At 45.9% G+C, this 144,179-nt stretch overlaps 1 protein-coding gene and 1 pseudogene across 1 annotated transcript; both read right to left on the bottom strand.

Moving 5' to 3' along the window:
* Positions 1–6,019: 6,019 nt before the first annotated feature.
* TMEM72 (transmembrane protein 72) lies at positions 6,020–30,209 on the bottom strand. The gene is made up of 5 exons (XM_068548094.1): positions 30,024–30,209; positions 16,648–16,714; positions 13,032–13,103; positions 11,264–11,403; positions 6,020–9,827 (listed from the first exon to the last, which is right to left on the bottom strand). The coding sequence occupies exons 1-5, from the start codon at positions 30,091–30,093 to the stop codon at positions 9,349–9,351; spliced, it is 828 nt and encodes a 275-aa protein (XP_068404195.1). The 5' UTR covers positions 30,094–30,209; the 3' UTR covers positions 6,020–9,348.
* Positions 30,210–53,000: 22,791 nt separating this feature from the next.
* Positions 53,001–102,459, bottom strand: LOC137767167 (eukaryotic translation initiation factor 2A-like; annotated as a pseudogene).
* Between the last annotated feature and the right edge of the window lie 41,720 nt (positions 102,460–144,179).

A 144,179-nucleotide genomic window follows, 5' to 3' on the forward strand; every position in this document is an offset into this window, starting at 1 on the left:
CTCAGTCAGGGTTTCTATGTTGCAGTCTTGAAGCAGAATTGTTTCTTCCTCAGGAAACCACAGTCTTTGCTCTTAAGGCTCCCTTAAGGCCTTAAGACTGGATGAGACCCACCCACATTATGGAGGGAAATCTGCTTAACTCAAAGTCCCCTGATTTAAATGTTAATCCCATGTAAAAAATACCTTCACAGCAACTTGTGTTTGACCAGAGAGTTGGGCACCATGGCTTAGCCAAGTGGATACAGAAAATTAACCATCACAACCCGTGAGTGTGACCAACAGCTTGTATCCCCTCATGTCCTTCCCGGGACAGACTCTGTGGCAGGTTGTGGCCTGATGCTTGGCATTTGAGACACTTTAGGATGTGACAGTGCCTCCTTTCCTAGGGATTTCATGTTTTCATGTACCTATATATAATCTGTGACAATTTTTGAGGAACTTTTGTTTCTCTGTTGGCCTACTGAGTATAAATTAGGACTTGGCCAGATAGTAAATATTTTCTTATTTGTAGTCTATGCTGTCTCTCTTGGTACTACTCAAGCAGAAGCAGCCATAGACAAATCTGTAAATGAATGGCATGGCCGTGTTCCAGTAAAACTTTATTTACCAAAGCAGGCAGAGGGCCTGATTTGGTCCACGGGTAAAGAAAGAGTTGGGGTTGATATAGGACATTTTCTTTATGCAAAACCTGGCAAAGGGTGTGGGTAAGTTACACTCTAACATGGGATGCTTTCATCTGTGAGGAATAAAAAACCCAAACAAAGGGGATTTTATTATCTCACACAGTAAAAAGCCCCAGAAATGGGTAGTTCCATGGTTGGTTAAGTCAGTGTCTCGAAGACATTTTCAAGGACCCAAGTTCTTTCCATCTCTGCACTCATCCTCAGCATATTGGTTAAGTTCCCCCTCATGTTTGCAAATGGTTCCTATATTTCTCAGCAGTCATGACCTTCAATTGAAGGAGAGGAAGGGTGTCATCCAGTCAGGGTCATTTTAATAGCAAGGAAACCTTTTCCAGAAGGTACTGGGCCATCCCCCTCTCACTTCTTGCTGTCCGGCAGTGGGGTAGGGGTGCGCTGCAGAGGATGGACCCTTGTGACTGGCAGGGTGAAGCACATGGCTGGCCGAGGGGAGGAAGATAGATCAGCTGTGAAAATCCAGCAAGCAAGGGATCAACAGTGCCCCTGGGAAGAAGTCCGGCTATGCCTGCCCTGACTGCAAAGCCCCAGCAGACAAGGCCAGCCCATTCCAGGGGGCAAAGTCACTGCCATGTGATGAGTGAGCCAGGTCTGAAGGGGGAGGGGGAGGACAACAGATGGAGACAAGTTCAGGAGAGCACTGGCCTCTGTTGAGCACCAAGTAGGTGGGGTGGAGGCTCTGAGTAACTGGGAGAGCACCCTGGCTCGAGAAAAGTGGCCTGGCTGTGAGCACAGGAGCTGCCCAAGCCAGAGAAATGGGAACTGAAAAGGTCCGTGGAGAAATGAAGAGCGGCCGTGGGGTCCTGAGGCCAGAAAGACCTCCCACCAGCTGGGGGGGGGGGCCTTAGCCAGGGGGCTCTGGGCTCAGGGGAGCAAGAGGACTTTGGGGGGTTGTGCTGGCTGGTCTCTGTCTGCTGCCCTTTTTTCTAAGCCCCAGGGACTGGCGCACAGCACGCAGGAGCCGCAGGAGCCCCGGGCCTCTGGAGGGAAACCAGAGGGTAGCCTGGTGTTGATGCTGTCTCCCGAGGTGTCAAAGAGATGTTTACTTCGCCACTTCTCACCTGCATGGCAGGGGAGACCCTGCTGCGGCCGGGGTTTTGTCCTGGGCATGGAAGCGGGCCGCGTGGCGGGGCTTGGCGCAGCTCCCGGGCTTGGCTCAGGCCCATCAGCCACCAGGGAAAACCCCAAAGGCGCCAGGCCTCTGGCAGGGTGAGCCGCAGGGCACTGACCGAGCCGGGGGGGCAGGAGTCAGGCACTGCTCAGGCTCCCTCTGTGTTGGGGTGGGAGGGTTTAATGCTCAGAATAGAAACTGCTCCTGGGCATGCAAACACAGGGTGAAAAAGGGGGTAAACACAGTCACAGCCTCAGTGCGGAGCTGGTTTTCTGCCTTGTCCCACCTAAGCTAGCTCCCTAAACTTTCTTTCTCCCTCCCTGTTCCTTTCCTCCTCTCCATCCACCCCTGAGAAAAATCAGTCTCAGATGACTTAGATGTCAAGCACCTTAGGGTCATTTGGTCAACACCCTTCTCTTTCAAAACACAAGGGAGAGAGGCCCAGGGGAAGGGGCGTGGTCAAGGCTATGGGCTGATGAGGTCTGTGGCCAATCTAAGACTTTGTTCTCCTGATGGCATTAAGAATTTCGGTTCCGGGGACTTCCCTGGTGGCGCAGTGGTTAAGAATCCCCCAGCAGGGGACACAGGTCCGTTCCCTGGTCCGGGAAGATCCCACATGCCACGGAGCAGCTAAGCCCGTGCGTCACAACTACTGAGCCTGTGCTCTAGAGCCCATGAGTCACAACTACCGAGCCCGCGTGCCACAACTACTGAAGCCCGCGTGCCTAAAGCCCGTGCTCCTCAACAAGAGAAGCCACCGCAATGAGAAGCCCGTGCACTGCATCGAAGAGTACCCTCTGCTCACCGCAAGTAGAGAAAGCCTGCGCCCGACAATGAAGACCCTACACAGCCAAAAATAAAAATTAAAAAAAATTAAAAAATAAAGAATTTCGGCTCCAGAGTCTGGAATGAATACTGGCTCTATGGCTTTTTAGCTGTGAGCCAGTGTGCAAGTTACTAAATTCTCCGTGCTATGATTTCCCATTTGCGACATGTAATTGTAAAAGACCCTGCTTCATAGGCTGTGAGGATTAGAGGAGATGCACCTGCAAATCACTGAATGCCCCGCACTCACTCAGGTCTTGCTTCTGTCCGTTGTTATTGTCTTTGTTCTTGATAGGGCTCTCTGCCTTACGCTTTTTGTACTGCACAAAAATCTTCTTTGTTATGTATGGAGAGCATATCGACTGGCTTCAGATTCTGATGGACTTTGCCATGCTTCCCTTGTCCCAGGATAGACAATTACATACCTGGTAATATTCTAGTCCTTCTTTTGAAGCTCAACACAAATGTACTTTCCTAGGTCTCCCTCTGAATTCATCTCTCATGGCACATTGTCTGCAATTTCATCGTAATGCTTATATCTGCCTCATGTCGGCCACACTTCCATCTATGGGGTCGGACAGTAAGCTCGACTCACCCCTTGAGCCCAGCACCTTGCATAATGCCTGGCCCACCAGGAAGAGCTTAATGAATATTTGTTGAGTGAAATGGACTCTTGTCCCTAGCAACCTATTCTCTAAGTTTATACTGGTGCTGCTGATCGAAAAGAGATGTGTTCCACTTTGGAAAGAGGAACCCGCGATTGGGAGCTGCAAACATCTCACCGAGTTTCCTGGAAACTGGATACTGAAGCGATAGTGGGCTTCTGGCCCCCTCACCCCCAACTCTGTACCATGTGCAGCCTCAGACAGAAGCAGCTGTTTAGGGACAAATGAATCATCACAGGCATTGCCTATTACTTGTCATCTTCTCTTCAAAGAGGAATTTGATTTGAGACTCACAAAGGCTTTCAATATCCATTAGGTGGTAAACATTTCATAGGATGGCCTCTTACACCTGCCCCAGTATACGTCAGTGCACTCCTGCAGTTCTAATGCTCCCAGCTGCCCCAGATCTCTGTCTTAAGAAGTTGTACAAATTTCCCGGATGATCATGCTGTTAAAAAACAACAACAACGAAAACCACACAGCCTATCTTTAGACTCAGTATTGGATTTTCCTTGGACCTGCTCTGAAGTCTGGGCACATACTCCCTGTTAATGTGCCCAGCTCGGCATCCTTGAGGCTTGGAGCTGGCAGGACCCTTAGAGATGACCTCATTCTCTCACATTACATATGAGGAATGACCCAAGGCCCCAAATCTCAGCAGAGCCCAGTGGGACCATTCTCCTAGCCTCCTGGAAGCTTCTTTTTATAAAGTGTCTTCACCCTTATCATAATGTGAAACTCACAGCATAATGTTCCACTTAAATGAAACTTGGCTTCTCTGAATTCCACTTCTCTCCTGTGCAAAGGTCTTGACTTAACAGTTTTTCCTTCTTCTCCAGACAATGATGAAATAACCAGCCAGGCAGATCTCATGGGGGCAGCCCCTACCCAGCCAATGGGGACAGTCCCTCTTTGTCTCCCAAGAGCAGTAGTTTTTCCTGCCCTCTCCAGGTGGCCAAACAGCTGGCTTTCCATCGACAGGACAGCAGCTCTAATCTCCAGCTGATCCCAGGGTTTTGAGGGGAAGATGCAGGCTGGATGACTGAGCAGTCTGCAGAGAAAGCTTGAAATTTTGTGCAGGCAGGGGATGGTGCAAGAGGTTCTCCCATTTGGATATATCAAATAGTATGTTTCCTTTGAGAGAGGTGTGGAATGGGGTAGAACACCACGAAAAGAGGCTCAAGTTTGTTCCCAGGACATATATACCATTGGCAAGGTTTTGGCTCCAGGCTGAGCTGAAAGGGTAGGTGGGACTTCAAGACAATAACATGCAGCCTGCAGAAAGGAGCTGGCAAAAGATTCCAGAATGGCTGTAGGCACCCGCATTCCAAAAAAGGAGCATTCAAGGACCAGGAGGGCCAGGGAGCTGATGTTTACTGAGTCCCTGCCAGCAACCAGGTGCTTTACTTCACTTATATCATAATATTTAACTCTCAGTCAATTCTTGGAGGTAGGTACTTTTATTATTTCCTTTTTACAAATGGAGAAGTGGAAGCTCAGAAGGGTTACATGAGCTCTGGCCACATAGCTGGTGAAAAGCAGATCTAGGGCTCCAGCCTACGTCTTGTGCACTTGATGGTCAAAGTTCTCATCAGTGCATCCCATTTCTTCATGGTCATGGCACAAAAAATTAGGAGCAAGACTTCTGGATTAGCAGTGCAAGGAGCTCAGGGGACAGTCTCCCTAGAAACCAACTATTTAACTGGAGGAAATTAAAAGTGTCAATTATTCAAAATCTCTGGAAATTGTCCTAAGGGCATATAGCAAACGGAGAAAAATTCATTCAAGAAAATCTACTAAATCTTGGTGAGAACAGGGAGGGTATATGTCATTTGAACCACTACCCATTCTCTTATTCCCTCTCAGCTCTATCTCTTGGAAATTATTCCAGGCACTCCACTCTGGGCGGGGATGGCTAATAACATGGGGGCTCCCTCTCCCTCCAGCGTTCACTTTACATTACAGTTTTGCCCCAAGCATTTGACAAATCCAATAACCTTTCGTGATAAAATCACTCAACAATGTGGAAATAGAAAGAAACTTCCTCAACCTCATGAGGATATCTACAAAAAACCTAGGTAACATCATATTCAATGGTGAAAGAATGTTTTCCCCAAGAATCAGGAACAAGATAAGGATATCTGCTCTTGTTCTATTCAATGTTGTACTGGTGGTGGTAGCTAGGGAAATCAGGCAAGAAAGAGAAATAAAAGGCTTCAAAGGACTCTATCAAGAAAGTGAAGAGGGAACCCATAGAATGGGAGAAAATATTTGCAAATAATGTAACTGGTAAAAGTCTAGTATCCAGAATATGTTAAAAACCCTTACAATTCAAAATAAAAGGGCAAATAACCCAATTTTTTTAAAAGGGCAAAGCATTTGAATGGACATTTCTCAAAGAAGATATATAAATGGTCAATAATTACATGAAAGGTTGCCCAAAACCATTAGTCATTAGGGAAATGCATATCAAAACCATAATTAATGAATGACTATAATAAAAAAGTCAAACAATAACAAATGTTGGTGAAGATGTGAAGAAATCAGTACCCTCATACACTGTTGATGGTAAGGTAAAATGGTGCAGCCCCTCTGGAAAACAGTTTGGCAGTTTCTCAAGAAGTTAAACACTGATTTACCACTTGACCAAGCAATTCAACCCCTAAGTATATATCAGGGAAATGAATATATATGTCCACCCAAAAACTTGTACATGAAAATGTTCATAGCAGCATTATTCATAATAGGCACAAAATGGAAACAACCCAAACGTCCATCAACAGATGAATGGATAAACACAAGTAGTATAACCATATAATTGACTATTATACAGCCATGAAAAGGAATAAAATAAAGATACATGTTACAACATGGGTGAACCTTGAGAACATTATGCTAAGTGAATAAAGCAAGTCACAAAAGACCACATATTACAATACAGGATTCGATTGACATGAAATGTCCAGAATAGGAAAATCTATAAAGACAGAAAGTAGATTAGTGGTTGCGTAGCATAGGAGTGGGTTGGGGTGGGGAATAATTGCTAATGGGTAACAGGCTTTTCTTAGGGGCGATGAAAATGTTGTGATCTTAGATGGTGGTGAGGTCGATCATGAACATAATAAAGGACATTCAATTATACACTTCGGTGAATTTTATGGTACTTGAATTATATCTCAATCAAGTTATTTTAAAAACTAAAAAATCCTTTAGGACTGGTGGGAGAGAGATTGGAACACTGGGTGACCCCCCAGGGCATGGCTCCTCGTGATTGGGGGTCCACTATGGCTCTCTAAGCTGAAGGGTGGTATCTACACCCTTTCCAGGCTCAAGCCCTGGAATCTGGATTTGAGACCTGCATTGGCCTTGCCCTGGAGAAAAGCCTTGCTGATGTTTTCTGTGTTTCCTTACTTTGGGGCTTCCTCACGGAGAGGTCCCCACAGTAATAGGAACATGCACTCACACCGACTTGGGTGATTTGTAATCTGAAAAGCACTTTCCCCGTCTTTCTTGGGGGACTCATTGCACCCATCCTGAGAGAAGTGCTGTTACTCCCACTTACTAGGGGAAACTGAAACCAGAGAAGTGATGGGGCTTGGCCCAGGTCAATCAACGTGTTAAGGGCAGATTTAACGATCCCCAGCCCAGGGCTCTACTTCCAATAGCTCTGTTCTACGTCTACGCAACATCTGCTCTGCCTTCTGCTGAAAAAGGAAGGCGGGCTACAACAAGGTCAGCCCTTCTAGTCTCTGTTTCTCAGCAAGGATGGGTGTCATTACACATTTGCAGGGATAGCAGTAGCTAAGGATGTGGTTATAGCGTCTTGGGCTGAGAATCAAATGGAGACATGTGGTAGTTGCCTGCTTTTGAGGAAAGTGCCACGTTTCTTACCTGGTCCACTGACAGAGATGAGGGCTCTGGTCTATTGAATGATCTCACCCAAACCTTTTTTTTCGGGGGTGGGTGTGGTGTCAGCAATAAGAGTGTGGAAGAGCTTTACTTTGGTAACCTAGGTAAGTTCATAATCGCCTCAGCCTCTAATGCAGCATACCCAGCAGACTCCCTTAACTGATGACAGCCACCAGGAAGCCTAGATGTCTCAGAATCACACGCATATCACCCAGAACTCCCAATGCCCACCTTACCTCTAAGACACATCCCAAACGATGCTATAACAGAGATGTTTATTAAATGGGGTCTGAAAGCTCGGACATTATGCTTCCCAGTTTGCTTCTTGCAGCCTACTCACCCATCCAGCTCTGCTGACTTGGGCTGAGAATGGGGCAGGACCGTCGGGTTCCCCAGAGGCCTGTGCCACGAGGGTGTCTGTGCCCATCGTATCCTCCTCTCCACATGACAGGTGGGGACCCTGGCTCCTCCCCACTTGGGACTCCTTCCGTGCACAGCAGGCCAGCCTGGGACACCTGGCCCATTCGGAATCAGGTGCCATCTCCGCCTACCCAGACCCATGTTCCATATTGCTCATTCTCCCCCAGCTGTGACTCTCAGATCCTGAACTTCTTCCTCGGCGGCAGCTAAAGAAACAACGCTATTGCTTCCACCTCTGAAGGCTTGTGAGAATGTCTTTTCTCACTTGGTTTTACAGAAGAACTGGGTTATTGCAGGGAGAGGTCTGCTTGTTTGGGATACCTGCTGCATTTAGGCACCAAACTGATACTAGCTTCTGGTTGGCTATTTCCATACATTTGTAAAATAACTTGTAGGGAATGTTGAAAAGTGTACAAGAATGAGCACACGTTTCTAATCTAGACCTTAAAGCATGTGCTCTTAGTTTTGCTCTACAGAACCCTGGTGTTTGCTCACATGCACAAATGAAGAAGCATTATAATTTCTCATTAATTAAGATTGCCTATGAAGAATAATGTGTCTGCTCTGCCTTGTAACAATCCCATGGACCACAGAACACTTTGTAGAGATACATATTGCAAATCCTTAACTGAGTATCTGATTCATCTTTCTTTGTTCATTCTGGGTTAACTGTCACTTCCGTGGCCCTGTGGCAGAGACCTGGCCTGCTGCCTGCCCACTTTCCTGTCTTCCTTCTTTTCCCGCTCTTCCTTCCTTCTCTCCCATTTTCAACAAATATACATTTCTCACCTATTCTCCCAACAGTCACCAAGCAGGGCAGAGCAATGTCTCCGTACTGTGTGAGTCTCCAGGGCACCGCCTCTGTGTTCCCTGCATACAGCAGGCACCTTGTCCTGTGTGTTGGCATTCATGGCTGAGGACTGTCAGATTTCAGTCTCTTTCAGTTTACATCATCTACTTGGAATCTTGAGAGCCCATGTAGTGAGGATGTAGGGAGCCGTCAGCGATGCTTCTGGAATGAATATTGCTCATCTGGCCTGGCTCTCCCTGCAGTGAGCACAGAGCCGCATTGTCTCAAGTCACTCTGTGACTCCTGCTGCCCAGCGCCGGCCCCAGAGCGCGCAGAGAATTCGGCCCACAGCTCGGCGCTGCTCCCATCCTGAGGGCTCGCACCCTTGCCTTTTCTCCCTGCTCCCTGTCCTGAACCATCTCGGTTGGAGTTCAGGACCCATAGCTGTAGTCTACACCTGCCTCTGAGATGTGTAAGCTGCCAACGCATCCCTGGCCTTTCAGAGCTGAAATGTTACATCAGAGATGAGATGGGCCGTGAGTCCTTGCTGAGTGCTGGGTCCTGTGTCAGGAGCAAGAGAAGCCCCAGGGCTTCTGGACTGACGCAGCCTTGTGTGATGTGGGAATGATGGTCTCCTTCGGGGAAAGCACAAGGGTTTCTCTGCTCCATGTCTGGGAGAGAGAAACTTGTGAGGCTTCGAGGCAGTGCGAGCTTCGTTTGAGCCACCCTCAAGGTCTCCGCAGGACCTGTCATGTCGCTCGATGGTCCCAGAGGCCCAGATACCATGGGGATGTCTGGTCATCCGTTGAAGAACTGACCTGTGAAGACCCCGAGCTCCCCGGAGGGCCCCTGGACATCAGGAAATTCCAGGCAGGGCTGTCTATCTATACAGACCCCTTGCTGAGCATCCCCCAGCCTGGAACAAGCAGCTCAGAAGAGGCTGGTGCCCATGAGGGAAGATAGGAAGAGTGGGGCCTCGGGGGGAGGGATGATGGGGGTGGTGTCAGAGGTGGTCTCCTCTGGCTCGCCGTCCCCATCGTCCAGGTCTTCGGCCAGGCCCGGGATCATTCTGACCATACTGTCCTCAAAGTGCACCTGCTTCTTCTTGGCCAGTGGGTCAGCTGGCTCCAGAGTCAGCTCTGTCAGGGTGTCTGGGTGCTGGAGGGCGTTGGGCTTCCTGGTCCCTTTCAGGACGCTCTTCATGTGGATGAAGAGGGAGCCAGGCCCCTCCTTGAGGGCCCCATGGAAGGTGTACGTTTGCTCGGTGTCCCCAGAGCCGGTGGTACTCACGGCGCTGCCAGAGGGGTCCGTGTACTGCTCTGGGGGGGGCAGCACCTCTGTGGCAGCTTTGCTCTTTTTCCGCTTGCTCAGCAGGAAGTAGGCCAGGCCAGTGATGATGAGCATAGAGCCTGGAAGAGATCTGGGAGGTCAGGACGCTGGACGTGTCCTGGAGAAAAGCCAGAGGCTGTCCGCGCCCACCGTCCCAAAGGGCCACTGCGGCACGCCTGTGTGGCCACACTCAGGCCCTCAGTGCTCCAGCCCTCACGCCTAACTTGTCCTCACAGACCCACATCAGACCCGTGTGGCAGGCCTGATGCCTGGCCGGGGGATGTCAGTGGGGCCAGTGCTGTGCTGGGGCCCTCACCCTGACAGTTAGCCAGGAGACCCTGTGCCCCAGGCCCCCTTCTTGCTGACAGCCGATCCTGGGGCTGCCCGCCTGTCCTCCCATCACCACGCTCAGCCTCCCTCTCAGGGACGGCTTGTTGGGGCTGGACCTGCAATGCCTTCGACAGACCTGGACTCTATGTTGGATACTGGGCCCAACTGCTGGACTGGGCTTCCTTCCATTCCCAGGAGTGGAGAGATCCTGCTTTACTGCCCCCTGCCCTATAAACATGGAGGAAATTGCAAATCCCTGTGGGTGCAGCTGGCATGGTGTTGGCTCCCCTCCTGGCCCCTCATGCAGCCTCCAGGCCAGAGGCCTCTCTGTCTCCTGCTGGGATCCCCACCCTGTCCAGAGGAAGGGGTGAAGGTGGCTGTCCCGCCTGCCAGGGCCAGGGCCTCCCATGCATCACACGCTCTCTAAGGAGTGGGAGGCCGTGGCTCGCTGTGGCCTTGGCAGTGCTGAGTCCTGCTCAGGAGTCCAGCGAAGGCTGCATGGAGTGTCCCTGAGAGGCTACGACAGGTACTTTAAGAGAAACAGCAGGAAGGAAGAGGAGGCTCCACCTTTCCACCTCATCTCCAAGGGTGGTCAGCTTCCTGGCATTTTTAGATGGGTTGTGTGGAGGGGTGCAGTTTTCACAGCTAAGGAGGAGGGAGAAGGGTCCTAGCAGAAAAAAATCATTGTCAAAACCCAGGAGGTGGAAGCATCAAGTGCTGGCTTCTGAGATCAGAACCTGGGCTGACTAGCAGGGTGAATGGAGTGGGAGAGGAAGATGGAGTTGCAAGGGTCTTTGGGGATCCCATTTGGTGTGCCTTTCAAACCAGGCTGAGGAGTTTGGACTTGAAGGGGTAGGTGCTAAGGAGGCACAGAAGGGTTTGGATGGAGAAGTGACTATCTTGCTCCCTCTGAAAGCTCAGACCACACACAAGCATTGGAGAAAAGGTCAGTTCGCTTCTGTGGGTGTAGCCTCTGGACACCTATAGGAAAGATGCACTTCTTGGGACTTTCCTGCCACTTGATCAGTTCCTCATCCCTATGATCTATGCTAGAAAGGGCAGAGGGGCTAGTGGGGCCCTGGAGCCAGCGTCACTGCAGGTCCACGAGAGCGGGATGCAGCCCCTTCTGCTCAGAGCCTACCTGCAGTGGGGGCTGCCTGCCTCCACTACCTCCTGGAGCTCCTACCTGGGATGGTCACGTGCCAGACCAGGACAGGGTGGAGGAAGCAGGCCACAGAGAGCAGCATGTAGGCCAGGAACCTCTGGAAGCAGCCCAGCCAGTGGGCCTTCTCCCTTGCTCTGTAGGCCAGGGACCCTGGCTGACACCTGCGGGGAGGAAGTCCAGGATTGGCAGGGAGTAGGCAGCGACCCAGAAAAGCCCCAGCAATATATAAAGCCATCAGAGTCTGGGATTGGGTCCTATTATGGCCACGTTCCCTGCGGTGGCCTCTGGTTGAACACCCCCAGGGGCTGAAGTCCTCAATGTGGGTTCCACAGTTAGGGGCCTTGCCTGAGCCTCTCCAGAGGGTCTCCAGCACTTTTTGTGAAATGCAGCCCAGACATGCCTGTTTGGCCCAGGGGGGAGGAAGGTAAATGCTCTCAGGATGCTGCAAAGGCAGTGGGAAGAAGAGTAGGAGACTCAGGGGGCACACTGGGAAGTCCACAGTGCAGTGCAGAAAGCGTGCAGTACAGGAGACACCTGGCTGGGACAGTTGTAAGGGTTGTGCACTGCACAAAGGGCCTGGCCACATGGGTGAGAGGGCTGGAATCCAGCTGCACCCTACTCAAAGGAGCCTTGGCTAGGCATGAGATGGCATTGGCCCAAGGGGGCTTCTCTGTTAACTGGCATGCAAGGACCACACGTGGGCCTGGCAGAGGCCTGATGCTGAGCAGGTTTCCTTAAGGGAGCTGTCTCCAGGTTGCAAAGGAAGAAAGTGTTTGCCTTTAGGTCCATCTCCTTCATCCTCTGAATTCGCTTGGAGAGGGGCTCTGCACACCGCCTCCTGCCCAGTCTGGTTTTGGGGGAGTGGTGTGAGCTGGTGGATGACGTGTTGGACCAGAGCACAGCCCTCCTTCCACATTCTGCGGCCATAGCTCATTGGTGCCCCCTGGTGGTCATTATTTTGTAACAAACCCTGGCTGGGAGTGGAGGGACTCCAGAGACGGTAAAATGCCCCTTCAGGCCCTGGGCACCTCCCTCCCCTGCCCTGAGAAGTTGCAAGGGTCCTTTAGCAGTGACATTCAGCAGAAATGGGGGAGGCCTGCTGCCTCAGGGCTGGTAACCCTGGGAGGCAGCCAGTGGCCTTGCACGATGCCAGGACAGCTGGATTTGAAGCCTGGCTCTTTTGCTGACCACCTAGAGACCCAACTGTCTAGATTCTGAGAACTGTGGCCAGGAGTCAGTCCTTGGCCACCCTGATGACAGCTTCCATGAACGGAGCATGACTGGGCAGAGGTATCGGCCTCTGTGGCCATGTGGCTTCCCAAGATTCTGCAAAATCTGCATTCCTGCCTCACAAACGGGCATAGAGGTGGACACTGACTTGTCCCTGGGTCCCAGCAGGAGGCAGAGTCAGGTCTCAAACCCAGCTCTGCCCGTTCCAAGCTGGCTTTCCGCGAGGTACTCGCCCCGTGGTAGATGACTCAGACAGGGGGTACAGTGACTGGCTGTTTCCAGAGGATGGCGATGGACTCTTGTCGGGGGACTCTGGGTGGGGTCAGGCCCTGAATGGATGTGTCAGTCCACTCCCTGGTTGTGAGAAGGGAAAAGGGGACCACTGAGCTCCATGAGCCTGAGCCCATGTCCAGGCTGGGGCTCGCGGCAGGGTCGGGAGGGAACCCGTCCGTGGCTGCTTCGGGAGCAGAACATCTACGGGTTGTGGTTTCACGGGTGGCGGCATCTGGGAGTGTCTGGGGCCGGGGGTGGAGGTGGGGCCGCTCTGGAGGTTACTTACTGGAAGCAGATGGCCAGCAGCTGAGCCACGAAGTAGGCCCCTTCGCTCACGGAGACGGCGGCTCCTGTAAACCTGTGGCGGAGGCAGGTGAGGGAGGCCGGGTACCCTCTGACCCTCCCTTCGCTTCCCTCGGCTGTCTTCTCACAGCGCCTTGGCCTCCTGGGCCTCTGTATATAGCCGAACAACTGACCAGGAGTTTCTTGACCTAATCTTGTCACCCAGTCAACATGAACCAGAAGCTGCCTGGACGCCAGGGCCTGTGCTGGGTTGGGCTGGGCCTCGGTGGTGGGGGGTAGGGGTGGAGGCCGGGGCCCAGAGATAGATGAGGGAGCTGCAGGCCAGCAGGGGAGACGACCTTGACCCCTACACTGTTGCTTGGACACTGGCAGGCACATCCTTCTACCCAGTGTCACCAGGGCTGACACTGACTGCTGGTTGTCTGAGCCTTAAAGCTGGATCCCTTCCTGATCCCCTGCCTTCTCATCATCCAAACAGTCACCAGCACAGTCAACAGTCACAGCTGACTGTGTTCCTTAGACAGCCTGAGAATCACTCCCATTCTTTCTGGTCTCACCTGTATTGCCTGAGTTGGACACTTCCCCCTGAATCCTTGTACCAGCTTCCCCTTTTGGCTTCCTTGACTCCCTGACCCTCACCTCCTGGCCTCCTGTTCCTCCAATCTATCACCACCAAGCTGCCCGAGGGCTCCTTCTGAATCTGGTATTCCTCCCCTTCCAGACTGCTTCAAAGGCTCCTCTGCTTCAAGTGTGGTCCGGGGATCCTCCAATCAGCATCTCCTGGAGATTCCTGGGCCAACCCCAGACTGTATATATCAGAATCTTTGGAGGGGAACTTAACATTTTTTATTGGAGGGTCTCGCTGGCCTATAGAAATGAAATTCCTTAGCATGCCTTTGAAAGCCCTACATGAAGCTGTTAGGTGCCACATGGCCTTTGCACAGGCTAGTGCCTCTTGGAGGTCTCCCCCTTTCTTCTCTTGTCCGTTTGACAATGTTAGTTATTTCTCTCTTTCTCCCTCTGACCATTTAGTACTTAATCTCTACCTTCTCCCACTTTCTCTGTGCCTCCCAGTATCTGCCTGGCTCTTACTCCTCAGCTTTTAAATGGTAATAATGAATTTACATAATGAATACATGGCATACATTTCTAAGGGCTTTACAAATACCAATTCATTTAATGATTTTTGTTAAATCACTGTGATTACCCTCAGTTTACAGCTGGGGAAACTGAGGCACAGGAAGGTCAAGCCCCTTGCTTATGGTCACATAGCTGCTCAGTAGTGGGACATGATTCGAACCCAGCACTCAGACTGCAGAGCCTGTATGCCTACCAAGCACACCAGAGCATGTGCTTTGATAAACAAGTGACGTTGCCTTTTTCTATGTCCTGGAGCAGAGGGGGAAACGGAGGCTTTGGGAATAGAGTGACTCATTCAGACTTCCCAACTGGTGCTACAGAGGCTGTGCCTCTTGAGGTCAGGGATGCTGGGCCACTCAGACGAGGCAGTGAATCCAAGCAGAGAGCCCTGCCCTTGTAGCAACATCCTACACATGAAGGCCTCTGCCCAGGGCTCCATGCCGCCCATGTGGACCCTTCAGCCACCGTGGGTGGGTAAGTGTGAGGAAGGCGCTGAGGGGCCTCTTTGGAAGGAGGAAGACAGGAGGCAGCAGGGGTAGAGGAGAAGTGGAGAAAAGTCCGGAGAAAACCAATGACAGGTCAGCTCCTACTGGTGCCTACTCGTGGCCATGGCCCCTGCTTGGCCCTGGGGACACAGAGCAGGAAGTGACAGTCTTATGGGGAGATGCTCCAGTAGACGGAGAGAACACGGTGGCAGGACTCTGAGATCTGCAGGGGCGGAGGAGATTGTGAGTATGCGAGGAGGATGAGTGGAAGAAGGAGTGAAAAGAGGAGGGAGGGACATTTGGGCCTTTGGGTGTCCCTCGAGGAGTGAGTGGGGTGTGAGTGGCAGGAGGGATGGGCCGGGTGCGCAATGGGTCCCCATCCCAAGGGGTGAGAGCAGGGCATGGGTGGAGAACATAGAGTAGTTTACGGTAAGGGGCAGGGGTCTTGAGGGTGGAAGGAACATCTTCTAGGACTGGACCACAGAGTGACAAGACGGGCACAGTGTCCCCTCAGGACAGGGACGGAGCAGTCAGGAAGAGGCAGGGTTCTGGGTAGAAAACAGTCTGCATTAACCAGCCATGGATCTGGACTGTTCTGTAGGATAATACCCTCCACCTCTTACCCGAAGTGGATGTTTGTGGGTGAACTAGGCAAACATGTGGAGAGGAGGAAGGCCCGCCCTGCTTCTGGATTCCAGGCAGACAGTGCACCGCGGCCAGGCACAGGCTCAGTAAGACGTGGAGGGCCTTCGGAGCAAGGAGAAGCCACTTCCAGCCAGCAGGGGCTCCAGGCTCGGGGAGGCTTCCCAGGGTGAAACGCAGGGAGGAATGACAGGCTTTGGGAATGCCGGAGTGGCTGGGAAGGCACTCGTGTGCTCTACAGGATGGAGCAACGGCTTAGAGGGGAGGTGATGTGGGTGAGTTTGAGAAAAAGTCAGAAGCTCCTGGGGTGTAAGTTGAGTGACAAGAAATAAGGTGGAGGCCAGAAGATGGCAAAGGAGTGTGGGCTGGAGGCTCTGGGATCCCCTGAAGGCGGACAGAGGGACCAGGTTTCTAAGTGGCTAAAGTTGTGGCGGTGTGGAGATGGGCCAGAAGGGTGGAACGGGGTTGTGGATGGTGGGTGTGATCCACGTAGCAAACCGAAGAGGCTCCCTGAGGCAGGAGGGCTCCTTAGGACATAGACCAGGCCACCGCGACGAGGGTGGGTATGGAGGGGAGGAGGAGGGGGGCAGAGGATGCAGCCTGGTGACCCTGCAGGCAGGCCGAGGCTCCCCTAGGATGGAGCTGCTGAGAAGCTGGGTTGTAGAGCCCTCAGGGACCCCAGGCTCTCCTCACCCCTCTGGGATACCACCGCACAGCCATCTTTTTCCCACTAGGGGGCGTCTGTAGAGGCAGCTGGCAGAGGAGAAAGGACAGAGGCTGAGAAACTGAAGGGACCCAGGTGGATGAATCTGGGCCCTGCTGTTCATGGGCTTGGTGATGTGGGCTGAGCTGCTTACTCCCTCTGAATTTTTTTTTTTTTTTTAATGTGCAAAACGGACTATATGCACTTCTTCTGTAATGCTATCAAAGGTAAAGGACATAAGGTAAATAAAACATTTAACTGTGCTTGGCATGTAGAGGAGCTCAAATAGGTAGTCCTTTGAACTGATTCCCCAAGCTCTAAAACAAGAGCTTGGTTATTGTTTTCTGAATAAAGACATGGTTGAAGAGAGGGATGGATGGATAGATGTATGGATGGATGGGTGGGTGGATGGATGGATGGGATGCTGATTGGTTGATTTATGGGATGATCTGGCAAAAGTCCTTCCCAACAAGGGGATATTCCAGAAGCCCCCTCTACTCCTTTCACCTCGGGGACAGGATGGAGCTCGTGTGGGATGGGGGGATGCTGTGGGTGGGCCTCAGCAGATGGACCTGGGGTGAGCTGGAACAGAACGTACAGGCAGGGAGGGCACGTGCGCACATACTCACAACAGATAGAAAGCCAGGCTCTTAAACTGTCCCTGGAGGAAGGTCTCAGTGCCCACGCCGATCAACACTGAGGGGAGAAGAAGAGGAGGGAAGAGTGGGCCCAGGTGCTCCAGCCACGGCGCTGCCTTGTGCGGGCTCCTTGGACATGGAGTGAGCCCTCTCCTGGGGACTGGGAACCAGGGTAGCCTCCTCTCCATGTGACACAGGGAGCTGTGGCTGGGAAGGTGCAAGAGAGCAAGGAGCCTTCTGGATTGGTCTCTGCAAACCAGAGGGGTTTCATGCAGCACCCCAGAGGCCTTTTAATCCAGTCTCCCCAGAGCAGATGCCTATCCTTCTCTGTCCACATTGGTCATGCTGCCACCCCCCTCAGTGCCCCTGAAACAGCCCACACTGACAGGCCACCAAGCCCTGGGCTCCACAGGTGTCCTCCACATGGAGTGGCTTCAAGGGCCCTCACCGTCCTGTAGGCCCATGTGGGCTCTGTTTCTGGGCCCTAGAGCTTGGCCGTGGGACCTGCCCCCACCTCTGTTCCCTCGCCCAGATCACTGTTCTTGCTGTTTCCGTGCCCTCGTTTTCATTTGCTGGCTTGGCGGCTGCATCATGCACTCCTGGCTCGTCACTTTGGACCCAGTGCTGATTAAGCCCCTGGGGTTTTGCTGGGACATGAGATGCGGCTCAGCCTCATCTCTCCTCCTGTCTCTTCTTGGCAGTTGGTGTCTGTGCTCAAATACCTGACCTTCCATTTGTATGAGTAAATCCATCTTGGACCCACCTTTGTGGACTTGCTGGGTCCTGGCTGTCTCCTCACTCTCACGGCTTCACTCAACCAGCCACAGCCCTGACCCATCCACCCGCTGATGGAAACGTTCCACAGGCAGCATGCAGACGTTCCTCCCGCCATGGTGACCCACCCATCAGACCTCTTTCTGGCCCTAACTGATTACAGCCCATGCACCCTACACTTCTCTCTCTGGGCTCTGATGACCCACGCTGGTATTTGCCGAACAGTGACTTCAGCTCGTCTCCCTCCCAGGGAGTCAGAGATGGTGGGGCTGAGCTTCTGTTCTCGGCTGCCCGTGTGTGGCCCTTCATCTCTGCCGCGCGGGGGGCTGCTTCCCTGGGCCTGATGCCTCCTCTTTTCCCTGGCGGATTTGCTGCGTAAGCACCCATGCCCAGGTGACCGGAGCCCTTTGTCCACTGCGGAAATGCTGTCTTCTGAAATGCAGGGTGGAGCCGTTCACTTAGGTGCCAGCACCCCCTCCCCTCCCTTCGTGGGGGGATGCGGAGGTACTTTGGGAAGAAGGGGACAGAGCTCTTCCATCGAGGAAGGGGGTGCCTGTGTATTCTTAGTGATGGGGGTTCCAGTGCTCCCTGTGGTTACGGGCCAGGGTGGTGGAGGACACCGTGCCTCTGTCCTCTCCAGGTCCTAGCCACTTGCTGGCTTGTCCCAGGTGAGGAGTCAGGGGTGCCACACAGCCTCACTCCCCTCTGCAGTGTTAATGTGACCTGTAGGCACTCAGTGGCTGATACACAACGGTCACACGTGTCCTGGTTTCTCACAGCACAGGGAGTTCTATACTCCCCATTTCATAGGGACAGAAATGAGGCTCAGTGACCTTGTGTAGTTCTCCCAAGGACACATCTAGAAAGCAAAGGACCGATAGACCAAACTTGAGCCTTCTGGCTCCAGGCGATGGGATATTTCCTGGTTTCCACTGTCGACCTGGTGTGTGTGTGTGTGTGTGTGTGTGTTATGCAGGCAAATATTCATGTATTTAGTTTTCACTGTGTCTCCTGTCCTGTTCTCAGCACTAAGCATTTATTAACTTATTTAATCATCACAGCAATCTTATGTGAAAGTACTGTTACCCTCACTTTACAGAAGAGGAAACTGAGGCACAGGGAGTATAAGTAAAACAAAGAAACAAACAAACCAATCATGGATGCCTAGGTCAGGTCCTGCATTTCGTTCTCCCATTTGCCAGTTAATAGCTGAGCCAATCTCTCTGAGGATTCAGTAAGTTAATTAATGCCTGGCACATCACCGGTGCTCAGTGAAATCATCGATTTTTTGTACAAGAATCCAGTCCAGCCCGGGGAAGTGTCTTCCCACCCAGGGCCTGGGGAAGGGGTCTTCTGCTCAAGGCTGATGCTTGTGATTGTTCACTTCTGGGGTGAGGCAGGACCTTCATTCACCTTGTAATCTTTGTAGATTTGCATGGGCTTCTGGCGATGACCAGCAGATGGCAGGAAGGGGTCTTGGGAACTCAGCCCCTTTCCCTGATTTGCACCCCTTTGGCATATGGAGCGGTATTTTGATGTCTTTTGATGGAAACAGAGGGTCAATAGTCAAAGGGGCATTTCAGGAACACTCTAGAGGCAGTTTGCAGTTAAAAAATGAGAATAACAATAGGGAAAAGAGAGAGCTGGGTTGAAATCCCAGTTCTGTGTGGGTAACGGTGGATAAGTACTTAACTCATCTGAGCTGGGTTTACCATCTGTGGAATGGGGAGAATTCGTTGTATCTCCTAGAGTTGTTGCTTGGATTGGAGGAAAATAACAGGTCTGAAAAACTGGGCTTTATGCTCACAGATGTCACGTGGCCCATACACACAAGCTCCTTCCTCCCTCTACCTCTGGCCTGGGCAGCTTTCCCAGCCTCCAGGTAGCCCATTTTGCATCAAGAAAAGTGGGGTCACTCTTCCAAAAGCTCTCAACCAACAGTAAACATGCTGGATTCTGCAAGCCCAGGAACAGAGATATGTCCTTTGGTAGGGGGAGGAGAGCAAGGGGGTGAAGTCAGAAGCATGACCTCTCAGACCAGGAGATCCGTAGGGGATTCTCACGGGAGGCCGTAAGTCCCTTTGACACTGGGGCCAAAGGGTCCCCCGCTGGATCCTCTCAGTTCTGGGGCTCATGTTCTCGGAGGCAGACCATGTGAGGTTGAGGCAATGCTGGCCAACGTGAAGTCCTTCCTTCTGTCCCCCTCATCCGTCTGCCTGCTTGTGGCCTCGACCCAGCTTCTGCCCGCAGCTGCCTGCCCAGGCTCCGTGGTGTCTCCTGACAGCTATTCCTAGACTGTGCTTCCATCTCGTCTTCTGTGGTTTCACAGGGCTCTAGCTCTGAGCAAAATGGGCCAACCTACATCAGCCACTCACCCCAACAAATGACGCTGTGGCCCTTGCCCTGGGCTGGGCACGGGGACAGAGGAGCTGAGTTTGAGAATGGAGATGGGGGACAAATGCCATACATGTCCCCAGAATCAGGGCTTCATTATAACAACTTCTCCATAAGAAAGAATTGCCCCAGAAGAGCCTTGATCTTGGGCTGCATTGTTCTTTGTGCCACAGGGGGTGCGGGTGTTGGGCGGAGCCACCTGTGCTACTTTTACACCCCCACTGGGGGCCTTAGACTCCTTCCATCCGTCCCTGTTATCTGTCCCTTAGGATCCTGTTGCCCCTCATCCCAACCCAACAGAATCATATTACAAGCCCACCCTGGCACGGTCCGGCCCACCCCTCCATCTCACTTCCCCTCACAGTCTCCAGGGAGGCATTTTTTCTGGCGTCTGGTTAGAACCAGCATCTGTGGACAAGCCTGGCCTCTGCATCTCATTTCCTGGCCTCCAGTTTCTTTCCCTCCTGTCTGGGCTGAGTCCAACCACAGCACAGTATTTTCTTCTCCCAGAGGCCAGGGCTTTCTTCTGAGTTGCCCTCCTGAGCTGTTTGTTATAGTTCAGACTTAGCAGGGATCAGAGATTCTGGACCTGTGATGCAGGCCTGGGCAAGGCACACACTGGAGCACCTTTCTGGGCATCCTGAGGCTCTGGTCCAGAGTGTGGGTCGATGAAAGCTATGGGCATGCAGTGCTGTGACAGAGAACGTGCGGCTTGATCAGAAAAACAGAGTCCTGGCTCCTCAAGCAAATGATAACTCCCTTGCTTGCTTCCTATTCCAGAAAAATGGGGATGATAAACATGCATAACTGACTATGAGCCTCAGGCTTAGTAAATTATAGAGAGTTGTGCAAATGTAGATGATGGCTAATGGAATTATTAGGAGAGGCAGGTTGTTCCCATCAGTAGTCTCAGGGGAAGGGGAGGGTTTATTCTTATCCTTTCCTTCCATTAATACATGTTTTTACTGTGGCTCAAGAGCTCTTCTCTATGTATTGATGTTGCTCATTGATTTTCCGGTCTCGGGTCCCTTCTGCAGGCCTGATTGATACAAGTGGCCCAAAGCCCCAGCTACCTGTACATCTCATGTGTTAAGCCCCTCTGTGCAGCCTGCTAAGGGCCCATGTGCTCCTGAGGATGGGGCCTGTCTGTGGTACTAATGGCTAAGGGGCTATCTCCAAGGCTTCTGGCCTCGTGCTACCTTTGCCTCAGGGCCGATGTCATGGTTGGCTGTAGCTTATCTGTTCTGACTCCATCACTGGGTTGAGTTTTGACACCTGTCTTGCATTCAGTGCAGTGCCCTGGTGGCAACATAGGACACTTCACAGAGGTCACTAGAGGCCACACTAACTGGCTTTCCATGCCAGGCAGTGGTCTTGGCCCTGGATGCCTGGGGAGCTGGGTGAGAATGTCATATTCACTGCTGCTAAGGGCACCTCATAACTCCCCATGTCGTATTTATTGCTTTTCTTCATCCTCAGCTATGGCATATCTCCTACTGGTCTTAGTGTCTGTAGGGACATCTCAGGTAGGGACACACTGATCTGATGACAATGGCTGGGGATGGTTCGAAACGGGTCACAGCTGACTGTAGACGTGAAGGCTAGGTTTGCACCATTTCTAAGAACACAGAGATGTTGGAACTGGTTGCTAAGAATCCAATGAGACAATAAAGTAGTAGCTGCAGGTTTCTTAACTCAGGAGAAGTTGTGGCAGATTCTAAGCCTGGCAGGGAAGTTTACCAGCGTGTTGAGAGCCATTCAGGTGACAACTATGAGCCAGGGTTCAGAGATACTACGAGAAAAGGCCAAGATTTTATAGAAGAAAATTCTAGATATTCAGTTAGAAGAGATTTTAGAGTATAGGGTGGCCCTCAGTGCCCTCCAACCCACTCACAAGCCTGCTTAGGGAGAATTTCCTGAAGGTGAGAGAGTCCTCATTCTCTACTGGATTCTCTACTATCGACTATAGTAGACCATCCAAGAGGACTATTTTGTTTGGCCTTGTAGATTGGCCAAAGTGCCTGTAGTAGATTGCAATGATGCCCCTGCAAGCCTTCACCCCCTTGGTATCCACACCCTTTGTTATATGACTTTGCAGTCCCTTGCACTGAAGAGAAGTCTGTTTCCCCTTCCCTTGAGTCTGGGCTCAGCAATGTGACTTGCTTTGGACAACAGGATGTTATCAGGTACCAGGCAAGCACAGATGGGAAACAGGCCTGTGAACTGGACCTGCTTTCTCATGCCTCTGCCATTATCATGGGCACATGGCCAGGCCAGCCTGCTGGAGCACAAGGGAACTTATCATCCGAGCCAAGGCCAGTCTAGACAAACCAACAGCTGTCTGACCCTCAGATAGGTGAGTACACCCAGCCTACGTTAGCAGAGCTGCCTAACCTACTCGCCCAGATGTGTGAATGATAAAACCTTATTGCTCTATGCCACTAAGGTTTTGCCGTTGTTACACAGCATTATTCTGGCAATAGATAACTGACACATCCACTATTAAAAACAGCTTTATTGAGGTATAATTGACATGCAACAAACTGCACATATTTAAAATTTTCAATTTGGTAAGTATTGACATGTGTATACCAGGGAAACCATCACTCCAATCAAGATAGTGAACATATTTATCACCCCAAAAGTTTCCTCGTATCCTTGTAACCCTACCTTCCAACGCTTCCATCCACTCCCAGGGAAACACTGTATCTATTTAGATAATAGTATAGCTTTTCTTTCTTAGTTTGTTAATATGGTCAATTACATAAATTGATTTTCGAACATTAAAGCAACCTTACATTTCTGGGATAAACTGTACTTGGTTATGTATATTATATTTTTTATATATTTTAATTAGATTTGTCAGAACTTTTAGAATTTTTACATTTATGTCGATGAGGGGTATTAGTCTATAGTTTTCTTTTCTCATGATGCCTTTTTCTAGTTTTGGTATCACTATAATGATAGTTCATAGAATGACTTGAGAAGTACTCCCTCCTTTTCAAATTTCTGGAAAGGATGTGTAGCATAGATATTCTTTCTTCCTTCAAGGTTATAAAATTCAAGGTTATGAAACCATCTGGGCCAATACACCACCTTTTGCTGATGACATCGTTTACATGGAGGGACTCTACAGACCTTCGCTGATGTTATTGAGGATATTGACCCTGAGGCAGAATAGCATCCTTCTTGTAGGGACCCTCGGGGAAATTTCTTCTAGGTCTTGATTTCAGGTCAAAGTATTTGGCTGAAGTATTTGATTCTTATTCTTTCTTGCATTTAAAGAGAATGCATCTGCTCACTCTTCCACATGGCAGCTTTCCCGGCACTAGAAAATAATGACCATGCCTCCAAATGTTCTCTCTGCACATGTTCTCTCTGCACATACCATGTTTCTTTCTTTCTTTTTTTTTATTGGAGTATAGTTGCTTTAAAATACTGTGTTAGTGTATACTGCACAGCAAAGTGAATCAGCTATAAGTATACATATATGCCCTCTTTTTTGGATTTCCTTCCCATTTAGGTCACCACAGAGCACTGAGTAGAGTTCCCTGTGCTATACAGTAGGTTCTCATTAGCAATCTATTTTATACGTAGTATCAAGAGTGTATATATGTCAATCCCAATCTTCCAATTCTTCCCACCCCCTCCCCTTTTCCCCCTTGGTATCCATACGTTTGTTCTCCACGTCTGTGTCTCTATTTCTGCTTTGTAAATAAGACCGTCTATACCCATTTTTTCAGATTCCACATACATGCGTTAATATATGGTATTTGTTTTTCTCTTTCTGACTTACTTCACTCTGTATGACAGTCTCTAGGTCCATCCATGTCTCTACATGTTTCTTTGTCTGACCTTTACCCGGCCTATGGCAAGCTAGGAAGGCTCAGGGGAAAGCCCCAGGAGGGCTACATCTCCCCAGCATCAGCCATTTGTTTCTGACTACATTCCTTTTTGATAACAGGCCTCGTCAGATGGTTGCACAGAGCTAAAGAAAAATCTTAAAAGAACTGTCAGCCCATGAAAAATAAAATGAGGTTACCACCTTTCTTCTGGTTTCATCACTACATGTGATGTAGAAATAACCAATGTGCTGTGGGATGATCTTAATGACCCAAGCACAAAATGTGAAGAAAAATGTTACTCAGTGTAAGACCTTTCACAGTCTAGCCCCTTCCTCCCCTTCCAGCCTCCAGGGTCATATGTTAGCTTGTTCCTTTCCTCTGATCTTTCTTCTTTTTCCATCCTGCAAGAAGATTTCATTACTCACACTGTGCCGTCCCTGTGTCCTGCACATTCCTCTAAAATTAACCAGCGCTGAGTGAGAATCTATGTGCCATGAAGTTTGCTGCTTTAGTCATTGTTTCACTGAACGCTCACGTTCCCAGAGCGTAGATGCACTTGTTATTCCCATTTCATAGATGAGAAAACTGACATTTAAAGTGATTAGCTGACATGCCTACGGTCACACACCTACTAAGTGGTAGAGAAGGACGCAAATTCACCCTCTCAAACACTAGGCTGTAGTGTTTGGCACTGGAATATGTATTTAATAACTTGTCTCCCTGGTCAGCTCATGCGCTTCTCTAGGTTAGAGGTCATACCATCCTAATCTATGTGTCTACATTGCACAAAGTGGGGACTCAGCCAATGTTTGTCAGATAAATGAATCCTAGGTGGAGATCCAGATTTTCTGTTCTAAATCTAAGAAGGAGGACACAGGCACAAATAAGTAAAGAAAGAAATGCTTGAACTAAATTATATTATCTTCCAGTGGTAAGAGGGTGGAACTAAGGTGGGGATATTTCATTTGCTCATTGGGACAATCAGACTGGAAAACAGGCAACATCCACTTACAGGATCTGAAAACAATATGTTCTTGCCTGGTAATAAATCCACCTGTGGACGTGTTGGAGTGCATGAAGCTTGCTTAGATGGCAGGAGGTGGACACTGAGATATACATTTAAGAAGGGTGGAAATTAGCATGGAGGGCCCAAGATGATTGCCTCAGAAGCATTAGTTTTTTTTTCTTTTGAAGGCTTTGAATAGGGCTAAAGTCAAACTATGCATTTGCTGTACTCTTTAAAAAATAATGAGAACATCTGTGTTTAAATGCTTCTTTTATCCTAGACTATATTAATAAGCCAAGTCTCCATTTGAATGGAATGTGGCAAGGAATGGGGCTGTCGGGAACGTGGCTCTGTCCTTTATGTAGAGAAGAGGTTAATGGGTCAAAAACCTGGAACAAAGCAAAACTCCTAAGTGATCCCAGGTTGATCGAAAGTAATTGATTTGTGGCAAGCAGGACTTGCTTAAAATGGCTTTGTCTCAAGCCCGGCTCCTGTCCTCGTTGGTTGAGTGGTGCCCTTCTCTTGGGAGCTGTGTGCCGACAGCCCCCAGATGTTCCACTGCATCACTGCCCTGTGAGTGGGCAGACTGGGGCTCCAGCACCAGATCTGCTGTTTACTGGCTGTGTAACTTCTCCCAAGCTACCTAAACATTCTGAGCCTCGGTTTCCTCATTTGTAAAATGGGATTTAGCTCAGCGCTCGGCCCTCACAGGCACTGGTAGGGCTGCAGCAACATAATGGCTTTACAGCATGTTGTCAGTCATGTACCCCTGGACCCATACATGGAAGGTCCTACTGGGATAATTCTTTCTGGAAATTTGTGCAGATTTGTCTGTCCCCAGATGAGGTCCAGGTGTGGGTCTGGCTGGAGATGGTCATAGTGGTGTCAGTCAAAGCATGCTTGGCAATCATTCAAAGACAGAGAATGAGCAGTTGGATCAAATATCAGTGACTTTACAGATTTAGAGAACAAACCAGTGGTTACCAGTGGGGAGATGGAAGGGGAGAAGGGCAATATAGGAGTAGGGGAAAAGAAAAAAAATGGGTTATTATGGGATTATATGAAATCATGTGTGTGAGACTTTTGAAAGTTGTAAAGCACTCTAGAATTTAAAGAAATTTCATTCAATAAAAAAAGATCATAAAATATTGCAAATAAGAAGAATATCAGTGTCTTTAGATTTAGGAAGCGTCTGGTCAATCCTTCCTTTGCTTCAGTGTAACTGTGTCCACTCTCACCATGACCTCACCTGCCTGAGGCTGTGCATGGTCAGGACTGACCAATGGTGGGGGCACTAGACTGATAGGGTGGCCTCAACCAGCCTCTTTGGTACCCTCTGTGTGTCTTGCACTCTGCATCCCATCGTTTCGCCAAGACATAGAAAGACATGTCCTTTGGCCTGATTTAGGCGGAAGGCATGCTGATGAAGAGTAGGGTCTCAGGAGTAGATAGTCATCAATGGAAATCTTGCCTCTTTGCTTCCTGAGTGTGAGACTTCGAACCAGATACTTCACCAACCAGCCCTCAGTTCCCCCCCAAGTGCAATGGGGATGAGGATGAGTGTGATGGTGCTTCAAAGGGTAGTTATGAGGATGAAACGAAATGCTACATTTAAAACATGTAGCACTGAGCTAGGGTCACGGTAGATACTCAGGTAATCATGTTCATGAGCAGCTGTTACACCAAGAGCAGAGGCTGGAAGAGTGAAAAAAACGCCCCCGAGGGTTGGGACGGAGAAGCTTGAGTGAGTTTTGCTCTGAGGAAAGTTGAGAGGCCTCCCCACAGGGCCCAGAGACATTTCCTCATCAGTTCCTCTTTGCGGGAAGCCCAGGCCTGTCCTTGTGCAAGGACACAACTGTGAGGAGAGGGCTTTCTCTCCAGGGTCAAGGCCTAGGGAAATGAATCTCCTCACCTCCCTCCGCACCCCAACCCAGATCTGGAGGGCCTTCAAGGTGTACCATCTACCCTGACACAGGGAGCTCTTCCCACTCTCTCTCTGCAGGCTTGGGGCAGGGGCTGAGGACTGGGGAGAAAGTCCATGGGGATTCACTCTGGGGGATAAGGAGGACAGCAGAGGTGCAAAGGGAAGCCAATCCTGCCTTCCAAGCACAGGATGGGGACCAACCTCGCTGGACAGGCCCCTTTCTCATTTTATGGAGGAGGTGCGCCCTGGGCCTCAGAGCTCCCATCTCAGTTGAAATCCATTTTCCCAGGTCCCCCCCTCCTGACAGTTAATGAGAATGAAACACAGGGTTGAGCCTCTCCTGGGGCCTGAGTCTCTGACTCATGGATGTCATGACCCTGTCTTCAGGTGGACACAGTGAGAACCTGCCGGAGGGATGGGCACATAGGGATCCGGCATCTTTACTGGCAGGTGTGGAGTGCTCCCAGCCCGTGTGCAGTTCCCCTGTTGTGTCTTTTCTTTAGGTGGCACCTGGTGCCACATCTCAGCAACAGAGGGACACCCAATGCCTTCCATGGCCAGGCAGGGGATACAAATGAATGACACCAGCCGAGTGTAAGTCAAATAAGGAGAAGTGGGTCTGTGATGACCTGGAAAGCTTATGACTTCAAAGGGAGAGAATTGCCTCATTTTCTAATTTTCAAAACACTTCTGCCTGCGGGCAATCTGCAAGGCCTGTTTACCCTTCTTTGGCGGTGGCAATGCTCTGTCTGTGCCCACTCGTGGTGGGGGCTGGTCATGGGGGTGGGACAGCAATGACCCCTGGGACCACTGGACATCCTAATGAAGCTTCATTTAAAGGGGCTGAATGGGGAGGAAGAGGTGAGCTGTGCTTCGGCCACAGCCGCTGGGCCTTGCCATCCTGGTGCATGTCCCCAGGTCCTGGTGCCTTTAGAGCTGCTGACAGCCTCAGATCCATCTGCAGAGGGAAAGGGAAACCAGGGAGGGGCTGCTGGATCAGGAGCTGCCTGGTCCCTGCAGGTGACACTCTGGGTGACCTTGGGTCACACGCTTTTCCGAGTTTCTAGGAAACCCACACTCCTCCCCACAGGCGGACCAGGGCTGCCTTAGGTCTCCCAGAGTTTCTGCAAAGTGACAGCCTCTGTCTCAAGTCTCATTTCCTCTCTAGCAGCAATGCCCCTATAAATGAGGTCTGGACTTCTTAACAGAGGATTTCAACAAAAAAGAGGCTTAAGAGAATAAGGAATTTGCAAATCTTACACATTGGAAATAGGCCAGCAGTTCAGTGATGCTGAAAGAAACTCGAGATTTTCCCAAGATGACTAAAGCCCCTCTTTCTAGCTTCCCACCTGCTCCCAGCACTCTAGAAAGCCCAAACACAATTATTGGAAAGCCTGGCCATTAGAAGGCAAAATAGTGGCCTATATTTAGCCTGGATCCTATATCGAAACCAAGGGAGAGGACCGTCCTCTGCATTAACGGTGGCCCTCTGCACAGAGATAAGGGCTGTAGTTCAGAGGAGAAGTTTGTGTGTGTAGCGTGTGCGTGTGTGTGTGTGTGTGTGTGTGTGTGTGGCTGTAGACCCTTCCACTGGCTGAGATAAATCGGACTTTTAAACTGTCTGTAGCTAATCCACTAAAAGTTTATATACCTCTTAAAACAGCTTCCCGACAGGAGCCAGGTCTCCCCTCCGGGCAGAGCGTGGCAGGGGGAAGTGTCACTGTGATTTCTGACAGATGAAAGGGGTGCGTTTTACATATTGAGAAACCAAGGCGTAGAGGAGGGCAGGGTGTAGTCAAGATCAACAGTGGTAGATGAGGACTCAAACCCCAGACACAGAAACCCTACTGAGGGTTAACTCCCCTTCCCCAGGATGGGCATTAGGGGCCTTGGAGCTCATGTAGGTGACAAGGTGGTTCTGAAGGAGGCTGGACCTGGATCCCCTACTCGTTCATTTACTCAGGGCCCTCAGCAGAGCAATTCCAGACCCTTCCTGGTGCCCACTGGATGGGGCTTCCTGCCCTGCTTTCTTCTTCCTGGGAAGAAGGAGCTCTTTGGGCAGAGTCCTGGCCTTTTCAAAAATCAAGCCATCAGGGTTCCAGGCCGGCTATCCCTCTGACCTGTAGCATGACCTTGGGCAAGGTCACTGCCCCTATTTGAACTTAGGTGCTCCTTCTTGTAACAGGAGGGGTGGGATTAGACCATCGACAGCAGGCCTCCCTGTGCCAAGTGAGGGCTAATTGCTAGAAGAGCCCACTGGCCAGCATAGCAGTGAAGCTGGCCCTGAACCCAGGGAATGACACAGATCCCCACTGAGCTCTGAAGTATGTCCTGGGGCTTCTCCCAAAAGGTTTACATCCTCAGTTCTACTTAGCTATGCTCAGTTCATGCATCCTCGACCCTCCAAAACACCTGGCTAGCAGGCTCAGTTATCTCTATCATAAAGACTAGAAAGAGTGATCCCAGAGGGCCCAGGTGGCTCTCCCAATGTCACACATCGGTGAGCGACAGGGCTGGAGCAGGAACCAGCACTGTTTGGGTCTGAGCTGGGAGCCATTTCCCATTTTCCAAGACCCATTCATAAGATTGTGTGTAATGGTGGGCAAGAACTTGATCAGCAGTGGGTGTCTCTTCCTTGTCCCCAGGGGACAGTGGGGGCCAGAGCCAAGGCTCAGAATGCTGCCTACTCACCTTCCCAACACAGATCCTGGCCACGTGGGGGGCACGGGGCTAGGGTCCGGGTCCGAGCTGGGGAAGTTAGCAGGCAGAGCTCAGGGTCACAGCTGTGCAGGTACTACTGTAACCATCTGTCTTCCCGGCAAGTCGAGCAGCCCCCGGATCAGGCTGGGTGAGGAAGAGCAGCCCAGCACGGGGAACCATTTCTCCCCCCAAACCCACGGTGTTCTAAGGGAAGCCTGGGATCTCTGTGTCCTGCTCTCTAGCTCAGCCTGCCCCGTGTGCTGGGAATTCTCTCTCCATGAAGTGGGGCTGTGGTTTGCATCAAACAAGATGCACTCCAGTGACCATTGACTGTCCAGTGAGGCAACTGATTCTTACATTTGCCCAGCCCTTTACACCTTCACCTTCAGCTCCCACCTCCACCTCACAACAGCCCCCAAGGAGGTGGGGCAGACCCTTTCAACTCATTTCACAGATGACGATGCTGAGGGTTCCCAAGGTCACAGGGATGGTGGGTTGCCAAGCAGAGATTCAGTACCAGGCCCCTGGATCCCAGCCCCAGGCTCACCCCACTGCACCTGCTGCTGCCTTGAAGAGCAGTGTTTCTGGGGTTTGGGGAAAGAAAGTGACGAATACGTGGCCAGGTGTTTCTTCCCATCCCTCGCTGGCCAGCTCCCACCCCTTGGGCAGTCCTGTCTGCTGTGCCCAGTACACAGAGGACCGAAGCTGGGGGGCGGGGTCCTACCTGCAGCAGTGGTGATGCCCAGGAGCCGACAGGTGTATTCCAGCCCCGTCCAGAACACCTGCAGTTTCATGGTGCAGGGTCCCAGAAAGGCAGACAGCAGAAGCTCTGGCCCGAGATGCTCCAGGTGGTCCGTGTGCAGCGGGAGGCTGCGGCTACCAGCTCCGGGCTCTTGCACCCTGGAACCCTGCCTTCCCAAACCAGTCCAGGTCACCTCAGCCTGGCCGAGGTGTGAATAGGGCTCACTTTCCCAGCTTGCCAGGTGCTCGGCTTAATCATTACCTTGGAAGAATGTCCCCACTGCTCCACGCAGCCAGGGCCTGGTCTGGAGCTGCTGCGGCCCCAGCGTGGCTGCCTGAGATCAGGCCGATTAGGGCTGGGCTGGAGGCAGCGTGGAGCTGGCAATTAACTGTTTCTGGCTGGGAGGGGGGAGCCAGTCAAGGAGCCAGCCCAGGCCGTGCCCTACTGGGTAGCAGAAAGGCGCAGAGAAAGTCACATCTGGACCTGAAGCCTTCAGGGTCTGAGAGTCAGTGTCTGGAGGTGACGGTGTACATGCAGGTTTGTGTTCGTGTGTGTATGGGAGAGAGGGATGTGTCTTTAAATCACCAGCAGAAACAACTTTTGAAATGAGTTCCAAGCCTCTATTCTGCTGTATTTAGGTGGATTAGAAAGCTTCCAAGTCTGTGGCAGATTTGGACTCTGACCAGACATGCTTAGCTCAGGCCCATGCCACACACGGACCTTTCTTTATCTCTGACATGCATCCCTGACATGTGATGTGGGAAATTACTATAATCTTTGGGAGGTGAGTTGCTATGTCAATAATTAACTAGGTGACCTTGGGGAAACCCAAAGATATGCGTGAGCCTTAGTAACTTTTGCAGAAAACAAATGAGCGGATTTGGCTGGATTGGTGGTTCTCAAAGCATGTTCTGAGGGCTGCTCCAAGAAGCCTATCCTCTAAAATTGGACAATGGTGGGCTTTTACTAATTCTTACTTTACTAACACAAGGGATTGAATTATATCAAGTTTTAGTTTTCCTCCTAGGCATTTTTCTGGAACTTTTTATGCCTCTGCCCATATGGGGTAGACATCAAAAACAACCAAAGTAGGAGAAAAAAATTCCAAACTAAATTCTAATAATAGAAAACTCAGGCATAGTCCGTTTTGCTTTTTTCTTTGCTGAGCATGCGTAAGCCCTCATATAATAAATATTCTTTGCTGATTGATTTGATTAATCAATTTGATTGATTAATTTGATCAAGATTTCATAGCGTTCCATAAAGGCTACTAATTTTCCCGCTTTGCATGAGTTTAAGAACTTCTGTGTTCACGTGATCTTTAATATCAAGTTTAAAAATGTATGATTTGACGTATGCGTTTATTTCTTTGGTTAGCTGACTGAGTTTAATAGCAGACTATGTTCATCAACTCCAAACTTCCCAACTTCGACAGGTCTTGACACTCACACACCTCTCCCCCAGTGCTGGTACCTGAGTCTCTGTGGCACAGGCTGAATTGCACGGGTGGAGGTGCTGGGGGCTGGGGTCAGCAGCCTGTGGCTCACGTCCTTCAGGCACCTGTTCTGCCCCACAGCACGCCTGGCTTCTTCCGTGCTGACAGCAGCTGACTATGCTGTAAACCTGGCCCCTCCGTGCTCAGGAGACATGGGGTCCTTCCAGGCCTTCGTTGGCGGGGTCTGTTCAGCCCACTGGCCCTGGTTACAGCCTCCCCTTCCTAGCAACTTTGATTTAGGAATGAGCATGTAACCCAATTTGGTCAAAGAGCCTGGAAGGGGCAGGTACTGCTGCGCTGCTGGGAAAGCGTCCCTGACTTTTAACGCGCGGCCCGAGGACGGGCTGCACTCTCTCCCTTTGGATATGCCTGTGTCGGGGTGGGCCGTTATCTGGTGTTGAGGGGATGAGGTGAAGGGCATAACCAGCAGTACTGGGCACCGGATGTCCTTACGGAGCTGGCTAAATTCACCTGTTCCTTGCTGGTAAGCCGGTTGACGTAGGTTCCATTTCTCTCCACAGCCTTTTTCTTGGGAAGCTCTATTTTTGTGCACTGGGCTTAGGTTGGGAGAGACTGAGAACTACGGGGGCTGAGCATTAGGAATGTTCTTCCATCCCTGAGGGTCCCCTTGCTTCACCGGGGTTGCACCCTAAGAGGGATGGAAGAGGAGGGGGTGTAGGGCCTGTCATAAGGGTAAAATGTGGAGGAACCCCAGAGAGGGCCCTTTTTCAAGAAACTGCAAAGAAGACTCTGGCAGAGTTTATGACCCCTCTTACTACGATTCAGTGATCTGTGAAGCTCCACGGGGAAAGGAGAAATCTGGTTGGGCCCGATTAGACCTCTCAGAATTCAGAGAAAATATTGCCAGGAGCCACGGGCCAGAGACCTTAAAATAGAAGCTGGCTGAGAAGGCAGAGAAGCTCCCAGACATCCAAGTCTGACCTTGCAGTCGCAAATGGGTCCAGAGGAAAAAGAGAAGGGGCGTTTCCTGGGGAAATTGGGGGACTGCCCAGGCAGCTTGTGAAAGGCTGAGAAGGCGACAGGACAGAAGGAAGGACCGAGCACTGTGCAGGGCTGAGGAACCTGCATAAAGAGTGTGGAAAAGTACTCTGAATAACAAAAAGGGAGTCTCAGATTACAGAGGCCTAAGAAGCAAAGTGCTAGAGACCCCACTGCTCCAGACAATGGTGTGACCTGGATCTCATACATAGAAAGCATTGTTTCAATTGTTATTGCATCCTGCGGAGTCCAAGCTTGCACAAGTGGCTGGAAGTTATGGGGGGAAGCTTTCAGCTCCAAGTAGGGGAAAGTGTTCTAGCCATCATTCCCCCATTGGTAGGATGAACTGTTGCAGGAGATAATAAGCTCCTTGGAGCCCACATGAATACTTGGTTGGGGGAAGTGACATGATGGGCAGTTCTCAAGCACTGATTGGATGATTCAGACCTGGAAGTCTGTGATTCTAGATGATTATGATTCCTTAAAGAATCCAGACAAGGACTGTGAGATGTGCCAGGGATGTCACCTAGAATTCAAAGGAAGAGAGCTGGGGTTTCCTACGTTGCCTGGTTCCTCTTTTGCCCACCTGCCTGTGGGCCCTGGATGCCCAGCCAGGGAAGAGAAGCAGTGTGGTGATTGGCGGGGATGGATTCCAAACTCACTTCTGCCATTAACAGCTGTGTGGCCTGGGACGTTCCTTACTCTCTTTTAGTCTCAACTTCCTTATCTGTAAAATGGGTCTACTAGCTGTCTTACTGGGTCAGAAGTGCCATGTCAAAAGTACCTGTCCAGAGCAGATGCCAGTAAATGGGAGCTAATACACAAGTGAACAAACTGACTGCACTGTGGCCCCCCCTGTGCAGGATTCCACCCACTGAACCAACGACACCCCAAACTGGGGCACAGCCTGGCCTCAACATCATAGAGAACCAGGGTATAATGAGTAGCTGCTCTTTGAGATGACAGGGCTCATCCAGAGCTTTACTTACTATATTGTTTCGTTTCATGATACAACAACCAGAGCCCCTGTGTGTTGCAGCCATAGGAAGGTAGGTTGACTCAAGAAACTTAACAATAATCCAAGCCCTGACTCCAGGGCTGTGAAAACTAGTGATGATGTCAGTGACGATTGTCATAGCTAGGTGCTATGCTAAATGCTATATACACAACCCTATTCTTATTATTATTCGCATTTTACAGATGAGGAAGCTGAGTCATGTTTGGTTAAGTGCATTTGCTCAAGCTCACACAGAACAGAAATGAGGAGATTTTGAGTCCAGTGGTCTCAGCTTGGCCCCCTCTATTGCCCCCTCTGGTTTTACAGTTGCCTCTGTCACAAAGCTGCCCCAAGAGAGGACACCATCCCAGTACCCTTGGGCAGATCATTCAGAAAGGCTTTGGGTGGAAGCTTGGTGTTGATTTCCTCACTGCTCCTCATCCCAGGAGGCAGAGGTGGGCTTGGTGAAGCTCTCCACCTTGTTCTCCCAATGGTGGTCCGTGGGAATGAATGCTTCCAGTGGTGGGCTGCAGCTCTCCCTGGGTCTTGTCTAGAGCTTCTGTGTATTGCTATAAGTGGATACTTCACAGATACTCCTCACTATGTGGGATAGCCAAAAATTATGCACAATTAATAGCAGCAAAAAAATTCCAGATGCTTGGGATGGCTCTGGGGAGCATAAGTCAGGAAAAGAGGAAATGTGGGTGTATACGAATCTTCACCTGTTGGGGGTGAGGAAGCTTCAGCAAAATAGTAGGAAGCTCACGGGCATAACTCAAGCAAGTGCCTGGCACTGGAGACAAATCCCGGGATCTGGTCTAAGCCTTTGACCTCTTCAGATGCCCTGTCACCTCACCCCTCATTTCAGTGTCTGCGGAAGAAAATAGACCCTCAGACCTGCACCCCCCAAACCCCTTGCATTCCTCTTAACTGCATCCTCCCCCTCACTTGTCCTTTCCTTCCGATGGAGGCACTGGGGTTAGTCCTCACACTTGTGCTTTCAATCGCTGTCCTTGTATGTCTCCTGAGCCCTTGGACCCATGTCTTCCACTTTTGCCTCCACCTTTCCCATCTACTCATCTACAGCTAAGAGCAAAGCTATCCTGCAAGACGCTGCTTTCCCCTGCAAGCCACATGCAGTCTTTCCTCCCTTCACCACCTAGACTTTTGAAAGTGCTCTAAATTTACCGCTCCCTCCCATTGTTTCGTTTTCTGTTCAGTTGTTCACCTACTAAAACGTGGCTTCTACCTGGGTACATGTCACTGCAACTATGCTGGCCTGGCAGCTGACCACCAGACCCAGTGGGCTAATTGTTGTGCTTATTCAACTCCACTTCTTGGATTTTGTTAGCGTTTGCCACTGTTAACTCTTCCTTCCTTCTGGACAACCCCCCTATGACGTTAGCCTTTGGCAATCATCCTACGTGCATTAGGGCTTGCGTTCTTTCCTTTTCCTGTGTCCTTTACTGAGTCCTCCTTCTTTGCTGTTTCCCTGGTGGTGATCTGTGGTTGGCAGCCTCCAAATGGTTCCAGTGATCTCCCCTTCTGGTATTCACAACTTTGTGTGGTGTTCTCCCGCATTGGGAGGGTTGGTCTGTGTGACTGAATATGAAAGAAGTGGTAGTATGTCAGCCTGATGTTAGGTTATAAGAGACATTACCTTGGCCACTTTCTCTATCTCAGGGGAAGCCAGTTGCCATGTCTTGAGGAGCCCTACTGAGAAGCCACATATTGGGGAAATGATACCTCCTGCCAACAGCAGCAACGTGAGTGAGCTTGAAAGCAGACCCCCTGCCCCAGTTGAACCTTCAGATGTCGGGCCCCGGCTGACAGCTTGACTATAACCTTATCAGGATCCTGAGCCAGACACACACCGCACCCCCCCCCCCGCCCCCAGCTGAGCTTGTTGTTTCAAATTGCTAAGTTTTAGGGTAATCTGTTACTCATCAAGAGTTAATTAATACATGCTTTGGAACCCTCTTTTCTCTCATCCACTCTCCACTCTCTCTAATTGCCTGGCTTGAGTGTTACCAGAATGAGAATAATTCCCACGGAGGCCCTCTGGCCCAAACCTCTTTTCCTTAGCTGTGGAGCTAAATTTCCACCTGTATTTTGGTCAACTATACATCAAACTCATTCTGTCCCAAGTTGAACTTAGTATTTCGACTCCATTCTCTTCCTGAGTTTTACATCCTGGATACTAGCCTCATTATTAGTCTAGTCACCAAAGCTAAACATATTAAAATCAGTTTCCCTCTTTCCCCAGTTCTTCTAATTCTGCAATATAATTGCTCCTCATCTGCCTCCTCTTGTCTGTTGTTCCTAGTCCTCTTTGAGCTTAGCCCTCATTATTTCTTGCTCAGCTAATGGCCACAGCCTGGTCTTCCAGCCTCCATCCTATGCCTGAATTGTTGGTGGAGATTGCAGATCTTCACAAGTTACAACTTCGCTTAATACCTTCAAAGATTTCCCACTGCCTAAAGAATAAATTCTGAACTCCTCAGTCCAGGATCCCAGGCCTTCTGTAAGCTGCCCCACGCCATTTCTCCAATCTTTGCCCCCTCCCTTCTTCTCTTTCTCCAGACTGTCTGGGGCCTCAGCCTCAGCCCCACCAGACACACTCACGCTGCCTTTCCTCATGTTGTTCCCTCTGTAATATCTTGTTTCCTTTTGCAATAGTCTCTCCTCCTCATCACCATACACTCATCATTGAAAGTCCAGGTGAGTAGCACCTCCTTGAATTGTTTTTGATCTCCATAGTCAATTACTTCTCCTCCCAGGCCCCCAGGACCGGTCACATTGTGTTTGAATTATTCCCTAATTCTTAGTGCTGCTCTCTCCCACCAGCTGACAAGATCTGTGGACTCAGGGATGGTAGATGCTTGAATGAATGAAGGACACTTGTTCAAGGGGATCCTTTATTTATATCTTAGTTCTTTAGGATCAATTTAGCCAAAAAAGCAGGAAGTAGGCAAAGCCACATACCCAACAGCGTGAGGGTGTGCAGTTGATACATTTCAGGTAAACTCATCTTTGCCCCTCATCTCTCCCTCCTTCTCTGAGTTTGGTGCAATCTGTGTTTGCTCCCTTACAGTGCAGGGGGGGTACCCAGAATCTGTGCACAGCTTGCGTGCAGGGTTGTGTTAATGATTTTCTTGCAAGTCTTGAGCTCCCAGGGAGATAGAGCTGCCCAGGGTCCACCAGGCATTGCCTGTGCAGGGTGGGGTGAGATATCTGCTCTGAAGTGGGGTGGAGAGGGGCTACCCAAGCTGCATGGGTCTGTCCCCGCTGCAGCTCAGATAAGGGCTTTGGCAGCTGTCATTTTGACACCCTGGTTCTGGCAGAGGGATGGTACAGTGGTCTTCAGGCCAGGTTACCTGGGGGTGAATTCCAACTTGCCTCTAAGATCAGTGTGAGCTTGGTTAGGTCATGCTTCCTGGGTGTTGGTTTTTCTGTGTTTATAATGAAGCAGTTGGACTCTTCAGATCCTTCTGAGTCACTGAGGCTGAGGTCTTTATAGCCTGAAGTCCATTTCAATGAAGACATCTTGAAAGAGAGGAAGGATAATTTAAACCACAAAATCAGAATGTTCAGAATGTTCAGAATCCCTCACAGTGTGAGGGATTGCTATTCCTGGTGGGGGTCTGACACAGGCACCACCTGCTTTGCTGAGTAAGCCTCATCAGACATGGTCAGGTGGCCCTGCCGGTGCAGCTTGGGCTTCTGGGACCATCTGTCAAGACACAGATTTATGGGGTGCGGCTGTGGAAGGTTTTAAACATTCCATGGGCTTGGCCTTCTTGATGATCACAGATTTCTGGAAATTGGTCTCTGACATCAGTCCTCCCAGGGGACACAGTGAGACTAAATACCAGTCCAGGTTTGTAGCATTTAGGAGGTTAAATGCCCAGCGTTCCCGGTAGTGGGCCCCAACGTGCAGCGGAAACAATATTTTAGTCAAAGGCGTAGAGTTGCTTCGGACAGGGTCTCCCTCTGCTGTTGCCGTGAGGAATGGGTTTTCCTCATCAATCAGAGCCACAAGGGAGGCTCAGGAGAAAGAACACAGGCTCCTTCATCAGGGTCCTGGTTGTGCTCTCCCAGAAAACCACACCCACCCTGAAATGGAAGCGCTGGAGTGAAATTAGGAGGGGGAAGCTACAATTTCCGTTCCGTGTCAGTGCTTTTAATGATTGTGTCTCTGAACATTCTGATTTTGTGGTTTAAATTATAAAAAGATGTTCAAGGCTCTGTCAGGAAAAATGAGAATTCTGTTCGTAAGTCAACCAAAGTCATTTGTAACTTCCCATAAGTACTAAATCATGTTTTATTCATTTGTTTCTGTTCAGTCACCCAACATCACCCAATTGGTCATCCACATACCAAAAATATATATTTTCTGATATAACTAAAAAAGAGTTTATTTTTGAAAACACAGGGGCTTCCAGGTGAATGTGGCTCTTTAGTGGTAGACATTTGGCTCCCCTCTGCCCCCATCAAAGTGCAGCATGAGAACTTTAAAAAGTGTTCACTCCAAGGACACAAGGTAAGAGCAGAGAGGAGGATTCAAGTGAAGGATGGAGTCATGGCAACTGAGTTTTCAGAACATGGGAAGTTTCGAGCTACTTGCCTGCAGTAGGTTTTTCCTGTCAGCAGTGTGCCTTTCACCCTGCAAATCCCTGAGGGGCTCAGCACCCAAGGACACCAAGAACTAAAGAGCAAGGGTCAGGTGCGGGGCTAAAAATGAGTGGATAGTTGAGAGTCAGTAAATAGGGACTTCCCTGGTGGCACAGTGGTTAAGAATCCGCCTACCAATGCACCGGACACGGGTTCGAGCCCTGTTCCGGGAAGATCCCACATGCCACGGAGCAACTAAGCCTGTGCACCGCAACTACTGAACCTGCGCTCTAGAGCCTACGAGCCACAACTACTGAGCCTGTGCACCTAGAGATCGTGCTCTGCAACAAGAGAGGCTGCCTCAGTGAGAAGCCCGCACACCGCAAAGAAGAGTAGCCCCCTCTGGCCACAACCAGAGAAAGCTCGCGCGCAGCAACGAAGACCCAATGCACCCACGTCATCTGGGGACCCCCATCCCTCCTCTCTGCCCTGCCCTTCTCCTGCATCCTCAGCCAATGGAAACCAGAGGCTTATTCTCCAGATGAACTGAATGGTAGCAGTGTGTCAGGCCTTGGAAGGCTAGGCAAAGCAGAGGACAGAACACAAGTATTAAAGTCAGACTTGTGCTGAATTGTGGTCTCTTCAGACTTTTTCTCCTCCCCGACTCTAGAATAGCAGCAGGCAGACCTATATCCCCAGGCAGGCAGCTGGAGGACTCTTTCTGGAGAGTATGAATAGCCCCAGGGAAGACCTGGACCCTAACTTATGAGGAACCAAAATTCCAATGACCTTCTGGTGAAACCCACAAGTCCTTGAAATCTCCACAGAACACGTCCAATTACTGTTGTAGTACCTTGTCCTAGGTATAAGGACAGCGCAGGGCCATGAGATATTTGAGGAAGGTGCCTACGTGACAGAGAGGGCCTAAAACAAACAGAAAAAGAGGGCTCAGAGAGAAGGTGCAGGCAATGTAGGAAGCATAGAAAACTTAAAACTAATAAACCCTCTTATTACCATCTTGAGAGATACGTGGGAATATGTTACATCTATAAAACAAGGACAGAACACAATGAAAAAATAACCAGAGCACAAAACTTTTGAAAAGAAAAACAAACAGAACCCAAACAAAATAAAGCAAACAAAACAAAAATGATAGAATCGTTGGAAGCTAAAATCAAGCCGAACAAAAGACAAAGAAAGAGAAATAGAAGGGAAAGGCTGAGGTTCATCTACTGACCTATAGGAGTTCCAGACAGACAGAGCAAGGGGAAAAAAGTATTGAAGATGTAGCACAAGAGAGTTTCTCAGAAATGAAGAAAACAAGTATCCAGAATGATTATATTTTAGGAAGATGGGAGGAGAGGTAGTGAGGAGGATGTCACAAGTTCATGCCTACAGCTGATCAGTCAAAAACTGCAACATGAATATTACCAAATATATGAAAGTGAGTATCAGAAGAATTTGCCAGAAGAGTTGACATTTGTCTTTGGGGAGTGGAACTGGGGAGAGGAATTAGAGAAACAAATAGTTGTTTGTTATTGTTGCTTTATTAAGACACTGATTATTCCTTGACATATTAAGCTTGGTTACTTTTTTATTACTTAGACAAAAATAAAAGTGTATCTTGAAAAAAGAAACAACGATAAAAATTAAGGAAGTACCTCCCTCCAGATGCTAATATATTAGAGAAAATCCTTCAAGTTATATAGTTGTGCATATAGGGAAAAACATATTACCACAACAGGATTATAAAATGCATGCTGCTAAATAAATGATTTTTTAGGCTAAAAATATACTGGAATTGTGCACCTGCCAACAAAAATATATAGAATGCCTATATATGGAAGGCCCCCTGCTAGGTGGTACAGAGAGAATGAAGTTGTATATAGTTAAAAACTATTGTATAAAAGCTGCATGAACGTAGTGCTATGGGAGAGAAACTACAGGCCTGAGCCCATCCAGGGAGGCTCCTTGGAAGTGGCTTCCAGGAAGCACTTGAAGCCACAGATGTGGAGCCTTCAGTGATGGAGAGGACAAAGTGCCCCAGACGATGCCAGCCCCATACCATCCACAGCTATTGAAGCACGTGTATGAGACTTGCTGGGCCCACATCAGTCATGGTTGTAGCCCACGTAGAGGCCAAGGGACAGGAAACTCCTTGCTTGGTTACAAGGGGCTCTGTCCCTGGCTGGGAAGGAACGTGGGTGGGGTCAGGCCCCTTCCTCATCTCAGTGATGACATTCACCATGTGCCTCACCACACTAGACACACATCCCTTTTTCCTTGCTGGGAAGTTTCCATCAATTGTCACACTGTGAGCTGCGTAATGGTGAGCCGAGCTGTCTTGAGCACGGCGAGGTCCCATCACTGGAGGTTTCCAGGGAGAGGCTGCATTAGGGCAGTGGAGATGCCAACATAATCTTCCACTTGGGATCAAGTCCCACATTCTGACCACTTCCTTTGTCAGCTCCTTACCTATATGTTCTCAACTTTAAAAGCTAGCCTCACTTTTCCTCTGTTTGCTTTTCCTGTGATACCTCACCCCTCTGTTCCTTCCACCTACAGTTTCTACCTGTATAATTCCCACCTGTTTTACCTGGTCCAAAAGACTACCTTGGAATGGGGTTCTGGAAACTTTGAGACAGAGGAGACTGCACCAGGGCACACACACTGGACAGAAGCAGCACACAGGGATGTAAAACCACAAAGTTCTGAGGCTGCAATGGGAGTCCAATTACTGAGTACATGTGGGGAACCCAGGTACATGGTTCTCCTTATTGAACCGAGCGGAAGCCATTGTCATAACTAAATCACATGCGATAAGTGTTAGTTCCAGTTATTGTTTCCATCCCTTCTGTAAAAATTCCTATTGCTGTTGTAATAAATTCCCACACATTTAGTGTCTTAAAATGACACAAATTTATTACCTCATAGTATTGGAGGTCAGAAGCCCCATACAGGTCTCACTGTGCTAAAATCAAAGTGTTGTCAGGGCTGGGTTCCTTTCTGGGGGCTCTGTGGGAAGATCTGTGTCCTTGCTCATTCAGGATGTTGGCAGAGCTCAGTTCCTTGTGGCTGTAGGACTGACAGCCCCATTTCCTTGCTGGCTGTCAGCTGAGGGTTGTTCCCAGCTTCTAAAAGGCACTCACATTCCTTAGTTTCTGGCCGCCTTTCTCCATCTTCGAAGCTGTCAAATGTGGTCCAGTCCCTCTCACCTTTGAATCTCTTCTTCTTTTGTCTCATTTCTCTCCCAGATGGGAAAATGGCTCCACTGCTCTTGCACTGGGTGTACCTGGATAGCTCTGGCTAGTATCCCTAACTTAAGGTCAGCTCATTAGCAACTAAATTCCATCTGCAACCTTACTTCCCTTTTTCTATGTAACATAACACTCACAGGTCCCAGGGATTAGGACATGGGCATTGTGGGGGACCATTACTCTGCCTGCTACACTGTCCATCCTTCCGCTGCATACTCTGACTTCTACAGAAGATTGGGGAGGGGAACCAAAGCACAGGAAGTTGGGCCATTTTATTTAGCCTTTCAGAGAATCCTTAGAGTAAAACTGCAATTGCGAGAAAGGTAGAAAGCTGCAGCCTATGGACCAGTGTTTCTCAAAGGATGCTCTCCGGACCAGCAGCACAGCATCACCTGTTAGAGATGCAAATCCTGCCCCCCACCACCCCAACCCTGCCACCCGACTGAATTAGAAACTCTAGGGGTGGGGCCCAGCAATCTGGGGTTTAACAAGCCCACGGGTGACTCTGATGAGACCCCCGGCCCCAGATCAACCATCCTTCCCTGCCTCACTGTGCTCTTGGGCTGGACCGTCTCTGCGTTGTGCTTAGGTTTCTTAGGCTGCCAGTGCTTCCCAGTCACTGGGGCCTCCCCGGAAGACTGGGAACTTGATTTCCTCAGAAGTCAGGCTGCTAATACTTTGCAAAGGTAACATAACCCAGAAAATCTACCAGAAGGAACTGAAAGGCCTCTGGCAGGGTCTTCTGGGAAGCCAGCTGGTCTCACAGTTCACACAGGGATGAGGGAAGTCAGGATGCAGGAGAAGAGCCTCAGAGGCGGTTCCAGTGCAGGACACAGGCCAACCCGAGCTCTGCAGCACCGGCTGCAGGGTTCTCTGTGTGGGAGGGTGTTTGAGGAGCAGGTGAAACCAGAGATTTTGACCCTGGAGAATGAGGTGGGCAGAACCCTATGGGGTTAAACATCCAGAGGATGGGGTCCTTGGACTTTTCTGAGAAATCCAGACTCCCTTTCCCTAAGTGTCACCTAAGACGTTGGGTCTTATTCTTGACTGCACAGAGGAATCAACTTGGGGAGCTTTTACACATCCTAATGCCCGGGCCGCACCTCAGGCCAATTCAATCAGAACGTCTGTGGGGGGATGGGGGTGATGGGGGGGGTTGGACTCAGGCTCAGTACCCTTTTTTAAAGCTCCTCAGGTAACTTTATTGTGCTGGTGATGTTGAGAACCGCTGGTCTAACAGTGGCTCTCAGTCCTGACTGCACATCAGAATCAACTGGGAAACAGCAACAGCAAACAGCAGGCGGCCTCAGTGCCCTAAACCAGCTCCTGAGGAGATCAGCCTGGGCCTTGTAGGTGTTAGAACTCAGACAGGGTTGGAGGCCGGGGTCTAATGGGCACGGGGCTGTTTCTGCTGGCAGTGTGTGGTCTGAGGTTCAGCTCCACCCTCCATCTATGGGGTGGGGGGGGTCTCACCTTTTAACTTCAAGGCGTGAAGCTCCCGGCCCAGCCTGGGCACATGGCAGTGCTCAGTGGATATTCCTTTGTCTCTGTTAAACTGGCTCTTATTTTTGTCCAGCAAGGAAACGTGTAGCAGAAGAAAGGCCCTCCAATATGAGACCTGGGAGGGATCCCCGAACACAGGGGACTCAGGGAGCAGAGGTGTAGCTGCTACTCAGGACGGCTGTGGGCCTCCCCAGGGGGGTCACTCCATCTCTCCGGTCCCAGGAGCTTGGGGTGTGTGTGTGTGCTTCTAGGAAGATGGCCCTGTCTTCTTCCAAGGAAGTTTCTCCTGCCTCACAGGAGGAGTTTCAGTTTCTAGTCGCTTTATGATCAGTGTTTGGCTTTTCTCCTTTTGAGCCTGCCATATGAAATACATCATTATGAAATACATAATACATAATGATGTATTTCATATTTGCACTGAAGGGGGTCTCATGTCTGAACCCACCCATTGGCATGTCAATGTTTTGTTCTTGCTAAAAGAATCAGCTGGGACTCAAATGTCAGTTAAAAAAAAAAAAAAAACCGATTTGTCAACAATGATCTCAAAGTCCCCCATTTGAGGAAGGATAGGTGCCGCCCTTAATAGATGTTGGTGGGTGTGTCAGGGTCAAGGGGCTGGCCTGGGAGTGACAGGCTTGGGGCTGCTTACTGCATGGAAACCCTGGGCCTCGATGATCTCATCTGTATGATGAGGTGAGAAGTCCAAGGATCATCAACATCCCCCTGGCTCTGATACCCTGAGACTGTGAAATGAGGTGAAATCTTGCTAAGTGGGAAGACGACCTGTAGCCAAGGACACGGACGTCTTTCCCCCAATCTCCGCCTAGCTTTCGCTGAAGTGCCGGAAAGTGCTCCTCCCTGGGAGTTCAAGACCTCGCTGTGTGTAACTCTTACCCAGGCAAGCATCTTCTTGCTTTTTTTTTCAGACCATGGAACGTCAGCGCATGAATGAGCTGGGATTTATATCTGTAGGCTTGGCTGCTTTTTGGAGCTTGCTTGGATTTTGAGATATAAATTACACCTGTGAGTGTGTCCTGCTCCAGGACCTGTGTTATTTATTGTTTGAGCTTGAGGATCACAGAGGATCAGATCTGGGGGACCAGGTGAGTCTGGCCAGGGACTGTTTAAAGGCTCTATATTTCCCCTGTTCTTTACCCACTCACACTGGTTCCAGTTGTTTTGAAAAAGAGCAACGGCTCATAAATATGAGTGTGAAGCCTGGGTGAGTTGCCCTTGCCCTTGCCTTCCTCCTGGGCCCAGGGTTTAGCATGCACAGGAGTGGCAGGGTGATGGGGGAGGAGAGGGCTAGGACTGGCTTTTAACATCCTAGGTCTGAAAGTGACACAATACCAAGCTCTCTATACAGGCTGCCAGTCCCCTGACACTTCTGTTTCCATGGAAAGAAGCATAGAGACAGTTATACATTTGGGAGTACCTTTGACAATGCCTTAAATTGCCCATAAGGTACAGAGTGCAGAGGCTGGTGTATACAACCCTGGACAAAAATGTGTACTATAAATGAATAGTGCACAGAGCAATGCAGGCATGTCATGAACATATATGCAGGAAACATTCTGACAATAATTATTGTGATTATATAAAAGAGAGCAAAAGACTGCTTCACACCCACTTGAATGGCTATTACTAAAAAAAAAAGGAGAATAATAGGTGTGGCCAGGATGTGGAGAACTTGGAACCCTTGTGCCCTGCTGGTGGGAATGAAAAATGGTGCAGTCATTTTGGAAAACAGCAGTCCCTCAAAAAGCTAAACACAGAATTACTGTAAGATCCAGTGATTCCTCTTGTAGGTGAAGCTAAGTGAAATGTTAGACACGAAAGGACAAATTCTGTATGATTCCACTTTTATGAGGTCCTAGAACAGGCAAATTCATAGAGACAGAGAGTAAAATAGACGTTGCCAGGGGCTGGGGGCAGGAGGAGTGTGGAGTTATTGTTTAGTGGGTATAGTTTCTGTTGGGATGATGAAAAAGTTCTGGGGATGGATTGGATGGTGGTGATGGTTGCATAACATTGTGAATGCACTAAATGCCACTTAAAAATGTTTAAAATGGTAAATTTTATGTATATGGGCCACAATAAAAAGGGCAAAAGCGCCAGTGGTTGAATTTGCCTCACTCACCCTCCCTCCAGGGTTGGGGTGGACTCCATCACGTCCCACCTGTGCTTCAGCACGGTCCTGTTGGGGGGATGGGTGAGTAAACAGGGCGCGAGGAATTTGTCCAAGGTCTGTTATTCTCCTTTAGTTTCTCCCTAACACATACATACGTATTCTCATTTGTATGCCTGCTTACTGTTTGTCTCCCCTCCACTAGCATATGCATCCTCTCAGGGCAGGGACTTTGTGGGGTCCCTCACCCCAGTATTCCCAGTGCCTGGAACAGTGCCTGGAACACAAGAGACGTTTATAACAAATGAAGACGCAAACTATACTCTTTGAGCTGGTGGGGGGCAGGCACAGAGCATGTGCCTCTCTTCCTTCTGGCTCTGCCACCCTGTATTCGGCCTGGATGGGCGAGTGGGGACCCCATAAATGTGAAGCCTTTCATGCTCCAAACCAGGATAAATGGCCTCAGGAGAGCCGCCCCCTGAGCACTGGCACTCTTTTGGTGGCTGCAGGGCCTCCCCCTTGGAGTCACCCGTTTCTAAGTGGCTGGATTCTTCCTAGCCTGCTGCCCCCGCCCTGCCTTGACCCTGCCCCAGCACACCTCGGTGTCTGGACAGATGTGGCCTCTTCTCTTACTTCGCTCCCGCTGGACCCAGACTCTTCTGCCTCTCGGTCCTGGGCCCGAGTGGAAGCTCGCCCTGTCCCTCTCAGGGTAGCTGAGAGCCAGAGCCTGGGCACATTTGGGCAGGAGGTGAAAGCTGGCTCCAGGCTAACCTTCGGGCCCCTCGCAGTGGCTTTCTTCTCCCTTGGTGCTTCCTCCCCACCCTTGGAGCTCCCTGGGGCTGACGCTTTACCTTCACTTTCACCCCTGTGTCCAGCACAAGGGCCTGTCCTGTCAAAGTTGATGGCAGATCAAGTTGCCCCCTGCTGACAGGGCAAGTGCTGCTGTTAACAGACCCCTGTCCCAGCCCTGGTTTTGGGGTGTGTCAGGGTTGTGGAGCTGGCCTGGGAGTGACAGGTTTGGGGTCTGCTTACCTCCTAATGATCTCATCTGCTCCATGAGGTGAGAGGGTCTGAGGGTCACAAACATTCTTCCAGCTCTGATGCTCAGATCATAAAACAAGGTGAACACATGCTGAGCAGGGGAGATGATCTGTTAGCGAAGGACACAGACAACTTTCCTCCAATCTCTGCTTGACTGACACCCTATGTTCAGGGTCACGGGGTACCACCCATTACTTTGATTTCAAAACAGCTCAAAGAGACTCATCTTTTCTCGATCCTGGTCCCCAGTTTAATTTCCTTCTATGACATCACTATCTACCTATCACTCAGATTCAGAACCTCAGAGCGGACTTTGCTTCTAGTTTTCCTTCAGCCCTTCCCAGGTCAGCAGAAGCCCTGCTGTTCCCACTTCCTGGCGTTGCCCTCATCTGCCTCCTCTTTATCACCCCTGTGTCTGTGGCCGACCCCAGGGCTGCCTGCTTATCCTCTGATGTGTGCCATCGACTGCCAGCTGACCTCCTCGCTTCTCACCCCTCCACCTGCCGCTCCAGATGCCACACTACAGCCAGGGGGTCGTTCAGAGATATGGACTAAACCATACCACTTTCCAGTGTAAAGGTCAACAGTTCCTGCAGGTACACAGGGCTTTGGGGCAATAGCATGCTGGCTGGTAAATGTTTAACAACAGCCATGCAGGACGAGAGCCCTTATTTGTAGCAAAATTCAATGTATGTACACCAGGTAGGTGAATGTCACGGGAATGTGGTTAATAGGTACTCCAAACTGCTGAGCTCAACTTCAATATTAGATTTGTAAATGGTGCCTAGTACATCCCCATAACCCCTGTGGGTGGTATGACCTCTTACTTCCTAATTAAAATGATCCCTTTATCACTCCTCTCTCAACGCTAACTCTGTCTTGTTTTTTAAATCTAGTTCACTCTATACCAGCAATTTTCATTATTTCCCAGGGGTGGAGATGTTTCCATGGTGATGCTGGGAATGGTGCAGGTACCCTCAACTCTGACCTACCTAAGGGACTTGTTGGTGGGAGACTTTATCCTGGGATCAATGGGTCGGAAGCAGGAGTTGTAACCTCTACTTCTATCTCTTCCCCACACTTCAGTGCAAAAGAAAGTTGCAGAAAGCAGAAGTGAGGTGAGTGGAGAAGGACCTCATGTGGCTTTTTACCGCCTAATAAACCACTTCACCAAATGCTTATATGATTGTTCTGATCAGCATGGCAGCACGCCAGAAGTTCTCACAGAGAGAGAGAGAGAGAGAGAGAGGAGAACAAGAACATCAATGCGCCATCTCTCTGCTTCCCTTAGAACACAGCTTCTGAGTGAGGGGCTGCATTTGTTGTCTCTTTGGTGTGTGGCATGAGGAGAAAGCTATCCCACCCCTACCACTGTTGATTTGTAGAAATTGTATAGTTATATGGTTAATATAGTCAATGCATGTTGACAAACTGGATACTTTGGTGCCAAAGATTGGCTTTTCTGAGTCATCCATAGCCGACCTTGGTATTTAGCAATTTAGTATAGTTAAGAATTTATAGAGCGCCTGTGGTGTGCCTGCCCCTGGGGATGCAGAGATGAATGACATTCCTTGTTATGTCCCAGGAGTTTCTGGTGTGGAAGCTCAGAACTGGGGGAGGCAGGCAAGAATCCTGATTCAGGGAATGCATTTCATAGACACTGCCTCTGTAGGCAAGTTTAGATGTCCACGACTGCATGGGAACCCTTCCTTAGCAAGTCCCTGGCAATGAATTGAGGGTTGGGTTGTAGAATTAGACATGGACTCCACTTTGTCCTTTATAGCCCAGGGCCCCCTCTGCCCACCGAGAGACAGATCTCCATTCAGTTCCTAGGTCCATGATCCTCAAGGAGAGAGCTTTAAAAGGTTTTTGAAAATCGAGGCACAACCAATATACAGTACCATGGAAGATTTTAATCTTTCAGTTTGGAGAATTTTGATAATCATATATATCTATGTAACTACCACTCAAAACAAAGGCTAGAACATTTTCAATCTCCAAGCGAGCTCCCTGTACCCCCCTCCAATCAACCACCCAACCACTGTGTTCTTACTTTTGTGTGTTAAAGATTAGTTTTGACTATTCTAGATTTAATATAAATGGAATCATAAGGTATGTATCCTTTGTGTCTGGCTTCTTAAAAATTTAAGATTCTTCCATTTGGGTTTTTATATCTGTTTTTATTATACCATAATTCACTTACCCATTCATCTGTTATTTCCAGGTTTTAACTGACTATTATGAAGAAAGGTGCTATGAACATTCAAGTACAGTTCTCTTTTGTAGACACAGGTATTTATTTCTTGTGGTAAATACCTATGAGTAGAATTGCTGAGTCATAGGGTAGATGTATGTTTACCTTTATAGAAACTAACAAACAATTCTCTTTAGTGGCAATCTACACTTACAGTTGTGGTGGAGAACTCTGGCTGGGTCTGATTTTAGCCAGATGTGAAATAGAATGTCATCATGGAGAGTCTTAACTCACCCTTTCATTCATTCATTCATTCATTCATTCATTTATTTATTTATTTATTTATTTATTTATTTATTTATTTATTTATTAGTTTTGGCTGTGTTGGGTCTTCGTTGCTGTGTGTGGGCTTTCTCTAGTTGCAGCGAGCGGGGGTTACTCTTCGTTGCGGTGCGCGGGCTTCTCACTGTGGTGGCTTCTCTTGTTGCAGAGCACGGGCTCTAGAGCGCACGGGCTTCAGTAGATGCGGCGCGTGGGCTCAGTAGTTGTGGCTCGTGGGCTCTAGAGCGCAGGCTCAGTAGTTGTGGCGCATGGGCTTAGTTGCTCCGCGGCATGTGGGATCTTCCTGGACCAGGGCTCGAACCCGTGTCCGGTGCATTGGCAGGCGGATTCTTAACCACTGCGCCACCAGGGAAGCCCTTAACTCACACTTGTTTGGCATTTTCACACTATCCTCCTGATGCTCACAGCCTACCCTACCTTCAGGTTTGAGGATATCTTGTTTACAGACCAAGAACCCAATGCTCATAGAGAGTGAGTACCTTGTCCAGTCAGCCAGGTGATACCTGGCACCTCTGGCATTCCAGCCCAGCTCTGGCTGTGTGGTATAATCAAAAATAGACTTTTGATCTTTGTCCCTGGGTCCTGACACAGAGCTCCTAAAACCTTAGGAATTTCCTGAGCGTTTTTTATTATTCATAACAAGCCCCTTTCAACCACACCAGAATTTATGCTAATGAGTTGACCACACCAGAATTTATGCTAATGAGTTGACCACACCAGGATTTATGCTAATGAGTTGATTCTTGGCAGCCCCTACAGAGCTTCAGGATGGGGGTTGGTTGCCAGGGGAACCAATCACTTGATTAGAAGGTTACAACTTTCAGCTTCACCTCCTGACCTTTGAGTAGGGTAGAGGGTCTGGGGATTGACTTCAATCACCAATGGCCATGATTTAATCCATCATACATCATAAAATTGTACTTGTAAGTAGAGTTGACTCCTTCTAGCAAATTATAAACCTGAGGGGGTCGTGGGAACCCTGAATTTGTAGTCAGCCAGGCAGAAGGGCGGGTCTGGGGACTTCGTTTGCAACTGGTATCTAAAGTGGGGACGGTCTTGTGGGACTGAGCCCTTAATCTGTGGGATCTGCATCGGCTCTGGGTAGTTAGTGTCAGAATTGAATTGAACTGTTGGACCCTCAGTTAGTATCAATGAGTCAGAGACCTGGTGTTGGAACGATGTATGTGACCTCAGTTAAAACCATGCAGGCTGACTCTTAGCTGCCCCCTCCCACTGCCCCTCTGTTTTCTTTGGGCACATAGTACTAGGTTGCCCTTTAAACAGTGGGACCTGCGGGTGTTAGAACTGAAGAGTGACGAGAGCCCTCCTCTGAGCCATGTGAATGTGCTGATGCTTGTGTTAAAACAGCAGAATCATGACGTGAGCAGACATCTCCAGGGATTTGCCAGATACAATTTATCAAGCTTCTCAGGACAGACACTTACCAAGACTGAATTCCAGAATGTGTCACAGAGATACGGAGGGGAAGCAGACAACATAAATTGCCAACTGTGAGTTGACAGAGATGACACGGAGAAGAAGTCTTATAAGAATACTTTAATGGAAATAGAAATGTCATCAGTGAACAAGACTAAATGGCAATGGAGTCGTATTTAGGGACATTTTATGAGTTTTATTAAGTTTTGTGCATTTTAAAATGCTAATAATGGGAAAAGAGGGATAAGATTTTTGTCTCTCATTATTATTTATACATAATAAAAATATCCATTAACGTTGTTGGGACTATTTGCTAGTTTTATCTCTTTCAGAAGTGATGTTTTCCCAGAGTGTCTAAGACTTCTTCTCTCATACTGAGTTGTTGAACCTGGAGTACATTGCAGTTTAGACTCTGAAGCTGACTTTATCACGAGGATATCTGGGTACTGACACTAAGCTGTGAAGACAACCCTTCCCATTACCTGTGCATGAAAGCCGCTGGGGAACTCCTGATGCCTTGAGACTACACAGTTGCGTGAGCACATACTGTGGAGAACCACGCAATGCAGAAATTTCAGTTCCATGCGTTTTTGCAGGAGGTGGCCTCGCACATCATCTCTTTTCACCACTCGTTAGGAGAGGAGAAGCTCATTTCTGGAGAGGTGAAACACTTGCTTAAGTCCAGCTGGTCACTGGCAGGGGTGGGAGGAGAATGCCATCTCCTTGGACTTTCGCTGCTGTGCGGGATGCAGTTTGTGGGGCAATGCCTCGCCTTTAGAGAGAAAGGAAAGAAAGAGAGAGTGATGTCTTAGGAAAATAAAAGCTCCACTCTATCGAGCATTTACCATGTGTCAGGACTCTGTCAATGCTTTACGCATCCACAACCCCAAGGAGAGAAGACTGAGCCTGGGAAAGGCGAAGTGAGCTCTCCAAGGTCAGAGGTCAAGCGAGTGGGCATCTGCCATGTGATCTGTCTGTACCAGCAGCCCAGTGTTGTAAATGCTGCCCTCCCCCTGGTTCAGAGTCTCACTTATCCTCATTGTCCAGATGATGACATGATTTGGGTCTTCCTGGCCTCAGTATTCCAGAATCTGTTGTCAGCTCGTTTTTAGGCTGGTCCCTGATCACCCAAGGACCACTTGCCAGTTGTCCTTGCGGAGGAAGCTCAGGCTCACCCTGAATCATGCACCTTTATTTTCTTGGGTTTTGGCTGAAGCTCTGAAAAGGGGATGGGACACACGGAACACGACTGTTCCAGGGTGACCGTGTTCAAGCCCACCTTTTACGCACCTCCAGCGTCGGCAGCCTCCTCTTGGTCTGTCCATGGCTCTGTTTTCCAGTGGCTGAAGGAACACGTGCCGTCTGTTTTGACGCATGTTCTGTGTCTTCCCAGAGCCCCCGTGCCACGCGCGGGCCTGGGAATTGCGTAGTCCCCCAGACACAGAGAAGTCTTCTAGCCTCAGGCAGACAGCCTAGGAAGGGAACATCCCTGGCCCAGCAATGAGCCCTTCTAGTTCCTGGAGCCAGGAATCAGAGCAAACCTGCTTTTAACAAGGCTTTCCTGGCCTTGGCTTTAAATCTTCAATCTGGGGAGAGAAAGAGTTGGATCCACAAGGACTTGGAGGCCAGAGCAAGTATTTGGTGAGGCTTTCACATTTCACACGTGCTCCCTTTGCACGAGCTCCACCTTCCATCTAACACCCTGACCAGGAGCCTGGGGGTGGGCTCATCTTCCACACCCAATTCTTTCCTTGCCTTCTTAATAGCACTTTGATCCATCCCCTTCTCAGCACACTCACTACTCCTGCCTCAGCTTAGGCACTAATCATTTCTCACCTCCATGACTGAAATGGCCTCAGATAGGGTCCCCTGTGGCCTGTATTCCCTGCTCCCTCTTGTCCTGGGTGTCTTGCCCTCTTTACTCATGCAGCGAGAGTTCTTAGGTTGGAAGCAACAAGGACCTATTCTAGTAACTTAAACAGAAGAGGATACATTGGAAGGATGCAAGCTTGTCCAGGGGTTGGAAGGGAGGGCTGGTAGGCCAGGCCTGGAGCAGGCAGATAGATGTCCAGGGTCTCACTGGAGAGAACAAACCCACCTCCCCTGACTTTACTTTTGCAAATCAAATGTCCACTACAGTTGCCAACTTTCAGATAGTGTCTTGGGGAGGGAGCAGAGCCTGGCTGAGGACATGACTTCCCAGGGCCCTGAGTGAAGGATTTGGGAGTAAGGGAATGAGGTGATGGGCAGTGTCTTTGGGAGTAAAATGAAATCAAAGCTCAGAGGGCCATGCAAACCATTCATCAACTGGAAGAAGTGAGGCAGGGAGAGAGAGGGAGGGAGGAAGGAAGGGTAGGAAGGAGGGAGAGAGAGGAGACAAAGAAGGCAAAAAGATTAATGCGAAAGGAAGGAAAGAAGGGAGTAGAGTGGAGAAAAGAGGAGCTCTGAAATTTGAGACAGTGGCTAGAACCCAGGAAGCTTGGCCAGGCATCAGGAGGTTTGAAGCAGAGGGTGGGAGGTGGCCCCAGGGGAAATCCTTTGAGCTGCAGGAAGGGGCCTCTGGAGCACTGGGTGGGGGATTTGAGGCCTCGGGTGTGGATAAGAAGAGATTCTCTAAGGACACCCACCCAGAGCCACGCTGGGCACTAGGGGAGCAGGAGGAGTGAGTCACAGGCCTGTCCTCAGCGCCCACAGGGTGGCAGGGACCCCGAGACCAGCCAAGAGATTCGAGAGCAACCGAGGACAGGACAGGATGCAAAGAGCTAAGTCTGTTGAGCCCTACATTGTTCTCGGTCCTCTGCAAGGTGGGCATCCCCGAACCTCCTCACAGGTGAGGACGAGCAGACCCAGAGAGCTCGAGAGCCTTCCTCAACACCCACAGCTAGACAGCAGCACCACTGGGGGCTGGGCGCAGGGGCGTCTGCTCCCGCCAGCACTGTGCTTTCCTCCACACTACGTGTGCAGCCTCTGAACGACGGTGATCCGGATCTGAGGCTCAGGGAGGCCGAGGCAGGAGGTGGAGAGCGCAGCTTCACGGTTAAGGGGGCGTTTGTGCTGGGCAGCGGTGCACTGCATCGAGGCAGCCATCCCCTCCCCGGCCCAGGTGCACCCGGCTCCTTCTCAGAAACCCCTTCTCTGCAGGTGGGTGTGCAGCAAGGAAGTGGTGGGGGCGTCCTTACCTCCACCAAGCTGGCCTTTCAGTGTCACCAGGCTGCTCCCTCCCAGGTTTCAGCACATTGCCCAGCCGTTGATTGCTCCAGGGCCTGCAGGAATGGGTCCCATGACCTGGCTGTTTTCTCAACCCAGGGCGGTCACAAGGGGTTGTTTTGTTTTCCGCTGCCGCTATTAACTCAAACCGTGCTGTGTGGCATCTCATTTTGGCTTTCAAGCACCTGTTTTATCCCACCCCCCAGGCTTGCCTCCATTGTCATACCTTTCAATATGCCATCTGGAAGTCCTATAACCATTCTGAAAGACAAGGGACCTTGTTGTTTGGAATTCTCTGCTCCTTTCCTAATTAGGAGTCAGTGGATTGAACATAAGCGAGCCCTTAGATCTATTGGAAATGCCAAGTTCAGATGATTCTGAATTTTCACTTAGATATTTTCTCCGTCTTGGCCCAGCCTTACAAATAAATAAGCATTTGAACGTTACCCAGTTACTTTGTTTGATATGGTTGGATAGAAGACCTGTCTCTCACAATTGATAATTCAGGCCTCAGTGTGGCTTCGGTGAATTCTTTGATTTGACTATGGCTCTGATTAATCAGAGAATTGTATGCTTTCTTCCTTTTGGAAAGATCCCTCCCACGGCCCAACTTTACATGTGTGAATGTAAAAATGAAACTGGACTTGGTGACACAGAGCATCGTCACTCCCACAGCTGGTGAGGGACGTTTCTCCTGGGGTCTCCGCTCCACGCAGGAAGGAGAGCTGCAGCTCTGGGGACTAGAGCCAGGAGTAGTGACCCTCATGGTCACACACTCACTGGGGTGGCAATTTGAGCAAAGCCTCTGCACGTGGAAGATGACCATGAACTGCAGTGGGTGGAGCTAGGACCCCACATGGGTGGGGTGGGGGGCACAGAGGGACCCTGCTGGCCTGGGGGCTGGAGGTTGTCTCTGACCCTGTGGGGCTGTGGGTTCCACCAGCCCGTACTGTGGCAGCATTGCCACAGACACAGAGGTCATCGCTTGTATTTTATGATCGCTCACATTTTGTCCATGGGTCCCCCCAGTGTGTGGAGTAAGTTCTGCCTGGCTGATTCTCCTGCTCTTGTTTTCTATATCTGCTTACTTTAAGGGAGTGAGAAGAACTGGCCACAAACAGCGGGTGCGTGTCAAGCGCCATCCTGGGCGGGCGGGAGGACAGGCCACTTTCACACAGGTGCAATTTTTTTTTTTATTTTTTATTTTTATTTATGTATGGCTGTGTTGGGTCTTCGTTTCTGTGCGAGGGCTGTCTCTAGTTGTGGCAAGCGGGGGCTACTCTTCATCGCGGTGCGTGGGCCTCTCACTATCGCGGCCTCTCTTCTTGCGGAGCACAGGCTCCAGACGCGCAGGCTCAGTAGTTGTGGCTCACGGGCCCAGTTGCTCCGTGGCATGTGGGATCCTCCCAGACCAGGGCTCGAACCCGTGTCCTCTGCATTGGCAGGCAGATTCTCGACCACTGCACCACCAGGGAAGCCCCCACACAGGTGCAATTTTAAGTTTCATTCCTAGGCCAAGGCCTTGGCCCGTCCTCCACTGCTTCTGGTCTTCTTCTTCCTGGCCCATCAGCAGGGACCGAGACTTTCCTCCGCATTTTAAAGGTCCACACCCTGCAGACTGTGCTGCTGATTTTTCACCCCATCTCACGCCCCAAATCTTTTCTTCTCTCCTCTTCCTGTAACCATATTGCTTTTACAAACCCCGGCACCAATGTTGTGCTCACTCAAGGCACATTGAGAAACTAAAGGGCCACCTGTAGACAAATTGGGCTGATGTGGATGGAGCCAGGCCTAGAGCTGAGATCTGGATGCATCATACGTAAGCATGTATGGGAAAGTGGAAAAGCACCTTTAGGTAAAAGAGGAACTTCATTCCCTGAAGAACTGGGAGAGAGATGGGGGGCCAGATCCCAGTTATAGAGCCCCAGACATGGCTGGGGACCACGGTGGGCCCAGGCCTTATCTCTAAGGCAGGATAAGAGCTGTGGTTATCCAAAACGCTCCTCTTCCCCAATTCATTCACCTCATTATGAAGATGCGGCTAATCTGATCTCGGCCTTTGTTTTCATCTAACAGTCTAGGAACGTAGGTGAAGCCCACCGTTTTTCTTAGTGCTGTCCTTTTTATTAATTGACATTTACTCATCATCCCTGGAGGCTGGAAGAGCAGAGTTCATCAGAGGCAAAACCACTCTCTGCTAGCAAGACCGGGTGGATCTAGTTAACTGAAATGTACTTGTCTATGTCTATGTATAAACAGACATTTATGTCTAGATGGGAACATGTCACTGCAAAAACAGGACCACGGTGCCAGATCTGAAGTTAGAGTTCATCCTTGTCTCACATAAGCAGGAGGAGCCAGCATGTTCCCATCAATCAAACATCTCACAGCTTCCCTTACCTGCTCTAATTGGACATGGAATACTTTCTATTTTTTTTTTTTAAGTTTTATTGAAGTATAGTCAATTTACAATGTTGTGTTAATTTCTGCTATACAGTAAAGAGGTTCAGTTATATATATATATTCTTTTTCATATTCTTTTCCAATATGGTTTATCACAGGATACTGAATATAGTTCTCTGCGCTATACAGTAGGACCTTGCTGTTTATCCATCTTATATATAATAGTTTGCATCTGCTAATCCCAAACTCCCAATCCATCCCTCCTCCACCCCCCCTCCCCCTTGGCAACCACAATCTGTTCTCTAGGACATGGAATTCTTACAGCTACTCCCCTTAGGAAAAGTGACTTCTGTGTACAACATCCAGCTCTGAGGGGGGAACAAAGTCTCTGCTTTGCAGAACACGTAGAATGCATTGTATCCAACACACAAGGATGTTTTGGAAATGATAGATATGAGAAATGTCAGAAATTATTATTACTATTATTATTATTATGCCTACATGTACGTATATAGAGACCCTAGCTTTCATCCTAAAATGCATTGACTTTTAAGTACGTATAAACAAAAACTATCTGGGCCCGCTTGCCTTGTCGTGAAGGTCCAGTCTTAGCACTGTGATGAATCAAAAGAAATGCAGTTTCAACTCCAAAAGCATTTCAGAGTAACAGGAGACTTGAAGCCTTTTGGTGGGCTAGCATATGGGAAACACAAAACACAGCATAAGGTCTCACAAAATCTTCAGGAGTGTTTCATTGCGGTCCTTGCCATCACGGTTTCTCCCTCAGCCCCTCTCACAAACCACGGTCCCTCTTCTGGTCTCTCCTAAAATCTCGGGCCCACCCCCCTTTCACAACCACTTTCCACCTCCACAGCTACCGTGCTGGTCCCCTGGCTGAATACATAAACGATTCAGGATCCTGCTCCCATTCACGCTGCCAATAAAAGTGAAATACAGGAAAGGTTATGAACACTTTATGCCATATTTTTATCTTTGTGACATATATTGCAAAACCCAGGCAAGTTGGGTCCAAAACTTTCTTTGGACCACATGTGAGGAGTTGCATCTTAATAACCCCTTGCAAAGACCTGCTGTGGGGCATACAGGGACAGGAATTTCAGCCCTATTTACCCATGAGGAAACAAAGGTTCAGAGGGGTGATTTGACTTGTCCAAATCACAGAGTCCTCCAAGGGCGGAGCCCGGTCTTAAACTCAGGTCTTCTGGCTCCAAGTTTAAGGCTGTGTCCACTAATTCTCAGAAAGCAGGAACTGAGCCTTAGAGTTGATCTTTGGGTCATGCATGGTACAACGGGAATCACAGCTGCACGGGGAATACACGTAGTTTTGTTTTGCTGCACAAGCTGGCGGTGTTTCTAGCAGTAACACTGGCTGAGGGGTGAGCTGGGCCAGGCTGAGAGTGAGGTTAGGGAGCTGCCTTTGGGATTCAGGCTAGTGATCCTTAACTCACTCATGCTGCATAAGCCCACCAAGAGGAACACTACCTTCTAGCCACCCTAGTCAGGCCCCACTAAGACTACTGGTTCCTTAGCACCCAAAGCAGCTTTTCTTGATGGAATGCAAACAATTCCCTGCCTGGGGCCCTGCCAAACCTTAGCAGAATTAAATGTGACATTCATTTCCAGATTAATGCAAGTTGGAACAGTTTTGCTGAAGGGGTAGACTTTTGTTTGTTTGTTTATTCATTAACTTACTGAGACCCCGAATCTGCTTTAATGACCTGGTTTTGGATTTCTGCATGAAAGATGCATGAGCACAAGTCGTGTGATTTTTATAAGGGCTATCCATAATAATTATATTAACTCTGGCACCTTCTTCTATTTCTTTAAAGTTTGTTTCTTCCTTTTAAGCTTCATCCCAGGAATTTGGGCTGGAATTCAGGGATTCTTAGAACTTCACAGTGTGAGAGGAGAGGAAGTGTCCTAGCTGCTCCCTGAATCCTCTCTATGAAATTCCCACCAAGGGTCCTCCAGCTTGAATCTCCCGCTGTTCATGGGGAACTTCCTACCTTACAGAGCAGTTCATTTCCCCTCCAACAGCACTGTCTGAATGTCTGTCTCGAACTGATTCAAGATATGTAAAACTTGGGTGGAAGAGTTACTGGGTCTGTGTTTTCACAAGCCCTCCAGGGGATTCCCAAACATGCTAAAGTTTGAGACCCACTGCTCTACAGAGCACTGTCTTTCTGATCTATGACTGTGTGATAGTTACTTTTATGTGTCAACTTGGCTGAGCCATGGTGCTTAGTTGTTTGGTCAAAAACTAGTCTAGGTGTTGCTGTGCAGGTCCTTTTTAGATTTAAATCAGTAGACTTTGGGTAAATCAGACTACTCTTTATAATGTGGGTGGGCCTCATCCAATCAGTTGAAGGGTTTACGAGAAAAGACTGAGGTCCCCTGGGGAGAAATGAATTCTGCCTCTGGACTGCCCTGGAACTCAAGACTGCAGTGTCAACTCCCGCCAGAATTTTTCTGCCAGCCTGCCCTGTGAATTTCAAACTTGACGGCACCCACAATCATGTGACCCAATTCCTTAAAAATCTCTTCTCCCTTCCCCTCCACTCCCCTCCCCTTCCCCTTTTCCTTCCCTCCTCTCCCTATCTCTCTTTCTCTCTGTTTCTCTGTCCACCTATTGGCTCTGTTTCTCTGGAGAATTCCAACAAATACAAACAACGTTAGAATCCAGTCTGCAATCTTTCTCACTTAGCCCAAACTTGGCTGCACAATCTTCGTCGGTACAAGACTCCAGACAGCTATTTTATTAGGCAGGAGTTAGTACAGGCATGAAATTTAATAGCGATCCAGGATTTAAAATATTAACTACGAGCTTAAATTTTTGTAGGTAGATTTGGCAGAAACCATTTGATTTGGGTCATTCCTTGGAAGCTTCTTTATGGAAAAAAATTCTAGCTTTCTGTGAGTAGTTTAAAACCAGATGGATCTGAATTGGAATCCCCACTGTCACTTAACATGTGTGAGTCACATTTTCCTCGTCGGAACATGGTTACTAAGTTTCTTTTTCCTTTTGTGGCGTTAATAAAGCTTGTAGGTAGCATATCCAAAGCGACAATTTATGTCAGGCTTAAGGTAGGCATTCAGTGAGTGGGAGCTATTATTATTTCAGCTGTTACTTCTAACAGTGGAGGTAAACTAGAAAGATAGTACTGTCAACTGGGAGTTCTAGGTAACTGTTCTCTGGTCAATCCTGGATCTATTGTAATGTGATACCTTTTTCTGCCTTTTATTTCTTTCCCTTGCCCTGTTGGATTTACTAGAACCTCCAGAAGAATGTTGAGTAGAAGTTGTAAGAATGGACATCCTTGTTTTGATCTTGATCTTAGGGGGAAACATTTAGCCTTCTACCACTAACTGTAATATGAATGGTAGGTTTATCATAGAGGTCCTCTACCAGATTGAGGAAATTCCTTCTATTTCTGGTTTTCTTAGAGTTATTATGAGGAATGGAAGTTGGATTTTTGAAAATTTTTTACTATGTCTATTGCGATGCTTATATGGTTTTTCTTTATTAAATTTATAAATATGGTAAATTACATTGATTGATTTTTCAAATCATAAACTAACCTTGCATTCCTGGAATATACCTCACTTGGTCATGATGGATTATATTTTTATGTTGCTAGATTTCAGTTGCTAAAGTTTTGTTTGGCTTAAAAAATTATTTTTTCTTTTTTTGCTTTCGTATTCATAGGGATATCATCGGTCTGTAGTTTTCTTGTAATGTCTGTGTCTGGGTTTGTTATCTGGATAATGCTGGCTTCTTAGAATGGGTTGAGAAGTATTTCCTCCTTTACAATTTTCTGGAAGAGTTTATATAGAGTTGGTATTAGTTTTTTTCCTCAAATATTTGAGGAATAAATAAAGCCATTTGAGGAGTAATAAAGCCATCTGGACCTGGAGTTTTCTTTGTGAGAAGATTTTGAAGTAAAAATTCAATTAAAAAATAGATACAAGGCTCTTTCAGGTTATCTCTTTACTCCTGAGTGAGCATGGATAATGTCTTTCAAGGAATTTGTCCATTTTTTCTAACTTGTTGAATATATGGGCCTCAGGATTTTCATAATATTCTTTTATTTTATTTTTAACATCTGTTGAGTCTACAATTATGTCATAACTCCCATTCCTGATATTAGTAGTTTGGACCTTTTCTCTTTTTTTGGTCATCAATCCGACTAGAGGTTTATCAATTTTATGATTTTCCAAAAAAACAAAACAAAAAAAACCCCAACAAACAACAACAGCAAAAAACCCCAAAAACAACCCCTACAGCTTTTAATTTCATTGATCTTTTTTCTCTTGTTTTCTGTTTTCTATTCCACTGATTTATGCCCTGATCTTTATTTTTTCCTTTCTTCTCCTTACTTGGAGTTCAATTTGCTTTTCCTTTCTATTTTTTTTTAAAATGTGGAAGCTGAGATCATAGATTTGAGACTTTCTTCTTTTCTAACCTATTTTAGTGCTATAAATTTCCCTCCAAGTATTTCTTTGTCCACAACCCATCAATTTTGATATGTTATGTTTTGGCACTCAATCCACTGATAGAGTTTTCTTCCCAGTATGAGTCATTTTCCCTGCCTCTTTGCACGTGTGGTCATTTTTTACTGGATGCCAGACATTGTTACTTTTTTCTTGTTGTGTGCAAGATACTTTTGTTTCCCTGTATGCATTTTTGACCTTTGTCTGGGACACAGTTAAGTTACTTAGAAACAGTTAGATCCTGTCAAGTCATGCCTTTAAACTTTCTTAGGGGGAATTGGAGCTGCGTTTACTGTAGGGGTACTTGTTTCCCACTCCTGAACCTAATGCCTCATGGTATGTGAGGTTTCCAGCCTGGCTGGTGGGAAGATACACTATTCTGGTTCTGTGTGGATGCTGGATCTTCTTCTCTCTCATCCTGTCAGGTGGTTCTTTCCCAGGTTCTGGTACACTTGTGCCGATCAGTACTCTGCTGGATACTTTGCGGTTTTTTGGAGTTGTCTCTCTATGCAGTTCCCTCTTCCCTCAGGAACTCTGTATCTGTCTTGGTTTCTTTGGACTCTCAGCTTTGTCTTCTCAACTCATGGAGTCTGTGAGCTGTCCAGGGTCCCCTCTCTGTGCTGTGGCCTGGAAACTCTCTGGGCAGTGAGGTGGCCAATGATAGGAATCATCTGTTTGCCGACTCTCAGGGATCACAGTCCATCCGGTCTATGGGCTTTGTCTTAAAAACTAGGTTTCAGATTGGAGGATAAATCTGGTCCCTTTTACCCCATCTTGGGCATTTAAACCTCTTAACAATCTTACAGGTAAGACCTATTTTACCCCCACTTTACAGATGAGAAAACTTCTGCAGGGCGATTTTAAGTGACTTTCCAAGGTCACCAACTAGAAAGCGGCAGTGTCTGAGTGGAGCCCAGCTTCAGGCGGCTGTCAGCGTCTGGGCTCCGTCAGCAGAGGTTGTGGTATGGCCAGTGTCCACTAGAGGGTAGCAGAGGTCCAGTATGGTTTGGAGAAACGCAGTGGCTTTGTTTCCCTGTGGCTTCTTTCACTTTTTCTTGGCTCCTATCCTCTCACTGCTTTTGTGTCCTCTCCTGGTGATTTCTTAGCTTTAAGCTTTATTGCCTCATGACTTTGCTTCTTGGATGGTAGGCTGAGACGAAGCCCCAGAACCACTGCCCTGAGGGCAGCAGGTTACAGACCCTGGGCAACGGGGTCTGAGCTGAGAGGCAGCTGCATGAGGCCAACCACAGAGGACACATGGTGTGGAAAACCTGGATTTCCCTTCACTCTCCAGCGTAACTTATACAAAATGGTATGGGTTTTAAAAACAGGTTTACAGGCTTTCACGAGCTAAAGTCTGGTTACAGCTTCAAGTGGGCGTGGCTGACTGGTGGTTCTCTGGCTCCGTGCTCTCCACCTCACAGTGATGACAAGGTGGGATAGTTACTGCCCTTATTTAAAAAAAGGTTTGCTTTACTAGACCTTGATGAAATATATAAAAATGGTTAAGTGCCATAAACTCATTCTTTATGTAGACTGTTCAAGGAACTGATATCAATCAGTTCCTCTTGTTGAAAGTTCTGGAACTTCAACAAGCCATCTGCTGAATGCAGAGGCAGCCCTCCTGACATCTGGGAGTGGACGCCTTCCTGTCACTTTTCTCCAGGCACAAATGCAGACCCTAGAGGGACAAAGGGAAGCAGAAGTCACTAGAAACCTTAACAGAATGCAGCTGCACAGAGACCACCAGACTCCCAGACACGTATGTTCGCCCCTCCTGGATCTGGGCTCCTGCTGGGTTCACCTTTTACCCCCTGGAGCTCACCCAGCTCAGAGCCAGTGCCAATACGCATTCTTAATAAAACAATATATTTGAGAGACATTATGTTCTCTTTCCTCATACCCACGGCATCATGACCTCAAAGACCTTCAACGTTTATTTATTTACTCATTAATGCAAATGTATTTATAGACCCCATGCTGGTACAGTGGTGTGCAAAACAGACACCGTCGCTGTGTTTATAGAGCTTGACATCAAGCAGGAGGATGGATGCAAAGGGTGCAAGGGGCATGGAGCCAGGAGGCCTTCCTGGGGCCTGGGGTCAGGAAAGACTTGCTGGAGAAATGAGCTCTAAGCCTGCAGGTGGGACGCGCAGGGTGGGGGGCAGGGAGGAGCCTGGGGTGAGCAGACAGTTCCTGCAGAGGGTGTGCAGGGAGGAGCCGTGGACGGCCTCTCCGGCCGGCAGTGCCTGGGACCCTGTGAGCTTCTGCTGAGGGCCTTTGCTCAGGGTTTTGCAGGGAAGCAAAATCACTCTAGGTATTTTGAGTAGAGAGAGATTTACTATGGGCAACTGGGGGCTTTTTGAACCGTGGGAGGGACTGGGGGAGTGAAGGTCGGGAAGACTTCCTTAGGGCTTCCAGAACAGATAGGGAGGGGACCCTGGGGCCTGCAGTCCCAAAGCAGGTGTTGTCAGGACACCTGCAAACCTGAGAGCTGGCTGCCTGTGGGTGTCACCTACCTGGGGCACCCAGAGGACGATTCTCAGGAGAAGCCCTGGGAGGCAGAGAGAGCACCACCCATAAGCAGCTGCAGGACGAGTTTTCTCCACTTCCGCACCAGATCCCAGTGCCCGTGTTACCAACTGAAGCTAACCTGGACCCATTGGGACAGTGATTCTGTGGCCCCAGGTGTATCCCTGCGAAGCAAAGGACAGTGTAGCAGAGACAGGGAGATGCTGCTGACAATCGACAATCCAGAAAAATCAGTTTTGGAGGAGGAACTGGGCTCGTGTCCCCTGTCACTAACTGACTGTGTACCTCTCTCCAGATCTCAGCTTCCTCCTCTGGAAAGTGGGGTGACAATACTACCTGCTTAATGTGTGTCATCAAACATCAGACAACGTGACATAAGTAAAGTTCTTAGCACAGTGCTGGGCATGTAGGTTTCAATGATTTCTGGTTATTATTATTATTATTGTTAGTAATGTTTATGTTATTATATATTGAAAAAAGAGTTGAAAACCATTAATGGATTTTAAAAGCAGAACAGAAATAGGCTCAGAAATAGGCAGTAGTTTTAGGCTGTCACCGGGAGTGACAACCACACGTGCCGAGCTGACTAGCTCTGTGGCCAGGACCACCAGGGTGAGGCCCAGAGCACATCCTGCAGGGCCATTCAACTCCCACAGCCTATCAAGTTCTTGTGAGTCTTCAACACGTTCAAATAGCCCACGTGCATGAGGCATGTGGAGTGGGCAGGATTATTTCCCCCCTTTTGGCCCAATGAGAATTTGCCTTTCTCCATGGGCCACTGTTTCTAAAACTCTGTCCATGGAGTTCAAATGGTGTAGTTTGCTTAGTTCCTGAACTGTTTCAGGAGGTTGCTCTGGCTTACTTCTTTTTGCATCTGGCGGGTGGCATGGGGCCACAGGAGCCCCTGAACGGGATTTGTACTCCTAGTTTGGGGCATGGTAGCAATGCAATTCTGGGAGTATCTGTCTTGGAGAAACAGCCCCTGAACAAGGGTGGGGATGGGATGGACCCCTGAACAAGGCAGATGTGGAGTCACGGCTGAGCCAGTTGGGCAGGGGTCCAAAGGCAACGTTCACAGGCCCAACAGGGAGATTTCACTCAAAAAACTAAAAAGGAACCAGCTCCCAGGGGCACAACTACACAGAAACTAAAGGCCCAGACAACTAAAGCCTCCAGACTCCATCTGGAGTGTGGCTGCTGGTGGGAAGGAAGATCTAAACCCTCCACTGGCTCGGAGGTCCTGGGGGTCTGAGCCTGCAGGAGGAAGGTCTGGAGTTCCCGTGGGAAAGATGCTGTTCTGAACCCTGCTCTGTGAGGACCATTTAACCCCCACACCAACTCTAGGAAGCAGGTGCTGTTATTATCTCCAGTGACAAATGAAGAAACCGAGGTTCAGAGAAGCTAAGACACCCACCTCAGGTCACACAGCTGGTGAGTCGGATGGCTGGTGCCCCAGTAACCTGGCTCTGGAGAATGAGTCTTGCACCGTGCTCCCCCGCAGATGCATCTGTGCACTTTCTCATCCGCATGCTCTAGAGTCGTCTTGAGGGCAGTGTTCTTCAAAGGCCCATCTGCGGAATTTGTGGGCCTTCGAACCATTCATTGATCATAAAAGACAATCAGCCTGGAGAGAGGGCAGGGCTGTTCTGTGGGGAAGAACGTGCCTAAGACAGCGCCAGATGTAGCCCAGCACAGGGCCCTGAGCGCTGCGTGTGTGTGAGTGTGAGTGCATGTGTGCGCACGCGTGTCTATACACTCCGGAAAAGGCAAGCACGAGCTCTGGCAAAGGCTGGAAGCTAAAGATGCAAACACACTGGATATCTGCCTGACAAAGCCAGTTATTTCTGTGTATTCATTTGTTCTTTATCATTTTAATGGAGGCAACATTGACCCGAGGGAATAAGTTTAGAAATGAAGCCCCTGTGTTTTGTGATTTTACTGGCACTTAGTAATCACGCGTGCGCACGCCCCCCTTCCCCCTCCCCACCCCCAACACACACACAGAGTGTCAGAGACACAGGCAACTGGAATCACAGAATCTCATTTCTAACTTGAACGACTTTTCCTCTGAATGAGCTTAAATGTGTCTTCCTGAATTGTCCGTGTGTTAGGCCTGGCTCCTGGCTCCAAGCCTTTGCTTCCTTATCTGAAAACCTGTTTCTCAGGGGTGTGCTGAGGGTTAGCGAAGGAGCAGGTGTCAGGCTTGGCATCCTTGCAGGCCGCCCATGTCGGCTCACTCTACACTCTGCGATTCCCCACCCAGCCCCTGGCGGGGTGTGTGTCACTTTTCTAGGGCACCGTGAGAAGCCTGAGTGCCCGTAGGGCGCTGCTCTTCTTATGGAGGTGATAGGCCCCCCAAGGCGTTAGAAGAGGGACTCAGCGTGTTCAATAGCCTCTTCTTTCCGACGTCCCTTTCTGCAGTCCTCTGGCCATCTTGCCATCTCTGCACTGGGCCTGCCTGCTCAGAAGCGGGAGAGTGGAAGTCCAGCCATCAGGAGGAGTATCTGCTCCCTTTCTTCTTTCCTTCTATCCCAGGCTCCAGCCCTGGTCGGCCTGTCCTGACCCGGCAGGGGTCCCACAGTAGGGAAGGGGAAGGTAGGTTGGGGTGACATGTGTCCCATCACACAGGGACTGCCAGGGTGAGGTGGGAGAGGCTCCCCAGCATCACCTGCCCTGCACTCCCCAGTTCTAGTTCTCCTTTAATGTTTCCTTTATGAGGATAACCCAGCCCGTGTATGTATAGGCACCTTGATAGTTTTCTCCCAGTTAAGAGAAAACTCTGCTATCTTTTATTCTCAGGGCTCCTGTTCTGAGGAAAGATCTATTTAGCCTGAATTTATAACCTTATTTCAGAATGTTGCCAAGGGCATCTGAGAGGATGTGACCCATAAGAATACAGGGCAGTTGGGCTTCCCTGGTGGCGCAGTGGTTAAGAATCCGCCTGCCAATGCAGGGGACATGGGTTCGAGCCCTGGTCCCGGAAGATCCCACATGCCACGGAGCAGCTGGGCCCGTGAGCCACAATTACTGAGCCTGCGCATCTGGAGCCTGTGCTCTGCAACAAGAGAGGCCGCGATAGTGAGAGGCCCGCGCACTGCGATGAAGAGTGGCCCCCACTTGCCACAACTGGAGAAAGCCCTCGCACAGAAACGAAGACTGAACACAGCCATAAATAAATATAAATAAATAAATAAAATTAAAAAAAAAAAAAAAAAAGAATACAGGGCAGCCCATCCCCGCCTCTCCATCCCAGCCACAGGGACGGGAGAGCTCAGAGAGCTCAGGTTGGTAAGTTCTCACTAATCAGACCTCTGTGCCTCCTGTTGCCTAAAGTCTAGCCAGTACTGGGACTGGGACTTGAGTTCCTGTGGTCTGAATGAGGCCCCCGACCCCTAGAAGGGCAGTGGGCAGGCAGTTCTCCTCGGAGTGTGCATGTAGCAGGTACTGGACAACGCAGGCTGAACGTGACATGGTCTGATCCCTCAATTTCATCTTACAGATGATCAAACTGGGACCCAACCATCTCTACTTGCACCCTGCCGTGGAGTGGATAAAATGTAATCGTAAAGTGGCAGGGATGAAGGTCACCGCTGTCCAGTCCCACCAAGTTCAGAGGCTGGGGGCTTCCCATTGTATCCCACGTCTGTTCCTCTGGGTGTCAGGGATGGCAGCCTCCGTCCCAAGGGACATGTGAAAGTTGGAAAAGATGCTCAGTAGATGAAACAGCCTGGGTGAGTGGCTGCAAAACCCCCATGGGTTGGTGGGAATCATTTCTGCGTGCAGCAAGGGGACCCCTGCCTCTGGGTGGACCTCACTTGTCAGCAAAGCAACAGCTCACTTAGCTTTTCAACCCAGGGGATGTGCAGGCCACTCAGAAGGTTACCATCCAGTCAGTGGCTCCCTGGCGCTGGATGGAAGGTTCTTTCAATATTGACACTTTGTGACCTTCTCTCTTTTTGGTCCCCCAGGCCCCAACCTCCTTCCTTCTAGGCCAAGGGCTGCGGCTCATCTATTCTCCCCAGATCTAGGCCCACCTCTTTTTTTTCTCTCTAATCTGTTGTATGGGAAGAAAGTTATCCCTGCTTCCCAGAGGGTGAGGAGTCCCCTTTAGAGGCCCAATTTGTCTTACCATGACTTGGCTCTTGTAAATCAACAGTTTTGCCTTTTTCACTACTGTCTAATATGTGAGTTTTGAGACCTAGCTTAGGAGTTCAAAAAACTGAATACTGAATATTTTATTTTCTTGTGTTCCAATAATATATCTGAAATGTATTGGGGGGATGACCTGAGCATAGTGACTGATTCTCCTAAAGGCTCTAGTGCACAGTCCTGTTTGTCATGGCTGGCCAACCCCTTTGGGAAGTGGGCTGCAGCCATCTCCCTGCAGACAATGGTGCAAGTTCAGTGCAATTATCTCTACCCCACAACTCATCTGGCTCTCCCCATTTTTTCCATGGATGTGTTTATAAGCCACCTTAGACGGATGATAGCTTTGTAAAAGCCTCATGAAGAATCCCCGCAATCTACCCATAACCTCTAATGCACAGATAATAATGTCCCCAGAAGGCAATGTGGTGGAGTGGGGATGGCACCGCCCGGTAGCTGCCAGGCTGCCTTGGCTCCTCCCCGCCCCTACTCCGCAGCCTTGCAAATTGCATGCACTGCTTAAGCCTCAGTGTCTTTATACGCAAAGCAATTATAGTACAACCTTGATCTGTTGGATTCACAGGATTGTTTTAAGAATCCAGCCATTGTGGACGGAAGGTTCTTTGTAAACTGCACAATGCTGGGCCACTTGCTCCTTTATCCATGATCTCCTGGCAGCAGTTGAAACACTGGGGACCTCCCTTCCTTACCCTGGGCACCCCCCTTCCCATGTAGCTCACTCTCCTGACGACAGGGGGTAGCAGCCCCCGCGGATCCGTCCTGGGGGTGCCCTGTGCTGGAGGCCTGCTCTGGGCTGAGGCTTAGCTCAGAATGCTGGCTAATTAGCTGAACAATTTGCAGTCTTTCTCAGCAAAGCAACCCTTGGGGGAACGCGCGGAGTGTGACTCACATTCCAACTTCCTCATAAAGGAGAATGTTTTGAGAATCATTCTAGCGCTGCAGCCTGGGGTCACACAATCCAGACATTTGGCTTCTCTTCCTTCCCCAGCATTCCTTAAGACCTTTCTTTTTATCACCCTCCCCCTCCCCGTCCCGCCCTCCACCCTCCATGCACCAATGGGCTTAGTCAGAGTGAGGAATCAAGAGTCCTCCAGAATAAAGACTCCTCTGTGTCCACAAAGACCCATGTCAGGCTCCCCTTCCACAAGCGGTCCTGGCCAGACCCAGGGTCTTTCTTACAGACACGTGAACAGCAGAATCCAAAGGGCCCAGCAGAGCATCTAGTCTAAGGGCCCTGTTTGTAAAGGGGTAAACGGTGCCCAGAAGGGAAGGGAGCGGAGAAGAACGGACGTGTCTTGGTAACATGCTGTGCGCAAGCCTTGTGTGAGGCTCAATTAATCTCTGCAACAACCCCGGGGAAGGGAAGCCCTGCCCATCTCACAGAGGAGGGAAATGGATCTCAGAGGGGAGAAATGGTTGCCCGAGACCACACAGCTTCCAGAAGAGACCAGCTCTGCTGGTTCATGAGGTTATTCTTTGGGCGGATGTTTACTAAGGACCAGGAAGCAGCAGAAAGAGACAGCTTGGCTTCAGAGACTGTCTGTCCGTCTGGGCCTCCTATCCTCAAGGTGGGGAGAATCATGCTGTCTGCTCTGTGGGTCAGGAAGAGGAGGAGATGGATTCCTATATATAAAGATGCATCTTCCACAGATGCAGTGCTCAGGAAACGTGTCCTCACCTCTTCCGACTCCACAGTTCTCTCTCCCTTCAGGAGTGGGTTCTCCTGATTGTGACTTTGAATCTTCAGCCTCAGCCCGTCTCCCTAGCCCAGAGCTGATGCCAGCAGAGTCCCCATGGCCTTGGCCAATCTGACAGTGGCCCTGGATGTTTGGCCACAGGACTGCTCTCCCACGAGGCCAGGAAAGATCTGTGGCTGCCTGGTGATGCCTACGGCGGGTGTGGGCTCAAGGAAGGAGGCCTCTTGCAGACCCGCACCCTGTAGATATGGGAGCATTGCTGAGCCCTCCAGGGCGTCTGTGCTGCTGACTGTGTCCTTGGCTTGAGCAACTTCTTTGACTCTCTTTCCCTGGGGGACCTGTGTCCCCTTGTAAAGTAGTTATCTCAAGGTTGAAAGACAGGTAGCTCCAGTGTTTCTCAGGAGGCTCCTGGTGGTGCAGATCATGGCAATGACCGACTGAGCAGGGCCGTTGCTGAATCCCACACATCTCAGCTGGACCACAGACTCATCCAGGGTCCACCCCAAACATAAGATGCTTTTCACATTGCGGCTGCTCAATAAAAGGAAGCCTTTGCCAGCATGGGTGGGTTGTGTATGTCTTATAAACATACATCAAACCTTTTGAAACACAGACTCTGTAGAGTTGGAAGGGCCCTGGGAGGGATCTAGTCCAGCTTTTGATGGAACTTCAGGCATCAGACTAACAGGGCGTGCCTGGGGCAGGGGGAGCTGTCTCTTTACATCTCAGAGGTAAAGACAATTGCCTCCTCTGAGCATGTACTCATTTATGCATTCACTCACTCACTCATTTAATACTACTGGTTCAACTTGAGATGAAGTCACAGGACAGAAATAGTTTAAAGAACAAAACCAGGCATGGCCCCTGACCTTGGGAACCTTATTGTCTGAAGGGAAGCAGGAAAGTGAAGAAGGTAATTAGAAGGCTGAGAGGCGGTACTATATCGTGCAAGGCTCCCTGAGCCCTGGGAAGCATTTGGGTCTTTAGCTTAAAAATAATGGGGAATTTTTTTTTTTTTTTTAAGAGAACAGGAAGGCAGACAAATGGGCGTTTTATTTATTTATTTATTTATTTATTTATTTATTTATTTATTTATTTATTTTTGCTGTGTTGGGTCTTCGTTTCTGTGCGAGGGCTTTCTCTAGCTGCGGCAAGCGGGGGCCACTCTTCATCGCGGTGCGCGGGCCTCTCACTGTCGCGGCCTCTCTTGTTGCGGAGCACAGGCTCCAGACGTGCAGGCTCAGTAGTTGTGGCTCACGGGCCTAGTTGCTCCGCGGCATGTGGGATCTTCCCAGACCAGGGCTCGAACCCCTGTCCCCTGCATTGGCAGGCAGATTCTCAACCACTGTGCCACCAGGGAAGCCCAAAATAATGGGAAATTTTGAAATGGATTTTAGCAGGGGCGGGGTGGGGGGGGCGGTGAGTGATATAATCAGGTGTGCTTTTTTTTTTTAATTTAATTTTTTTAAGTAAATGAATTGGAAGAGGTCAGGACAGGAGGCCTGGAGAATATTGTGGTGGTCCAGGCAGGGAGGAAGGCAGCTGGGAATAAGGCGGTGAGGGTGAAGATGGAAGGAGTGGACAGATTTGAGAGATGTTTAGGAGGTCAAAAACGCAAACCTGCTCCTGCCAGAGGTTCTGTTCAACCAACTGCTAGTAATTGACTAAAAGAAGTGAATGCTAACAACCTAAATGCCCATCAACAGACGAGTGGATAAAGAAGAAGTGGTACATATATACAATGGAATATTACTCAGCCACAAAAAGGAACGAAATTGAGTCATTTGTTGAGAAGTGGATGGATCAGAGACTGTCATACAGAGTGAAGTAAGTCAGAAAGAGAAAAACAAATATCGTATATTAATGCATGTATGTGGAACCTAGAAAAATGGTACAGATGAGCCGGTTTGCAGGGCAGAAGTTGAGACACAGATGTAGAGAATGGACATATGGACACCAAGGGGGGAAAACTGCGGTGGGGTGGGGATGGTGGTGTGCTGAATTGGGCGATTGGGATTGACATGTATACACTGATGTGTATAAAATTGATGCCTAATAAGAACCTGCAGTATAAAAAAACAAACAAACAAAACAACTAATACTAAACTTTCATTGGGTTATTTGTATGGAAATATGTTAATATAAATGTTTCAGACATTACATGAAATTTCTAAAAATCTTATATTTGTATTTGTATGGAAATATATATGGAAATATGTTAATATAAATGTTTCAGACATTACATGAAATTTCTAAAAATCTTATATGTTCTGGTATAATGTTATAAGTAATAATCCTAGTTATTACTTTAAAATGTATATCACAGAAATAACTAATTTTCTTGTCAACTGCATTATTATGAACTTTCATCAAATCTTTAACTGTGGTCATTTTTAAGTCTTTTGTCATTTACAGACAGTTCTGGGTGTACTCTGATGCTTTTGCAAATATGTTCCTATAAAAGGCTTTCCTCTTCAAGAAATTCATGGAAAAGACTCTGACAAGTACAGGTTTCTGGTAACTGACTGTACTGCTGAACTGAATGAATAAGCATTTTCAGAACTCTAATGAAAAACTGATGAACTCATAAAAGTGCTAACAAAAGATCAAGATGAAAAAAAAAATCAATCACATGGGACTGAGTGAACTGATGAGGATGAGTATAATTTTTGTGACTTTCTGTCTGTCTGAATTAAAAAAAAAAAATCCCACAAGGACTCAGAGGCAAAGAATATACAAATCAATTTTCACTGCAAAGTAAAGGAGCTGTTACAGTGGAGGATTGCTGGACTGAATGTCAATATTATGACATAGCATGAGTGTGTTTCATGTTTGGTAATTGCAATCAGTGTTGCTTTTGTTGTGGTCATCCATGTACAATGCTTGGTGTCAGTCTATTTATCTCTTGTAAAAATAAAATACAGTGTGTGTGTGTGTGTGTGTGAAAAAAAAAAAAAAAAAAGAAGTGAATGCTCGTCCTGGGATCATCCATTCCAACCTGTTCAGTGTACAGAAGATAGACCTGCAGGGTCCGAGGGCGAGAGGACTTGCCTGAGTCATGCAGCAAATTAGATGCGGAGCCTAGTGTGAACTCAAGGGAACCACATGCTGGCCTCACAGCAACGCCCAGAAGTGGACCAGGTACCTCCTAGGGGCTGCAGGCTTGCTCCAGGGAGGAGAGGAGAGGAAACCTGTCTCCAGCCCCCATGGGCATTGAAGAACTGGGGCTCTAAAGATGAAGGGGGGACTTCCCTGGTGGTGCAGTGGTTAAGACTCTGCAGTCCCAATGCAGGGGGCCTGGGTTCGATCCCTGGTCTGGGAACTAGATCCCACATGCATGCCGCAACTAAGAGTTCACATGCCACAACTAAGGAGCCTGCCTGACGCAACTAAGACCCGACACAACCAAATAAATATTTTTTAAAAGTTTCAAAAAATATTAAAAAAAATAAATAAAGAAGAAGGGGTCTGCGGAGGTGAGGGAGAGTAGAGGAGGGGGCAGGGAGTGGAGGTCTCCATTCAGTCCCTCTCCCACCGTCACCATGCCTACAACACATGTTTCAGCCAAGGATGTGAAAGGCAGCAGGGTGGGGAATCTGAGAACAATGGGCATTTGATGCCTCCGGGGGCAGGGCAGATAATGAGATGAAGGCCTGAGCCCCGAGTCCAGGGGACAGCTTGCAGTCCGGCCTGCCCCGCTTTGTGGCACTGAGGGCAGACTTAAAGGTCAGGAGGCCCCTTCCCCCATAGTGCAGTTCCTTCCTTCCAGCTCCTTGGACGTCAGACCCTCTCATGTGGGGCTCTCCTGGCGGCCCCCACCCTCTGTGCTCTTCTTCCCCGCCCCTACAATCTTCCATAGGGGCCGGGAAGCTTCCTATTAGCTTCAATGGCTCCATTGTGGCAGCAGCTGCAGCCCTGGGGGTTCCATCTCCCTCTCTCTCTCTCTCCCTCCTCCTTCCTTCCCGCAGACGCCCCTGGGAGAAGCTTGGCTCCATGGATGGAGAGCTGGGCAGCTTTTTCCTGTGTTCTGTACCCCCAGGCCCTGACTACAGGGTTTCCGGTCTCCCCTTCCCATTCAGGGCAGGTGGCTGCAAGTGGCCCTGTTCCCTCTCCTGTCTTTTCTGGGAGGATGCTGTGAGAGAGGCAGGAAAGCTACTCCCCTAGCAGGTGAACACGTGGGACCACCAGGATCCACCTTCCCCTCCTTCACTAAAGCTCGTTGCCTGTGTGATCCTGGCTTTTTTGTAGGATCCACATCAGAGGGAAGATAGACCTTGAAGAGGTGTGTTGTGCTTTTGGTTACAGCTTTTGGAATTGAAGATAGAGATGGAGAGAGGGAGAGGCAGACAAACATAGGGAAAACCACCTTTATTCTTTAATTCTCCAGGTGGGCTATACCAATCCTGGTAAAATATAATTTTGGAGTCATCAGTTTGAATGGATAAGACATTCAGTTTGGTGTGGGACTTAATCTCCCTTCTTTTCTGGCCTGGATTTCTTTATCTGCCAGCAGGTCTCAGATCTCTAACACCCTGTGGGCTGTTGGGAGTCCCCGAGACCTAGGAAAAAATGCTGGGTGAATGACAGGGGCCATGCAGGAAATAATCAGTACAGGTCCCTCGGCCTGGAACTCCCTGCCTTTCATTATGATGACATAAGTTTAAGCTCATGTGATGTGTCAAAGAAGAATAAAAGAAAAATGATTTCATGAAGAACCGGGCATTTGAGCTGGATGAGGGGGGGTGCCCCACGTCCTGGCAGCCCTGTAAGCCCAACCAGCTGGCCACCCAGACGCACTAAACCATGGCAAGTCTCAAAATGCTGGAAAGGGGGTTTGCTCTTTATCCCCTGCTCTAAGCAGCAGCAAATTCCTGGAGCCAGTGAGCATGTAGCAGAGGGTTAGGGGGCCTCCCTGGGGAGTCCAGAGCCCCAGGCCGCAGTGCACACCTAGGGAAGGCTGGGCTCGCCCATAGCTCATGCCACTGGGCCCGGGGATGGGCTCTCGGAGAGGCCTAAGCAAGGAGCCTGCACTGGTCAAGTCCAGCTCTTGGACTCCCCGCCCCTACCCCCACGAGGCCGCCCCTCACCACTTGGTGACTGTACACTTTCTTGTGGGGAGACAGTTCCTTGGGAAGGTCCCACCTTGACTTAATTATTACCCGGAATGCCAGCCCCCCGGAGGACGAGGCAGTACCCTCACTCCCTGCAGTCTGGGTAGCCTCTGCTCTCTGTGAAGAGTGCTTAATGCCCACAGACCACACTGACCTCCAGTGTCGCTGGCCTCAGGGTCTTACTGGAGCCGTGGGGAGCCAGTGAGCCTGTCCAGCCCTATGAATTGGGAGCCCCAGCTGAGGGAGGGACTGGGGAAGCGTGATGCTGTCTCATCCCAGTGCACCCCCTGACGGGACACCCTGGAGCCCTTTGTGCTGCAGAAGAGGATTCTATCTGTAGGCGCTTCTGCCCCCACTGCCTTCGCTCTGCACGAGCTCCAGGGAAAAGCCTGGGTGGCTGAGGCCCTAGTACCCCATGTTCACGTGTGGTGAGCACTTGTGGAGGAGCCATGTCTGGCTGGGGAAGGCGCTGACACAGGGTGCAGAGTTGGAGTCATGGGGCTGAATGTGTGCTTAATGACCATACGTGGATACACAGAAGCAGGACAGCTTCACCTGCCTCTGTGTGAGCTTGCCTCCCAGCGTGCCGACACCTGGTAGAAGGCGCTACCTCTGTCTCCCCAGCCTCTGGTGGGCACCCAGGGTGCTTTATGCAAACAGGACCAGCTGTCGTGCAAGGAGGTCCCATTTCCAGGAGCCCGGGTAGCAGGGAGCTGGGCCCAGCCCACCGTCTCCCATCTGTACGAGAAGGCACAGGCTGCTCAGGTGTGGCCACCTGGTGGGATGGAGATGCTTCCCTACTCCCATCTCTCACTTCTCCTGGGACCGCTCAGGCAGCAAACACAGACCACGAATCCTCATGTGGGGCAGAGGACACGGCATTGGCCGGGCAGACGGAAAGCCGGAGTCTGAGCGGCAGCTCTATCTCATCTCGGAGCAATCTTGACCAAGCACTGCCCCCCAGGGCTTCAGTTTCCAAATATAGCAATGAGACGTTGGAACAAGAAGCTTTCTGGTCTGGTTCTCTACTGATGTGTGATAAAGCACCCCCAAACTTAGTAGCTTCCATCAGCAACATTTCATTTGCTCATGAATCTGCAGTTTGGCCCTGACTCGGGGGGTTCAGCTCCTATCTGCTCCACTGAGCACCATCGGGGGCGACTGCACGGCCCACGCCTGCCGACTGTCGGATGGCTCACTTGCTCACACCCACCTGTGGCTTTTCCACGTGGCTGCTTGGCTTTCTAACAAGAGGGTGGCCGGCATCCTTAGAGACAGGGGGAGAGGGAAAGGGGGAGAGTCAGAGAGAGAGAGGGAGAGGGGGAGGGAGAGAGAGAGAGGGAAAGAGAGAGAGAGAGGGAGAAGGAGTGAGGTGGAAGATATATATCACCTTTTCTGATTCAGCCTTTCCAGTTACTTCCGGTGCATTCAATTTGTTAGGAGTTAGTCACTAAGACTGGCCCATATTCAGGGGGGAGGGAGAATAGACTCCACTTTTTGGCAAGAGGAGTGTCAAAGAATTTGTGGATTTGTGGACAGGCTTCAATACCACTCACTTTCCAAGTCCCTTTCACCCCTGAAGAGGCCATGGGTGTGACACAGGGTGTGACAGCACCATGAGGGCCAGGCTTCCCCCCATAGCCCTACTCTGCTTCCTAAATTTTACTCCCCCTTCCAGGTGAATCTACACACTAGATGGAACAGGGAATCGTAACAATCTAGAGATGGCAGCAGAGCCTAGCATCTCTGTTTGGGTAACTCTGGCATGAAACTAGTTCAGTGCATAAAGATCTGAGGTGGGGAGTATCCGAGAGGCCCATTTCTGAAACTCTCCAGTTGGCCATGTGCTGCCTAGCCCACTTCTTACTTGTTCCTTTGAAGGCTTCCCAGAGTGGCTCTAGCCCAAATGCAAGGAACTGCCCCCAGCTGTCCTCCAGCTGGCTTCTCCAGCTCAGCCTGCAGTCACCCTTGGCTGAGGGCTTCTGCCTGGCCTGGGCCCTGGGACTGGACACCTCCACGTGGCTCATGTGTCTCTCTTCTTTTAATCAGCTTCTCCATCAAGAAGGTTTTCGTTACTTTCCAAGCATCTGAGCCTCTCAAGTTTCCTTTCAAGGAAAAGTGCCTTTCTAAAGATGGGTTTTCAGTCAACCGTTGTACCGTTGTGATGGATGCCACCTGGGGATGGGGCCTGGTGTCCAGGGCTTGATGGCCACTGGCCTTGTCCATAAGGGGGGTATAAAGGACCTCACTCAGCCTGCGCTGCTTCTTCAGTGACAAGAGCCGCATTTTCTGTCCTCGGCTTGTATTCTTCACATGCTTTTCCCATCTCATGGCCCCTAGGTGGCGGCAACAGAGAATTGGAGGGCAGAGGATGGGCAAAGTGGGTGTGAGAAGTGGTGTCAGAACAAGAAGGGAAACAGCAGGGTCACCTCTGATTCCTCTCTCTGGCCAGCTAATTTCTGTTGCTGAAGAAGACATGGTTCTCTTCCCCTGACACTGGGCATCCACTGTCATCCCCTGAGGTGGGAGAGCTCTGGTGCCATTTCCAGCCGTTTCTCTACACCGTCGTGAACTCCCAACATGGCAGGCACGGATCCCCGAAGGAAGCCGCCACAGTAAGCCCATAGCCCTTTCAGTGGTGTAGTGCGACGAGCATGCCACACAACGCTGAGGGACACCTGGGGACCCATCCACATAGAACAAGGTGACCAAGTCATGCAAATAGCTGCTAACCTGGTAGACCAGGATTAGCCATTAAGGGACCTGGATGCAGATTTCAGCTCCACCTCTATCTAGATGTGTGACAAGTGGTAGGCCATTTCCCTTCTCTGGCCTTCACTCTCCCCATCTGCACAAGGACAACTTTGGACTAAGTTATTGCTAAGCCACCTTCAGTTTGAATGTTCTATCATCCCAGCTGTGAGGAAAGATTATGAATGCTGTATTAATGACAAAGTAAAAGAGATGCTCTTTTGGCTGTGGTTCTGGGGTAGTTCCTGAAGAGGAGACAGAGGGCCAGAGTGGGCCCCACAAACAAGTGCAAGATATCGGGGGCTATTTGCAAACAGAAACCAGAGAACAGCAGCAGGCCAAGCCTAAGAGGGCTGTAGGCCTGGGCCCAGAGGCAAATCTGCCGGTGTCCCTCTGCTGAGCTTTTACTCCAGTCCCCACCCTCCACATGGTTCATCTTACCTGGATCTCCTTTGTGTTCCCTCTCTACCCGATAACCTCTAACCCACTCTCAAGACTCAGTTTACCCTTCGACTTCTCCATGAAGATTTCAATGGACTCCACATCTATGTCATGTGCCCGCCTCTGTATTTCTTCTGGACTCTGTGCTCATCACTGTAGAGAGTGTTTATCTTTCACACACACACACACTCAATGGTCATAGTGCTTTATTTTTATAAAATCAATTATAATCAGCTTTGAACCGCACTTCTGCTAGGGCTGGCAGAAAAATCCATCATCTGACCTCTGGGGTTTATTCCACCCACCCCAAAATTCTGTGAAGGCTTGTGGAGGCCTTACTTCCAATAGAGCATCTGGGAGGACTCTTTTTCATCACGTGCACTTTGATTCATTCCTTGTTCAAGTCCACTTGGGCTCTTATCTGCCTCCCTCCAGGCAGACAGTACTGGGCTTCCATGCCAGGCCTGGGTGGGGGGCTCTTTGCTGAGGCTGAGAACCCAGTCTCCCTGAGGCTGCCACACAGGCTGTGAGGGCCTCCTCCTTCCTGGGGTGCCCCAAGTGGGTTAGTGCAAGCCTGCTGCTTACATAATTCTGCCTGATGTGCGTTTTTTCGTGTTGGGGAATCTCTTTCTCCCTTTTTTGCCCCTGCTATGTCTCTTCTCCTCTGTCCACACCTTCTCCCCTCTTCCTCTGGGAGGATCCATGCCCTACTCTCAATGATCCACAAATTCATAACATATCAAATTATTTACCATATGAGATTAAAGATCTGTGTTTATATGTGTGTTTACCCAATCAGCAACAAGCTTCAGGAGGACAGGAGCTGTGTCATATTAATCTTTATAATTCTGACAACTGGAAAAGTGCCAGACACATGTGAGAACTCAAGACATTGTCACTGAATTAGATTGAATCGACTATCCCAGTTGTGCAGAATTGTCCAAGATGCGTCTGAATGAGGATTACTCTCTCCTTTTCGGGATGGATCTGGTTATGTGAGTGCAGAAAAATCAAGACTTTCTGTTTCATGGCATTCTGGAAACATGAACTTGAATCTTTGAGAACTGGCAAAACTCAAAGTCAGGTGAGTGATAACATCTTGAGTTGTCAGTAGCTGGGAGGTAAAGGAATCAGGTTTCAGCCCTTGAAAAAAATGAGGCCTGGACAGCTAGAAAAATTTGGGCCACAGCCAAATGGGAACTCAACTACAAAATTAGAGACAGAGCAGAAACCCAGTCACAGAGACTGGACATATTCGGTAGTGATTGGGAGCAAAGCAACTGCTGGGTGGGGTACCAAAGAGAGCACGTGATGCTAAGACTTAGGACAGCATCCTATCACCTGGTAGGGTCGGCACTCTAGTACCTGTTATGTCTAGTTCTTATTGACCCAGGACACAGTGGGCTCAGCCTGGTCTAATTTTCTGTTATGGAAATTATAAAGTTTGAGGGCTTCATTTCCAAATGGAGAGCTGTCCTACCTCTGGATGGAAGTAAGCCATTAGGGGGCCACTGGATGGATTAAAGATGGTTCCTGGGGAAAGAATTTTAAAGGTAACTCAAGTATCTGGAAAAGTACTTGGTTGGGGATGAAGGCTTCAGATCTACAGAGCATAGACGGTATGGTATCAGTCTGGGGTTTTAAGCATTGGTTTCATCAGCTGGCTAGCCCTAGTAGGATTTCTGATTTTGCTTCTCTCTGAGACTGACAGGTTATATGGACTACAAAATGGACCCTAAATAGATGTAATGGAGGCCACCGATTCATTGAATAGAACGGTGTGGAATGTCTGCCAAGAGCAACAGTGACCCTCAGCCTAGCTAATATTTTATTCCACTTTCTAAGCATAATTAGCCCACAGGGTAGCTGTTTCTGCAGGTCACTCCTGGCTCACAGTAGTAAACCTTGTCATTAGCAGGGGGTCGGGGAGGGGACTCATTTTCCTATATGTTGTGTACGGGGCACACATACAGTTTGTCTAAAACCTGAATCAAGGTATTAGAGGTAAGTGAAAGCAAAAGGGGTTCTTATTGAGTTTAGGTTTGGAAACTGAGCCGTTGAGAGACTGTTCCTTCCCATTTTCATTTTTTTTTTAAATTTAACTTTATTTATTTTTTTATATAGCAGGTTCTTATTAGTTATCCATTTTATACATATTAGTGTATAGATGTCAATCCCAATCTCCCAATTCATCCCACCACCACCACCGCCCCCTGCCACTTCCCCCCTTGGTGTCCGTACGTTTGTTCTCTACATCTGTGTCTCTATTTCTACCCTGCAAACCGGTTCATCTGTACCATTTTTCTAGGTTCCACACATATGCGATAATATACGATATTTGTTTTTCTCTTTCTGACTTCACTCTGTATGACAGTCTCTAGACCCATTTTCATTTTGGCAATAATATAACGGTAGAGGTTTTCAACAAATATTTGCAAACAATCAATCTTGTTTCCAATTAAGTTTTGTGAGTTGAATTAGATTATTTTAGTGATAATAGTGAAATAAGTATGTCTAAAGCCTCCTTGCTTCAGGCCTTAAGCTGGTGTAGAATTTATGAGAAAGCAAACTGATGGAACCTTGGCAAAGGAAGAGGTGAATTGGATGAAATGTGCAGTTTATTGAGTTGGATGGTGGTAACTCCACCTTGATTCCATCTTTAGGACAGGGAGCAGATTATTTAGTTAGAGTTAAAAGTCTCTATTCGGGACAGACTCTGAGGAGTTCGTGCAAGACAACTTGTAGTGAAAAGAATTAACAGAGCTTTCATTTATTCATTAATTCATTTTGTCTGTTTCCATTTGCCTACAGGTAATATTTTTCCTTTTTTTAAATTAAACTTTTTATTCTGAGATAATTGTAGGTTCACATGAAATTGTAAGGAATAATGTACAGTGTGCACATTACTCAGTTTTCTCCAGTGGATAAACAAATTGTGTACATCCATACCATAAATCTATAGTACAATATCACACCCAGGATACTGACATTGTTGCAGTCAAGACACAGCATTTCCATCACTACAAGGATGCCTCGTGTTGCCCGTTAATAATCATGGCCAATTCCTCCTGCCCCCACCCCTCTTTTACCCCTGGAAACCACTATTCTGTTCTTTATATCTATAATTTTTTTCATCATAAGACTGTTATATATATGGAATCATAAGGTATGTTATCTTTTGGTATTGGCATTTTTCACTCCCCATAATTCTCTGGAGATTCTTCCAGGTTTTTGTGTGTATCAATAGTTTCTTTTATTACTGAGTAGTGTTCCATGGTAAGGATATACCTAATTTATTTAACCATTTACCTGCTGAAGGACATCTGGGTTGTTTCAGTTTTTAACTGTTATGAACAAAGGTGCTGTAAATATTTGTGAGCAAGTTTTTTTTTAAATTGAAGTATAGTTGATCTACAATGTCATGTTAATTACTGCTGTACAGCAAAGGGATTCAGTTATATATAAATATACATTCTTTTTTAATATTCTTTTCCATTATGGTTTATCATAGGATACTGAATATAGTTTTCTGTGCTATATAGTGGGACCTTGTTGTTTATCCAGTCTTTATATAAAAGCTTACATCTGCTAACCCCAACCTCTCACTTCATCCCTCCCCCAACCCCCTCTCCCTTAGCAATCGCCAGTCTGTTCTCTATGTCTGTGATTCTGTTTCTGTTTCATAGATAGGTTCATTTGTGTGATATTTTAGATTCTACATGTAAGTGATATCATATGGTATTTGTCTTTCCCTTTCTGACTTACTTCACTTAGTATGACAATCTCTAGTTGCATTGTAAGCAAGTTTCTATGTGAACATTAGTCTTCATTGTTCCAGGTTTCAGCCCTTAATGGATTAATTCAACTCCATATGGAGTTAAACATTTGGCAGAATTCTCCAGTGATACCATGTGGGCCTGGCGATTTGTTTTGGGGGATTTTAAAATTACGAACTAATTTCCTTAATAGTTATGGGCTAGTCAAACTATTTATTTATATTGGCTAAGCTGTGATAATTTGTCCTTTTCAAGGAATTGGTCCATTTAATCTAAGTTTCCAAATTTACGTGTGTTGAGTTGTTCATAGTATTCCTTTATCACCCTCTCAATTTCTGAAGGGTCTGTAGTAATATCCCCTGTTACATTCCTGATATTGGAAATTTGTGTCTTCTCTCTCTAAATTGTCCACTTAGCTAGAGGTTTGTCAATTTTATCGATCTTTCCAAAGCTCTTTGTTTCATTGATTTCCCCATTGATTTTCTGTTTTCAATGTCACTGATTTCTACTCTTATCTTCATTATTTCCAGCAACTTGCTTTGGATTTATTTTGCTCTTCTTTTTCCAGGTTCTTAAGGGGGTGAGGGAGCTTAAGCTACTGAGAGTTTTTCTCTTTTCTTTTTAAGCTCCCTCACATGCATTTAGTGCTATGTTTCCCTCTCAGCACTGTTTTCAGCTGTGTCACACAAATTTTGATGTTATATGTTTGTTTTCATTTAGTTCAGTGTATTTTTGATCTCCACTGAGATGTGCTCTTTGACTCATATGATTATTTAGAAGTGTGCTGTTTAGTTTCTGAGTGTTTGGAGATTTCCTTGGTAACCTTCTGTCATTGATTTCTAGTTTGATTTTATTGTGGTCAGAGAATACACTCTCTATGACTTTAATTCTTTTAAATTGTTGAGTCCAGCTGTAAAGCTTAAGATAGTATCCACCTTGGCATATGTCCTGTGGACACTTGAAAAGAATGCGTATTCTGCTGTTGAGTCAAGTGTTGTATAAATGTCAGTTAGTTCCTATTAGTTTATGGTGCCCTTGTCCATTTTCTGTCTTATTTTATCATTTTTGAGATGAGTTTTGGAGTTTCCAGTTATAATTACTGATTTGTCTATTTCTCCTTTCAGTTCTGTCATATTTTAGTTTACATATTTTGCAACTCCGTTATTTGGCATGCTTAGCATTACTGTGTCTTCTTAGTAGATCAACTTTTTTATCATTAAATAATGTCTCTTTCTGTCTCTGGTAATTAGTTTTGCTCTGAAAAATCTACTTTATCTGCTATTAATAAAGTTGCTCCTGCTTTCTTTAACTAATATTTGCATGATAAATATTTTCCATTCTTTTACTTTCAATCTGTCTGTATTGTTATATTTTTTGAAGTGAATGTCTCATAGACCATATATATTTGACTCATGTTTTTTTTTTAAATGTACTCTGCCAATCTCAGTCTTTTAATTGGTGTATTTTGTCCATTTACAGAATTTCCTTAATTCTATTCCAAATTAAATTGTTGTGAAAACTTATCTGATTGACAGAAACTAAATGACCCAGACTCCTACCTGCTAGAGAGTTGAAGAAAGCTGCTTTTAACTTTCCAAACTCTGTTTTCCAGACAGATACATGAGAAGTTAAAATAGAAGCTGAGTGGGGTGCCTACTCATTTCTCTGAAATGTCCCACCTTCCACTGAGGGATCCCTGGATTGCCCCAATTCCTGGAACTGCAATTTTCATTTTCATATGCTGGTCACAACCTACCTCCTGGGAATCAGAGGGGTGTGGTAAGTTCAAGATGAGCCTCTTTATTTAAAGGTGGCTTAGCTACTGGTTATGCCATTGTAGTTACTCTGTTATGTGTCTGCAGACATGGACCGCTGGGCTGATATTTAGCTGTCTTCAGGTTCTCAGTTTGTTAAGAGCACTTTTCTCTGAGGTAAAGGAGAAGAAGCACTTCATCCATAGGTCACATTTAATGCTGGAGTCTGAGGGAGTTTAGCTTCATCGAGCTAATGATAGGTTTAAATAGAATTGATGTACCTGGACTTGAAGGTCCAACCATCTCTGTTTCTGGAGGACAACAGTGTTAATATGCACCTGTAGAGGCAGCATCTGTCCTCACAGCTGGAAAGACCTGAACAAGATATTTAAAGCAACACTAGATGGGACAGCCAGGAAAACAATGGGAAGGCTGGCGAATTAGCTGGTGGAGTCCAAAGCAATATCAGAGCGAAGTGGAAGAAACAGAATTTAGTTACCAATGTGCAATGACAAGAGATGTCCAAGTCCAGGAGAGTAAACATCAAAGGTAGAGCCCACACACCCATCTATGTGAAGCCAATGAGACCTGAAGATAGACAAGGCAGAAATGTGCTTTCCTGCACTGGGCATTTTGGTTCAAGGCTTTTTATTCCAGTCAAGAGACCCAGGGTTCTGAGTTGTCAACCTGGGGGTAGGAGGAGGGAGTGAAAAAAGGAGAAACCCAAGGGCTCTGGTCTCAGGGTGGAGGGAACTGAAAAGAAGGAGAGAGGTGGTGTATGCTGAAAGCACTCTTAGCTCTGGCCCATCCTCTGCTGTGCAGGTCTCTGCATCTTCTGTAACAGGACCCAAGCTGGTTCCTTCACGCATCAATCATCATCAACTCCTTTATCTTCACATTTGTTTATATGTCATGTGTGAAAAACTGTCTTGCTCTTTAAAGACCAATTTCAGTAATCCCTTGTACATGATTTTTATGTCCTTCCACCATTTTCAGAGAATGTTGCTTGAACCTTTACTAGAGTTCTTATTTATTCCTTATTTAATGTGATATAAAACAGAATGTACTATTATTAGGGCAATAGAAGACTCAGGATCAGGAGAGTGACCTGGAAATGATAAAACTCTGAAAGGGAAAGTAAGATCTGAATAAATGGAGAGATTGATCATATCCTTGAATGGGAAAACAATACTAAAGACATCAATTTTCCTCAAATCCGTGGATGTTTCTTTGTCTCAATGGTAATCTAATTCTTCTCTTGGTTTCTCCCGCCACATCATTATTTGTATTAAAATTTACTCAAGTACTGAATCTTTCATATGTTTATGTTTTTCTTTTTTTAATAGGAATTCCATATATATCCTGGAAGTCATTATCAGACATTGTTAATAGTGTTGCAAATACTTTTCCCTGACTGTAACTCTGTCACTTGCCTTTTGTTTATGGTATCTTTGTTTATGATACCTTTTGCCATACAGAAATTTTAAATTTTATGTAACAAAATCTTTTATGAGTTTTCTTTATGATGCCTTGAGTATGTACCTGCTAAGATTTTTCCATCAAAATTTATAAAAAATAATCTCCTATATATACACTTTTATCCCATTGACAGTTTTATGTTTATCTCTTATTCAAGCTAGAACTCACATTTGCATATAGTGTCAAAGAGGGAATTCACTTTATTTTTTTCTTCAAATTGGTTGTTGGTTGTATAGAATTTTGGTTTTTTTTGTTTACTTATTTATCATAATGCATCCTTTTCCCCACTGTTTTGATATACTATTTTTGTCATATACTGTATATGTATCCATTTCTAGTGTTTTCATGCTCCATTAATTAATTAACAATTCTTCCATCAATATTGTTTCAAAATACATTTGGAAACCTGGGATGGATGGCAAGCCTTTCTTTGTAACTATTCTTAAAGTTTTATTGTTTATACTTATATGTTTTCTATGCTAGAAGAATTTTAGCTTGTTGCGTTTCATAAAACATCCTGTGGGAATCTTGATTTGAGTGTTTTGCATCTACTAATTGATTTGATGGAACTGATGATTTTACAGTGTGCAACATTCTCACCTAGAAACAAAGATGATTTGTCTTTCATTGATCCAGTCTTTTATAGCCTTCAGTAACATATGGTTGTTTTATTTATATGTGCCATATGCATTTCTTACTAGTAGTATTTAGGAATCTTATGGGCTTGTGCAATTTTTAAAAATAATTTTTTCTATTTTTTTAATTAAAGAGGTCTTGATTTCTGTGATGTTCTTATTATTAATCACCCACTGCACTGAATTCTATTATGGTTTTAATATTTAGTTGTTCCTCTTGTTATTCTTGGTATATAATCCTTTCAATCTGCAAATATAATTTTTTCTCTCATTTCCAAAATTACATTTTTTAAAAAAAATTTATTTGTTTATTTATTTATTTTTGACTGTGTTGGGTCTTCGTTTCTGCGCGAGGGCTTTCTCCAGTTCCGGCGAGCGGGGGCCACTCTTCATCGCGGTGCGCGGGCCTCTCACTGTCGCGGCCTCTCCCGTTGCGGAGCACAGGCTCCAGACGCGCAGGCTCAGTAGTTGTGGCTCACGGGCCTAGCCGCTCCGCGGCATGTGGGATCTTCCCGGACCAGGGCACGAACCCGTGTCCCCTGCATTGGCAGGCGGATTCCTAACCACTGTGCCACCAGGGAAGCCCTCCAAAATTACATTTTTATTTTTCTTGCCTTACTGCATTAGCTGAAACTTCTGTGCAATGCCACGTAGTAGCAGTGATTATAGGCTTGTCTTATTTGTGATTTTGTTATATTTTCTAACACCTAGAAAAGGAACAAATATTCAATAATTTTAGTTCTATTTATATCTCAGTTGCCACCCCTTGCCTGTTTTCAGCCTATTTATAAAATAAGGGGCTTGCATTCACAGAGCTCTTATTTCCCTTTCAGTTTGTATATCCTTTTAATATGTTATGTAATGGATCGGCATGAGACCAAAGATCAACTTTTGAAAACAAAAACTAAAATGAAATAAATGCTTATTGGTTTATAATGAAAGGGAGTCTAATTGATAGTTAGACTACAATTTCCTTAACAAGATTTGAGAAGTTAAGGGGAACTACACCTGGAGATGCTAAAGTCCAAAGAGAGGTTTTAACTTTTCTTGAACGCTCAGATACCAGAGAAACTGAATGTTTGGAACAAGAGTTCCCCCCCCCCCCAAATTCAGTGTGCTAAATTAGCCAAAAATGATGCATACTTGCTTGCCACAAGCACTCATGCCCAATCTACCTTCCTTGACATTTCCCTCATCAAGTCTCTTATAGTAATGGACAGAGTGAGAATAGAAATTGGAGAGAATTTGATGGTTGTGCTAATAAAACATAGGAGAGTGAGGGATGCAGCACTAGGTTAGCCTTCAATCCATGCCTTCTGAAAGTCAACCATAATTCTTTGGCCAAATTGTCAGAACAAGAATCCTAAGGGGTGTTAGAGAAAATGGAGTAGATCAGAGAGTTATGGGGCCTCTGTCCACTCAGGATAAAGCTAAGGGGCCTTGTGGAAGACAGTGATGGATTCAAGCCATATGAAAAAGCATATATCAAGTACATCGACCTCATCCCTATCTTTGGAGGATGTACGTAATTGATAGAGTGTTTAAATTAGACAAGTGGCTCAGTCGATTTAGAATAAGGGACAGGAAACACATGTTTCTTTTGCATTAAACTGAACTTCACCAGAGCAGAAATGCTTATGATCGCCTGAGTTATAGAGCTTGAATTCTCCATCAAAGTGCTCCTAATTACAGGGATTGCACTTTTCCACAAAGGTGATCCATTATGGAGCATGCTGTCTCCATAAAGACCAAGAATACACTATGCAGCTCACGGTAAGTGGTAATTTATATCGTTGTTTATAGGAAGAAAGAGCAACAACGAGCAGGAGAGTGAGGATGAGAGCAAGAGAATGAGAGAGAAAGAAACCCGAAGAAAGGACATTTTAGTGAAGGTGGAAAGGGACAGGAAAAAGGATTGGAACATACTATGGAAGTGACATCAGCCTTCTGTTCAAAGGAGCTGAGCTGTGAGGTGAGGAAAGAGGGAACTGTAGAGAGTTGAGTAAGTTCAGTTTTCTTTAAATTCCCTACACCTGGGTAGGTGACCAAAGTGAATGCTCTGGGAGCCAAGGGTATAGATCTCTCTTAGGGCCTTTTTGTGAGAAGCAGAACAGTTCACTGAAATACATTTTGCCAATGGCTAGGTTCCTTGAGAATCAAGTGCCCAAATTCCAAATTACAGAAGGACCCGCTCCCTGATTTATTGTGGATTTTGCTGCAAGGTTTAGTCCCTCTGCATTTGCACACATCATTTTATATATGAGTGGGTGGGCTTTCCCTTAAATGCAGTTTACCATCATGCCCCCTTTGTGGATCTATGTCCTGACCCTGTAATTGGCACTGCCTTGGCTAAGGCTTCTGCCCCTGCCTCTCCTTCTATCAGCAAAGCAGCTGAAACAGCCTGCTTCACCATGTTTAAGATATTCATCTGATGCGTATTATAAATTGGCTTCTGGCAAATTGATTTTCAGTGAATTGACCAACAGCCCTTCCTTTACAACTGCCGAGATATGGAAGCAATCTAACTGTCCATCAACAGATGAATGGATAAAGAAGATGCGATGCACACACACACACACACACACACACACACACAGACAATGGAATACTACTCAGCCGTAAAAATATTAAATTTTGCCATTTGCTACAACATGGATGGACTGGACAGTATTGTGCTATGTGAAACAAGTCAGCCTGAGAAAGACAAATACTGTATGATACCACTTGCACGTGGAATCTAAAAAATAAAACAAACTAGTAAATATGACAAAAAGGAAACAGACTCACAGATAAAGAGAACAAACTAGTGGCTACCAGTGGGGAGAGGAAAGTGGGGAGGGGCAATATAGGGACAGGGGATTAAGAGGTACAAACTGTTATGTATAAAACAAGTTATAAGGATATATCGTACAACACAGGGAATATAGCCAATGTTTTATAACTACAAATGGAGTATAAAAATTGTGAATCACTATATTGTACACCTATAACATATAATATTGTACATCAACTATACTTCACTTTAAAAAAATTTAAAAAATTTAAAAAACTGGTGAAGGCGGTCCTTCCCAACTTAAGATATGACTTAACTTTGAGAATTTAGCATGTGAAAGAGACTTAGAAGCTCTGGGATCAACTCCTAGTTCTTACGCTTAGGATTAGGAAAAAAGACAAAAAATCAGAGCCTCAGTTTATTTGTCCTAAAGTGGGAATGCTATGCTTGTCCTAGATGATGATTGTTTAGATCAGCGGTCCTCAACATTTTTGGTACCAGGGACCAGTTTTGTCGAAGACAATTTTTCTCCAGATGGGGCTGGGGGGCGTGGGGCGTGGGTGAGTGGGCATGGCTCAGGCAGTAACGCAAGCGATGGGGAGCCATGGCGAGCGGCAGATGAAGCTTTGCTCACTTGCCCGCCACTCACCTCCAGCTGTGCGGCCCGGTTCCTAGCAGGCCGCAGACCAGTACCAGTCTGTGGCCCCGGGGGTTGGGGACCACTGGTTTAGATTAATCCATTCAGCCAGTATCTCCGGGGTCTCCCATGACCCAGGCGCTGTGCTAGTGAAGACTGCGTCACTGTCTCTGTCTTCATGCATGAAACAGCTGGTGGGAGGGATGGATGTGAAATAACCACCGGGGGGTGGGAAGCACAGACTGTGTGTGAACTTGGAGCTGGTCTGGTTTGAAGATGCGGTGAAGGCAGGAGTTTGGCTCATCAGAAATTTTGAAAGACGGGCTCTGCGGCTGAAGCACAGTGAGCCAGGATGGAAATGTGAGCGCGGTGACACACGTGCAAGAGGTCTGTATGCTACTCTCATTGCTCCTGCCACACATCCTGCCTCTCTCTGCTGCTCCCAAGGCTCCCCTTTTACTTCTGCTCCTTCTGCCTAATATTTCAGGGATCTGGGGGCAGCGAGACTGATATTTTGGTTTCTCTTGATCCTCACACAGCCTGGAGATTTCTTCCTTCCCAGCAGGTCCCTCGCTCAGCAGCATCAGGCCTGGCCCTGGATGGAGGGCATGTCCACTTTACAGACCACAGCAAGAACCTGGGTGGCAACTCATTAAATGGCTGTTCTGCCACCTGTCTGCGTAGGCTTAGCAGACAATGACATAAGCATCTGGCAAAGGCATTTGGCCATCACTCTATTTCAAACTATCAACTTGACCCTTCCCTTCACAGCTCCTCTCCTGCAGCAGACGGCTGGAGCTGAGAGAAACTCTGTGTTGCCTCCTCTGCTGAGCCATCACCCTTCTCTGAGACAGGCCTGTCTGGTCCCCATGGCTCTGTGTGCATATTAAGAACAGAGCCAGGCGTTGGCCTCCCTGGGGCCTCTCCTGAGAACCTCTTGGGGTTTCAGTATGGGTCCTCTGCCTCCCCCTCCACTGTTTTCCAGGATCCAGCCAGCCCTGAACAAATGCTTCTCCTCTGCAAAAAAGAATCCCCAGGCCTCATGTGGTTTTAGTACAGTGAGGAATGATGATTTGGGATAGTTACAGGCTGAGCATCCTTTGTTCCCCATGGCTCTCCTCCTCCAAACCCTGAAACGTGAGGAGGCCCCTCAGCTGCCCAGCACGGCTGTCTATTGATGGGAAGCTTCTCTTGGCCCTGGAAGACGGCAAGGGTCTCTGCCGAGGGACTTGGTTTATTTATCTAGCTGGGCTCCATCTCTTAGCATTCAGCTCATAGAGGAAAACGCATCACAGCTAAAAGTAGCTCCAACCTTCCTGTGAAGACAATGAACAGAGAAAGAACAGATATTCACTGAGCCCCGAACTCCCGTTGGTGTTGTCTGCAAGGCTGTGGAGCAGCGGGGGGAGCTCAAGGGTTAGAGACGGGAATCCCACACTCACCCAGAATCACAGCACTGGAGGCACCAAGGTCACGGCAGCCAGCCCTCTCTTCTTCCGGGAAGACAGTGGCTTTTGTTGGTGTGATTATGGAACCTAAGCTCTGATTTCCATTCATTGTTCTAATCTGTCTTCCCTACCCAGACCCACTGCCAACAACGTAGGTTATTTCCACACCTTTGAATAGTAACACACATTTAATCGAGATACATTTTACATACATGTAAGATGTACTATAGTTGCAAAGGAACACTATCTGTTTCGTGTTGTACAGCCAGTATTTCAGCAAGACCTGCCATCAAATAATTGCTCATTTAGTAATAATCTCATTTGTTGACTGAGATGAGAAATGGAAGTTCACATGGATGAAGTGACTTGTCCAGGCTGGTAAGTGATGGGATTGGAAATTCATTCAACCACACCTAGAAGGGTTTACTCTCTTTGTAAAAGGATCATTAGACCAGTGACAGAGAGGCTGCACCTGAGCCAAGCAGCAGGTAGAGAGCCTGAGCTCTGATGGGGGATGACATCATGCTCCTCTGCTCCCCATGCCTGGAGGACCCCCAAGTCTGAGCTGACACCGTCTCATCAGGGTGGGGCTCCCTTTGGTTTCCCAATTGCTTCATCTGATCTTGTGCTGCTTCCTGGGAGCTTTCCCTGGACCCCTGGAACCCTGGTCAGAAAGCCATGGCCTGTCAGACTTGTGGACTGATGGGATTATTGCTCTCGCAGTGCACAGACCCTGGAGGGGACGGCCACACGGACTCAGGGGGCTCTGCCCCTGCACACGCATGGGCGGACATGGCTCTGCCGGGAAAGGAGAGGGTGCCGTGTTTGTACAAGCAGCTCTGTGTGCTGTGTTGGAGCTTGCTGCTCAACTTTGTGGGTCAGGCCTTCTCTCCCACTCAGGCTTCAGGTGTCAAATGAAGGGGCGCAGCTGATGGCCTTTACCATTTTTTTAACCTCTGACATTCTGTGATTTATGAAGTTTTAAATTTGCTACCCAGCAGTTAAAATAAGACAGTCAACATTTATATTTATCTTTTTGCTGCCTTTGGGAGGGGGTAGGTCATTTGAGCCACTTTTTTTTTTTTTTTAATTCACATTAAAAAAGAAAACTGGATATTCCAATACAGGAAAGTTTTCTCTTCTTTCTTTTTTCCTCCCTTCTCCCTAATGGTCAAAGTTTGGCCAGTTTCCTCTTTCCTCTGAGGTCCTGGTCTCCTGGAGATGTAGGCCTGGGTCCTTGTCCATCCTTGTACATTCCCTCCCTTCTTCCCTCAGGAAGGAGCGTTCAGTTCTCCTTGAACTCAGATCTCAGCACAGATGCTTCCTCCAGGAGGGGCAGATCGGGGGCGTTTTCTGTTAGTAGCTCAGCCACAGGGAGGCTATCACTGACCGGAGCTGAGGGAGAAGATCCACCCAAAGATAGTCATTATAACCAGTTATACCTTTGGTCTTATTTATACAGTCTAATTTTATGACTTATATTTAATAGACTGTATCAAGGGAAAAGCAGTAGAATATAGTAGTTAAGGGTATGGGCTCTTGGGTTCAAATTCTATCTCTCTTTTAAATAAATTTATTTATTTATTTATTTTTGGCTGCGTTGGGTCTTCGTTGCTGTGCGTAGGCTTTCTCTAGTTGCCGTGAGCGGGGGCTATTCTTCGTTGCAGTGTGTGGACTTTCTCATTGCGGTGGCTTCTCTTGCTGCAGAGCACGGGCTCTAGGTGCTCAGGCTTCAGTAGTTGTGGCACGTGGGCTCAGTAGTTGTGGCTCGTGGGCTCTAGAGCGCAGGCTCAGTAGTTGTGGCACACGGGCTTAGTCGCTCTGCGGCATGCGGGATCTTCCTGGACCAGGGCTTGAACCCGTGTTACCTTCATTGGCAGGCGGATTCTTAACCACTGTGCTGCCAGGGAAGTCCCCAAATTCCATCTCTTAAAGCTGCTAGAAGAGCCACCATGAGAAAGTCACTTACTGTTTCTAAGTCTAAGTTTTGTCTTCTTTAAAACTCCTAACTCATGGAACTCTGAAAATTCAAATGATTTAATATTTATAAAGTGTTTAGAATAGCACTTGGCCTGGAGTAAATGCTCTCTCAGTTATTATTGCTGTTTTACTCTCTTCTCAAATTTTGCAACATTTCTTAAATTTTGGCTGTTTTTTCTTTTTTTTCTTTTTCCTCTCAGAATGTTTTGGAAGTTCTACCTTTTATTAAGGCTGCTTATTTTTAGTTAGTATACATCTGTTTAATATAAAGTGCACTGTGAATTTTCCTTTTAATTAAATAATAATTAATCTCAAGACACAAATTTGTGGTTTAAAGATGCTTTGAATACTACTGAAATAACAACAAAATCTAAAAAGGGAAAGGAGCGAAAATGAGCAACTTTAATGAAACAACAAATTGCCATAACTGCAAACCAGAAATGGGGTAAAATATCTGCCAAATAACATGCCTTTGGGCCAACAGGAGATGAAGACTGCTCATGCGAGAGCCTCCACACACCTCCTGGGACCGTGGGCCGTATGGTACGCGAGACCTCCCAATTGTTATTACCACCTTGAAGTTGCCTACAATGAACCTTAGACTAGCAACAATCTAATCCATGGATGGTTTAACTATAGGAACACTTGGTCACAGCTGACCCCACTCATCTGCACAGATACTTTGAAATCTGCGGAATCCTGCAGGAGGTCAAGGTTACCTTGTGTTCCTTGCTGCTGATGCACTGGCTAGTAAAATCCCAGTGCTCCACTTTAAGGACTTCCTTTATGTGATGAAAGAAAATCCAACACATTGCCTTTCTTTTTGACAGTTCACTGCAGTTGAGATGTGTTTGTAAGGGATCAATTTAATGTGTCCTTTGTCTTTGCAGGGAGTGTTTTCTTGGTGCTGCTTTCCTAAGTGGAGTTGCTTCCTGCAGACTGTGGCTTGTAGTTCCAGAGCAGAGAAGATGTTATTGTCTTTCATTGAAATGAATGGATGTCCCTCTGGGAGTCTGGATATTATCAAGATGAAAAAGGTTCGACATTTCTTTTAGGAGTAGTAAATCGGGTCCTTTGTGAGGTGTACATTCAATCTCCTTACCAATCTTTCTTCTAGAAGTAGCTAAGCCAGAGTGAAGCCTTTGTCTTAGCTACTGTGGATGGAGGTGGGGAAGGAGGCCTGTGTCACCCAGGCCCCTCCTCCAGGGCCAGAGACCCACTGGTTCCCATTTGGCTTCCAAGTGCCCAGGCATCCGGGGCTGCCCCTTACCTCCAGAGACCCTCACACCCCTTCCCATCCTCTCTGGAGCCGACTGGCTTCCTGTTGCCTCATCTCCACATTTCAATGCTTTGGGGTCTTCTCTGCTCCGTTTTACTAGGAATAAGTGAGGCCTTATCTGGTGAGCTGGACCATGTTGATGCTTTGCCTTCTTGTATATTCTCCCATCTTAGGCAACATGCCTGGACCCACCATGACACTTTTCTTTAGGAGGGTCTTCCAATGCCTTCAGGAGACCCATGACTAGGAGTTAAATTTGTGTTAATTGTAGAGACAAAATTAACAGTGATAACATAAAATATTTTTCATTCAGAAGTTAATTGGGTAAATAGCAGGTAGTGAATGTTTCGGAGTTTGGGTGTCTTACAGCTTCATTGGGAGCCAACATCACGTTGCTAAGAAGGCAAATCTGGACTGCATTAGTGGAGAAATGGAGTGTGGATCAGAGAAAGAGAGAGTTCTGCTGTCCTCTGTGCTGGCTACTTGGTCTGGAACTTCATATTTTAACTGTCCATTGCATAACAGGAAGAACCTTGAAAATAAATATTAGGAGGTGCCTAACATCTTGAGGAATCAGAAACCATGTTGTATAGAGAAGTGTGAAAAAACTGTGTAATCCAAGAGCACTGTCTAATCTGAAAAAAAGAGAAGACTTGAGAGAAAAACGATGACTGTCTCCAGATGTTTAAAGAACTACAATGTGGTAGAGAAAACAAACTGGTTCTGTGTAGTCACCATAGGGTAGAACTTTGATCTGTAGGTAGAAGTTGCAGGGGACAGATTTCATTTCATTCTGTTTTAGCAACCCCAGGAGCAGCCATGTGGGAAAGCAGTCACCATGTCACCCTGGGTGCCCGAGCCAAGGCTGGCTCCCTTTTTCCAGGAGCTTGGTGGGTACACACTGGGTCTCTCACCTCTGAGCATGAGTAATTCTACAGGTTAGGAGTGAGAGGCTATGGCGCCTCACCGATGGCTCTGAGGCACGGAAGGAGGGCAGCAAAGCCACGCTGTGCTCACGGAGGGTGCTGGGTCTGGCCATGGCCGGCAGGGGATGTTTGTTCAGCTTTCATTCTCAAGCTGATGAACCAGGCCTGGAGTTTCACCTGCAGCCGCTCCTGCACTCCTAACATCTGAAGGGAAGGCTCCAATCACTGACTCAGACAGTCCCATTCGTGCCCTGAAGACAAGGGTGAGGGTGACCCACATTGGGTTGGCCTGAGGATGAAAGGCAAGGGCTGGAGCTCTGAGTCGGGGGCTGGGCTATAGACATGCTGTGCGGGGCTTTCTCTTTCCTGGTGTTCTTCTCTGTCTGTGAAGCCCATTCCCATGAATATCTCAGGCGCCGTCTTTCTCAGAAGGCTAAAAGTTCGGCTGGTGCCGTAGGAAGCAGCTCCAGGGTTTACCTAAGTCCAGTGGAATCGTTTGTCCTGCCCCCATCCAGTTAAAGGGTGCTTGGGCCACTGGGTTTGAGTTGGCCCTTGTCCGCCTATACTAATGAGAGATTCATCAGGAAACTGGCAAACTAGTTTGGTGTCACTGAGCAGGGCTTTGGGGGTTGACACTCACACCACAGCATTGTAAGTACTTACGGCCTTTTCACGTGGACACTCAGGGATAAGAATCCTTTCCCATGCCTGAAACATACAGATTCTATTTGTTATAGGAAAGAGAAAAGCAGAAATATAGGGAAACTGATGTAAAACTTACTAAGAAAATCAAGTTCCAAGGGAATCCTGAGGTTGGATCTCATTCTTTCCAATTAATCTATACTTTTTCTTTGCTTACATTTGTAAACTTATATCTTAATATAATTTTATATTGATATTATATTGATTGTATTGATTGATAGTTGCAATCCTGAAGTAGTCACTGGCACCACGCAAAGCCCGGACCATCGTCAGGAAAAGCCCTTCCCTAAGAGGAGAGAGACCTGCATAAGACCTAATTCCGGGAATAGGGTTGAGGTTATAGCAGGAAGGACAGTCCCACAATAGTGGGCTGGGAACAAGCTGGCCTCTGGCGAGCAGAATCCAGCCAGAGCAGCGGTATGTCAGGCTGGCCTGATCTGGTGTGCGGCTCAGCTCTGATGCTCTGTCCAGAGTCCCGATTCAGCATCGTGTTCTTGATTTGCTGCCAGGCTAGTCTCGGGTAAAAGCTGGCCTAGAAGGGCAATGTTCCAGCCTTGGCCCCAGCTCCAGAGGCTGTCCCTTCCCTTCTGACCCGTATTCACTCCTGTTTGCAGATCTGCTCTGTCCAGACTGGCTGGGCTGGAAGCACTTAAGAAGAAGAGGTCTCAGCTGGACTCATTCGCTCCTTCCAGCGCTCAGAGAGCTGGAAGTCTGCTCCCGCCCCGCAGTCAGCCTGCCTCTTGGCAGCTCAGCTGGAGGGGGATGTCCAGGCAGCGGGGTGGTGCGGGCAGGGGTGGCGATTAGGCTTAACTAAATACTCTAGGGTGGGGCCCTAAACACGGGGGGAGAGAGCAGGACTGGAACGTGAGGCCGGCGGTGGGGGGGGGGGGGGATGGCTTACCCTGCCCCGGTATGGTTTCTCATTTGCCAGGCCTGTAACTGAGGAGCTGGCTGCTATCGGGTAGCATTAATTAACATCCAAGGTCACCACCCATCTTCTCAGCACTGTGTCTCCTTCTCCACACTTGGGCAAACCCAATGCCCACAAATTGGCACCAAGTCTGTACTCACAGGTTGATTTTAGACCTGGGGGGCAAGATTGATGGCTAGTCTGGAAAGGGATGAACTCCTGGCTGGGTGCGGGGCTTCTCCTGAAAGCAGGATATCCTGGGAATTCAGCTCCAAGGAGCTTTGGGGCCATGCAGAAAGAACAGACAAGCAGAAACAACTGGGGATGTATTTATGGACCAGTGCAGCCCACTGCAAATGGTTGGACAGTGCCTCTGGAAAAACACATAGAGGTCCCCACGTAGAAGTGAGCATTGCGATTTTTTTGTACTAAAATTTGCTTTATGTCTTGGGAAAAGAACCTCAAGCTTCTTCAATCCCCTTCTATCATGTATCCTTGGTAGCTCTGGGAGATATTTTCCCTATTAAGCAAGCCAACAGCTGCTGATTTTGGCTACAGTTTGCCTTGCTCAGTTCTTGGGAGGAAAGAAGATGCTCAGCTGTCCTCAAATCCACCAGTGGAAATCAAAATAAAAACACAGATGGGCCTGGAGGATGGAAACCCCAAGGGACGCCGTGGGTTCCCGTTCTCAGCAGAAAGCTGCAACACCCAGTGATTATAGATTCTCCTCCTGCCGGGCCTGGGGCTGCATGGTGTTCCTCAGGGCTACTCCCACCTGACATTTCAGGATAAGAGACGTAGGTAGAGTGGCAGGTTTCAATGAGGGGACAGTGAGCAAGGCACTGGGCATTTCCTGTTCACCAAAATATTTCATCCATCATCACATTACCAGTTCTACCATAAGTGACTCATTTCTTTGGGTGTCAGTTTCTCCACTCCTGGGTTCTGATTTGAACCAACTAAAACAGCAGTTAGCATTTGTGTTACTGTTTACTATATGCCAGGCACTAGTGTACAGATTTGCAAGGTTACACTTAATCTTCACCTAATTCTTATGCTGTACCCATTTTTCTGATTAGAAAGTTGAGTAGCAGAGAAGACACATAATTTACTCAAAGTCAGAGAGTTAGTAATTGGCATTGCTGGTTAGTCCACTACCCAAAATACATGAAATATTGAATATTTAAATACCAGAATAGACTGTCTTCCTGGGAAGACTGATGCCATTCATTCAATATCTATCTATCTATATCATATCTACATCTATATCTCTCTCTCTACATATCTATACCTATCTATCTGGCAAACCTAACTCAGAAGTTATATATGTCCATCTATTCCACAGTCAAGGAAACAAATGCAAAGATGTTCACACAACCAAGAACCTCCAAACACTGGAAGAAAATCAACATCATCAGAAGGACATGTCAAATTACTTTGAAACTGCAGTGAAATTACAAATTACATGAAAAAGATATTGCTTCAGGAAGCAAAGTTTAAAGCATCAAAACAAGAATAATTTAGAATAAGTATAATTCTTTAGAATAAGTATAATCAATGTTATCAAATGATATAATAATGCAAAAGTGAGAGTATTTTCTAAATAAATTAATTCAAAACTCTTAGACATCTGGAGAAAAGAAAATAAGGTCAAAGAAATTAAAAAGTGGGTTAAAGAGCAGAATTAATGTAGCTGAAAATTGAATTTGTAAGCTGGAGGATGTCAACAAAGAATTCTTCCAAAATATAGCCCCAAAGATAAGAAAATGGAAAGTGTTAAAGGAGCATGGTGAGACAGAGAGGGCTTATCATATTGTTCCAAATTCTGCCTAATTCAATCGGCAAGGGGAAAAAAATAACAAAACAGAATTGAAGGGAGGAATAAATAACAGAAGACAAAATTTTCAGAAATGAAGACAGAAGTCCTCAAATCCAAACAGACCACTGGGTGTTAGGTAGGACAAATGTAACAGACAAGCCACATGTACACATCGTGATGACGTTTCAGAAAAAGAGTGTCCTAAAGTCTAATAAAGCAAAATAATAGAGATTGTAATTTCTCTATAAAGGAAAAAGAATCAGATTGGAATTATATTTCTCAAAAGCAAGAGAGGATTTCTGAAAGCAATAGAGCAATATCTTCAAAACTGTTGCCATGTTAAATTGAAGAAGACTTGGAATATAGGGAGTAGTGGTCAGCCAAAGAAATAGTTAATTATTAATTCTAAAAAGTATTAATTTTTAAAATAATTAATGACAACTAATAAAAACTTGAACCCATAATTCTAAATGATTTTAGGACAGTTCAGATCATGGAACAAGGGAAAAGCTTTACATTTAAGAACTTTTAACAACATTTTTCTCCAGCTTTTTGAACAAGGGACTCACATTTTCATTTTGCACTTGGTGCCACAATTTATATAGCCACCTCTGTCACCCAAAGAGGACACTTGAGATTTCTTTTGCTAAAGAAACTGGAACAAAGAGACTCTGTATTTGGAGACAGGCAAATAAGAAAATTGGGTGAGAAAAAGGAAAATTAAGTTAGTTGCTAACTGATTTAGAGACATCCTTAGTCTTCCATCTCCAACATGGGAGATTGTAGGGTCTTTTTCTGGAACAACTGAACCACTCAGAGGAAAGAACTACACGTCCTGGCGTTTGAAGGTCACTAATATTGTTGGTGGCCCATTCCACCAACATACACTAAACTATTCAATATATAAGTTCTTCCATGCACAGACGGCCAGTTCCAAAACATTTTCATCCCCTCCAAACATGACCCTGTATCCAGGGCTTAATGCCCTCACTCCCATTTCCCCTTCTGCCTTTTAATTTAGGAATTGCACCCATTTGCATTTATACAATATTTAACATATATTGCATCTTAGCTTCTATTTGTTTTCTTCACAACATTTATCACAACATACAATTACTTCACTATCATTGACTTATCAACTTTTTTCATGCCTCTCTCCCCACTAGGCTAGGAGCTCCCTGAGGACACAGCCATTCCTGTCTTATTCACTATTAGAGCCCAGAGTCTCCCACAGTGCTTTGCCCACATTGTCTCTCAGTTAACTGATTTGAGTGAACAAATGTGAAAGGGCTCAATAAACTGTATGTGACCAAAATGACAGCTTCTGATTATAGAATGGATACAGAGCAGATTCCCTGAGGCCTGAGATCGTATCATGTTGATTCTGAGACAGTATGAATGACAGATGTGCTACCTGGGTCACCACACCTCCACCAACCGGGCAACGTGAGGAGTCGGGCAGGATGGACCACTGTATGCTTTCCTAGCTGGAGTAGAGCAGAAGCAAAGGCAGAAACATCTTTCTTTTCTCTTTTTCCCTCCCCCTATCCCCCTCCCAAACCACAAATGGAACCTGTGAAGTTCAACATGATTCTTATTTCTCCTTTGCCTTCCCAGGCCCTTCCTTTATCTCTGGTTTCAAGCCTGAGAATAAATCTCTTGGTCACGTTACTTAATCAGGTTCTCCCAGGGAAAGGACCCTGTTGCAGGGATGACAGGAACCAGACTCCAAATGGTTTTCCAGGAGCTGAGGGAAGTGAAGGCTTTTCCTGCAGTTTCTCTTGCCAAAGAATTAAGGAAAGGATGTGGGTCATAGGGCTACAGCAGTGCAAGGAGGAATTCTAACACTTTCTCTAGGACTGGAGGGAAGGTCTGTTTCCCTTCAGTAGATGCTGCCCTTTGCTTTTCATGTGGTGTCTGGCTCACCTCATCAGAGGTTCTGTGCTGGGAAACCAGGGCCATAGCTGGCTTGGGTGGCTTATACTAAGATATACAGGAAGGAAATTAAGCCCTTTATTTCTATTATCCCTCCTTGGGCAATGGCAAGACATTTTGCCTTGAGAGCCTTTATTTCATCCAGGAGAATCGCCTTTTCCCGTCGGGAGAGATTCCCACCTCTCCAAGCAGCTGTTGCTCTAAGTAACCATTTACTTCCCAGTGACCTCAGTCTGAAGGTGTCCTATGGCATCAGCATCCTGTTTCCCTGGTCATCATCAATGCAGCAATAAAGAGCACGACAGCAGGAACACCCCCCCCCCCATCACAGCTTGCTTTCCACGTTATAAAGTTTGAGGACAGCATCATGTCACCCACACAGGGAAGGAGCATAGTTCTCCAAATGAGTTACAGCATGGGTGGTAGGAACAGCTACATAAAGTTTAAAAAATGAATCCTGTGTCCTGCAACAGTGCGAACAACTCAAATTTGCATTCAAGATAAAAACGGAAAATGGAGAAAAACCAGGGAAGACTTACCACTCTAAGGGTAGACAGTACCCTCCCCAGAAACTTCAGCCAACACCTGCCTCTGCTGGGTGCTTCACAGATCCCTGCTCCTGCAGAGCATTTTGGTGTCCAGACCACCATGAATTTGGAGCTGGAGGAAACGTGACTTCCTTGGCTTCCTCCGCAAGGGTCATTCCCAGTCAGGAGCTGCGGGGAGCCCACCCTCTGGTTTCTCAAAGCAGTTTCTCTGGAGGTCTCTTTCTTGCCACATTGTATTCTTTTCTCCATGTTCTCATTCTTTTGTGTTTGTTTCTTAGTTCTTTTAAGTTCTTTTACCTGCTAGAAACTTTAACATATATTATTAATGTCTTTCCTGAGAGTCCCCACACGGGACTTTTTATTATATCTCGACTATGTTTAGACAAAGCTTAGCTCATGGGAGGCACAAAGTACATATGCACAAATAAATAGGGGGTGGGGTTCCCGCACACCAGAATTTTGTGTCCAGTGCCATCTCTGACCATTCCAGGCCACCAAAAAGATTGCCTCAATTCCTTTTTGTGAGGAGAAATGACACCTACACATATATTCAGGCTCCTCACTGGCTAGAGCAAAGCCTGAGTCTTGGTTTAAGAATGAAAACTTTAAAGATTCTTGAAGGAAGTGAGCTATAAAGCAATTCAGTTTTCTTTAAAATTACTCTGTTGAGTTTATGCTGATCAACAAGTTCAGGAGAAAACTAATATTCATTCTAAAGTTAGAGAAACAAACTTTAGTTCACCTTGCTTGTTTTGCACTACTTTTAACCGATCTAATGGGTTACATTTATTTAAATTTAAAATGCCTTTATCCATAGATGGTAAATCATACTGAATAACAATGATACCTGACTTTCAATTTCTTGAGCTTAGCTAAGAAATTCACGTCTCTTTTCTTTTTTCTTCTTTTGCATTTTCTCAAAGGTTTATTTAATTTAATTTTTTTTGTATTTTATAATTCTTTTTTAAAATTTATTTTATTCACGTATAGTTGATTTATAAGGTGTTAATTTCTGTTGTACAGCAAAGTGATTCAGTTATACATATATATACATTCTTTTTCATTGTGGTTTATCACAGGATATTGAATATATTTCCCTGTGCTAGGTCAGAATGGCCGTGATTAAAAAGTCTACAGATAACAAATGCTGGAGAGGGTATGGAGAAAAGGGAACCTTCCAACTCTGTTGGTGGGAATGCAAAATGGTGCAGCTACTATGGAAAACCGTATGGAGGTTCCTCAAAAAATTAAAAGTACAGTTGCCATATGAGCACAGCAATCCCACTCCTGGGCATATATCCAGACAAAACTGTAATTTGAAAAGATACTTGCACCCCAGTGTTCATAGTAGCACCATTTTCAATAGTCAAGACATGGAGAAAACCTAAATGTCCATCGACAGATGAATGTGTGTGTGTGTGTGTGTGTGTGTGTGTGTGTGTGTGTGTGTATATATATATGCCATATATATATACAATGGAATATTACTCAGCCATAAAAAAGAATGAAATAGTGCCATTTGCAGCAACATGGATGGACCTAGAGATTATCATAGTAAGTGAAATAAGTCAGAAAGAGAAAGACAAATACCATATGATATCACTTATACGTGCAATCTAAAATATGACACATGTCTCTTTTCTATAACATGTATTGAGAGGTAGGAAAAGTCAATTTAGTGGACATTATTAACTAATTTCACATATATGCCAAATCTTAGATAAATGGGTGCATTATAGATGAGCAGTAAGTATGGGTATACGGTGGCCAGGCGACCTTCAGAGTGCTCTACAGGGTTTAATACACAGGTTGTGTTTCCACTGATTTATGCTAAAACTCACCTTCTCTGAATCTTTAACATAACCAATTCCAAATCTACCTGGAGCAGGGTGGTATCTTTTAAAATTTTCTCCAAGTCATTGTTTTTCTAGCCATGTTTCAGTTGCTGCTTGCTCTTTCAAGGTTTAGTTGCTTTCGGGTCTTCTTTAGGATCTTGAATTTTTCATCTGTCTCACGGTCTCCAGATGTTAACCGAGATACAGTGTTCCTTGGTGTGCTCTGTGGGGCAGGGGTAGGTGCCATATCTTGGTTCTTGTCATTTCCTGCTTTGCAGCTTTCTTAGTCTCGTATTTCCTTTGATTTTCAAGGACTGCTTTTGATAATGGCTTATCATTTCCTGGTTGTGATTTCTTATTCTGGAGTGGTTTCTTCTCAGGCAGCTTGGAACTGATGATTAGTTTTTTCCTTAAAGCTGAGGATCTACCAACCATTGTGAATTTATGTTCCTAACCGGGCACTTCCCTTAAAACTGCTTGGTAAGCTATTGTTTTCGCTGGAAATAGTCCATCCAAAAATGGTTGCCAGCACAGGGCTGGCATAATACCAAACTTGTACCCATGATTAACGCACAAGCTGGGAGCATGCATGGCAGTAAAAACGTGCTCCCAACCTGGGCACCAAGCAAAATATGTAGGATCAGAGGTTACTGGTTTAGAAATAGGGTTGCATTTAAAAATATCCCGTGATTCCATTTGTCCCTCAGATTTCTAAACCTAGCTAGCATTAATATATGGCCATGAGGACTAAATAAGCTACATTAGAATGCCAGTTCCAAAGTCAAACACTGATCACATTTCAAGTTGAAAATCATCTCTTTGGCAGGCATAAATCCATAAAGAGCATAAGACTCGGTAGACCTAGAATTCCAAATTACATCATAAGTGGAGCTGTGCTTTGGTAATTGAACAGATTACAGCATTTTCTCCATTTGTTGAAGGTGACACATCGTTTGCTCCCTGTAGCAGGAAGTTCCTGTCTTGTCAAATCTGTCCTAGCCATTACAACACAGCAGTTGCTTTCTTATTCCATAGCATCATAACCTTATCAACCTTAGAGGAATGATCGTTGGCTAAACCTGCATGAGGTCCACCAAAGTTGGGGTATAGACATAACCTAACAAATACAGGTGCACCTTTACTCCCTGGAACATAGACAGTCCCCTTGTGTGATTGGAGTCCAAGTGATGACACACAATATTTATGCAATTATTATGTGCAGTAGGTACTCAATATATATTTGTTAAATGAATTAATTGTTGTCTTTCTCCCTTGCCCTCAGTGCCCAACATGCTCAGAAAATAGCTATTGATTGAAGAATAGATAGATGAATGAATGATAAATACATATTTCTATTGTTCATTCTTCTGCAAATGCCCTCCGAGCATGGCGAAGCAGCCCCTGGGCATGAGAACACCTCTTCCCCAATCTTTCTCCTGGTTCTGGTCATATGGCAGTGTTGTTTATAAGCAGGTTTCCTTTGATCATTTCCAAGACAAGAATGAATTGTGTGTTGGTGAAAGACATGACTGTGGAATCCTGAAATATCTCCCAGCTCAGCTTTTTTTTACTGGAAAAGAAGAGCCTGTGGATGGGGGACCCTGAATAAGAGAAAGTTCTGATTTTCCTTGTCTGTGGTTTAGACTAAAATAAAAGCGAATCCCTGACCTGGTCTTCCCTTTGACTAGGTCTCCTACTTACTCCTGTGCATTTTCTCCAGTTGGGGATCTCTGTGAATCAGTAGGTCTCAGGCCAGGCCAGGGTCACATGGAAGCTTTTCAAGTGGTCAACCGGGGAAGGCGAGGGGCAATAGGAATGGTCTGAAGATGAAGCAAGGGGACTTATCACAGCAACCCCCAAGACCTGCCTCCAGATTTACCTTTTGTCTTCCCTTCCAGGGACCTTGGTCTCTAACCCTGCCCATCCTCACCCTCCTTTGGAGAAGGTTCCTTCTAAAACTGACTGTAAAGTAGGACATGTCCCTCCAGATCTGACTCCCACCCCTCATGTCCCAAAGACCAGCCTAAATGGGAAACAAGAATGCTCTCCTGACTTTCCAGAGCTTCCTCTCCCCACAGCTGGGCACTGGACTCGTACATGGAAGGATCTGTCTGGGAGCACCAGGAAGGGTGGATATTCACAATCCCATATCCAGGTGTTCTGTCCAATTAGTGAAGCAAGGCTCCTATGTGGGAACCCTTCTTCACATGCCTGTCCTCCCAGTGCCTGGCTCTGAGGGGGACCCACTCTTTCCACCAAGGGTCAGACTCCTGCTTTGTGTCCTGAAGCTGCCTCACATGTTCATACTTTTGGTTCTTTTGGTTGCTGGTGAAAACTGGCACACTCCACGTCTCCATCCAAGTAACTCATTTGTTTAAAATTTTGGAACATCTGAAAAATCAAGAGTGTTAAAATGTGTGTGTGTGTGTGTGTGTGTGTGTGTGTTTGAAAGAGCATATGGAAAATCTCCTTCCCCCGGCTCTTTATAACCCTTCCCAGGCACTAAAAGCACAATGGCCATAACTCTCACCCATCCAAAAAAGTGCCGAGTGCAGCACTTTCTTGTTTTATATATCCTTGCTCTTAAGTGCTCACTGTTTGGATTTCTGATCCCATAACTTTACTTAAAAATTGAGTTTTACTGATGAGTCCCAGGGATGAAATGTACAGTGTGGGGATTACAATCAATAATAATGTAATATCTTTGTATAATGACAAAGGTGGTCAAAAGGTACAAACTTCTAGTTATAAGATAAATAAATATTAGGGATATAATATACAACATGATTAATATAATTAATACTGTCGTATGTTATATATGAGAGCTGTTAAGAGAGCAAATCATAAGAGTTCTCATCACAAGGAAAATATATATTTTTCTTTTTCTTTTCTTTTGTATCTATAGGAGATGATAGATGTTCACTAAATGTATTGTGATCATTTCATGATGTATGTAAGTCAAATCATTCTGCTGTACACCTTAAACCCATCCTATGCTGTGTGTCAATCATACCTCAATAAAACTGGAAGAAAAAATTTTAAAAAATTAAAAAATTTTAAAAATTGGGTTTTAGTGGAACTTCGCACTATTTGAGCTTTCTTCTGGCCAAGGGCTTCACCTCTGTGGCGGCCTCTCCTGCTCTATGAAGCTGGACCAGCATGACACCTGCTCCCAGTGGTGCTACAGGGTCTGGTTAGGGACATTGACCATCATGTGACAACGGTAACTCCAGAGGACCCTAACACCACAGAAGAAATGTCACGTGGATCTCGCAAAGTCCTATACCTTCTGGCCCCTGGCTGTCCCTTTCATTTTGTCCCCTGCCACTTTGCAGAAACCTGGCGCTCTATAAATGCTTATTGAATGAACGTTCCCACTGTCCTTTGCTCTTTCCACTACCCACATTCTTAAGATTCTCTGGCTACATCATGCTCTTCCATGGGTCTGAGCCCTTGAACAAGCTCTTCTGTCTTCCCATGGTGCTTTGAGAATGCACATTTTCCAGTTTCACATTAGTAAGTTGGGTCCCTGTGTTTATCTTGGAAATGGAGAAATTGAAAAATGTCTGCAAAGCGGTTGGAAGACTGAAAATGATACCATAAATGGTCCTGAGACATCAAGGAAGTTTTGTAGGATAGGAGGCTGATGGCATTGGAGCCAGTGATATCCAGATATTTAGGATTCATATCTGAGGGGGAAGGGATGGGCTTCTGCAGAGAGCCTGTAATTCACTCAACTTAGGGCATCAGGGCTGGGAGTGCTGGGGATCATGCAGAAAGCAGGGTCAGAGGGAAAGACTTTGGGGACCCTGCTAATGGCCTGCCGAGCTTCCTTTTGCTCAGCCTGTGTGTGGAGGAAGAGGATGTGCCTGCAGGCTCTGAGCCCCAGTGGACAGGGGCACAGGGAACCTCGGCTGACTCTGGCCTACACCATAAACCAGGAAACTCCAACCCAGTGACTCAGCCCTGCAATGAACTCCTAATTCGCTTGGCAGTGGAGGCAGGATGAGTTAATCTATATCTGTGCAGAAGGCAGGATGATCAAAATCTATTAAGTGAAAAAACTGAGTCACAAAAATTATATGCATACACAAATAGTGCATGCACACACACACTCATACACACCCCTTGAAGAATAATCGCCACCATACTAACACAGGATGCAGGCTTTTAGGTGGATATTCCCTTAAAGGTGCTGTCTTATTTTTGCCCTATGTGATGGTCCAGTTCCTGATTACTGAGGGGCTGGCTGATTCTGATTGCCCTGGTGGTCTATGGCTCCAGGAAACTGACCCCCAGTCCTCTGCCAGCACATTCCAAGTCCCCATTTCCCTTCCAGGGTGGTTCCACTTCTGCTGTGCAGCCAGTCTGCTTACTAGGTTGACTATGGTCTCTCAAAAGAATCAGCAGATTCTTTGTAGGCTATTTGCATTTCATCGAGCTTGGTTTGATGTAGAAACATTGGCTTGACTATTGACTTTTTTTTTCTTTTTAAATTAATTAATTAATTAATTTATTTATTTTTATATTTATGGCTGTGTTGGGTCTTCGTTTCTGTGCGAGGGCTTTCTCCAGTTGCGGCAAGCAGGGGCCACTCTTCATCGCGGTGCGCGGGCCTCTCACTGTCGCGGCCTCTCTTGTTGCGGAGCACAGGCTCCAGACGCGCAGGCTCAGTAATTGTGGCTCACTGGCCCAGTTGCTCCGCGGCATGTGGGATCTTCCCAGACCAGGGCTCGAACCCGTGTCCCCTGCATTGGCAGGTAGATTCTCAACCACTGCGCCACCAGGGAAGCCCCTGACTATTGACTTTTAAGTAAAGTATTAATTGTGTCAGTAAAGGCCTCTGGGTTTTTTTTCCATTTCTTCAGGGCCTGCAGAAATACAATTGGATTTTCTTTTAATGTTAAAAAGGACCGATCTCAGCCACCTCATCCCTGGCTTCTTTCTCTCTGCCTCTGCATAACCCCTGGCCTGTTCTGGTACAGCGGTTGGGAGGGGAGTCTTGGCTGCCTGGTCTGGGCCACAGGGGATACCAGGTTCTGAGGATTCAGCCAGAGGTTCCAAGAATACCCTTGGGGAGACTGGCACCCAGCCAGCCGTTTGCCTGACTTGGCTGCAGCCCCAGCCTGCTTTCGAGGTATTTAGCAAGTGCAGCATGAATGCCGCTGGCATGGCCCCCAATGAGGGAAAATAAAACACGTCATTTCTCAGGGACAATTCTCAGTGTCAAGTTCAGTGTTGTTCAAGTGGTCCCGACAGAGAAGTGTGTTCACCTGTCTCTAGAGCGTCCCCCTGCCCTCCCAAGGGCCTGTGGGACAACTGCAGGCATCACTTCACGGGAATGACTGCCCAGAGGACACAGGAACAACGAGAAAGTGATCCTGTTCTGTTTTCTATGAAGAAGTGAGCATCACCTGAATTCCCACTATTTAAGATAATCACCGTTAATATTACAGAACAAACTTTCTCATATATTTTAAAGCATGTATATATATATACACACACACACACAAACACACGCAGGTATATATATATTTAACTGTATATGTAATTGAATCCTAGACACTTCAGCTATTATGCTATGAGACTCTGGATATTCATTAAATCTTGTGTTTTTGCAGGCATCCCCTGGCACCGTCCCAGCCGTGAGTGGGAAGGCTGCCCCATTACTGCTGGGTGGGCATTAAAGTCCAGGCTCTGACGTGGTGTCCACTGACTCTGGGGAGTGGGAAGGAGCTCATTATTGTTTAGCGAGGATAGAATTCCAGGCTCCCTACTTAGTTTACTTTGCCACCATCTTGAGGAGGGCTGGCGGGGTTTGGGGGCAGCCTTATTACACCCCAATGAGAGCAGAAGTGTTTGCCTGTGCTGGTGGGGAGGAAGGTGGGGCTGCAGGTTTTTCTGTGGTGTCTGGCTGGAGTAAAATTGTAATTGTCAAAAACTTTTCTGTCTTGTAATGCTACCCCAATTCTGGTCCTTCGGCTATAAAAAAAATAGGATTGGTGGGCCCTTGTTTCTGTACCTATTGGCATTTCCAGCTTGCTGTCTTCTCTAGCACCCAGTCTAAAATATGTGAATGCAAAAGAAAACCCAAGGAACTCACCACCATATCATGGTTTGGGTTCTGAAGTCCCTAGCCAGTCTGCCTTTTTCTCTCTGCTTTTCAGCCTTCTTATGTTTGTTTTATAATGTCCAGCTTTTTAGCAGGAGGAATAGGAATAAATATATTTACTTCATCATTGTAGAACTAGAAGTCCTCAATTATTTTGTTTTTAATGTTTAGGTTTTTTCTAGATGGTTTATGGCTCAATTTTAATTTTATGCTATCTGAATGTCTTTACATTTGGATTCAGCCCATTCACACTGATTTCAAATATAGATACTGAGCTATTCATTTCTTCCATTTTGTTTACAACTTTTGTACTTAGTCATGATTTTTTTTCTTTCCTTAGTTTGTTGATCTAGTCAGGTAAAATTTTATTTCTCTTCCGGGTGCCCTGGTCTTTCTAACTTGGATATTCTATTATGCATCTCCATTGCACTCAAAGTGGCTTCTTATCTTAAGGGTTCCACAGCTAATAAGTGCAGAGTTCTGTTGCTGCTCTGAGTATTTTGAGATCCTGGGGCAGTTTTCATCTAGAAACACAGAAGCTGTGGCTTCTCAGTCAGTTCCTTGGAGCAGGCCCACATTCTTATGCCTCTCTGAAGGGACATTGGAAAGCTAAGTTGTGGAGGCCGGAAGCAGAGGAAGTGGCCCATGTTGACTCTAGGGATATCTCAATATAGCTGTCTTCTCTGGGCATGATGACAATTCCTATCATTTAAGGCAATGGCAGCACTAAAACCTCACACCACCATCATCTGCTTTTGTTCCATATTAAATGCATCCACTGGTCACAGCCCAACAGGAGCCTGGAGGGTCCACTTTGGACAGGGAACACAATTTCAAAGAAGGCCCTCTGGCCTCAAGCTGGTTCTTTTTAAAAGGTGACATGAGGGCATGACCTAGAATCTCAAAGAATCTCAAATGTCTGTCTTTTTGGGACTGGCCTTCTTTATCCATCATAATAGTTTGGTGGATGGAGATGGAGTGTCTGGGCCTGGAGCCACCTGGGCTGATAGGACATTGGGTTAATTGTTTCCACCTGGCACTTGTCTGTCATTCTTGTTGTCTTCTAAGGACCCTTGTATTTAGGCCACAGTTGGTGAAGAAAAGCAAAGACTTGTGGCATTTTTAAGTTTTTTTCTGAAGCAGCATGACCTCCCAAAAATGCTATGCCTCTCAAGTCCAATATTCACTCAAGTTAGGTCAGGATGCAGAGAGTTGAATATTAACTGGGTGTGTACCGCTTCTAACTCTGAACACTTGCTTACCCTTTCTGTGCCCCGATGTTCCCCTCGAGAATTTGTTGTCAGCAATCCAAGATTAACTAAGAAATCATACAGAAAAGTATCCCGGACTCAACAAAGGGTTCTTAAGTTCTGTCCTGCTGGTCTGACGTGGTGATCTTTTTTCTGTTGTATGCTAATACACAAGAGAGTGCTATCAAAATGTGCTTTAATGCAGTGAATCTGCTTAATTTCTGTGAAGTCCACTTTCCAACTAGAAATATCGCACTTATACATATAAAATCCAGTTCCTGGAGAATTTTAGACTCTTAATGTTTTATAGTATCAGCCCTCTAATTTCACAGTAGGAAAATCTTAGACCCAAAGCATGGCTATGACTGACCCAGAGTCTCCTGGCCCCCAGCCCAAGTGCTTTTCTCCACACCCAGTAACTCACTGGCCTTTTGGTGTTACCTGGCTGATCACAGAGCTGTAAGTGGGATGCTCATACGGACGGATGTAAACAAGGCAAGTTTCACATCAAGAAAAATGCCATTTTCCCTCTGCCTGATTCTTCTCCTCTGAGCTTTCTCACACTGTGCTTTGTCCATGACCAGAACTTTATCCTTTGAACCATTTTATGTGTCCTCATTCAGTGATTAAGCACACTGTGTGGAAAATGTGCTTATTTCTTCCCCCTACCCCTTCCTTCTATCTCCTTTGGTTTGGAAATACAGCAGTGAACAACACAGACCAAGCTCCTTTCCTCATGAAGCCTTCATTCTCATTTGGGGAGACATAGTATAAAGAAAAAATGAGGAAAATGTAAAATATGTCAAGTGGTGATATGTGTTATGCAGAAAATTAAGTCAGGGAAAGGAGACATGGAGGGACATCTGCAATTTTAAGCAGTTGGCTCAGTGAAGTCCTCATGGTGAAGTTGGCATTTAAACAAAGCACTGAAGGAAGTGAGGAGGAAGTCCTATGCAGAACTGGGCAGAGAGTGTCCCTGGCAGGGCATGCAGCAAGCATCACCTCCCCGAGCTGGGAGCACTCCTGGGATGTCAGGAGGAGACCATTGTGAGTGGTGCAAAGTGGGCAAGAAGCAGAGCGGTAGGAAGTGAGAAAGAGAGATAATGGGACAGGGGCTCGGGGTGGAGAGGCAGGGGCAGGCTAGCCACAAAGACCTTATCAGAAACTGTAATGAGCTAGGAGGATATATTGTACAGCACAGGGAATATAGCCAATATTTTATAATAACTATAAATAGAATATAACCTTTAAAAATTGTGAATCAGTATGTTGTACACCTGTAACTTATATAATATTGTACAATACCATACATCAATAAAAAAAAAGAAACTGTAATGACTTTGACTCTCATTCTGCGTCTAATGAGGAGCCATTGAAGGCTTTTGAATGAGGAGTGACATAACCAGCTTTTCGTTTTAACGAGTTCACTCTGGTCGCTGTGTGGAGTTAGAGTGTAGGGGGCCAGGGGCAGGGGAGGCTACTGCAGAGATCCAGGCAGAGGTGGTGGTGTCTGGACCAGGGTCGAGGTGATGACAGGTGGTCAGATGCTGGAGGTATTTTGGAAATAAACGTGAGAGCCTATGCCGAGGGATTCTGTGGGTGTGAAACAGAGGAGCAAAAAATGACTCCGAGAGTTTGGTGAGCAAGAGGAAACTCATTTTAAAAACGTGAAATTCAAGGTACAACTGGCCAAAGACAGATAAGCCTGGAGTGCTGTCCCAGGCACAAAGTGCCATCCTCACTTCTGCCCACATCCCATTGTCCAGAATTCAACCTGTTGGTCCAATCAAACTGCAGAGGAGATCTGGCAACACACATTTCCCAAATGCTCAGGGAGAGGAATAGTTGTGGAGAACCCATGACATGACTCTGCCACAAATGGCTTTAGTGAAACAGCGCATGTTCGGTTGAGGGAGCACCACGCAGCCATTCAAAGTACGCTCTCCAGGCTTTTCTGTCCCCTCCTCAGTGACAGTGGATGGCAGATGGCAGATGGCAGATGGAAGCAGCCCGGATCCAAGGGTCTCTGCTTGGGGGAAAGCTGACTGGAGATGCTCAACATACATCAGACTTCGAGTACAAAATAAACCTTTGTTGTGTCCAGCCATTGAAATTTCAACATTTCCTTGTTAATTCTGCACAGCTTAGCTTATACTAATACATCACCACATTTATTGCACAGCTGTTTGTTTTCAATTTCTTGTTTTAAAACAAAGCTTCAGTGGACATGGTAAAACACAAATCTTTGTTTATACCTCTGACTAAGACCCTTGAATATATTCTGATTTTTGGAAAATGTGTATCAATACACCTCACCCCCTCCCATCACACACACACAAAGTAGTACAAGAGAGTATCCCTTAGAACTTGGTCTTATGAAAATTGTTATTATTTTTAAAAACTTTGCTAATTTTATAGATTGCAAATAGCACCTCATTGTTTTAAATTACGTGGTTTGGATTTCTAATATGGTGGAGGGCATCCTTTCCTAAGGCCTCTCTGGGAAAGAGGGTGGGTGCTACCGAATGGCCAAATGTGCTGGGCGAGAGCATCCTCTCACCCCTCTGGCGTTCGTGCATCTTCCGTATCCATGAACTGGGACTTTTTTAGTTGAACTCTGCCTATGAAGGGAAGTGCCTTTGGATCTGTCTTACAATTAGAGGAAGACCTCATTTTACTGTGCTTTTTGGTTTTACTGCGCTTCACACATATTAAGGTTTTTTACAAATTGAAGGTTTGTGACAACCCTGTGTCAAACAAGTCTATCGGCACCATTTTTTCCAATAGCATTTGCTCACTTCGTGTCTCCGTCACATTTTGGTAATTCTCGCAATATTTCAAACTTTTTCATTATTATTATACTTGTTTTGGTGATCTGTGACCAGTGATCGTTGATGTTACTATTGCAAGAAGATTACGACTTGCTAAGGGCTCAGATGATTGTTCTAACAATAAAGTATATTTTAACTGAGGTACATACACTTTTTAAAAGACATAATCCTATTGCACACTTAATAGACTACAGTATAGTATATACATAACTTTATGTTACTGAGGCACCAAAAAATTCTTGTGATTTGTTTTATTGTGACATTTGCTTTATTATTGTTTTCTGGACATGAACCCGCAACGTCTTTGAGGTCTGCCTTAGACTGTCTTGTCAGTAGCCTGGATGAGCACTGCTTTGTCTGGATGAAAATGAAGGTACCGATTCTTCCCATTTTATGTCTCTTTAAAAGAAAGAGAAGCTCTCCTGGTGTTCCAGGGAGAAGCCCTTAACAGGTCAGGAAAGGCTTAATGGCCTCCCACTGAAATACAAGGAACTCATGAGCGATTGGATGAGGTGGACAGATGCACACATCACCACACACCTCACAATAAGTTGCCAAAGAGTCAATCACGGGGTTTCAGGAACACAGAGAATAGAGGGCCTTTCTGCCCCGGGGGTGCTGGGACATTCCAGATGAATCTCAAGGGTGATGTTCCAGGTGATAACCGAGCTTGATCTCTGGTCTGGGTCCCAGGCTGGGCCTTGTCTCCCATGACAATCCCCACAGCAGCCCCTCTAATGGAGTACACAAGCCAGGTTTTCCTGTGCTGAAAGGTGATCAAAACAGACAAATTGTAAATCTACAGCTGTTGTTTTGTCAGCATGTGTATTTTTACAGAAAGGAGCAAATCTCTGCTGAGCTGGCCAGATAATCATCTCTGCTTTTCCTTACTTGTTCAGAACTGTGAAAGAACGCCCTTGGCAAGGACCTGGTTTTAATCACCTCTGCTTAACACAGAAGCTTTTGAAGGTGAAGGTGCTTTTTGTAAACTGTGGCAGGGTCCCAAGGCATTAACATTTCAGACCTTTCCCCAGTATGGGAAATGTCTAGAGCAGGGCCGAGGTATCAAGCCTGTGGAGACAATCCCCTGCACAGGGAGTCACTTTAATGCCGCTGACTCATTCCTCAAAGACATGTTTTTTTTTTTTAATTCTTGAAAAATTGCAGTCCACGCAAAGCTAGAGACTTCTGGGTCCAAGGAATGTGTCAGCTTGCTTTCATTTGGTACAAAAGGAAGGCTTTTAGGAGAGATTTAGAGAAGCCAGAGGCCTTCTTGGGAATGGTCCCAGAGATGATGAAGATGCTGGAAAGATGGAATTTAGAAAAAAGGCAAGAGGGTTTGGGTGACTTCACTAGGGACAATGGAGAAAGTCACTTTCCCTCATAAAAACTGAGAGTTAAAACACAAATAGAGTTCCCCTGCCCAGAGATTTCTCATTAAGAGCTGCATGGTTTGGGTGGGGATGTAGGGACCTGGGGGCATGCAGGCAGGATGTAAGGCCGAATCCTGCAGGTCTTTAAAATCAGGGACAATATCCATCCTTTGACCTGGTTTAAGCATTAACCGCTTTACTGGCAATGTGGGTTGCTGATGCCTGACTTCCGGGGATGGAGCTCTGAGGAGCATAGGAAGGATGAGAATGAGACGGCAAAAGCTTGTGATATTTTGCTTTCAGAATCCCTAACTCAGAGCATTAACCTCTGGTTGCAAAGGACCTGAGTAAACACTGAGTGAAATAGGCTCATTGAGCCTGGATGTGGCTAAGAAAGTCATGGTGAATATATTCTCTCCATTCCTTCTCAGGTCAGTACCAGGCCCATATTGACTGACTGAGCTTCCAAATGTTCTCTCATTTCAGGGGAGGGGGTTCCTCTTTGGAAAATGCAGCCGTTGCTAGGAGTTCATCTTTGACTTGGGCTTCCTAGAGCTCCCAAGCCGATGAGGCTCATCAGACGTGGCATCTTGATTTGCTCTTGGCTCTCTGATTTGCTTTACATCAATGGATTTTGCTGGGTCCAGGATATTCTGCAGCATCCAGCCCACTCAGGATGGTCGAGGAGCGCCAAGTCACAACTTTGAGTTTTCCACGGATCAGAGAGCTTCCCTTTAAAACGGAACATATCAGAGGCTACTCCACTGGTGAGAAGTAGGAGAAAATATTCAAAGGGAGGAGTCCATGAATGTCATTGAGAACCTAAAGATGTCCATGTCCCGTGTAATGTATGGTCTTCCCAGGATCACTTGGTCTCAAAGTATCACTTGCAGAAGGAGAGCTAAGAGGGAAAGAGGAGGCCCCAGCCCACTGCCCATCGCCCTGGACGTGGTTCTGAAGGCTAGGATGGCTGTTTAACGACTCATCCGTGACCATCACACAGATGATGCTTCTTATTCAGTCATATTTATTTATCTTCCCAAGATTCGGAAAATCAAAGCCACCCGAAATGAGACAAATTCTGCTCCATATTCAAATATGTGATTCAGCTGTAATTGTGGGCTGGTTTCTGTGTTCAGTGGAAAAGTCCAGCCAGCAACTGTCTAGACCACAGGCTAGTGGGCGGGGCCAAGTGTTCTACGAGGTTATGGTCTGACAATAAAAGCTTTGGACCAACAGCTGGTGTGTGGAATTTGACCCATGGACACTTGGAGATTCTGGCACACTGGACATTCATTTCCCCTGACCCTCCTGTGGGCCTGGCAGCCGCTGCCCATACAAGAGCCATGGTTTGTGCTTTTGTTTACTTCTGTCCATCTCTGGCATCTCTGCACGTGCCCTGAGCCAAGGCCTGTGGGCTGCCTGTATATGCTCTTGAACAACTTGAGTTTCTACTATCAGTGGTAACACTTAAAATTTTATTTAATGTACTTTACTAAAGTGAAATAATATGACCACATAATAAAATGTTTTGGAAAATAGAGGCAAGATGAAACTATCATTTTAAATCTCATTACCATATACACTGTCATCATTTCTTCCAGGAATATTTCTTATCATAATTGTTCTTATGTCCAACAATTAGTTTTATGTCTTTGATTTTACTTAATATTAAATTATATTTTTCATGTTGCTCTATAGTTTTGTTGACCAATACTTGATTACTCCCTAATATTTCATATCGCCTATGTCATTATTAGCCTTTTCATCATGTAATGAGAAACACTGCTATGATGAACAGCATATGAGTATTTTTTTTCATATTTATGTTAGATATTAAGGACAGTACGAACTTTTGTATTTACTTTAATATATTTTGGAAAATTTCTCCTGGAAAAGATTGTACCAATTACAATGCTATCAGAAGATATTAGTTCGCAAAGCTCAGAGCCAGTTTTGGGTTTATTTATGAATTCATTAATTTTTTAAGCTAATTTAGCAAGAAAAAATTGGCATATCTGGTGTCTGTAACATTTGAAAACCCCTTCCAACAGGACATCTTGAAGTTCTGAAACAAAATCAGATGGTCTGCCCTCTAGGCTGTGGTCTAGACATTTACTCTCATCGTCTCTGTGCAGAGCTGCATCTGGCCTGGTGGGTAGAGTGTCTGCCACTGACCAGCAATGAGCTTTCCAGTGCCTTCATCTCTCTGCATATTCAGCTGTCTGTCCACAGTTCCACCTGTCTTCCAGTACCTGTCATGCTTCAGGAAGGGTCAAATGCTGTCATATAACATAACAAAACCCCACACAGAAGACCCGATGCAGCCAAAAATAAAATAAATAAAATAACTTTATATATATAAAAAAAACCCCCACACATTCCAAATAAGTATGATAATGAAACAAGGTGGAAATAGACAGGTGGGTGGCCCATAGACCTCCAAGGAGGGTCAAAGAGCTGGTGTCAAGTCCCCTAGTGGCCAAAGAGAAGAGACAATCACAACTAGTTCTAAGAGCTGCAGTGTCCATGAGGCAAAGCCAAGCCATCTGTTCAGCGAAAGCATGATGATGCTGGGTACAAATTGGGAGAGACTTTCCTCCTGGTACCAGCGATGAGGCTGCCACTCACAGCAGCTCACAGTGTGCTCTCAGAGGCCGTTTCCTGTAGGGTCCCAGGTGTGCGTGGTGGCCCAGCCCAATGCACAGGTCACTAAACCAGTGTCTCTCAAGGCCTTGTGCAGAGGAGGACATACCATGGGGCCAGGTGGGAGCTCTCAGCTGGTTTGGCTCAATCCAGGAATTAGTCTTTGGGGGTATCTAGAGGAAAGGATGGACAAGAGTCTCTAAATTCTCCATAAACTTTACTTTCCTCTGCCATATTTTGAACAGTTCTGAGAGGTAGTGAGATTCTAACAGTGGAGTTTGACAAGCACCCACATGACAAATCTCTTTAGTCAGCTGGCAGAAGCTTGAGAACTAAGCAGCCTCCGCGTGGGCACCATTGTATATCTTCTTGTCAACGTCAAGGACACAAATGATGGTCCTTATACCTTATATGGAAGGTAGCTGTCTCTGCTCAAAGGGGCATCAAGGGAGAAAACATAGGTAGGGTCAAGGTTCTCCTCCAAGGAGGTAAAAAGAAATGTGGGTAAGAGCACAGGTGAAAGGATTAGCCCACATCAGTGGTTTTCAAGGTGTGGTCCCTAGACCAGCAGCATCAGGCTCATTGGGAAATTGTTAGAAATGTGGATTCTCAGGCTCACCCTAGACCTGCTGGGTCAGAAATTCTGCAGGCAGGCCCAACACTCTGCACTTTAAAAGACCTCCGTGATTCTGATGTCTGCCAAACTTGAGAACCACTGGCCAAGGTTCTGAGGGAGAATCAATTAACTTTGTCACCTGGTGAGTTGGTGGAGGGAGCAGAGTGAAGTTGAAAGTACAGTGAATGTGAGACCTGCCATCTAGGTTCCATCCTATCCCCGATGGGAATTTGTGGGGTATCCCTGAGTAAGTTGGGTTCTGCTGGCTCATATGAAAAATGGATCTATTGATCTCTGTTTTCCTACTCCACTGTGTTGTTATGAGAAATGAGAAAGCCCTTTGGAGACTAGGAGATGCTATCTAAATATAATCTATGTTTCAATTAAGTGTTTAAAGCTACTAAAAATCAAGGTGACAAAAAATCAACAGTGTACTAGCAGGCACTCGATAAATATTTATCAAAAGAATGAGTGGATGAAGCGAATCAATAAATCGATAAAAGTGTAGGGAGATGGACGCTACTTTATAGCACCAAGATCCCCATTGTTATTGCAGGTAGGTGACAATCGTTGGTGATGGCTGTGTGTGGAGAGGCAGTGGACAAAGCAGGTGACGGGAGGAGGGTTGTGCCTCGCAGAGGCGGGTGGGTGGTGCTGACATTCACGGAGAGAGAGAACACTGATTGGCAGGAGTCGGGGAGGCTGCCTTCATGAAAATGTTGATTTGACAGTTCCTGGGTCACCTAGGAAGAGACATCAAGGTGATGATGTGATATCCACATCCAGAGCTCAGAGAAGGGGCCTGAGTGGAGGTACACATCTGTGCATCACCTGATTGTGGGTGGGAAGCGATGTTGTTGGGCTGGATGGCATCACTCAGGACAAGACCACAGAGCGAGAAGAGAAACCACAAAGGGCTGCCCCTGAGCAGTGCCACAGTGAGTGAGGGTACAGGAGGCTGAGACTGCACAGAAGGAAAAAGGCAGGACAAAAATGTCAGGTCCTGGCAAGGATAACTTCATTTAATCTTTGTCAACAACACTTTGAATAAGTAAGTTGTCTTTGATTTAAACCAAAGTAGGGGCAGAGGACTGAGAAGTTGTTCAATTCTCATAGGCACGATGCAGTGCCGGCATGACTGGGACACAAGCTTCTCAGGTTCCGAAACCTGTGTTTGTGAGTAACACGCAATGCTTGGGATGTTTAGGGATCAGCCATTGCCTGGGGACCCGCACGCAGGAGTACCACCTGGGAGAAAGATGCCTTGGCCAAGGTTTGCATCTGATGCCCAGAGGAACTAGCGAGAGCCTTCTCTGAGCAACAAGCATCACCATAATAATACATTATGGATATTTATGGACATACACAAAGGATGGATCCAGAGAAGCCTCTGTGTGTGTGTGTGTGTGTGTGTGTGTGTGTGTATTGGGAGGGTGTTAGGTAAGAAGGTAGAACTAAGTCCTTCACAAGAAAACTGTGATAAGTCTGGATGCTATGAGAGTAAGAGAACTGGATGAAAGCCTGGTGCCAGATGAAGGAGGCTGGGAACTCGGGGCTGAGGCCGCGGACAGAGAAAGAGCTTCTGAGACTCCCTTCCATGAGATGCCGACCATGACGTGGGGTGGCTTGGGCAGTATCGAACTTCTGATAATCTGAGGCAGTGATCGCCAGGTTAAGGATGTCAACAAGTCCTTTCCATTTTTTTTTTTTTTTAAAGTGACATTTTGCATAAGAATTTCAAGGAAAGTATGAGCCTGTAGCTGGAGGTGAAGAGGGCGATTTTGATGGATGACAGACAGAAAGCAGGACTCCTCACCTCCTGCAATGCTTCTCCTTCTTTGTCAAGAGACATTAGACTGGATGAATGAATATTAAGCTGAAGCTGAAGCTGGTGGAACTTTTATAAAAGGGCTCAGTGCTGCTCTGTGTGAATGTTTGTCACTGGGCTCAGAAGGACACATTCCTGGATCTTCAAGGACATGGAACTTCCCAGTTCACTAAGTCACCCTCTTTCTGTGCTCTGGACGTGGAGGAGGGTGGGGGTGTGGCTGGAGCCAGAAAGAGCACCCGTGTTCTTTGTCATCTGTACCAAAGCATGACCGAAGCTATATTTCACATTAAATCACCCTGGCACTACAAACATCGAGGCCTTTTGCAAAGTATTGGATAACCAGTAATGATGGCCAAGCGCTGGCTTTTGTCTAAACAGCTCTTCCACCGTGAAAAGAACCAGGTGCCCAAGGCTGTTTTTTGCTGTACACAATTAACCAGTCCCAGAAGTCTCTTAATTTGACTAGTTTGTATTTTCTTAAAATAGAATGAACCTGCTCAGCCTTACTTGTATCCCTTCAGTCTTATAGGTTCTTATCAACTCACCGGAAAGGCTAATTCCCCCCTTGGGCTAACCTTAAAATTAGGCTAGTTAGATGCCCACCTCTCAGGTAGCCCTCACCCCACCGTGGCTTCCTTAGTGCTAGAAATTCGCTCATTCATTTACCAATTCAATCACAGATATTCATAGGGTCATTTCACTGTGGAGCTCCATTAAGTATTTTGTGCTTAAAGACCCCAAAGTAGAGGTGCAGTAATTTTTAACCAAGGAACCTGAGTCTCCTCTTTGCCCTTATTTTCCCCTGGAGCGTCACTTATCTTCTCTGGATGACGGGATGCTGAGAAGGTTGTCCCAGAGCTATTGTAAGAATAATATGTAAGACTTAGTAAGAGAATTCAAGGGTTCCTGTTATAAAACAAATAAGTCATGGGGATGTCTTGTCCAGCGCGGGGACTACATTTAACAATACTGTGCCGCATATCTGAAAGTTACTAAAAGAGTAGGTCTTAAAAGTTCTTATCACAAGAGAAAAAATTTGTAACCGTGTGTGGTGACAGATGTTAACTAGACTTACTGTGGTGATCATTTCGCAATAAATACAAATATCGAATCATTACGTTGTGCACCTGAAACCAATAAAATGTTATGTATCAATTACACTTCAATAAAATATATGAAAAAAAGAGAATTCATGGGGAATTTTCAAAGTCTAAACTTGTGGACAAAGTGAGATGTTTAAGTTACTATCGTATTTTTTTAGTCAGAATAAAAATTAATACCTTGAGAGGGAAACATGTCTGTTAAAAGCCGCAGAAAGTGGAGATGGGATAATAATAAGGTTCTTTTCACGAGCCAAGGGAAAGTTATGAACTGAGTCTCAACAAGATAGGACAGGCTGATGAAGATGTAACAGGACTTTGCTTTCTGCTGGACTCAGATCCACTGCGGGCGGTGAGATGATTATCATCTGCTGGTTAGAACAGAAAAAGAAACGTCACTTGTTTGTCAAACAAAACTTTGAAAGCAAATATGAGAGGGAGATCCTGGAGATGAGCCGGTTATGAACATTGGCCTTCAGTTGTTTGCTGCTCTACAGCAACTTCCAGCTGAGAGAAAGGCATCCGGCATCAGAGAAGCCGCCTTTACAAACATCACAATTTTCCTAAGGTCTTGGCTCCCTCCACGGACATTCTTTCTAATGCTCCCAGAAACCAAATGAGTGGTTTCACAAGGACAGTTACAAATTTCATCCATCATGGAGAGTTAGAGGCAGGCAATTTATTGCATCCAATTCAAAGGCTGTGAAAGAATCCTTCAGATTTGGGTGCCTTCCACATCTTTTAGGTAGGTTGAACGTATCCTTTGGTTCTAAGAAAAACAGCTTGCAAAATGTTTGGGAGCTCTTGGGACATCAAACAGCTCTTAGAGGAGTGCATTTTAATGGTTTACTTGTAAAAGAATCAGTAAAAGAAGCAGAAACATATGGTTTGAATCCCTCTGAATAATACGAGGTATTTTTGTAGATGTCTCTTTTTGTTTTTCCTAAGGGTCTCACATCTTGAGTGCTTATCCTAGAAATACTCAAAATAACCCTTAGATATACTGACAAGATGAGAAGACAGCAGTCCTGTAACACTGGCTTCCTGTTGGACGTGAGGCAGACTCTGGGTTCATCAAGAAATGTGGGGGGCAGAAAGGGACAAGAATGTCAATGGAGTCGTGTGTAATTAGGGTGTAGAGGCCATTGGTCCAGGAGTTCAAGGTTCAAAGGCTTACAGACTCCAAGCAGATGACATTAAGGCTTGAACTGGGTCCTGACAATTTAAAATGGAGGGTAGAATCGGGTGAGCAGCTTGAAAATTGTAGAGCTCTTCCTTGCCCACGGGCATTCAAATTCAACTAAAACAATATGCTGGCCAAACAAAAGAGGCCTGTGGACAGCAGCTGCCACCAGACTCACCCCCTGTTTCAGCCTAACTTCCTAGGTCATGGATTAGAACATAAGAGGGAGAATGACTGCCACCAAAGTCAAATGGGTAGAAAGGAGTGGTACCTAATACAAGTCCTGGGCCCGTTTCATTGTGTTACATCTGAGGGCAAGGGCTGGCAGGAGACTGTAGAACATGAGTGAGGATAGACCTGGGTCAAGTTCATATGTGGGCCAATGGCATCACTTTATCTGTGTGAGATTTCTCAACTGTGAGACAGGGGCAATAATGACTACCTCATTGACTTGTGAGGATGGAATATTAAGACTACATCAATTATTACTAATTATATTATTTTATTATTATTCATAATTATATTAATTTTATTATTAATTATTATTGTAACTATTGACTTTCCCTCTCTTAGACAATAATAACAAGTAGCCTACTGTTGGCTTGCCCTGGGGATATGGTGGTGAATCAACATAGACATGGTTTCTTCCCTCTTGCAGTCCAATGGGAGAGTCCAGTGGGAGAGACTGACATTACTGAAATGACCACATAAGCAGGGCTAACAGTATACCAGGTTGGGGAGAGATTGAGTCTGTGTGTGGACAATTCAGAGGCTCGGGACTCATGGAGACCTCAGGAACAAAGGAGGGTGAATCCAGACATGGAGGAACCACGGAAGTCAAAGAGAACTAAGGATGTGATGGGAGCCCCACTAGTTTCTGATCCCATGGTTTTGACCCAGGAGCATCTAGGATGCTTTGGGCTGCCCTGCCTCTGTTCTCAGCTCCTTGGTCCAGTGCTTCTGCCTACCCATTCACTGCTATGGTCACTTATTTCTCATTCTAATTCCACAGGACTTCTGGGGACTCAGCTCAGGTCAGATGCCTCCTCTCTGGCATCACTGTGAACATTTGTCCTGATTTCGCGTTTTCCTGTCTGGCTGCAGAGACCTTACTGCTAAGACCACATCCCAGGAGTCACCTGTGGTTCTCTCCCCTCCCTCTCTTCATCAGGAAGTGATACTTAGAACCCTGATACTCGTTTGGGCAAAATCCTTGTTTGCATGCGACAGAAACTGACCCTGGCCGATTACATCAAGAAAAGGGATTGTGGAAAGGCTGCTGGATAATTCAGAGCACCCCTAGGAAGACCATGGAACAGTGTTTAGACAATGATCAAGCATGAGGGAAGCTAAGCACTAGGCAGGATAGCTGCCAAAATCACAGAACTGGTTTGATGTGACCCCTGCAGCCATACCTGCTCCACCTAGAGGCCCCACCTGTCCTCCAGCCTCAGCAACGCTGGCCATGTTCACGGGGGCTGAACTCGACTGCTGCTGCCCCCAGGAACTCAGCCTTGTTGGCACTGGGGCAAATTGGGAGAAGGATGACTTGCTTGCCAAGCCCATGGGAAAGTATCAGAGGTTTCTGCTTTCAGAATGAAGCAGATGCTGTGACTGACTGAGTCTTAGCTCCAAAAACACAGAGAGGAGACAACTCAAGTGCTCTTTCTGTCTAGGTTCTGAGTTGGTCCTAAAATGGACAGGACTTAGAGGAGGGAGAAAGAGAATGATGCCCCGCCTTTGGCTTAGATCACGGGGTGATGATCGGTGTCATCAGCAAGACTTCTTATTCTGGAGCATGTCTTCCTTGAACTGTTAGGAGCATGGGGTTTGGATTTTAAAGAAGAAACCATTTCCTTACAATTTCTCCCCAGTGTTGGCTTCTCACATCCCTCTGGCTTTTGTCATTATTCATTTGACAAGAAAATTTATTTCTTCTATTTATAAGATGATAGTTGGGATTACTAATTTGCCACTTGGGGAAAAATAAGATTCTTACCTCACACCTTACACTTATGTTTCAGGTAGATTAAAATAACTGTTTCTAAAAACATATTAGAATCAAATGTGTATAGAATAAAATATATACAGATTATTATCTGAGCAGAAACCACAAATGAAAAGAATTATAAATACGACTGCACAGAAAAAGTGAAATTTCTGTAAAAGGCGGTCTACCATACATGCAGTTTAAGGACAAAGAACAAACCAAGAGAAAAAATACAACAAACAAGAAACACAGTGTATTATTACTTCTAATCTACAGAGATGCTACTTTAATAGGAAAATAAGATCTATTTGATCCTAATAAGAAAAATAATGTGCAAAAGACATGTATAAGTGGCCAATGGGGATATAAAAATACATTTTATAATAAAATAAATGAAAATAATAGAATATTGTTTACTGGTCAAGTCTGAAAAGACGACAGAGATTGTTAATAACAGTGAGGGCGGAAGGAGGAGAAAGGGCAGCAACCATACTGTGTCAAGTCTTAGAGCAGAGTGGTCAGGGCATTGATACGAGCAGATCCACCTGGGTTTGAAATCTAGTTGCTGGCTGTCACTTACCTTCTCTGTGCCTCAGCCTCATCATCTGTATAATGGGATTAATAATGCCTCAGAGGGCTCTTGGCAGAATAAAAGATTCAGCATGCAAAATGCTTAGAAGAGTCCCTGGCACATTAACTGATCTTACTATAATTATCATTGTTATTCTCAGCGTGTTATACATGGGGCCATAAACTGACGTAAACTTCTGAAAAATAACTGGTGATTATGAAATTCAAGTGTGCATGCACTTCAGTTCATCAGTCATTTATTTATATATGATTATTTATATAAACAAATGTATATACATATAGATACATAAAATTAAATGTACATGCACTTCAGCTCATCGATTTTTTTCTATTACTTTATCCAAAAGTATTAACCAGAGACTGTGCAAGGAGCCACGTGCAAAGATTCCATCACTGTGTTATCGTAGTAGCAAAATATTTGCAAACAAGTTAAACACTTAACAATAAGAGAATCTTTGCACAAATAATGGCAGTCACATCAGTTTGATGAACTATTATGTATCAATTAAAAGAAAGATTCAAATTCAAGTATTATATATTCCCATTTGTGTATCTCTCTCTACAAAATAAATGTACATTCACATTTATTTTGAATCCATCTAAATCTGGAATGAAAAATAGAAAATACACATAGATGATATCTCTATTTGGGGACTACAGTGGTGACTTTTATTTTTGTAGTTCTTATTTATTTTCTAAATTTTCAACCATGAGTGCATTCAAAATGAAAGTAGGTTTATTATTTCTGATTATAAATGTAATAAATACTCTGAGATCTCAAATAATTGAAACCATCCAAATAAGTGGAATTATCTACAATTTTAGTACACACATTTGTGGGATTTTGTTTGTTTCCAGTTTGCTTTCATTGTACTTATACATATGAATGAGGTGTACTTACAAACACAAACTCACACATACACCTATAGCATAAGGAGTTCAGTATTTGCAGGTTTTTAAAAATTGTTTTTCTCTCACATCAAAATATCACAGGCATCATTCTCTTTGAATAAATATAGACCTAATTCATAATTTTAATGAAAGCTGGCGAATATTGAATCACATGGATATGTAAAGTATTATTCATGTGTATTTGTCCAAGCTTCTAGGTTCCTAGAAGTAGAATTAATACACTAAAAAGAAATAGAGGGTTTAAGGCTCTTGATGGATATATCAGGTTACTTTCCAGAAAGATTATACCAATTTACACTACAGCTGGCAAGGTTTAGGACTATCTTAAGGTAACTTCATTTAAATTTTTGTTAATTTAGCCGTTGAAAATATTGTCTCTTTGGTCTTAATTGGCACTCAGAGGAAACTTTCAGTTCAAAGCCTGACATGAAGGAGCAGTGGAGACTTCTGAAACGGAAAAACTTTACTAATTCAAATGATAAGCATTTCAAGCCTTCATATGTGTAGACAATTAATTTCCAAGTGTCAAGAAAAGTAGAGATCTTAATCATAGCTTGTGAGTATATAAGAAACAGATTTTGTGGGTGACATCTAATTCTAATGAAGAGTCATGCTCTATCTCTCATCTCTTTATTTGTAGTACCTTTTGCCAGTTGGAAACGAGCTACAAATATTCAATTAGAATAAATTTTTGGCACTATTTTTTCTTTTCATTTTACATGCCCAAAGCATTTACTTCTGACTACATTCTTACTTTGTAAAACACCTCCCTTATCTTTCCATCTACACTTATACGTCTTGATTTTGCAACCACACAACTAGACAAAATGTTTGTCTTTTTCACTTTTACAAAAATCCATTGAGGTAGTCAAACTTAGTGCATGCTGAAGGGAAACAGGTAAATTGTGTACAAATGGTATGTATGTGTGGCTGCATGGGTACACTTGGAGTGGAGGCACAGACTAGAATAAGGCCAAGACAGAAATCTGGGGTGTTCCCCAATCTCTTTGGAACTGCATCCCATTGTGAGGACTTAGATTTGCAATGTGGCCATCATAGCCCCGGGGAACTGATTGATGCTTATAGCATGCCCGTGGGGTAGGCAGACAAATCGTATTCTTCTAAAGTTAGAGTTTAGGCGAGTCAATGGCCTGCACCCAAGGCCCTTGGCCAGAGGTGGGAGGGACCCAGATTGCTCCAACTCCTGATTCCCAGCCCATGATCTTTCCCTTCCAAGCTGCTGCCTCGCCCTCTAGTGGTTCTGGTTCCTCTTCCTTCTGTGCACCATACCTAAGGCGTTAATGAAATTTAGCAGGGAAGAACCAGGAAAGATGGGTCTGGCCTCACCTTCCCAGTCAGCTGCTTTATTCTAATACACTCCCTGCATCCTACTGTGGTGCCTCCTTGTGACTTGTGGCCCTTCTTGTCATAATTCCCCTGTGTCTCTCACCTTTGAGGAGCCCGGAGCTCTGAAGACACTATCCGTGGGTGTTCTGGGCTCTTCCCTGATGCTGAACTCACTTGCCCATCCTCATGATCTGATCTCTTTGTCTCCCTGTAACGAACCTCCCACCGTGCTTACCACTGTGTCAGATTAATCAGATCTGGGCATGGAAAGAATTACCCAAAGGCCCAGAAACACCAGCCTCAGACATGTTTGCAGACTCTGAACATAATCCATTCTTTGGAGGCAGTTTGGTGGAAGATGTCAATACAAGATCACCCTTTCTGTGGTCTAGCTCAGTTGAGTAGTATCTGATGGGCAAAAGGGTTCCTGGCTTTCCTCTTAGTAGCCAGCTGGCCACCATAACTAAGAAACCGCTCAACCAAGCAGTAAGGTTTGGCATGTTCTCAGCAGCCTTGGCTCCCACCCAGAAACCTTATCTCTTGCAAAGTGACTCCTCAGGTTAGCCCAGAATTCCTCTTTTTTGGGGAGAACAGCTTGTAGAAAAGAGTTTAACAAAAGCAATGTGGGCATGTTCTGTTTGAAATGGGCATGTCAAATTACCCTCACATCAGAGTACCTCAGAGAAAGTTGCTACTTCAGATCCTTCAGAGCCCTGGACCCTGGAACAAACTTGTCCTGAAGTCCATCAGCCTCCCCATCTTCTACCTTCTTCTCTAATGTGCCATGAGCTGGTCCAGGATCTTATGCTGGCTGGTACTTCTAAAGTTACCCAAAGTACTCAAGACTCCTCAAGATGCCCCCACTTCCCTCATAAGCATAGACAACTTGAGTTTTTAGGTGAGATGTAGAAGAACTTCAGACAGAACATTTGCTGCTAGAGAGTGGGGTGGTTGCTCACAACGTTCAATGCTGTGGGAGGATCTGAAAAGGAGTTAATGGAAGTGTTCAGAATTGACTGTCAGTCAGTGCTCAATCCACTAGGACCATATCATTGTTGTACTGTTTTTTGAAAAAGACTCAGGTCCTAAATTTGAGAACTTTAGTGTTGTAAGGGATTAAAGCCCAGACTCTGAGAAATTCCAAAGAGTAGCTCCAGGAAGCCTAGTGCTATGTGAACCAGATTCTGCACAAATTCTGGTCTTTTTTTCAAGGTGCATCACAACATGCAGCCGTGGATTGAAACCTAGTGGAGACAAACCCACCAAAAATATTTTTGGACAATAAGGAAATATGAATTTGGTCTGGGTATTAGTTGGTACGAATGAGTCATTATTAATTCTGTTAAGTGGGAAATATGGATTTGGCTTAGTAGAAAAATGCTTACAGAAGGTGTTTACAGATTCATACTAAAGTCTTTAGGGATGGAATATCAAGTTATCTGTAATTTACGGTAAAAGGAGTTACTTTGGAAAAAAAGACATGTTTGAAATGTGCATTTTGGGGCCAATAGACCTGGATTGTTTTTTTTCAAGAGAGAAATATAAGCTACAATTGGGCCCGTGTTTGCCCAGATCTCAGGAAAGTAACAAAATTTCCCTATCATCTTCCCAATAGTCTAGGGAGAGAGTGTGAGAGTCTGGGGAAGGATCACTCTCCGGAGAAAGGTTGGGGTAAAAAACTGGGGTTATCAGGGCTGGGAGCCACCTAGACCGGGCAGAGGTTGGGAAAGAAGGAGTGTGAGTGGGAGGGGCTCCTCACTCACAGGGCTGTTCACCCTCATTTTGCCCCTCCCTGGGGGCTCTGAGCCCTTTGTCTCAGCCCTGGGCAACTCCCCAGCTTGCCTGCCTATCAGCCCCTGCAGGGATCCAGGCCTGCCATTCCCTGACTCCTGCTTTCCAGGACCCAGTGCACCTTCTTGCTGCAGCCTTACACCTCCTACTTTCCAAGAGTGGTCCATTTGCAGGAGAAACCCAGTATATCCCTCCCCAGACAGATGGATCGAGATAATATACTGCCATAGGGATACATTGCGTGAATCCTGACCAATCAACGGACATCTTTAGTTCATGTGTAAATAAAACCAAGGCACATAGTTATTTGTTTTAAGATGTAATTATCTCACTTTTCATTCCCATCATGAACTTCTTATGATATATCACATGGGTGATGTGGTGGGCAGAATAATGCCCTCAAAGGTGTCCCTGTCCTAATTTTTGGAACCTGTAAATATATTATCTTCATGGCAAAATGGACTTCACAGATGTGATAAGGATCTTGAGATGGGAAAATGATTTGGATTACCTAGATGGGCCCGATGTCATCACAGGAATCCTAAAATTGGAGAACCTCCTGGCTGTGGTCAGAGAAAAAGATGTGATGATATGAGCAGGGTCAGGGGGAAAGGGTCAAAAGTGAAACATTACAAGCTTTGAAGATGGAGGAAAGGGCCACTAGCCAAGGGCATCCTCTGGAACCTGGAAAATGGATCCAAGCAAGGAAATAGATCTTCCCTTTAGAGCCTCCAGAAGCAATGCGGCCCTGATGACAACTTGATTTTAGCCCAGTGAGACCCATGTCAGACTTCGAACCTACAGAACCATAAGATGACAAATTTGTGTTGTTTGTGGCAATTTCTTATGGCAGCCATAGAAATCTAGTACAGGTGAGATGGAACCAGGTGTGATTCCTTGGGTTCAGGCTGGTCTCCCATGTGCTCTGTTTGCCAATACTTATGTAAAACCTATCCCTCTGTTTGCTATGGAATCGTGCTTCTTCTAATGTATTTTCTTTTTGGATTCCTAAACTCACAGCATGCAATTGTCTTTCAGTTTGCCTTTAAAAGGCACGTCAGTGGCTCTTTTGAAATGTCCTGCCTCCAAAGAAGAGGGACCCCTTCTCACTTTTCTCAGCCTATTAGACAGCAGTGATGTGATATAGGTAGTATGAAAATTGCTTCTTTATCCTACTCTTTCCAGGAGTTGGAAGCTTTTTCTATTTTGAAGGAACAGAGCAAGATGGGAATATAATTCCAGACTTATATATCCCAAGTCACTGGTTTACCTAGTATTGCTCGATACATTAGCTATATTGAAAAAATTCACTCTGAGACTCACCCTCGTGCACCGTTCTCCCCTTGTGCCCTGGTTTTTGCTGCTCTGAAGGCTGACTGGGTTTTTAGAAATGCACCCAGAGCCCCTCAGAGTGAATTTCAAATGCACCACCTAACTTGGAATTTAGGCACACCGTCTTATATATACCCTCCCATATCAGAAAATTTGGCTGTTTTCCTAAGGTATTATGTGTAATAGGTGCAGAGAAAAACAGATCCCATGTGTACAGACTCCCTGCACAGCCTCTCCAGAAGGGAAACCTGCATTTAATAAATGAAAATAAATCAGCCTTCCAGAGGACATGGGTCTTAAGAAGGTCTCTTGTTACTAGATGTGATTTGTGCTTTCTAATGGGGTTCTTATTCTAATCTCCCACTCATTTGAGAGGCTACAGAGATGCCTGTTCTCTTTATAAAGTCAGCCGGTCCTGAGGTTATTATTTATTCTGCCCTGTCTCTTTCATTCTGCAACCTCCTTAATTTCTCTCAAATAATGCAGTCAACGTATTTAGCACAGTGCTGAGACATAGCAAGTGCTCAATAAAGGTTAGCTATTATTGTAACTCTTGCTAAATGCTCTATGGTTATGTAGGATGTTAACACAGGGGAAACTGGGTAAAGAGTAAAGAAACTATACAATTTTGCAACACTTCTGTATGTCTAAAATTATTTCAACATAAAAAATGGTGATAAAGATAAGTTGAAAGGAGAAATGAATAAGTGAGAGAAAGGGGTAATGGATTTACATGCACTATTAGAGAAGATATAAAAGGAAATGTCTTCTCCAAGAAACATAAGGAACGACAGGTGCCAAGGTAGTAAATAATGCAGTCATCAGAGATATTAATAAAGTAGTTTTAGTGTTTCAAGGATGCTTGAAGCCAAGTAGCTTAATTGGAGAACTTTCAGAAAACACAGATTAAGTATAGAATGTTCTTATCAAATTTATGTAGAGGAAATCCCAATTTCCTTTTGATTTCCATTCCATTATAAGAGATACCTCACATGAGGACATTCCCCCCAAAAAATTTGAATTGAAAATGAATTTTAAAGGCAAATGTTAAAATTGTATCCTTTATATCCATCAGTAAGCTTATTCATCATATCCCACACTTACACTGTATTATATAACTCATTTAAGCCTATGCACAATATTTCATTTAACTCGTCACTTCTCTTCTTCCCTTATAGATACAGTTCCCCCAAAACAAAATCTATGTTTCTTTAATCTCCTTTCATTTCACAATCCAATAAAAATTGGCTTCAAGCATACCTGAAACACTAAAACTACTTTATTAATATCTTTGATGACTGCATTATTTACTACCTTGGCACCTGTCATTCCTTATGTTTCTTGGAGAAGACATTTCCTTTTATATCTTCTCTAATAGTGCATGTAAATCCATTACCCCTTTCTCTCATTTATTCATTTCTCCTTTCAACTTATCTTTATCACCATTTTTTATGTTGAAATAATTTTAGACATACAGAAGAGTTGCAAAATTGTATAGTTTCTTTACTCTTTACCCAGTTTCCCCTATGTTAACATCCTACATAACCATAGAACATTTAGCAAAACTAAGAAACTAACTCTGGTATAGTAATAATATTATCATTATTATTTTTAATGTGGAACCTGCGGATGTGGAGGGCTGTCTGGTATAATATTATTAACTAATGTACAGAACGTTACTTGGGTCCCATTGGTTTTCCCACTGATGTTCTAGGAGCCTAGGTTGCATTTTCTCACTGGGAATAGCCTTTGCCCTCCCAGAGAGGCAGACCAGGGCTAATGCTTGGCCACTGTGGAGTTTCAAAGGCCTGGTTGCCTTGCCTACCTTTGGGAGAGCTCTGAAGGGCCATCTCAGCTCTGGAGTGCCCACAAGGAAGGATAGGCCCTCAGTTGCACCTACACTGACTTTCAGCCTCTCCTTCCCACATTCCTGCTTTCTTCATTTTATTGCAGGTGTATCTCCTGAGAGCCCTTCCCAATGAATATTTTGCATGTGGATCTCATCTCAGAGTCTGTGTCCTGGGAATCTGACCTGATACTGTTGATACTGTGAGTGGTCGTAGGAATGAGACCCTCCAGTGCGATTTGGAAGCTGGATCTTTCACTGGGGTGGCTGGCAATGAGGACTCCATCCCTGGTGGTAGGGTCGTGAGTAGAGGCAGAGAGCACACGTTGGCAGCATGCGCAGAGGGCCCAGACTTCCATGTCATCTACGACTTGTGTGCTGTGCCGCTCTCTCAGCTCACACGCATGGCTGCTTGGAGGGGTGGTCACTTATGACTTGCTAACAGAGAAAGAAGAAAAGCTGGTTCACAGAGGGGCAGGCTTGGCTGTGTTTATTGAAACCCAAAATGAACTGCTGCTGCATTACAGCCCCACTCAGAGTAGTCCTGAAAGACAATGGCGAGGGAAAACGTCAAAATGGGCAGAGTTTGGGAAAAAAAAAAAAAGGGCAGAGTTTGGGGCAGTATACCATGTTGCACGTTATGCGCAGAAAGAGAAATCATCCTAGGCAAGGATAAACGTAAATTCATGAGCATTTCAAGTTTCTTGGCTTGTTGGTCAATGGCCTGGATGGAGAAAGCTTGAAAGATAGGAAATGAGAAGGTGTGAGGAACATGCATGTGGATGGAACTATGGAAAAGGAAAGTGTGAAGACTTTTGTATCACATGTGAATGGCCACTGAGAGCACTCACAATAGAAAAAGCACAAACAGCCAAGTAGTGAGAATGACTCAGCCAGGTGAGATGAGACAGCTTACATCTTTGGCAACCCTAGTGCTGGCACAATGGGTACATGAGCAGAGTTGCTACGACAACAAGGATGGAGGTTCTGGAAGAATGGGCTTGCTTAAAAGCATGGGCTCCTACTTACCAGGGCTGATCTAGCTAATGTCAAGCTGCCAGTAACAGACTAACACTGAACACGCAATGTGGCACCAGTGACCTCCATTGAGAAGACCTTGCTGTCACATGGTGGCACGTTGATTACATCAGGCCTCCCTACCCTGGAAGGGACAAAGCATCATCCTGACCATGATTGACATGTATCCGGGGTATTGGTTTGTTTTTTCTGCCTTCAGGGTCTTGGTCATCATCACTATCTGAGGCTTAGAGTGTTAGATCCACCTACATGGGATTCCATACAACATCACTTCAGATAAGCAACCCCCCTTACAGTGAAGTGGGTCCTTTCACATACCACATGCTGCAGAAACCACTTCCACAGCAAGCAGAGAAATAACCCTTAGAAACAGGTGAGACATCAATCTGGACACAGTTCATTGTGAGAATGGGGCACATTCAAAATGTAATATTTACCATAAAACAATGACCACATTAAGGTAGCATGCTCCAAGTTAGAATACAATGGTTTAGAACCAATGGGTAAAATCTGTGGGCACCACACTTGCCATCAGTCCTAATGACCACTTATGGTCACCATCTAATAGAAAAAAACATACATTAGTGGTATTTCAATATGTCTGTAGTAACCAATTAACAAACATATCATATAAACTTAATTAATCTCCAATAACAACAAAACCTATGCAACAGTTAGGAATAGCTCTAGCAAGAAATACCAGATCTTTATGAATAAAATTCTTTATAAATAAAAATTTAATTGCACATAAATAAAGCCAAATACATGAAGAGATAAACCAATTTCACTGAAAGAAAAACTCAATACTATAAATATATCAATGCCTTCTTAAGAAATCTATCATTTCAACTCAATACTCATTAGAATATTATGATTTTTTTACAGAATGTGAAATTCTAATTCTGATTCCTATGTCCAAGACAATTTGAAAAAGGAAAATATGTAACCATTTTCCTTATTGTCTAATTTAATTTAAAGAAAAGGAATGTAAAACAATGTGCAAGAATAGACAGACATATTAAAGAATAGAAAGTATAGGCATTTTCACATATATGTGGGTACTTGATATAAGATAATAATAATACTTAAAATCAATGGAGAGAAATGGGCTATCTAATACAGTCGTGTGGGAACTTTTAGCTATAAATGTAAAAAAAGGTTAGTTCTCTACTTCACATACCATTCATAAAAATAAGTTCCAGATGGGTTATAGAATTAAACAACAATAGTAATTTTAAAAGCTAAAAATAATCTAGGAGAGAGGATGTTTATGATTTAGGAGTAGAAAAGACCTAAAATAAGAAATGCATACTAAACTCATAAAGACTAACAAATATGATGACAGCAACATTTAAAACTGTAAAATCAAAAACATTTTTAAAAGGTTAAAAAAGTATAGACATTACTTTAAAAATTAAAAAAAATTATAAGTAAATATTAATAACATATGTAATAGATATAAGACCAATATCCTAAATATATGAAGACCTCCTTTATTCAATAAAAGACAAACACAAATCGAAAAATCATCAAAATATTTGAAGTGGCTGTTCACAGTAAAGGAAATACTAATTGTCAGTAATTTGTATTGACTGATAGTCAATTTCTTACCCGGAAGTGTCCATTTAAAACAGCAATGATATCATTTAAAACCATGAGCATGGTGAAATTTTCAAAGTTCGATAAAATTGGTGATAACAAGGTAACAGGTTTAATGGGACTGCACATTGATATAGCTGCTTTAAAGGGCAATTTTTAGTAACTGTAATAACTAAAAATGGACATACGCTTTGACTTAGAAATTCTACTTCTTAGAAATTCTTGTTAACTCTCCTAGGAAAATAATCACTTGGATTCATGAACAGGCAGGTACAGGGATGTGCAGGGATGTTAATTGTAACATCATTTGTAATTGCAAACATAAAATAAAATCAAAATGGAACAATCTATACTCCATCAATATAGAAATGGCAGGTGCTAAAATGACATGGGAGATATACATGCAGTGGCATTAAAAGATCTGCAAGACACATTATTTAGTGACAAAAAAGTTACAACAAAATATGCGCCATGTGGTAAATTTATGTAAAACAAAAACAGGCACACATCACATGAGCACAGAGATGAATATTTCTATAGATCAGTGCTGTCCAATAGAACTTTCTGATGATAGAAATGTCTTATCATCTGTACTGTCTAATATGGCAGCCTCTAGCCACGTGTGGCTTTGAGTGTGTAAAATGTGGCAATTATGAATAAGGAGGTGAATTTCAAATTTTATTTAATTTAAAATCATTTACATTTAAAAAGCTACATGTGACTAGTGGTTCCCTAATGGACGACATGGCTGAAAATTCACATATATGCATGATAAATCATCAATGGAGGATTGTATTCAGGTGTGGAGATGTATCACATAAGTGTGTTCCTATATTACTTGTCTCATTGGAAAAGTAATTTTTAAAGAGCAAATTAAAAAAACAGCTGCTCAAAAGATGTATAAAATTTGTTGCAAAAAAAAAAAAGAGAGAGAATTGCTGGTCGAATCACATTTCCTTAGTAATGGGATGTCCCTGGAACACGGGGGAATGGCCCATTGGTCAACCCCTACCTAGAGAAAGGCATGGCCAGAGAGGGCTGGTGCTACCATCTGAGCTGGGGTCCCATTCTAGGTGGCAGAGCAGAAAAGGCAGAGGTTTCTGAGGTTTTGGGACTGAACTGGAAAGACCTATATCAGCCGCCAAATGAAACAGTGGGGCTAGGACAGAAAAAGAAGGGTAAGAAGTGTTAAGGTCAGGAACATGAAATAACTGGGCCAGCCTGGGTGAGCCAGTGCAGGGGGTCAGGAAAACAAAGGGCACATCACCCGTCAGAGGTATCTTCTCGTCACGAAAGACCATGAGCATCTCAGTTTGAGGATGGGCTATGTTGGTTGAAGCACACAGGGTCACAATGGACACTCCCATTATTGCACTTACTTAAACAAATGACATCCATTCAGCCTACCCTTTTCATCAACAGACTGTGTCCCCTGTTGACGGATTGTGGATGTGCACAGTAGAGACAGATCCAGCATAGAATTAGGGCAAAGGAGCAGTTCCCCTTCGAAGCCCCTATTGTTGTGGCCTGCAGACCCAGCGGGCAGAATCAGGCAGTTTGATTTAATGATGGAGAAATGCCTCACTGCTGCCTAAGTACCTCAGAGTAAAGGAAGGATTGCTGATAGGCTGTTTTATAGACACCAACCATCCAGCTCTAAGTAGGAACAGACATGTGTTTGTTTATTCATTTCCAGCTTTCTAAAGATAATAAAAGATCAGATTAGTGGGCCAAAATCCATGGATACTGAAATCCAACAACCTGAATTCCTCCTCTTTCTCAAGAATAGGATCTGGCCTCAGGGCATAAGCTTAAAAGCTGAATATTCTTCATCAGAATATTGTGTACAAGGTGCTAAGTGCTTTTCACTGTACTGCTGCTGTTTATGTGAGTAGATGACAAAGACGGTAATAAGGAAAGAGCTCCGATTAGGGATGATTGAATGCTGACTGTGGTGAGTGAGTGTCCACAAATTCTTCAGACTCAGACAAAGCAAGGTGGGGTTGGAGAGCAGCAGAGCCTGTCTGGGGAACAAGCTGATGGGCATGAGATGGGCAAACAGGACCCAGCCAGTCTGGTGGGACCTAGGATTGGGTACCTGACTTTTTATGATCACCCCAAATGGCTCACACTGTGAATTAGTTTGCTGGATACCACAAACTGAGTGGCTGAAACAGCAGAAATATAGTGTCTCACAGCTCTAGAGGCTGGAACTCTGAAATCAAAGTGCGGGCAGGGTTGCTTCCTTCTGAGAGCTGTTTCGGAGAATCTGTTTCAGGACCCTCTCCTTGACTAGTAGATGGCTATTTTTATGTTCACATGGCTTTCTCCCTATGGCTCTCTATGTCCAAAGTTCTTCTTATTATAAGGACACTAGGCATATCTGCTTAGGGCCCAGCCTAATGACTTCATTTTACTTCTGTAAAGATCTGATCTCCGAATACACTCACATTCTGAGGTACTAGGTTAGGACTCCAACAGATCTTTTATTGGGTAATACAATTCAACCCATAACAAGTTGGAAACGTTTCTTTTCACAGTGCCTCTCTCACTTTTCTTTCTGTTTAACTTTTAATCATCCTGAGAAAACTCACTTCTGGTGTCGCTTCTTCCAGAAAGTATTCTCAGACTTCCAGATTGGACTAAATGCTCCTTCTCTCTCTCTGCCTCAAATATATCCCCAGTTTCTCTATTTTTGCACATACAGTATCACAGTGAGAGTCATTTATGTGTCCTATAGTAACTGTGAGACCACATGGAGTATGTTTCTGTATTCGCAGGACCCAGTGAGGCATAGAATGCAGAGTAAGGCCTGTGCTAAATGCTTTCTGCACTCAGTTACCCAAGACACCCTGACCACATGGCTTGATGGGCAGTCTTCCCACCATGTGGTTTTCTAGGACATAGTGACACCCCAGAGGTACATCCAAGTGCCTGGAAGTCATGTGCTATAGACTGGATATCCTCACCCCCATACCCCCGAAATTCATATGTTGAAGCCTAATCACCAAAGTGATGGTGTTGAAGTCAGATCTTTGGGAGACAATTAGATCCTGAGGGTGTAGTCCTCATAAATGAGATCAATGCCCTTATAAAAAGAGGAGGAAACATGGGATCTCCCTCTCTGCTCCCAACCATGTGAGGACACAATGAGAAGATGGCCACCTTCAAACCGGGAAGCAGGCTCTCACCAGATTCCGGATCTGTCAGTACTTTGGTCTTGGAGTTCTTAGCTTCCAGAACTCTGAGAAATAAATTTCTGTTGTATAAACACATGATCTATAGTATTTGTTACGGCAGCCGCACTAAGATACCCTGAAACTTTCAAACCACCTCTTTTAATCAGGGTGAGGACTTTTCTATACTAACCCCGTGTTCTCTAATTGCTTTTCACTGGAAGATGAGGCAGGCCAAAGTATCAGTGCATTAATTAGAAATAGCCATGATAAGACAAACAAAGGGCATCACTGGATAAACAAGTGTCCTTATTCTTAAGTAAGATGATTATGCAAATGGTATGAATGAGTGACTATATAAGGAGGATAAAGTTGCCACTCAGGGACTTCCCTGGTGGCACAGTGGTTAAGAATTGGCCTGCCAATGCAGGGGACACAGGTTCAATCCCTGGTCCGGGAAGATCCCACATCCCGCGGAGCAGCTAAGCTTGTGTGCCACAACTACTGAGCCCACGTGCCACAGCTACTGAAGCCCGTGCACCTAGAGCCTGTGCTCCGCAACAAGAGAAGCCACCGCAATGAGAAGCTCGCGCACAGCAACGAAGAGTAGCCCCGACTCTCTGCAACTAGAGAAAGCCCACACACAGCAACAAAGACCCAATGCAGCCAAAACTTAAAATTAAAAAAAAAAAGTTGCCACTCAAAGATTATAAAGTGTCAGAGCAGCCAGAGGATACAGCAGCATCCTGAAAGAGGTGAGTTTGGCATGGGGCTTTATGATAGATAGGGTTTCCACAGGCAGCAGAAGAATGGGGGAGAATGCAGTTGCTATGACAGATATAGGTTCGCCCACGAGGCCTGCTTGGCTTGAGGAGCAAGCTGGAGTAAATATATCTGGAGTTAAGAGGACATTTCTGGCTGTGGGTCTGTCTCCTACCCATAAGGGAAATATCCAATAGCTCATATCACAATTTTGAAGAGGTCATGATGGTCCAGAGTGGTGTTGGTGTCTCAGGAGCTCTAAATAATGAGTGTGAAAGCTGCAGCAGCAGAATCCCTGGACATAGGCCATGGGCTCGTGGTACAGTTATATTTTCATAACCTGACCCACAGTGGAGGGAACTGAGCCCAGGATATAGAGAAGGCCAGCATTGGAAAGGCACTTTGAGAGAGTTCTAATATCACTGGGGGAATTTGACTCTAATCTGGAAACCAAAGCATAAGAGCTGGGCCAACAGGCCTTAGGTGAGGTCTGCACAACATAGAAGCAGAGGCTTTTAAAGGCAGCAGATATAGGGCTCAGGATAGCAGATCAAATTCAGTGTCTTCCTGCCAATGTCAAGGAGCCTACCGGGAATTCCCTGGCGGTCAAGTGGTTGGGACTCCATGCTTCCACTGCAGGGGGCACGGGTTCAATCCCTGGTCAGTGAACTAAGATCGCACATGCTGCGCGGGGGAAAAAAAAGGAGCCTACCAAACTCCCTGGGGTTTTTGTAATCTCAGAACTTGATGGGCCCACAGATGAGCTACAGATCAGATCAGCCACAGATCAGATCAGCCTAGAGCTGGGCAGGCCTGGAGCAGTCAAAGAATAACACAAGGCACAGGATGAACTAAAAGGGGTTTATGGTGCCTTTTTAACAGGAACATATAGAGAATACTCTGCCTGTTTGCACAGTTCGAACATTTGTTAGTCAAACAAGACAAAAGGAAAGAATTGACCTTTTAAGTAAATTGATTATGAAAATGTTAAAAGAGTCTCTATAGACACAGTTGAGGAACCCAGGCGCACATTATGAAGTCAAACACTCCCCAAGTTCATGGCACCTAGTGAAATTTTTAAGTGCTTTGGGAAGCTAGCTCAGGGTTATTAGCCATATAGCTATTTGGCAAAGCCCTGAAAATAAATGGCAACCAGATATACTTACTAAGAATAAGGCTGAGATTTTTCTGAAAAGCGAGTTTCTCTGTCTGCTCTTTTCAGTCCTGTTTTGTCTTGTTTTAAAATGATCCAGACTCAGGGAACTGTAGGAACTCTCAAAATATAAATACACAAAGTCTAGGGACCAGATTATGCAATGGAAGGAAAGAATAGATAAGAAAAGGAAAAACATGCTAAATATTAAGGATTTTATTGTTTTCTTAAAATGGAAAGATTTGAGGTCCAATTGCACCATCTACTAGTCCTCTGATCTCAACATGTGATGACCTAATAAGCGTATCTGGCCACATGGGGCAACTGTCCTAACAGGGATGACACTGTTAGGCAAATGAGCCACCGCTTCTGAACTTCAGCTCCCACATCGGCATAAGGGAACACTTGGAAAGTCTGCCCTGTCCGACTCAATGAATTGTGATAAACGTCAAATGAGGTAGTTACTTGAGTCCCAAGTCAACATATAGGTAAATTTTAACATTATCTCCCAGAACTGGGACAGGCCAGTTGAGCTCCCCTAGCCGTAATGAGAACCTCAGATTCCTGCCTTCGAGCTATTGTAATTCAATACGGAAATAAGGAAATCACATGTGAACCAAACACTCTGGGAATTTTTGAATCTTGACTACACACAGACCATGAGAACACATTTTACACCAGTCCCCTGTACTAGAGAGGTCCATATGGACTCAAATTATCTTGACCTCTGTTCATCTACTATTTCTCAAGTGGAGTTCTCGAAAAGTATGATGCTGACCCTTTGCATGAAATGTGCCCAGCAGCTCAGATTGCTCAACAAAAATACAAAAGCACTTAGGGCTCCACCATTCTCCAAACAACCACTTTCTTAACTTCAGTGTGTGCAGTTGCTGGGTCTGTTTCCAATTATCCTGGGAAGCTGCAACTGTGGCCTCACCCTATGCTCAGAATCCTGTTGGGCTCCCACGGAGAGCAAAGCACAGAGAGCAGTCACCAGGAAAGGGTATTTCCATTTACATGACATTGGCACCTACGAAAGTGTGGCCGCATTGTGTGGCCAAAGGGAAAAATATTCCTTCAACATGTATTTACTGAGCACTTTGATATTTTGGAAACTATTTAAGGCATTAGGGAGAGAAAAATGGGATAAGGTAAAGTGCCTGCCCCTGAAAAGCTTACATTTTAGTGGCGCAAACAAATATCTGTATCTATACCTAAACCTATATATCAACATCTATCTATATATCTCCTTTACTGTGTGTGTGTGTATACAATTTAATTACACATAGCAATAAGTCTTAATGAGGTCAAATAACGCAGGAGTAGGGACTAGTGGATGAGTGTGTGGTTGGAGGGATGTTATTTACTTTAAATAAGTGGTCAGCGAGTGGCCCTTTGGAGAAGGTGATACTTGAACACCTTGAATAACTTGAATGGAGTGAGCCAAGGACAGATTTAAGAAAACAGGTCTTCCAGATCAAGGGAATGGCTAGGGTAAAACGAGTGTCAATGAAGTGGTGTGAGTTTAGGAGGAGTGTGGTTGAGAGGTCACGACCATTCACCGAGGCTCTTGTGCAAACTGCAGGACCACGCTGGGTCAGCTCCTCCTCCTTCTTCCCACGTCCTTTCCCTAACCTCTCTCTCCTTCACTTGGAAAAGGTATTCTTACCTTGGGCACCCAGGTTTGCGCTTATCTTGCTCCTTTCTTCTCCCTCCCATCTTTCCCACTTCCTCTATCCTATTAGTTGAATATTTCCTTAATCTATATTTAAACCTTTTATTGAAGTATAATAGATACACACACAAGGGCACAGAGATGCATGTCTGGATGGATTTTCAGGGACTGCATACCCTCAGATGGAGATACTGAACATGGCAGCACCCCAGAAACCATTTCACTCTCTTTCCCCGAACACCTCCCTTGAGTAACCAACAGCTTAGTTATTTTGGCCATTTTTTGTACTTTATATAAATGGAATCATAAAGTATATGTTTTTTGTTTGTTTTTTTTTAATCCTCTTCGGATTTTTTTTTTTTTTATCAGTCTAACAGGAGTGAGTGATATCTCACTGTTGTTTTAATTTGCATTTCTCTGATTATTAATGAGGCTGAACATCTTTTTTTTTTTTTTAATTTATTTATTTATGGCTGTGTTGGGTCTTCGTTTCTGTGTGAGGGCTTTCTCCAGTTGTGGCAAGTGGGGGCCACTCTTCATCGTGGTGCGCGGGCCTCTCACTATCGCGGCCTCTCTTGTTGCGGAGCACAGGCTCCAGACGCGCAGGCTCAGTAATTGTGGCCCATGGGCCCAGTTGCTCCGTGGCATGTGGGATCTTCCCAGACCAGGGCTCGAACCCGTGTGCCCTGCATTGGCAGGCGGACTCTCAACCACTGCGCCACCAGGGAAGCCCCAAGTATATGTTTTTTATGTCTGGTTTCTTTCATTTCATTCCACATGATATTTGTGAGGTTCATCTGCATCATTGTGTGTAGTTGTGTATCATTCATTCTTATTGGTTATGGTACTCTATTGTGGGAATATACCACTATTTATCAGCTTGTTCTATCGTTAATGGCCATTTGGACAGTTTCCAGCTCTGTGGTATTATAAATAGTGCTGCTATGAATGTTGTCTAAGATATAAAATTTGGTGAACATATGTATGCATTGTTGTATATGCCTAGGAGTGGAATTGCTCAAACATAGAATAGGGCTTGTTAAGATGGAGTAGATATTACCAAAGAATTTTTAAATGTTGATTTATTTTAAAATAATATTTATTTTTATGATGATAAAAGTAATGCATATTTGGAAAACAGAGTAAAGTAAAACAAAATGAAACTACACATTACTCTATTTTTATATAGTTGGCCCTTCCTACCCCGAAACCCATGAATAAGGAGGGCTGACTGTACTATGCCATTTTATACCATAAGGGACTTGAGCATCTGTGGATTTTGGTATCCTCAGGGGTCCTGGAACCTATCCCCCATGGATACAGAGGGCCAACTGTAATCACAGAATTGGAATCATGCTATATATCCTTCTGTTTTCATTTTACGTTGTAGCATTTTCAATATTATTAAGTGTTTTCAAATCAAAAATTTTAATGACAACATTTGGATGTGTTAAAATAAACTTAATGATTTAAATTGTTTTTAATTTTATTATTGTAAACAATGCTTCAATGAACATTACTACATACATTTTATGGACACTTCCGATTATTTCTTCAGAATGTATTTTGAGGAGCAGAATTTCTGACTCAAAGGACTTACTACATTTAAAGTTCTTGCTTTATATTGCCTAATTCCTCTCTGAAAGTTGAAAACAGAATTAATTTACAGTTCTACCTGTATTTGGCTGATTCACTTCACTGACAACATAAGGATATACCATTTTATGAATTAGCATTTACATGACAGCTATTAAAATAAAATATTTATTTGTTAATTGACTATTTGCATCTTTAGTTACTTCCCTGTTCAAAACTTTTGTTCATTTTCTGTGATATTCAACTTTTTAAATTGATTAGGTAGTAACTGTATGTTTTTCAGTTATGAACTGTACTGTTTTGCGTTCTCATCTTTTAACCTATATTTTGTGATTGTTAATATTTTGCGAACGAAGGTCATGCCCCACAGACAGAAAAGGCTTGAGAGCTATAATTTACCTTCTTCGAAAGGAAAGTGAATATCCATTTTGGATATACATCTGTGCCGCTTATATCATTTCTACTTATGGTGATCTATGAATTGCTGAGGATTTGTAATTGAAATGGCCATTGGAAAAGTGACTCTCTCCCAATGTTATTAAGTCCAAATAAATGAAAGGACTAGAAGTTACCTAAGGGACTGCTTCTTCCAGAGCCCTCTTTGTACAGATGGGGAAATTGAGGCACGGAGGTTGTAAGAGACTTGCTAAAGATCATTACCGTGGACTGGTGTCAGGTAGCCTTCCATCCATCATCTCACTGGCTCTTGAAGAAAAATCCTACCCTCTTTCTATAAGTCTCTTTTCTGTTATGTGCACATAGATGCACATATTATATTTCTCATTTTCTCTGGCGATCATGTTCAGTTTGTGGGGTGCTCTGGATGCTTGGGGGTCCCTGAATACCAGCACCTGAGAGCCACTGCTGAATATCTGGCTCTTCCTTCCTTGGGGTCCAGAATGTGGTCCCTGCCTCAGGTCTGGCTTCCCAGATTACAGTATAAACCACCACGGCTAACATGTGTCCTTTACATATTCTCCAGGTCTCTTCTGCAACTCTGGTGCCCGAGACTGGTCTCCTCCATGATTCCTTTCTGATGCTTGGATCCATATGTAGGGGCAGAGCCTAAATGAGCTCCTGGAGCCCTTCCAGAGTCTGTGGGAAAGCTGGGGTACGACCAGTGCCAAATGGGCCTGTGTGCTAGTTGGACAGGATCCAGAGATGGAATGATGTCTGAATTCCTCTGAACGCATCCTTTCAGTGGACATTTCCCAAAGAAAGACTGGCCCCTAAGGAGGACATTTCATTAGAGCTCAGTTTCATGGCAATGTTCTTTGTAAATCTACAAGGAAGGTTATTTCAGAACTGAAAATCTGGACTATATCTCTCATGGTAAAATTAGACGCAAAGGCAATTTCAAAGTGGCGTGTGTAATCCAGGTCTAGATTTTGGTAGTCATAGGGAGCCACACTTCATGGTTGGCTGTTAATGACAGTGGGATGGGTTCACCACCCTGCCCAGCTTGAGATCATCTGGCCCCATGGTGTGAATCAGGAACTGCCAAGTAATTCAAGAAAATCTTGCAGGAATTTCTGAATTGTAATACCTACATCATTCTTAACTAAACTAACATTAAACAGTTCATATATTTTAGCCCTTTTCAGATTGCAAAAATAAATATGTAATGCATTCATTTTGCACAAATTTACAAACATTCCAAGATTAGAATGCGTAATATGTGACTAGCATTCATTTTACATGTCCTGCTTCAAGAAACTTAAAAGTGTAGAAAAGCCAGAGAACACTGGCTAATGTCTAGATTAAAACAGTCTGTAAGTCACTAGTAGTTTTTCCATTTCTAATTCAGGTAAAACAGAAGGCTCCATTTCTTGACAGTAAGTGTCTTGGTTTTAGATTCTGTGTCTATTAACAAAATAATTTCAAAGCTACTTTAAGAATTGTTCAAATTTCATGTTTTCTACTTAATCAAGAGAACAAAGGCCAATACTTCCAAATAGAAAATAACATTAATCAATGGAAAAACATGATTTAAACCAACTACCACTGGAATTGAACAATGAAAAAGAAAATGCTTTCATGTGTTTGCTGTCCTTCCCTACAGTGAAAATAGTTTATGTTTTGTTTTTAGAATATATCAAGGGAGACACAGCAGAAAATAAATCACAGCCAGAGGATCTCTTCCTTCCAGCTGTCTGCATAGCCAGTACTGATCACTGCTAAAATAGCTGTGGTTCATGCTGACTTGTCCACATAGTACCCCATTCTCAATGAAACAGTTCCCCAGATTCCAGAGCTTCTCCACGGGAACTTGAGGAAAGGTTTTGGGCTGAACACACTGTGCCTTGGCCCCTCCAAAGCGCTTACTGACAGGCGTCTGTTTACAACAGCAGCCTGGATATCAGATTCATTAAAATGGGGATGCTGAGATTCCGATGCAGTCAAAATATCTGGCTGTGTTTTGGAACAATGAGTAACCAGCAATTAGGCTGAGAAATGTGTGGCTGCTGCCGCTCAAACTCCATGTAGCAAACTTATGAAATCACGTGTGGTTTTGCATTCAAAGTCAACTGTGGGATCCCATCCTTGTCTCCTGGTTGGTTTCTTCTGTTCTAGTTTTGATGTCATGAGTTCATTATTTTTCCCTCAGCTTTACTGAGGTATGATTGACAAATACATTTGTATGCATTTAGGTTACACAACGTGATTTTATAAAGGTATACAGTGTGATGATTTGATTTACATACACGTTGTGAAACGATTACCATTTTCAACTTAATTAACACATCTATCACCTCACATAGTTACTTTTTTGTGTTGGTGGGAACACTTAAGATCTGTTCTCTTAATAAATTTTAAATATACAGCACAGCCCTATTAACTATAATCACCATGCTGTACATTAGATCTCCAGAACTTATTCATCTTATAACTGGAAGTTTGTACCCTTTGACAAACATCTCCTCTTCCTGGCCACCATCACCCCACTGGCCCCAGCCCTGGCAACCACCGTTGTACTCTGGTTCTACGGAGTTTGACTTCTTTAGATTCCACATACAAGTGAGATCGTATAGTATGACACTGGGCATCCTTGTCTTGTTTCTGATTCTTTCTATACCGAATTTGTTGAGAGTTTTTACCGTGAAAGGATATTGAATTTTGCCAT

This window comes from Eschrichtius robustus, chromosome 7 (assembly GCF_028021215.1).
Source record: "Eschrichtius robustus isolate mEscRob2 chromosome 7, mEscRob2.pri, whole genome shotgun sequence".
Taxonomy (NCBI): domain Eukaryota; kingdom Metazoa; phylum Chordata; class Mammalia; order Artiodactyla; family Eschrichtiidae; genus Eschrichtius; species Eschrichtius robustus.

Excerpts from the sequence above, each read along its gene's own strand:
- TMEM72 (XM_068548094.1), bottom strand. The coding sequence starts at position 30,093 with ATGAAACTGCAGGTGTTCTGGACGGGGCTGGAATACACCTGTCGGCTC. Across the intron at positions 13,104-16,647 it reads AGCCTGGCTTTCTATCTGTT|GTTTACAGGAGCCGCCGTCT; the intron begins GTGAGTATGTGC and ends CCTCCGCCACAG. Across the intron at positions 9,828-11,263 it reads CTGGCACGTGACCATCCCAG|GCTCTATGCTCATCATCACT; the intron begins GTAGGAGCTCCA and ends GATCTCTTCCAG.